Here is a 113,022-nt window from a genome sequence, read left to right as displayed (position 1 = left end):
TTTAAAGTTTTCATTCTAATATTTCTATATTAGTTGCTTTACTTTTACTTAGTACTGTTGTTATTATTATATATCTTCTAAATGTTAGTCCAATAGCTTTCGTATGCTTAGTTTGTATAGTTTATTATATAATTGTATAAGGTATATGTGATAAATTCATTAAGAATAAAATGACCAAATTTATAGATATTAACCAATAGATCTTTAAGACCTCAAATAATTGCTTATACTACATGATTATAACAATTACATGATGCCGCTAAATTTAAACTAACAAAATAACTTTTCATCTAAAAATTAATTTTTTTTACAAAAAATTTATCATTAATATAATGGTAATACTTAATTATCATTTGTAACACCATGTGACTAGGTTGCTTAAGTAAACATTCTGGTCTTATAAAACTAATTTATGGGGTTAAGACTAATTACTCCACTTTTTATATATGGTGAAGAGCTCCATCATCAAAGCATTAACAATGAGAGTAAAAGACTCAAATTAATTAACAATGAAGTTTGAATTCAAGCGACAGCCGACAGGAGAGCAAATTAATTAGTAAGAAAAGGAAATATCCCAATGGCATGACTTATGACTGTCGCCAACGTGGTGGACATGCATGGCATCGCCATTGGGCAAAAAATAGTGACGTAATGGCTGATGGATGCCATGGAAATTGATACAATATAAGATAAGAAGGATGAGTGAGAGGGTGAATAAATAAATAATATTTATTAATGTTTAAAAACTTTCCCTTCAAAATATGTCACACTTATCCATTCGTTCCCTTTTCATTCCTTTTAATATGATGGGAATGGATGACCCTTTAATCACTACTTATAACATGTAATTTAATTGAATTCTATAAATTTATTTATATTAAAAATGTCTCAAAAAATTTACTTAAATTATACCGATTATCTGTAAATCTCTCTTGCTATTAACAAAATATATACAAGAATTGAGCAATATATCATTAGATTTAAATTATCTCTTTTCTAGTCACCTCCAATAGATGTCATAGCCGCTAGTCCAACAATGGCCAAATCCTTGCTAAATCATTGGCAATCACCAGAATGTCCATTGTACTTTCCTTTCCTTTTCCTTCCTCTTCTCCTTTCTTTATCTCGGCCGCCCCTTTTCTACAAGGTTGCAATTATGCAATTGAGAATGGAAGATGGCAGCGTCACTTCTACTTCACAAAGGTGATGGTTTCTCTCTCTCTCTCTCTCTCTCTCTCTCTCGTTGTTTCACATTCCAAATGAAACTCAAATGGTTGGGTTTGACACCATTTGGGTTTTCAATCGAATCATCTTCAATTATGGGTCTCTCTTTCTTTCTTCAAATTTTTGTGGTTGCAATCATTTGAGTTCCATGTCGAAATCTAGATCTAGCTTCAAACTAACTGTTGAACCCTTTGAACGAATCCCATCTCTCTTTCTCTGTCTTTTTTGAGTGGAATAACCCATGGTGATGGCCAGTACGATGGCCACTGGCCATCCACAATATTCTTGTTTTTTATTAATTTTTGTATAATTATAAAGTTTTATTATTTCTACATATAATTAAATAAACACAATGAATATGAATATTTTTCCTTCAAAGCCAAAGGATAATTGGACGGAGAGCTTAAGGCAACAGCGATCCGTTTGACGAGAGATGGCTAGTACCTGCAAATACTCTGATACTCAAGTAAATAAGAGTTCAAGGTAATAGAGTTTTTGTAGACTAAATAAGAACATACATTGGTCGATGGTCGGCTGGCTTATATAGGAGAGAATAGGAGAGTCCCTTGCATGTCGTCAGTTGTTGCAGATGAGTTAGGAGCCGAGGATCTCAAGGCAGTTAAGATATGTCATGGAAGCGAGTGATCTAGGTATGACGTTAATGGAATGGAGGATGCTGTTGAGCTGACGTTAATGGGATAGGCCCTAAGGACTGGGCCCGGTACTGAGCTATGGGCATAATGTTGGGCTGGGCCCAATAGGACTAGTACAGTCCACAACCTCCCCAGGTCAGATATTCGCAAAGGCAAGCATTCAAACTCATGATGCAGCCAATGTGTTCTAACTATTTTGGCTTGCCTTGACCTCAGGCAGAGCTTATTAGGGTTGAGCTTGCTAGGGGTCATTTTCAAGGTACTGACATGTAATGAACGTGGTCTTAAAACTTGAGGCGTTTGTTCCGGAAGATAAGATGTCCTGGGCAAACAGGGTTGTTCCGTCATTTCAACCCAGGGTATTCAATGTGTGTCAGGTGGCACAATCTCTACGTGGGATTGGCAATGCTTGATCTCTATCCGTTGGATGTATCGTGTGGTACTATTGATTCTTCATCAAGGATGGGCTTAGATTGTAATCATTGAGCGATATCTATATAAGGACACCTATAGGTCGTTTTCCTACTTCTCACTTTTGCGTTTGCTTCTGATTTTCGAACCCTGGTTCTCCGAGAGCTTCTGTGTTCTTCCTACCTTCAATTGCTTTTGTGCTTCTAGCTTGAGCCAAGTTTTCCTTTCAGCCTTGTTCTACAGATTCTGTTTGCTCCACAGGTAACTCCATATTCCTGATTCTTTTGATTCTACTCTCTTTCGTTCTTTTTATTTTATGCTGGTTACTGAGTGTTATGCCGAATGAATCTGGGGAAGGGAGTGATTCCGTGATTGTCGTGGGAGAGCTCCTGTCAAGGAATCCGACTCCTATTCATAGGGCTAGCCATCAGGCTTTATTGGATGAGCTTAAGGGAGTGATTCGACGTATAAATTGGGATATTTTAAACATAGTTCGAAGTAGGCATGAGGTATCGACTTCTGATAGTTCTTTTTTCTCTAGTTCCCTCTGGGGATAGTGTAGGTGTTGTATCCATGGCTAGGTCACCTTCAGGTCCATTTTTTGGTAAGAGTGGCAATTATAGCTAGGTAAGTGAGGACGTAGCCAAGGTTGCCTTAATATACGATTCCTCGGGCAGTGTCGTCGTGTTGAGGTCGAGGATCTTTTTGTCAGCGGTTGGGGACGAGGGTTGGTTTGAGTGTCTACCTTATGGGGAAAATGAGCAAGTCTCCTCGGTCGCGAACTCGATGTTGATTTTTATGTACGAGACATTTTTTTATGTGTTTTCATCTTCAACTCCTCGTTTATCAAATTCTAGTGCTCGATATTAGCGATGTTGAATGTCAGCCTGACCTAGCTGCACCCAAACAATTAGGCCTTTGTGAGGACCTTTGAACTGTTATCGAGTTTTTTAGGTCTAAAAACAATCACGAGGGTCTTTTTTTATTTCTTCTAGTCGAAGAAGGTCAACAAAGGTAGATGGGTTTCTTTGAGTAGGCTTCCGATGAGGAAATTGTTGAAGGCCTTTGACAGCTCTTACAAGAACTTCAAGGCTGGCTACTTTAATGTGGCTTCTTGGCAGAACGAGCTTGCTTTCTTCTTGGACAAGAACACAACTGCCAAATTCCCTTTGTACCAGAGTAAGAAGCCGCTCTCCATTAGGGGGTAGAATACCAAAGCTTAAGCTTGGAGGCCAAGTTGATGGTGGATTTCCTCAAGGATTGCCCGATATTGGAAAGCACAGTCCTTATCAAGTATGGGAATGACTGAGAAGGTCTGGCCACCTATGTGGGTCGATTTTTGTCATGCCTTTCTTTCCTAGTTATTTTTTGTTGTTACTTATACTATTTGTCTTTTGTTTCAGGTGATATGGCCCCTAAGATGACTACCAAGGTGCTGAGGCAACGCGTGCTTTGGAGGAGGGGTGCTGACTCGAGCTTTGAGTCTGCCTGCAAGGTCACCGAGAAGGCTCCTGCCTTGGAAGGGACGCCCGATTGTCCAAGGCCCTTGCATTAACTAAAAGTCCAGCGCCAAATCCTCAATCGGCTTCGCATCCTACTTCTTTGAAAGACTTGGTCCCCTGGCAAGCCGAGGAGCAAGTTGACGTCGAGGAGACTCCATTGCAGTAGAAGCAGTCAAGAATTGTTTAGGAAGAAGAGTCTGGGTCATCAAGGGTCTCAAGCTTAGCCATCGATCAATCGTTAGGCATGGGCCAACTTCTGTTAAGGCCCGTCTTATGGGGCTGTGATAATGTTGAGGTCGACTCAAGGAGCCTCTAGAGCAAAGATTTCTGGCCTGGGGCTTTTTTTTAAGAGCATCTATTCCTCCCAGCTAACCGACAGAGGGAGTTGGACCTCGGGATTGGGGGGGTTGTGCCACTGGGTTGAGATACAGTTTCTCCAACTCGCTAACGCCTTTCGAATACTGGAGCTAGAGTACCGGACTTAGTCGAAGAGGGTCAGTTGGGCTCACGAAGAGGTGGTTGAGTGGGTGATAGGGGAGGTGGTCGCCGAGATGGAAGGGCTGCAGAAGTGGGTCGCTGAGCGAAAGATCTGGTTCTATAGGTTGAGGACTGCTCTAGAAAGATGTTGTAGCAGTAAGAACTCTATTTGAAGGAATTGTTGGTGTTGAAGAAGGAAGCCCAGGTTGCTAAAGTTGTTGCCCTGGAAAGGGCAGAGAAGGTGGTAAAGCTAACAACCAATCTCGCAACCACTATCCTCCATGCCAACTAGGAGAAGCTCGAGGCTGCCCAAGTTGAAGACCAAGGTAGTCAAGGCACAAGTCGAGGTTGAGAGCTTGAAGGATGAAGCTATTGACCAATTTTTAGAGGGCTTTGCGAAGACTTTATCCCAAGCTTAGGTGTTATTTTTTGAGCCTTCAAAGAGGTTGTGGCTGGGCAACTTATGGATTTGTCTTTGGGGGATCCAACTAGCCAAGCCGAGGCCTTAGCGGAGATACCGGGGGCCGATTGAGACCAGTCTATAGAGGACGTCAATCAACCTAGCGAGCCCATGGCTACTTTTGAGTTCACATCTAAAGTGATTATCAAGCCCATGGCCAAGCCTGCCCCTGGACCTGTTGGACCTTGACTCTTTTTTTTTTGCAGTGCATCTGTATAGTTTAGGGTAGCATGTCTTCTGTAATTTGATTCTTGATGAATTTAAAGGACATTTTTGCTCGGCTATTTGTACTATACATGATTCATTTTGTATGTCAATTTTATTTTGCGTAGTATATTTTGTTTCCACTGTTGCCTCATGTTTTACTTCAAACACTGGGTCATGTGAGTATGTTTGCTTTTGTATGTCGGCTTTATTGTGTGTAATGTATTTTTTTTCCGTTGTTGCCTCATGTTTTACTTCAAACACTGGGTCATGTGAGTATGTTTACTTTTGTATGTCGGCTTTATTGTGTGTAATGTATTTTGTTTCCGTTGTTGCCTCATGTTTTACTTCAAACACTGGGTCGGGTAAGTGCATTTGCTTTAAAGGGATTTAAGGAGGCTGGGATGAGCAGAAGTTCACCTGTTGGGATTAACCCATACACTTGGAGGTGGACTAACCTAGCTTGTCTGACCCAGGGCACAGCTTAAGAGATCGATTGGGATGACCCAAGGTCCACCCGTCGGGATTAACTTGGGCGCTTAAGGGTAGACTAACCGAGCTTGTCTTGTTGGATTACATAGATCTCATCATATGCAGCGAAATAAAATTTAATTTACAAGTGTCACGTTTTTTAAAAATTACGGTTTATAAAAATTGAAGGCAAAAATAAAAAAAAAATACCTCCCGATGAAAATAATGTCAAGTCGATCCATCTGAAATCACTTGGATCCAAGAATCTCAAGAGAAAAGGAAATATAAATTTTCTTAAAATTTCTAACTCATTTTTGGATTCGCACACACACTTCTTTAAGAGTTCTCTCAACTTTCAAGTGTTCCAAAAGGTATAAATGAAGGGTTAATGGAACTATTTATAGAGTTTCAACATAACCCTATTCCTTTAATGGGTTGGGTTTCTCAAGCCCATTCCATTTAGTGCTATTGGGCTAAGTCCAATCTAATAGAGTTTAATTGAGTTAAGTCCAATCCAATAGTGTCATTGGGCCAAGGTTATTGTGCTAGAAAAAGCCCAACCCAATTAATAATTAAATAATTATATTCACAATATAATCATTTAATTATTCTTGTTTATCCAATAAATAAATATACTATTATTAGTAATTCTAAAACTACTAATTTATCCTTCTTCTCCTTGAAAGTAATTTTTTTTGGATGAGACTTTCTGGATTCATAATCAAATTGACAACGAAAATAATCAACTATTGATTCTCGTAAATCATGAGTGATATTTAACAATATGTCATAATTATCCAATTTATTGTGAAACGGATATTATGAACTTTTTTACTACAATACCATGCAATACGGTTATTCTATCATCTTATATTCCAACAAAATATGATATCATAGTCAGCAGGTCAAATCTTTCGATCTCGCCATATGACCAGATGCAAAATCAATCTTGACTAATGTGATATAATTTTATGGAACACATTCCATCGTCATATTACCTTGACTAATGATTATTGTCAAGTGATTATTGGATCGCATATGATATCATCCTCATATATCTTGAGGTGATAGATTTCATGTCTGATGCACACATACCTCATGCATTACTGAATTAGGCACATAAGTACGTACGATTGTTCGTGATTAGAACAACCATATAATATCGTTGATATCCTAACCCACCAATACATAGATATTCATGTTATCTCAGGTCTAAAAACTAGTTGCACATCTGTAGCTAACATTAAATAATTAACCTGTGAGATAAAACTTATGTGATTCATGACTGCACTCTCACCCTGCAATTAAAACATAATAAGAACAAATCATAATAAAACTTTTATATTTTTTTTTATTTTAGTGAGAGGTTTATACTCGCCAGTGTACGAGTGCAGTTGTAGTCCAAATTTAAATTTATATTTTCTGGATGAATCCAGGTCGTCCACTGAGAGATTTATTTATGGCAAAAGAAAAAGAATGTCACACACACGCACACGCATTTGGACAAATTGGCAACAAGGTTTTTTTATGAGTTTTTTTTTAGACAACAGATACTAGAAAATAAAGTAAGACAGAAATTGAAATAAACATTAAACGTAAAAATATGAATTTGGATAGTGCTTGAGTTAAGACAATTTCAGTACCAACCCGTTGATTCCCAAATTTTAGCATAAAAAATTAGCAACATTAATTTAATTTCAGATATGAGGGTTTGTTATTAAATGCAATTAGAGATGATGATAGTTCTAGGTTAAGCAATCCCCATACATGATATGCGAGATTCTAATTTAAGCAACCACCATAAATCCAATTGCAATTAATACACAAAACAACTAAATTAATCATCTGGGTTTAGGTATGATAGCGTTTCCAGTTCTAGTAACTCTCATACATGGCATGAAAGCTCTAAGTTAGGCTTACGCTCCAATCCAAACCTAGTGATTTTTTAATAATTAATACACACTCATACTGAAATTTAAATTAATGTTACTTATTTAAAGCGCAGCTTTCTTTGGGAATCATTGGCGTTGGACACTGTCCTTGCCTTAACCCAAGATTAAATTTAACTACTCATTTTTATTTGAAAGTTAATTGACAGAAATTTAAATGACGTAATTTAAATAACAGAATTTAAATGACAAGAAATTTAAAGGCATAAACTAACCGGCCATTTAGGCGGTGGATAATTAAATGACAAGAATTAAAATTACAGAAATTTAAAGACATAAACTAACCGGCCATTTAGGCGGTGAATAATTAAATGACAAGAATTAAAATTGCAGAAATTTAAAGGCACAAATTAACCGGCCATTTAGGCGGTGAATAATAAAGTAATAATAAATGACATAAGAATTTAAAAGAAGAAAGAAAAAAAGTAAGATTATAAGAGAAAGTACTAAAGAAAATGAGAAAGAACAAGAATAATTCTCAAAGAGAGAATTATAAGAAAACAACTAAACTTTTATTCAAGAATAATAATCACACTTACAAATGCAATCAAGTGATCTATTTATAGGCCACAAGATGCAATACAAACCACACAATTTCAATTATTCAACTAGACATAATTATATCTAATGGGCACTCACACACTTAAAGTTAAATGGATTTTAGCTATAATACACACCTAATATTAAATGGATTTTAGCTAAAATACATACCTAATAAAGCACTCATAAAGTTAAATGGATTTTAGCTATAATATCCACCTAATAGTTAAATGGATTTTAGCTAAAAAACACACCTAATAAAGCTCTCACATAAAAAATAAAAATAGATTTCTATAAATTGGTTTTTAATTTTTATTAGGATTAAAAATAATCCTTGGGCCTTCTCCAAATAATATCTTCCATGGGTTGCTCAAATTGGGCCTTAATTCTTCATGGGCTTGAATTCTTCATGGACTTTAATTTTTCATGGGTTTGATTTCTTCAAGGACTTGATTTCTCCATGGCTTTGATTTCTTCATGGACTTGAATTCTTCATGGACTTTAAGTCTTCATGGGCTTAAATTCTTCATGCCTAAAAAAAATAAAAATAATTTAATGTTATTAATAAATTATATATTATATATATGTATTACACATGGCACATATATATATTAGATTATATTATATATATATTACATGCATGCATATAATGATATATATGTATTATATATAATTTTATATATTATTATTATTTACTTTAGAACTTCATTTCACTCATCTTTCAATTTAAATTTACATATAACCATAAAATATATATTAATATCTAATTTAAACCATATTTAAGATCGAAAGAAGGGTATAATTATAACAAAATTTTTACAAAATTAACCACTAATCAATTCAATGTTAACAGTTTCGTTCAGTGCACTCGTTCCTGTAATGAGCATCAACTCATCTTCCTTTCATATCTCAAACAGAATGACACGAGATTCACCAATTTTATTTTTTAGTATCTCATGCTAAATAAGAAGAAAGACGATTTACTGGCTTTTACAAGTTGTTATTATCTAGATTATGAACTCTATGGTTAGAAACTTATTTATAGTATAATGAATTGTGGATTATTCATAACTCGTATTCTTAACTCTTTAAGAATGGTATTCACTCCTTATTTTACTAATGGATATATGTTTTTAATTTAAACCATATTACAATTTCAATAAAAACATAAACTTGTCATTTAAATAATATTTAAAAAATTACAAGATCGAATCCATTTATATCACTAGAATTGGTTATTAGGGTTCATATCTAACATGTCTGACCCAAGGCATGGCTTAGGAGACCGGGATAACCTCAGAGCAACCGTATATAATAAGAAGAGACAAGTAGAATTCCTAATTTTATCAATATCGTGCGGTCTGTTGGTGTGTAGTCAGATAATATATAATAAGCTGATGGTGGTGTAATTACTGAAGCAATGAACACTAAAATGAGGTGTGTAGTAAGATAATACATAATAAGCCGATTGTGGCATAATTACTGAAGCAACTAACACTAAAAGAAGGCATATAGTCGGATAATACATAATGAGCTGATGGTAGCGTAATTATTGAGGCAATGAACACTGAAACGAGACGTGTAGTCGGATACTACATAATGTTAAGTTCAAGGGTAAGTAAATACGATTTTGATGATAATAAAAATATTTTTATGATATAAATATATTTATTTCTCATACAAAAAATAAATTTATTTTGAATTAAAAGTGGATACAAAAAGTAATTTTATTTTGAATTAAAGGTGGATTGTCTTTAGACATATTTTCTTATTTTGATCATTTATGTCTCAAAAGTTTATGTTTGAATTTTTATTTCATGATAAATGCATTTCTTACTTATGCAAAAAGTATATTTATTTTGAATTAAAGGGGAATTGCTTTTAGAAATATTTTTTCTTTCTTATACAAAATGTAAATTTATTTTTAATTAAAGAGAATTGGTTTTAAATATGTTTTTTCTTACTCGTGTAAAAAGTAAATTTATTTTAAATTAAAGGAGAATTATTTTTAGACATATTTTCTTGTTTTAATCATTTATGTCTTAAAAGCTTATATTTGAATTTTTAAATTTTGAATTAAAAGAGAATTATTTTTAAATATATTTTCCCATATTCATGCAAAAGTAAATTTATTTTGAATTAAAGGAGAATTACGTTTAGACATGTTTTTTTTTTTAATCATTTATGTCTCAAAAGCTTATATTTAAATTTTTAAATCTTAATTACTCATATAAAAAATAAATTTATTTTGAATTAAATGTGAGATATGTTTTCTTATTGTTTGAGAAAATCTAAACATTTTTTGAATTTTAAACTTCATATTAACCCTTACTTTAATGACTAGTGTGCTTGGAAGATGTATATATATAGGGTAAGTATGGAGGCTCAAGATAAAACAAACTTGATAGAGCATTCAAACAAGAGTGAGAAGGTTCAAAATGCTAGAAGTGTGTTGGTTGGTGGAATTTTCAATCATTGGTGACTTGTTTGTAATTGTCTCTAGTTGTAAGTTTGTTATTTTTACTCACTTGTTATGTGAATGGATTGCATTTGCTAATAGTGTGCTAGTAGTTCTTTCTTAGGCAAGGATTGTATGTTGGTTCTACTCCAATTAAAAGTTAGTGTTGATTCTCCCTAGTGGAACCTCAAGCTAAGTCTTAAGAGAGAGGATTAGACTCTTTAGAGTCAAATCTCTATAAATTTCTCTTGTTCTGTGTGGTTGTGTGATTTTTTTATTATCAATCATACTACAATCACCATATATTAAGATAACAAATTTAAGAGTTTTCAAAAGAGCTAAAATTATTAATTTTTGAAAAACCCAATATTCATCCTCCTCTTGGGAATTTTTCTAGGCAACACATAATAAGGCGATGGCAGTATAATTAATAAAGCAATGAACATTGAAATGAGACTTATAGTCAGATAGCACATAATAAGCCGATAGTGGCGTAATTTACTGAAGCAATGAACACTAAAACGAGGCGTGTAGTCGGATAATACACAATGAGCTGATGGTTGCGTAATTACTGATGCAATGAACACTAAAACGAGGTAAAGGCACGAAATTGGGCTTGAACCCATGTTGGTATAAACATAGACATAACGAATCTAATAAATCAATAAATAACGTATACACGAATTAATTTGAGATGGCCATTTAGTTGTAGTATTTTCGTAGGATGGTCATGTTCCATGCTCGTGGTAGGGGTTGCCCTGAGAGCTCAATTAAGTGGTATGCTCTATTATCAAGATTGTGGGTGACTCGATAGGGGCCCTTCTCGACGTTTATGTAACTTGCCTTCCAAAGTCTGAGGTCATCGAGGTCAGTTGGAGGTTTGTTTGCCAGGGAGTAAGAAAAGAGCTTGAGCTTTAGCCCTAGCATGCTAGCGTGTAGGGAAACTACAGGGCTGAGGTCTCTAATCTAGATAGCCTCCTGATTGAACCGGTTCAAGAAAGCCCATAACGACTTGTTTTCCCCCTGCTTGAGGTTGATAAGGCTGGTCAAGGTCTTACAATGAGCTTGGTTAGTGGAGAAATGGGTGAGGAAGAGGGTGGCGATCTCGGTAAAGTCATGAATGAAATCTGACTTGACGGTAGAGAACCATAGTAGGGCGAATTTCTTGAGGATGCTGAGGAATACTCAGCACATGATAGGATCAAGGCCCCACTCAATAGCATCAAGGAGTTAAACATGGTTAGGTACTCCTGGGGATCGGTGGTTTCATCATATAGCTCCAGGGTGTCGAGGAAACGAAAACCATCTGACAGGGGTATTGTTGTTATCAAAATACAACAATTAAAATTTGTGATGTGGGGTCCACTCGAGCTTGGTGTCGAGTGAAGTTGGATTGCCGTAAGAGATGTCGCCTCAAGGGAAATTGTCGTTAGGATACTCGCTACCAGGCTTCGCCACAAGCTTCCGCCGCTAGCTTTGCCACAAGGTTCGCCGCTAGCTTTGCCGCAAGGTTCGCCGCTAGTTTTTCCACAAGCTTCGCCACAAGCTTCCGCCACAAACTTTGCCACAAGGTTCGCCGCTAGCTTCCACCACAAGGTTCGCCACAAGGCTTCGCCACAAGCTTTGCCGCTGGCTTTGCTACAAACTTTGCCACAAAGTTCGGCGTTAAGCTTCGCCGCTAGCTTTGCCACAAGGCTTCACCGCTAGCTCTGCCACAAGGCTTCGCCACAAAGCTTCACCACAAGCTCCCGCCACAAGCTTTGCCGCTAGCTTTGCCACGATGCTTCGACCCTATTAATGCTGAAAAAATGGGTTAAAAGGCTCGCGAAAATCTTCCCCACGAAGACCCTCCGATGCCAAAGTCAGTCCTAAACCCTAATGAAATTGCTCAGCAAAAAAGAGAACAGTAAAAGTGTATTCAAGATGTCCGAATTTTACCAAAGTCGGAAGTCCTGTTCACTGTCTTCTAGCTAGATATTTATAGGGTGCGATTTTCAAAGGTGGCTGGTGTCAACACGTGGCACTCGTCGAGTGGGGCTCTTGGCTTTTTCGGAAGACGCACACTGCCGCAAGCCATTGAGCTGCCGCAAGCTTGGGGGCTCGCCGCAGTGTGCCATGAATGCAAGAGGTCGGGCTCGCGGCACACTTGGATTTGTGCCGCGAGCCCATGCTCATTTTGCAACGAGCTCGCGGCAACTGCCGTGAGCCCATGCTTTTTGTGCCGCGAGATTGCGGCATTTGCCGCTAGCCGAGGGGCTGCTGCTAGCCAAGCGGACGGTGAGGAGCTTGCGGCAGTGTGCTGCGAGCTCATGGCACACTGCCGCAAGCCTATGCAACGATTTGAGGGCTTGCGGCAGTGTGCTGCACACTGCCGCGTTCTTTGCGCAACTTATCTGCTCAATTTCTTGCCCTGATTTCTTGGCACAACAGGTATGGACATGATAAACTCCAAAAAAAATGTGATGAGGAATGTATAGAGTTGTAGAAGGTATGGTGGTATGAGTTGCTTTGGGCTAGTGTTGGTTGTTGGCTTTTTCCTCATCGTCAACCTGACTATTGCGCCGGTTCCTCTGGTGATTGCGGGTTAGTTCGATGACTTGGTTCTCAAGCCATTGAATGGTCTGGAGAAAGATCTCCATGGTTGCAAGGTTTTCTAGTTGATGGGGGTTGGTGTTTTGCTTCTTTCAGTTGGGGGCCATGTTGTTCTGGCTTCTGTTTCTGGTCATAGATAATTATCGAGTATGGCTTGGAATGCTTTGGTGAATTTATGGGACAAACAAGTTTTATCGAGCCCCATGATAGGCACCAAATGTTCCTTCTGGCTCAAAGGATAATCAGACGGAGGGCTTGAGGCAACCACGATCCACACGGCGAGGGGTGGCTGGCATCTGCAAGCATTCTGATGCCCAAGTAATTAAGTAAGAGTTCAAGGTAACAGAGTCTTTGTAGATTGGAAAAGAAGATACCTTGATTGATGGCCAACTGGGTTATATAGGAGAGACGGGGAGAACCCTTTGTGTGTTGTCAATTTATTATAGGTGGATTAGGAGCCAAGGATCTCGAGGCAGTTGAGGTCTATCGTGGGAGTAGGTGATCTGGGTATGGTATTGATGGGATGAAGAATGTTGCTGAGATGATGTTGATGGGATGGGCTCTAGAGATCAAGCCGAGTACCGAGCTATGGGTTTATCGTTGGGGCAGACCCAATAAGACTAGTACGGTCCAAATATGCTGCCACCATCTCTCGAAGAAAATCTCCCACTGAGTGATGCATGTGACTGTGAGAGATAAACTGAGACTTGTCTCGCTTACTGCACATTGCATGATGGGTACATTAATTTGGCAAATAACAGTCTTATTTGCACAATTAGGTTAAACATATGCAGGGTTTAATGAGGAAAGCAAATACAAGCCGATAGAATCCACTCTTAATTTGTCCACAAAAGCCCAAGATTATAGCAACTCAGTACACTGGAGGTTTTGTGACATTAATCAACTTCCATGACCCTGAAACCTTCTTACCTTCCTGCCTCAATAAAACTTGCCTCATCCTTGTCAATTCGTTCAGAAAATTATACAGTTGTGTAAGTATCCATATTTTGAAAGACGAAGCCAGACAAATTGGCAGCACCAGTTAGAGCTGCTGCTTTCCCCTTCTGCATCCTAGAACTCAGTACATTGTGTTTGGCCAGCAGTGTACTTCGATCTTGGCAACACAACGAGAGAGAGATTCTTGAATCCGCAATTGCCTTCATCAATCCCCGGCCAACGTCTTCTCCTCTTTGTAGCGTCCTATGGTCTCTGAATGTTCGATAACCATGCATGTTGCTTCAAAGCGGCTAATAAGTGACTAGCTAGGGTATGTAATCGGTTGAAACTCAAGAAGACATGGCATTTCAGATGGGGTGGGGGACGAGGATGATGAAGCAGCCATGATCTCTAAGTTGTCAACCGTTTTGCTACGTACCCAGCTTGATCAGTTACATATTTTTGTCCCTAACAGTTAGAAGTGAGCAATATATACATGGTGGTTAACTATATATTTTGCAGAATTTACGTTCAGAAACCATGCTTTTCCAGGTTCTTTTCTCCACAGTATGCGTAATAATAATTGATGCAATTTGTCTTGAATTTATTTTATAATATATATGCTGAATTTGTGACAGATAATGACTTTGATGCCTGCCAAATTAGGTGATGTATGTTATATACACTACTACAACATGTCTAGCATAAATTAAAAGAATGAGATTCTATAGTCAAAATTAACAGTATTTATGGTCTCCTTGATTTTGAGCTGAGGTGACATTACTTTCATCCGTTATCCTTATAGCATCTTGGTAGCAATATATAATTATCTTTCTTATTTGTGTTCTTTCAATTTATATTTAAAGTCTCTCGTTAATGATTACACATAACAAATACTTTAAATGAACCCTGTTAGAATGGATAAATTATTTAGAATTGAGCCATTATTGTACATTAGTTTACAATATTATATTATTATGAAATATTTATCATCATCTAATCATACTTAAAATCATGACTATTTTAAGTAATAATTCTCTTTTTCTTTACCATAAAACTCCATACAAGCAACTATCATGAATGGGGTGTCCCTCAACGTAATATTATAATTTAATAATTAACTATCATGTGTTAACAGTATAATAAACTACATCTACATCCCAGCCATTATTATCAATTTAAAAGTTAAAATATAAATTATTCTTATTGATTATCATGAATTTAAATCATCAATACATATATAAATTAATGAATTGTGCTTTTAGGTCACATGTCAAGTACTTAGACCGTAATAAATTGGGATTCACACTAATAAATTGTACGTTTAACTCTTTATCTTGTGCAGTGAAACAAAATCTCTACTTGAAATTTATCTTTTTTGTCAAAATCGAAGACACAAGTGACGAGAGACCGACAATACATTTAATGAATTATGATATCATATTAATACTACAACAAGGAGATAATATCAATATTACATTGAATATTGTCCGTCTAAATAAGATGTATCCCCCATTTCTTGACCAATACATTGTCAAATAGGAAGAAAACCTCCACTTCATCGCCTCCTTCTATCTCCATCTCCCCGTTTTTCCGACAAAATGAAAAATAGCCGATGGCAGTGTGGATGGGGTCACCAAAGTGATCTTCTCCGAATAACTTGACACTATAGTTTCGTCCATAGTCAAGGCGAATGCCTTTAGTTTTATTGTGGATTTCGCACCAAATTCGCCAACAGTATTCTCCAATTGTGTAGACTGCACAAAATAGCCAGCCAGCTAAGTTCTGATTTACAAGAGGCGGCACCACGAAAGATATACGTGACCCTGTAGTCTGATACTGTAACCAGTTGAGAAACTTGTCTCCTGAAAGAGAAATACAAAGTGCGCCTGATCCCTGAAGTTCCATACCCACCACACAAACATCATGTATTATTAGTATAAATTCCAAATTGATAGAGAGAGAGAGAGTGTGTGCGTACGTACCATGCATAGGAGCAAGCTTCTTCCAAGTTCATCAGCAGAATGCTTGATGGCTAACTTAGGACAATTGTAAAAGAACATGTCCGTGTGCTGCCAGTCTGAATCAAGTGATATGCTTTCTAAGGATGAGCAGTTCTGCACTTCCACAATCTGTAAACTTGGTGAAAGCTTTGGGAGGGATTGGAGGCTTGCACAATAACTCAAATTGAGATGCACTAAGTTAGTGAGGCTACTCATGCTTTCTGGCAGACTACAAAAACTGTTCCCTACAAGATCCAAACATTCCAACTGCATCAATCTCCCAATTTCAGTGGGTATATGTGACAAATTACAGTTTTCCATGCGCAATAGCTTTAAGCAACTCAAGCCTTGCAGAGAGTTTAGTGATAAAGAATCCAACTTCTTCGTCCGCAATGAACAAGATGATAGCGAAGAGGACATTGATTCAAGATTTGACCTTGCTCCTTGCAATTGGGTAAAAGTTTCTAGCTTGGAACAGCCAGAGAGATTGAGTATTTTGGCATTCAGCATCCAAGATCCTGAAGGAAGCTTTCTAAGCATTTTACAGCTCTTGAGGTTTAGAACAAGAAGTTTGTGGAGATATCTAATAGAGTTATCAACCTCTAACAATCTTATGCAGTTGTCAAGAAGAAGTTCCTCAAGATTGGAGAGCCCGGACAAGTCAGGAGTTTTGGTTAGGTAATAGCAATGACTGAGATAAAGAAATTTTAGTTTACCCAAAATCTGTTATAAACAAAGAGGAGCAAAATAGTTAGCTCTCTTCTGATATGCAATTAATGTTTGAAACTAACAAATAAGAAATTTTAGTTTACCCAAAATCTGTTATAAACAAAGAGGAGCAAAATAGTTAGCTCTCTTTTGATATGCAATTAATGTTTGAAACTAACAAATAAGAAAAATGGTTTTACCTTAGTTCCCTTCCAAACTTGTTTTATCATACTGTAACTCAAGTCAAGAGCAATCAAATTCTCCATATATAATTGTGAAGGCACAAACTTCAAGTTAAAACCATGCCAGCGTAGCCATACTAGCCTTCTCGATAAATGCTCATAACCTGCACTGAGGTGAACATGATTGAGATGAAGCACTCTGAGTCTGTTCATCTTTGGAAATGCTTTTGCATTTACTTTGAAATCCTTTGTCTCAGACGAGAATAGGATGAGACCTTCAATTGCTTCACTCCCCTACAAATAAAACTCATTGCATACAAAAGAAACCATATTACATTGATGGTGGAATATAGAATTAAGAATGTCCATATGCATTTGACGTTCCTTCAACAAACAGGCGTCAAATGTTCTATTACCAACAACAAAGCAAACCTTCTTGCAGAAAATTGTTTAGATATTTAGTCTTGCTTTCCTCAATTTGCCATTCTTGTTGTTTCCTCTATTTTTTTAATCAACACTGCAGAAGAATAATAAGGCATCAACTGTTTATAAGTAGTTAATAGATGCGGATCTCACCTCGTTATCTATCAACATTTGAAGGGCATCCTCCTGATCCCACAATCTACTGCGCTTACCTGGCTCTTTAACAGACTCTTGCCGAACAATCTCTCGGCCCATGTCCCTGAGCATATCATGCATTACTATCAAATGCATGTACCGAGACTCATATCCAAACTCATACCCCAATTCATATTTTATGAGGCAACGATCTGATAAGCATCGAATCCCAATTTCTGGGAAAAGGTTACAACCTTGCAATACCTGGACAGTGAAGTTTCTATCGATGCCAACAAAGAAACATGCTATATCCAAGAACAAATCCTTCTCCTCTTCATTAAGTGAATCGAAACTTATCTTGAGTTTGCCTATAACATCATTATGAGGAATCTTTTTTAATTTTGCCATTGCACTTCTCCATTCTGATTTGGTTTTGCCTAACAAAAAGGAACCTAGAACTTCAAGAGCCAATGGAATGCCTCCGGCATATTTCACTACTTCATTTGAAATCTCCATATAGTTTTCTAAGGGATGATCTTCCTTGAATGCATGCCAACTGAACAATTGAAGTGACTCATGTTTATTCAATTGCTCGGGCATATATACTTCACACATAGATCTAAGTGAGTTTAAAGATGAAATATCTCTAGTAGTTATAATGATTCTACTCCCACGATGAAGGAATTTTGGATCGATAGCTAGTGCTTTTAATTGTTGAATTTGATCCACATCGTCTAAAACAAGTAGAAGTTTTCGTCCACGAAGTACTCTTCTTTTTATGAATTCAATTCCTTCATCACAGCTACGTATGTCACAATTTTCATTCCTCAAGATATCAGACAAAATATATTTTTGTAAAAGGTTCAAACCGTTTGGTCGCTTGGAAGTTTCTCTGATCTCTGGAACAAAGCTACTGCCTTCAAACTGGCGATAAATGCAATTATAGGCAGCTTTGGCAATTGTAGTCTTGCCTAGGCCGCCAATTCCCCATATTGCAACAATGCAAATACCGTCTGATGACTCCAAGGACAATAGCTTGAGAAGCTTTTGCAAACGAGGTAGCACTCCGACTGGGTGGCTCACAAGCTGTAAATTCCATATGGTTGAATTTAATTTTCTTTCAACCCCTTCAACAATATGCTCAATAAAGCTTGCCTCATCCCTGCTAATTCATTCATCCAAATTTATCGAACCCGAATCAGAAAATATTAAGATTCTGTGAACTATATAAGGAGCTAGGTTAGAAAATATACCCATCATCCAGATTTGGCAAGACGAAACTGGACAAATTGGCAACCTCAGTGAGTGCTACTTTCCATTTCTCCATCCTAGAGCTGGACACAGTATGGTGGTTGGCCAGTGCTTCTGCGACGTTCCCTGCCTGATTTCGTACATCAGACGGCTTTGTCTCGTAAAAGATTGGTAAGACAATATGTTGGGACTTCTTCTTACATTCCATGATCTTCTGGAGTTCGTCAAGACACCAACCCGACATGGCATAGCTTTTTGACAATACAGGGAGAGATATTCTCGATTCCTCAATTGCTTTATTCACTCCCCACCCAACTTCTCCTCCTTTTTGGAGCTCCCTGTCGTCTCTGAATACTTGAAAACCATTTCGCTCCAGAGCCGCTAACAGATGACTGGTAAATTTCTTTCCAGTGTCGACCCCACTAAAACTCAAGAAGACATCGTATTTCCATGGTGGCGGCGGGTTGGGGAACAGGGATAAAGGCTCCTGGATCATGCATGAAGCAGCCGCCATGTGATGAGCAAATACTTCTCTTCCTACGTACCCAACCCAACTTGTGTATCCTACTGTAAATAGACAGCACAGGAGAAAGATTCAACTCAACTGATAATCAATTCAATGCTCCATTGTTCTAACATTATTTTATTTGGCTGAATTAATACGCATTTTGGAACCATGTTTCCATGTTTTTGTCCACAACACAAGTTAGACCAAACAAAATTAATTAGACGCTTTAGACAAGCCTTTGGTCATTTCTTGTTAGGCCCATAAAATAAAATAGCAAAATGCCCTTGTTTTGATTCGATCGGCACTTTATTTGTATCAATTATGAAGTTTGTAAGTTCGAACTTTAACATTTATGGTAATTTTTCACATTTTGTCTAAAATAGCTTTGTCAAAGCATCATTTATTATTTAAAGTAAATGCAAAGGCATATACCATTTAAAGGTTATATAAGAATTAATAAAAGGAGTAAATCCTAGAATTCAAGCCCTATAATTCAACTGTCTTGACTAGTAGTGCCCGATGAGTGGGGTTGAAGGAAAATTATTAATACAATAAAAACACATCATCATTCAACAGCAATACCAACTCAACCCAAGACTTAAAACATTGCTAATATCTCTGTCTTACAATTGAATTAAGAATTTATTGGAAAACTAATAATAATACTTAAATGACATGAAATATTTATTGCCAATCAGTAAAAGTGTTTGAAAATTAAAAATAAGATATAATAAATACAATATAAATTGATCATTCAATCTTTAAACTTCGAATATTTGATTGTCTAAACTTTAAAATCGATCAAATTATTTTTTAAATATTTTAAAATTTACCCACAACAACCCATTCTTTACTAATAACATTAAATAAATTGACTATATATCCCTTAAACTTTGAATAGTTGGCTTCACATTGATTTAGATGATAATTTTAAATAGTAATTCTACTTTTCTTTTCTATGAAAGTCCATGCCCTCTTGTGAAAATACTTTTCCATTATTTTCTCGTCAACCAAAGATGGCAGTCGTGCCTGTTTGAATATGCACTTACAAACAAGCAGTGAAAAAAAGAACTTCAAAATGAATTAAGGCCAAAAGGTCAATATCTAAGCCCAGAAACCAAAAAAAGTAGTTCAATTCATTTCATCTACTGGATAGGCTTAATCCCGCAAAAGGCAAGTTGGAAACAGAGCAAGCCAGTGAACCAAAATCAAAAACTTCAAAAGAAATAAACATTGCAATTATACATCCTTAATTGGGCTACGATGTACAATCTTGGTAGGACGGAGAGTGCAACGACCACCCCCACCCCTCTCTCTACCCGACCATGGACATGGAAAATATTTAGGTTCACCCAGTATATTGGCCCATTTATACACTGGATGATTAACAAATAATTCTCAATTTCTGTATATGGACATAGACATCCCTGTACTCTTACAGCAAAAACACCAAAAACCATGTACAAGTTTGGTTATGGATGAAAACAATGGATCAAGCTCGCTCTTTCTGTTGACACGAAGAAGTTACAAAAGGAGGATGGTTCTTGAAACAATCCAAATTGGATTCGAGACTCTTCACCTTCGAGCTTGCTTTGGCCCCATGAGCCGTCAAGCACATCGCCACCTGCACGTGCCCTGCCTCCGCCGCCAGCTGCAGCGGCGACCGTCCGCTGTCATCCAGCAGATCAACCCGAGCTCCATGCCCGAGCAAGAGCTTAACACTCTCCATCCGCCCCTTGAACGCCGCCCTGTGCAGCGGCGTCCACCCATTCTGGTCCCTCCCGTTCACCTCCGCGCCTTCGGCCAGACAGCTCTTCATGGAGTGGACATCGTCCATTCTCGCCGCCCGGTGCAAAGCTTCGCCCAAATGCAAGCCGTTGTATAAATGGGAGTGGCCCTTCTCCACCGCCAGAGCAAAAGCCGTCTTTCCGTCTCTGTTCACAGCGTACTTAGAGAACGTCGAGCAGTCCAGCAAGAAATCCACGGCCTTTTCGTGGCCTTCATCGGCGGCGCAGTGAAGCGGCGTCCATCCATCGCGGTCGGCGATATCCGGATCGGCCCCCATGGAAACAAGAAACTGAAGTACTTCGACGTTCCCGCGATTCGCCCCGACGTGAAGAGCGGTTTGACCGCGGGAATTGGTTGAATTCATGTCGATATCTGTGAAACCCAGACAAATAATCTCCATTAAGTCGACTCGATCCATTTTCGCCGCTTCGTGCAAGAACCTATCGAGCGAAGGGTCCATTTTGTAGCCGGCTTCGATCAGAACTTGAAGCGAACCGATCTGTTCTGATTGAATGGCCAGTGACATCACAGACTCCAAAGCCCTAACCCTGTGATTGACAGCGGCTCCGGCCTCGATCAGAGCTGACATGAAGTAAGAATTCCCGAGACTGGCGGCGGATCGGAGCAAGGAATTCAGATCAGAGGAGTCACACGCAGAAACGGCCATGGAGAAGAGGAAGGCGACTTCAAGAGTCTTGTTTCTGGGAGGAGAAAAGAGGGATTCAACGACGTGGGGGCCGACCAGGGAGATGGGTATGGCGGCGTCCTTGAAGACGTGGGGGCCGGGCTTGGAGAAGAGGCGGCGGAGATCGTCGGGGTGGGCTTTGCCGGTTGGGAGCATGGAGGAGCGGACGAGGATGGTGTCGGGAGGGGAGGAGAGTGGCGGCTGGTCGGAGGGCTGGTGGAGGTGAACAGAGAATGAAGCGGTGGAGAGGGGGGGAAGGATGGAAAAAGGGTGGGGGAAGGAGAAAGAAGGGTTGGTGGTGGAGAGGGAGACGGCGACGGACATGGTGTGCATCAGGTTGCTCAGGCGGAAAGTGGCGGAGCATTTCCGTCCGCGGGTGAAGGTGAGGTGAACTTCCTTGACATCGGGCTTTACCAGTCTGTCCATGGCCTTGCTGTGTGGATGGAGGCGTGAAGAATCTAATAGCAGGAAGGTACGATTGATGAATGATGAGACATGAGGAGGAGGAGGATGACGACGACTTCGGGATGGGGATTGGCAAACCACCCATGTTTATATTCTTCCTTTTTCTATTCCCTTTTTTTTGTATAACATATATAAAACTGTTGTTATTTTATTAGGATTCTTCGTGCCATTACCATGGGTAATGGCCGTTCTTGTGATTTTAAAAAGGTATAATTTATTAATATTTTATTATTATTTTTATATAAGATTTGTCTGAAAATATGATCATGAATACACAATCTGAAATCCATAAATGGAATAAGATTGAATGGGGGTGGTGGTGCTGCTGCTGTATATGTTAGAGAAAAAAATGTTCTAGGCGGGAATGTGGAAAGAATTTTGTTACACACTCTTATCTTGGAGAATAACCTATACCTCCTTCCAAGACAAGAGTCTATTTAGACAGAACCTTGTCCACTCTCTAGAGCTGTCTCTCTTTTTGTTCCATGTCTCAAAGCAACTTCCTTTTATCTTCCGTGAGAAATGAGGGAATTTAAGAAGAATTATGAGAAGAATCAGAAATGGATAAGGAAAGTAAAAGTAGATGACAAGGAAACAAGATAGAGAGAAAGAGAGAGAGAGAGAGAGAGAGAGAGAGAAATGAGAATTGTTTACTTCAAAATCATAATGATACTCGGCCATGTTATAGATTTATATATAAGTTATCCATAGATTTAAGGGATAGTTATCACTCCTCCATTATTAATAATTACTCTTAAATGTCTCCATAACTTCTTAAATCAATTCCTAATTGAGAGTTACAACAATAACTAACTCCTTCTACATACTAATACAATTTGTAGAAATAAAAATAAAAGACAACCAGGCTAAGTCGTGGCATTCTCTCCCCTTTAAAATATTTATTGTCCCTAAGAAATCTTAGCTTTTGGTCTCACTACTTCGTCCAATCCCTACTTTTACTATTTGATTCATCTTTCTTAGATTGTAAGGTGCAGCATCCTTGTCTTCATGTAGTAACTAGTCTGGCAACCATTTGGTCTTCCATCGTTTCGTGAAACATATCAAGGTTCTTTTGTGCAATCTACTTCAATTATTCCTTCTGCATCATCTCCGTAATTATGTCATGATTTATTAGTTGTTCTTCGATTTCCTAGTAGGTACAATAGAACTCTTTACAACATTGTTTGTTTTATGAATTGATTAAGCCAATTTCTTATTATGAGAGACTGAATCAATTTCAGTTCCAAAAGAATAAGTTGTCACTTCATCGATCAATCTTAGGAATTCTCTATTAACATCTTTCAATCCTGAGGGTTGATTGTCTGGATCAATCACCACATGATTAGAATTTTTTAGATAGTTATCTTGACCTTCTTCTTCCGAAACCTCTGTCTCTTTTTAAGGAGTTAAAATATTCCTTAAAAAATAAGTTAGCTGAAATACTAACTTGAAACTTTCTTAAAAACTGAATCAAAATCTTGTCCAGCTTTGGTAGATGTTAACAACACCTTCCATGAATGTTTTATCCAATGACTGTATACTTTTAAGAGCCCCTATCGATGTTAACACCACCTTTCATGAATGTTTTATCCAATGATTGTATACTTTTAAGAGCCCCTTCAACCATTTATTCAATCAAATCCTTCTAACTTCACCCTGGACAACCAATGTAATTGCCTCTAGATCTCAATAATTGCCTTTGAACTACTTACAGAAATAAGCTTGTTCTGCTCACCTTTAAAGCCTTAAGTGAAAACACCTAAATCTAGGCAAGAATCGAACTGTTCTGATATCAATTGTCAGAAATCTTAAAAGTTCAAAGTTCAAGTCTAGGGATTCTAGTAGATAATCAGGCAAGAGAAAGAGAGAGAGAGAGAGAGAGAGAGAGAGAAATAAGAGAATTTAGGGAGAGTTATGAGAAGAATTAGAAATGGAGAGGGAAAGCAAAAGCAAGAGAAAAACATGATAAAGAGAAAAAAGAGTAGAAAGGGAGATCAAAGAATTGAAGAGAGAAAAATGAAAATTCTTTTACTTCAAGACCATAATAGTGTTCAGTCATGTGGTTATAGCTTTATATATAAACTATTCACAAATTTAAGGGGGTAGTTACCACTCCTACACTGTCAATAACTGCTTTAAAATGACTCCATAACCTCCTAAATTAATCCATGATCGAGAGTTACAGCAATAACTAACTCTTTCCACATACTAATACAATTTGTAAAACTAAAAATAAAAGACAATTAACCTAAGTTGTTACTTTCTCTCTCTCTCTCTCTCTCTCTATGGGACACTTTCTCTGACCAAAATAAAATCGCTCTATACATGTATGTCGTGACCTGAAGAATTAAGAGATATCAAAAAAGAGCAATTGAAGTTTTATTTTACACTTATAATTGTTAGCAAAATCTATTAACAATATAAGCAAATAACTATTATAAATACCAAAACTACAAATATCAAGTAACTATTATAAATAACTGTTGTGGATAGTCATAAATAAAGTTATACCACTTAAATATGGGATTATGAAGAAATTAATTAAAGTTCTTTCATTTTCTCTCTCTACCCATTCTTTATTTCCTTTTGTTCTTTTTTCTGTTTTCTCTCTAAATTCCCTCTTTCCTTCTTCTTTCTCAATTATCAATTAAAAATCCTAAATTCGAAACCTAAAGTCTTGACAATTGGTACCAAAATAGTTGATTCTTGGATTTTTATTCACAACAACTTACATCTACAACTACAAGTATTGGAGCTATGACAAATAATACTCAAATGAAACAACCGGAGAACTTCCGCTAAAAACCGCTCAAAATCTAAAAAATGGGTGGGTACTTTCAAATTTCAAAAATTGGCACCCTCGTGCACAACTGCCCCCGTAGTGTTTCCTAGGCACAACCTTATATGATTTTTGTTCACTACAAGAAGAAGGGGTATTGCAGGGGAACTTTTTCCGGCAATTTGAACAACTGTCAGGAAAACACCACAATCCCCGACGATTTTGTAAACCACCAGGGATTTAACACAATCCTAGGCAGTTTAGAAAACCACCGACTATGGCTACACATCTCTGGCGGTTTTTATAAACTACTAGTGATGTTGACCTATCCCTGGAGATTTTTGAAACCGCCAAGGATATGATTTATATAACACATTCCCCCGCCCCCGTCCAAATCTTCCCTCACCCCATTCTCTTCCAAAATGCCCTCTGCAAACCCTAACCCTCTCTCGCTCGCACCTCGTTGTGTCTCTTTCGCTCGCTCTCGCCTCTAAGTCGTTGTCTCCCTCGCCCTCGCTCACTTTCATTCACTTGCCTCGCCCTCGCTCGCTCACTCTCAGTCGCTCTCGCCCTCGTTGCCTAACTACATCTCTTAGTTCCTGTCTCTCTCGCCCTCGCTCTCGCTCGCCCTCAATCGCTCTCGCTCTCGCTCAGCCGCGCTCGCCCTCGCTTAGTCTCTGTCTCTCTCGCCCAGTTGCCCTCATCTCTGTCACTGCCCTGCCTCTCGCTCGTCCTCACTTTCGCCTCTCGATCGCTCTTGCTCACTCGCCGCCCTCGCTCTCGTCTCATTCACTATTGCCTACTGTTCCATTTGGTATGGTAACTACTAATAATTTTATACAAATAATTTTGTGATTCTACAATGCTGAATTGGTTAATATCAAAAATTTTGTGATTCACTCTTGTACAAATAATTTTTTACTAATAATTTTTTACAAATAATTTATATAATTTCAAGAGTTCGTTATGGTTCTACAATGCTGAAGTGGTTTCATGTACAAATAATTTTGTGTATTAGATGAGGATTTACACATTTTAACACTTTTGGTGTAATTTGTAAATAATTTTCTTTTTCAAATCTAATCAACCATATTATATTATATTAAAGAGACATTCGGAACATATTCAAAGTCCCATTGTAATTTTTGTTGTTCAGTTGTGATTTTCTCTTTAATTTTTTGATTTCAGTATATTATTATTGCATAATTTATATGTGTTGGCTTGGGGAACCACCCCACCTTACTTGTCCTGGGCTCGAGGCGAGGTTAGGATAGACTGTGTGAACAGAAAGAGAGAAAATACATTGTGATAAACCTATTATTAAAGACTAAATCATGGTTCACTTGCAACTGATGTGATAAAAATCACTCACATTGTTCTCTATTTATACAAGTTAGAAGAAAAATTTTAAGCTCAAATCCAAAGTCAAGTTTAAATGCAAGTTCGTGTAATACTTGACAATGGAACATACACCACTGACTCCAGACAATACACCATAACCGAGATAGGTATGTCGTTCCATTAGTATATTTCGTGATTAAAAATTACATGTTTACTATATATATTAACTAAACTATTTTAAAATATAGTTATCCTCAGATGCTAGTGTTTCTGCAGTATATGTAAGCACACCATCACCCGAAACTGAATGCACTGGAATATCGACACCAGAATGTGGTCATCATTTAGAGGTAATTCACTACCAAATAGTTAATATACTGAAATATAAAATATACTTCAAAATCATTTATGCTTGTTTAAACACATATTGGTGAATTTGTTCACTTGATGAATGGACGAATACCTCACCACATTGTTGCTGAGACAATCATTGTGTCCATTGATCCGACCAAGTCTGTAGGGGGAGTAGAACTAAGTAATGCGTTTGTTGAAATTAGTATTTAGAAAATGTTGAAGCCTTTATATTCATTACCTCGACAATTTACAATTTTCTGGGATGCCTGTCTTGAGGGATGTTAATAATAGTAAAACTACAATAACATGGAGGGTCTCTGATATAAGTGTTTTTGTCTTATATGCATTTATTATGATATGCAATTTCATAGTTAACATATATACAAATTTGAAAAAATATGAATGATTAAATGTGTTGTACTTAAATAAATCTATTGTATGTAGTTGTTATGCAATTTTGGACATATTTTATGCAATTTCATAGTTAACATACATATTTAAATAGATTTATTGTTTTCCAATGCAGATTGAAAAAATATGATATGCAATTTTGGTTGAAGAATGGCATGGTGGCATAATCAAGAGTTATCTAAAGTCACTTGGACATGTTTTAGTTTAGGGTTGATTTGTATGTGCTTTTGTATGGTATTATGTAATGAGATGAGATAAGATCAATCTTTCTAAATGATCAAATGTGTTATACTTAAATAGATCTATTGTATATAGTTGTTATATTTATTGTGTGTATCGGGTGAATCCTTTAAAATTGTCAGTGATTTTTTGTTGCTGTAGTCATTGATTGTTATACAGGTTATTTATTGATTGTTATATTATTTTTTTAAAAACCTTGTTTTTTAAAATTGTCAGCGATTTTTTGGGTTTTACCGGTGGTTGATCTTTGCTGGCAGTATCTGAAAATTGCCAGCAAAGTTCTGCTTTTGCCGGCAGTTTTAAACCGCTGAAAATTTTCGTAATGTTTATTTTTATCGGTGGTTTATGAAAACCGCTGGTAAAGAGTCCTTTTTGGCAATTTTTAACTGCCGGCAAGCTTTCCCAACGGAGATATTTCTGACGATTATAATTACCGCCAGAAAAAATTTTACCAGTAAATTTTGAACTTTTTCCAACAATTTTTTCACCACCAAAAAAAATTGAAACTTTCGTGGTGGTAGTTTCTAATAATATCGGCATTTGAATGCATTTACACATACTATATGTATTTACTGATTACATAATTCTAATTTCTAACATATATATATAGAGAGAGAGAAAAAGAGACAATTTTATTTTAGAGGGAGAAAGTGTTTTAGGTGGGGGAGAGAGGGAGAATCTTTTCTAAAAAAAGCCACGGCATAAGTTTTTTTAAGAGAGCTTATAAGTTGATCAAATAAAAAGCTTTTGTTAATTAAGTAACAGACCAAAATACACTACCAAATAAGTGTTGTAAAGAGCTTAAAGCTCTTATAATTAGCTAAGCCAAGTCTTCAAAAGAAGCGTGTTTTACCTAGTCTAAACTCGAAGCTTGCTTCTCAGTCAGCAACCTAAACATTTGCCCGGTATTTAAATTTGTTTACTGCTCCTAAATTGTCTAAATCATTCTCGGCTACTTGGATGGCAACTTCGCCAATCTCATCTAATAAAATCAAAGCTTCAACAAGAAAGGTATATAGTCAAAGAGAAAAATTAAATTATAGAATACCAATGAAAAAAGAAAGCAATGGATATGAGAACATTGCTGAGCGATGGACTTACAGAGCACTGTCTATATAATAAAAACTGAGAATAAATATAACAGCAGCAAGAATATTATAATTATACTGTCAATTTGAACTCTTGACGATGGCATGCATCATGAAAGCTAACAATCGGCATTATACCCGCTCTGTTGTCGTGAAGGGGCCCATGAATCATCTTCCACTACATATGAAAATGTTCAGAACAAAAGGATAACAAGAGAAACAAAGTGCTTAGTTGGTATCCAAAACTAAGCTTAAATCACCATATCGTTATGGCTTTCCTCCAAGAGAAACTTGGAATTAGTTGCAGGAAGATAAGTTGGAGTTTTCTTTAGTTCTCAGAAGGTTGAATTGATCAAGCAAGTACAGCTTTGGAGGACGCTTCCACAAGTCTTGATCAATTCAACCTGCTTCTCTGCAGACATCATGTAATGCCAATCGCAACTGTTCGACTTTGAACTTTTTGTCTGTGGTTAAGGTGTGAACTGCTCATTATAAAAATGTCACGGGACAATATCAAAATAACCTTTTTATAATTATAAAGATGCTCAAATTCTATAGGAAAGCAGGTCATTTATCAAACTAAATCAAAGAATAAAAATATTAAATATGTGAAGATGTGTTTGGCTCTGATTAGGTCACAGAGAATATGCTCCAGAAAATGCAGCAGATACTACAAGAAAGAAGGGTAAGCTGTTGGAAATGGCTTTAAATTTTATTGTGAACGGTCCTTGTGTAGTGTACTGAACCTAATATAGTCCATCACAAATCCCATTTTGCAATTAATTCATGATATAATTTTGCTGTAAAGTTGCAAATCAACTCAACTGATACTACTCTGTGTTCCTATCCCTTCCTCTCTTTCTGTATATGTATATTTTGGGGTGAGGCTTGATCATGTTCTTGCAACAAAATTCTGATGGTTGTCAATTTTTTTATCAGAATATTAATATTTTCTATACATTTAATATGATCTTCTTTCACTATCATGGTGTAACCAACATCTAACAGTACAGGGCTTCACGGAACAAAATGCTTATCTGAGGCGGCCGGGCATAACATTGACCTTGTCTTTCTGTTTGGCACTCAACATTACTGCCGTGGTAAATAAATACAAAAAGGGCATGACAATATAGAACTCACCAGAGGAGAGGACTGACAAAATTCCATTGATTTGCATTGTGGTGGGCAAAGGATCAGTCCAAGTTAGCTGAAGATTATAAAACTCAAAGATGTGTAGTGAGTGCCCAACAAAATAACAACATAAAAAACAATAACACAGATGAGGATGGGGATGAAACCATCCATCCAACAAAGCACAATGGAATTTCTTCTTCTTAGAAACAAGATGTGTTATGTGGCGAATATCGGCATATACTTGTGTATCTGGAAAACAGGATGTGCAAGCAGAACCAAGGCTATGGTGGCAAAGAATGTTAGTTTGAGTTGTTTGTTCTTTTGCTGAATAGATGGTTAGTTTGAGTTATCCCATTAGAATTGGCGTTCATCATATATATGTGGACTTAAGTTTAATAGATACCAGCAGATAATTGAGACAAAAAATGGAGCTTCCTCCCTTCATAATCAAGCTAAAAAGATAAGACTTTTCTAAAGCGTAAAATTACATCAAAGATAGTCTAATATGTCCCAACCTGGATTTGAAGAAAAATTAAAAAGAAATTACTAATTCTAAGCCAAGAAAAGAAATAATTAATAGTGCACATATTGCATTTCAATTATGTTTGTGTGTGGACATTTGTCAGCTGGCGCATCATATAAATATGAAGCATAAGGATGGGATGAGATCTTTAATAATTCAGGTAATTGGATTTACTCTGTAGATTGACCTATTGATCTCTTGGTTCTAAATCTTCAGAACCTGTATCTGAGCTTTTGCCCACTTTTGATAGAAGAATATGGCCTTCCATAATTACAAACAGACTCCTGTCCATAGTACTCACCTGGAACACTAAATCACAAATTTAAACTGACCCCAAGTTCCAGTACCTCAATTCAATTAAATCACAATTCACGGTTGTGCGTCATCTCGATTATTTCTATTCCTGAGAACAATAACTTGCGATCCAAATTGAAGAGAAGCGCTTACAGACATTTGAAAAAAGGCTAAAAAACAAATCAAGAGATTGAAATCATTGTATCTGCTTTCCTGAGAATTAATTTAATTCTTTCGCCAAGCTTCCATTCTCTCTTTCTAGATCGGCTCTCCCGTTATCTGCTGTAGCGAGCCGCATCATTGACACCAAGGCAAAATGGAATTATCCGTGCACGAAAGAGCGATTTAGACAGAAAATCTTACTCAATGGTGGAAATACCATAGGAAGTTGCAGGAACTAGGGCTCCGGCAAGAGCGACGACCGTTGCTTGAGAAGAAGATTGATGGGATTTCAAATTGATTGCGTGCTTTCACGCTTAAAGGCCCGATGGCGGGAAAATATGGAGCGTAACCCGACAATGGCCCGAAACGACAATCTTGTGAAAGCCCATGTTATGTGGCCTTTCTATGAGTAATTATTCGGGCCGATTTGACCCAAATGGACAGGACAATATGGACCTAGGCTTTCTATATTTCATTCCTCCTGTCATGGGCCTTAGGACTGTCAAATGTCCAAACCTATTTTATAACCCAAAACCAATGGAGGAAACTTATATTGCCATTTAAGGGGAAAAACGTATTTAAACTAAACTCTAATCCTGATGTAATCAAGTTAAATTTGAACCTAACTTACAGGTCCAAAACCATATGGAAACCCAAAAATTATTAAGCTCAGTTTTGAACACTTTAGTTGAAACTTTTAAATGACAAAGGCACCATTAAAACACTTGTCCCCTCGTCTAATCAACACTTAGTTGTCCCCAAAAGGGGAACTAACCAAGCAACCAAGCTTACACCATCGGTCCAAGTCATTCATATTGATTGGTATAAAGATTCTTGCATCATCGTCACGTTACCAAACTCTTCGATTCAATCTATTTACAAACCCAAAGAGATAAGAGAAGGGAGAGCTTAGGGCGCGATCTTAAAGTACAAGAAAAGCAGTTGGTGGTCCATGGGCTAAGCTTCTAAATAGGACTCAGACTAGGCTTCTGGTTCTGGACCAACACTCTCATAATAAAATGATCTCCATCTGTTCCTTCCAAGCCGGGCCACAATCACATACGCAACCTTAAATCTCACTGGCACAGCCGCAGCCGCCGCCGCCACGGCCGTCCCTTTCATTGCCTCCGTCACGGCGCTCGTCAGCGCCACCATTATATCATCGACTTCACAGAACACTACACACTGGTTAATTAATTAATTCAATCTAACCCGAGATGAGGATGAGTTGAGTTAGGAGGTGGGGATCATGGTGCTGAGTTTGGCGGCAAAGCATGAGCCAAGAGGGGAGGAGGAGACGACGACGTTCGATGTAACAATGATGTGATGACGTGAGTCACGTGAGTGGCTGTCTCCCCATCTCCAATCAAGTCGCGAGTGCGCGAATCCCAATAGCTATAAAATCCATCAAAGTCAAAGCTCAAAAGGGGATTTTAAAACAAATAAAAAAGAAAAAGAAAAGAAAAGTAAAGTGATCCCCCAATTGCCCATCTCCCATTGGCTATCCCCCGCTCACTCCCAGTCTTTTAAGTCTTAGTCGTCGTCTCAAAAAGCAAAGACGGGGGAGAGCGGGTGCGTGTTTTCCTCCATTTCCCTTCCCCCCGCCCGTTATTTTAGTGCTTCCTTCCTTCCTTCCACACAAAAGCCAGCCACTAACCAATGAATCTGCTTTCATTACATGTGATTTAATTACCAAAAGTGGTTTCTTTACTTTCCTTTCTTTTATAATGTACCACACTCCGTAATCATACAATGGACGGTCAAGATGATGGTGATCAACATCATCATCATCACCAATTCATTATTTATCAGTCGTCTCCTTATTTAATAAAAAAATTAAATTTATTATTACCCCCGTTCACTAAATTAAAAAGAAATTGGGATTGGGGTGTGTTTAACTTAAATCCTTGTATCTACCCCAGAAAGGGGATTTCTCTACATTCATTGTACAGAGAGGGAGGTGGCTGCCGCCAAATATAAAAGATGAAGGCGCAGGCGCAGGCTCAGGCTCAGGCTCAGGCTCAGGTGCAGGTGCATCTCCCCCCACATCCTTTACTTATTTTATTTTTAATTATTAAATTCACTTTGCCTGACTATAATTACAGCAATAATACCATTATTGAAGACTGGTGTTTCTCATTTTTTTATAGAAAAAGATGTTGACAAGTTTAGGAAAAGGACAAAGAGAGAAGGGTGTAGAATTTTGGTCTTGCTGCGGCGGTGGGCGGTGGGTGGTGGTGGTGGTGGTGGTGGTGGGATTGGGATTGGGATTCACAAATTGAACTTGGCCCCCCCGCAATCCGCAGAAGAAGCCAAACCCTGTTCCTAGTTTTTGACCTAACCCACTAGCAGCCAAACCCCGCCCCAACCCCGGGCCCCACCCGAGTTTTTCTTTGTATTTTCAAGTTCAAATACACATGCGTGTACAACCCAAAAGCCAAACCCTGTTACGGTCAATGATCATCACTATTCACGGTTCACGCAGCTGTGACACTCACCCTTCATCCATCCATCCATCCATCCATTTTTAATTAATCTACTTTACTGAAAACTGTTCGCTTATTGCTCATAATAATATTCATTCAAATAATAGTAAGTAATCAAGGAGAAGGGGGGATGGATGGATGGATTAGGGAAAATACAAAGGGGGGTTGGTTTGGTTTGGTGTGGTGAGGTGTGGTGTGTGGGTGTGTGTGCGTGGCACATGCTTAGCCACCTCCACAATGCGACAAACACTACCCCCCATTTCGCTCTCACTTTTCTTTCTTCACTCTTCCTCCCCTATTACTTGTCTCTTAATTTATTGCCTCAACCTTTGAAATTATCAAACCAAAATGCTTGAATCCATAGAATTGGTATAATGAGTCGGTTGTTAGATGATGCATTCATTAAGACTATATATTTTGGCATATCAACTTACACGTTTGAGTCAATTTCATAGATGGATTTTCTTTATAATTAATTAAGTACATGTAATTTATAATTTGGGTCAATTTCATGCGGATTAAATCAAGTCAAATTACCCCTTCACCCCTGTGATTTTTTAAAAAAATATTCTAAAGGTCCACCTCATTTACCTTTTTTGTTCTAACACCCATACATTTTGCATATTAATCTTAAAAAATAAAAATTATAAAGTATTGATTGCCCATCCTTCATTTCTGTTGACAAAAATGAAAAGAAACATAATGATAGGTTCTATCTATCTCTAGGATGTTGCAAATTTATTAGTGTAACTCTAGTAATGGGTTAGCGAGATAATGATGGGTCATTTGTCGGTTACTTGTAAATTTTTTATTTATACATATTTAAATATATACTTATAAATATTTCTATGTGATATGCCCCAGCATAAAAAGGGAAAATAAAAAAATTAACTAAATCAATTAGTCAAATGGACAAAGTAAAAAGAAGACGTGCGTGCAGAATCCTCGCAGCTCAATCGAGTCCAAAGACCGAAGCCAAAAGCAAAGCCCGCGGCTGTAGAAGCCACAAAACGCGGCCATGCGGTGGCCTTAACTTGCGATTCCACCATCCCGCGAGGTGCACAAGAAATTTGGTGTACCGTCAAAATATTTTTTCAAATATTGAAGGTGTCCCACACGATGCGATGCGTAAACTTGATAAGTTTAATAATTATTTTTTTAAAAAAAATAAATAAATATTTTTAAAATATATAAAATAAATATCATCTATAAAAAAAATAAGTGTTATCTGTAATTGTTTTAGTTCTATTTAGATTATGAATAATTAAGATAAACATTATTTATAAAAATTCTAATCTTACGACGCTTTAAACTTATTTTTCTATAAATAGGTAAGCACTTATTTTAAAAAACATATACTGATGTAAATATTATTCTCAATTTTTTATTACTTTTAATATTTGACTTAAGTATTAGAGTATTTGCACGAGAACTTTCTCGTGCCCTTTGACTATTTTCTTCCTTCTAGACTTGACGATAATATTTCTCGATAATTAAATTTATTGTTATATCTTGACATTAATATTAAGAAAAACAAATAAATTATAACATCGACTCTCTCGCCTCTTGTAATCATATGAATTCAATTTTTTTAATAATTATAATTTAACCCTATTTTTTTTCAAAATTCCCCTTTTACCCTTCAATATAAAAACCTTAATAAAAACACGAAAAGTAGAATTTACCACGGAAAGTAGTCTAGACCGAACGTATAAACTTAAGATAAATAATATTTGTCTATATATTTGAATTGACTTTAAATAACAATATAAATTTATTTAAGATACAAGAATACATAATCAAATATCGAATATAAATACGTAAGTAAGTCTAAAAACTTTAAAGAATAATTTATTATCTTCACTACTTGTTCATTAGTTAATACATCAACCATCACACACACATACTTGAATATATGTATATATTTATATTATAGGAGAAAATATACTTGGTGTGAGCTATATATTTCGAAGACATTTAAAAGAAGATAAATTACACAAATAATCAATTTCAAAAAAATAATAGCATTAAAATATCACATATTACACATTTGTATGAATCTCTCGACTTCTTGTTTATGACCACAATGTGCTCAATAAATATTTTCTTGAGCCTTAAATGTGTTTCCGAGCACTTGAAATTCTCTCCCAACATTTCTCTTTATTTTTTTATATTTTTTTTAATTTTTTAATTTTTTTTCTTTCGCTTCAATACACATGCACACGTGCGCTTTATCACTGGCATGTGTGATACACACGCTTAATAGGTAGATTCTTCGATAATTCTTCTATTATTAACTAATTTCAATGCGATTGCTCTACCATTATTTTTTTTTTTCTTCTATTTTTCTTTTTTTCGTCTCACTTATTCTATCTCAAAGGTTACTACAAACATCATGCCATTCACTAGACTAGTTTAAACTTCCAAAACAGTCAATTTTCCAATAACCTCCATTAATTATTCAAAATTCCACTAAAACACTTCTCAAAATACACAATTCTTTCATTTCTTCCTTCTCTTTCTCCCTAAACTCTCAATTTCCAAAAAGAAAAAAAAAAAAAAAAAGAGCCCTAGAATTAGAAAGCCTTTACTTTATTTAATAAGACTCAATAAATCACATTTTTTTGACAAGTTATCAAACCACATTCAAATGATACCAAAACACATTGTTTTTGCCCCAATCTAACCCTTTTGAATTCAAAAAGAAAAACCTTCTATTAAATTTTCTCAAAACTGATCAAACATGGTCAATTTTGTCTTCAAACATCTCAGGCAAAACTTGTTCCTTTGTATAGCTAAGTACCACATCCCAAGCCACACAGGTCTTCCTATCTTCACCGTTCATCCTTTTCTTCTTCATTCTTAAGCTGATTCTCATGATTTGTGCTTTGGTAAGTTGCACGCCAGATTTTTGACAAATTTCATTTTTACCCTTCAAATTTGGTTAATTCTAGTTTAACCTTTTGCTTCCAACCCTTTACTTTTGAGATGTTACACTATGATTTCTCTAAATTATATGAAGACTCACAACAATGAAGTTCAACTTAAACTTTGAAATTTTTTGAGAATTACGCAAAAAGCCACAATAATCTTTAAAAAATTCCACTAAAACCCATATACTTTGGGAAATTAGGATACGTTCGATAGAGATAAAAAATAAGAGTAGAATTCCAATTTCATGGAATTCCAATTCTCACCCCAACTCTTAGGAATTCGAATTTCTTGATTTCAAAAAAAAAATTTTACTTTTTGAACTAAAATGGAATTTAAATTCCATGGAATTGAAAAACAGTTTGATAGAATTTCTTAAAATTTAGATAAAAAATAAATTTCACCCTCATTTTTCACTCTTATCAAAAACACCCTTACATCAACTGAAATCTTTTAACAAATTACCAAAATACTCCTGGGTCAACACACAGGGTTTCAACGCCTTGCAATATTATCAAAAAAAAAAACCCTTAAATCATATGAAATTTCCATTAAGCCTAATTTTGTTTATCTAAAATAATAAGTCTTAATTTTTCAAATTATCTTAAAAACAAAGGTATTACATATATACTTAAAAATATTATATACATTTTTTGTAATTTTATATTTATATTTTTCAAAATATTTTAATTTATACATAAAGAGTATATACTAGTTTTTAATTAAAACATTTTACATAAAATATCTCTTAGTTTTAGTTAAAGTTCATTTAATTTATTTTATCTTAATTATAATTTAGTTAATTTAATGAAGATCTCATTAAATCATTTGTAAAATATGGGTACTAGAGGAAAAAAGATAAATTATATGAATCTTTAAAGATTTTTTTAAACCGCATGGTATATAAGAATTATTTACTTCAATTTTATTTGTATGAATTTGATTAAAATTATGAATTTATGTATTACTACCTCCATTGTGTTGTTCCTAGCAAATACCAATACCTTTAGTTTTGAATCTTCCAAATTATTTTAGTAGGAGATTCATATCTTTTTTTTTTTTTATCCTTCGATAAAAAGATTCATTCTCTTCATATATTTTTCATTCTCATCATAAAAAAGATTTAAATTTGTAAAATCACTCATGTTATGATCTTTTACATCCAAACTCATCTCGCTCAAGTCATCTAATTTATGTTCTTCGTAATGTTTGTTAAAATGAGTAATATAAAATTCTATTAGGGAGTGTTTGTTAACTAAGATAAGAGGGAGAAAATGTCAGATATGGGAAGCATTTCGGATGTTTGGTCTTTTCAACGTGTTTGTTAAGCTTATCTGGCCATTTCCGGAAAAGGTATCACGTGACCTCTTATCTCCCCCTTTCAAGATAAATTTATCCGACCTCCCCCATTGGATAAATTTATCTGGCTCTTTTAAGATAAGTCTCAATTATTTATCTACCCCTTGTAAGATAGTTAATGCCATTTAATGCATTTTAAAGATTTAAATTTATTAAAAAGCTTATTTATTTATCTCTTATAATTAATATTATTTAATATAATTTTAAATTATTATATGTTTTGACAATTTTTAAAATTTAAATGACATTATTCATTTCATTAATTTTTAAAATTTAAATTTCTCTCTCTATATATATTTTATTAACTAATATAATTCATTTCATCAATTTTTAAATTATTTTATTTAATTTTATATTTTATTATCTATTATGAAAATATGTTGTGGCTATTTTTAATTATGTAGGTGGAATTATTGTAATCCTAACAATTATTATTTATACTTTTCAACTCTTTTTAAATTTATTTTTGAACTTGAATTTAGAAAATAAAATATTATTTTTAATTTTAATTTTAATTTTTTTGACAATTCATATTAATCATAAAATACTATTTTAATCATAAATTTGTTAATAGGGATATTTTGGTAAAAAAAACCTTATCTTGGTGCTTATCATATGTATTAACAAACACGTGAAAAGAAAAAATACAGTTACCAATGGATTCTAAAAAATTTAACAAATAGTCTGATAGAAATATTGGAATGCTTCCCGGCCTTATCTTGATTATTCCATATCTTGGTCCGGAAAGTATCCCAATCTTATCTTGATATCACCTTATCTTGCTCATTTTAACAAACGTCCCCTTAATAAATTATTTGAAGAGAGAAAAAGAATAAATTTATCTTAAAAATTTAAGATAAGAAATCATGTAATTTTTTTTTTTTAACAAAAAGTTACATTAATATAAAAGCATAACTATAAAGTGTAAACTACTCTCTCCAGTTGAATTAAAGTAATTACCCAGCAAAAAGGAAAAAACAAAAAGAATGCGAAGTAATTGCATGCTTGAGACGCAGGTGCAGCGCAGATGAGGTGCATGAGGATTGATGGAAGAGCGGACCACTCGGGAAAACGATCGCTCCTCTGGGAAATCTTGGGATTCCTACATTCGTACTTTCCCTTCACTTCCCCAGCCAAGAAAACAAACACCCCCCAACCCAACCCAAAGCTTGCTGCTTCCCATTAGCTGAGTTACCGAAAGTACGTATAATTACCGCAGCGTGTGTTCGTTCTCCGTTCCATACCACGACCGCAGTACGCAGCAGCATTTTCTCCTTTTTAACTTTTTCTGATTTTCTCCCCAACCAAACACACACCGCCGACGCCGCCTGACCTTTAATTTCCACGAAACCAACGGCGGGGGACTCCCCATTCGTTGTTCAGTCGACTGGGAAAATCTAATCAACCTGGCGGGGATTGGAGTCGGATCGAACACGTGTCGACCGCCCAGGATATTAGGGTCCGGTAGGCCCCACGGGGGGAGCGATCGTTGTATCATCTCTGGGGTTACCCCCCGTCCCCCGGGAAAGTGGAGTGGGGTTACAGATGAGAGACACGTGTCCGTAGTCGTCGGTCTAATAACGCACACCGTACAGATACGACAAAATCTAAAGCGAGAAAGATGAGATGAGATGAGATGAGATGAGATTGAGAGCTCCCCCAGCCTCAGATAAAGCCTCGAAGGGCTCTTCTCTGACAGGGGACATGCCGTCACGCGCTTTGCGCTAGCGGACAAAACACGTGTCGTCTTTGGTGGCAGGTTGGGGGTTTGGCGCGGTCCGGGAGGCCAGTTTGGTCAATGTGTCAAAAGAGGAGAGAGGCGGGGAACCTTTTGTCGCCACGTGACTTGGCGTCGGCCGCACGCAGGTGCACTTATTTGTCTTCTGTCCTTTCTTTCATTCATTTCCACCCCCCTTCCCCTTCCCCTTCCCCTTCCCCTTGTTTGAAAATCCATCCAGGTACGGCTATCGACAGATCAGTCTTTGCTGTTTGCAGAAAACATTACCCATCTGTAAAACATGGATCGTGCTGAAACATGCTTGTAACAAGCTTGGTAAAAGAAACTTGGTTTCATTAATACCCAGCGCTTATTAAATACCATACCAGTAACACAAAAACGGTGGTCTACACGTGATAATCTTTTGCTAACACCGCTGATGCTAATGTTAGCTGTAAAGTTATAAATTCAAAAAATTAAATAGTATTTTTAATTGTTTAAAAATTTTGATTTAAATATAAATGCAGGGTGTGAACTGAAGGGATTAAAAACGAGTGTATTTGAAATAGCAAGAATTGGGATGGAAGCGGAGGCGGCTGCTAGCGGTGGACTTAGCTAAAAGGAGGCGTGGCTGTAGTTTTGTACCAACTTTCCTTGATTTTATTATAATATATATATATATATATATATATTTTGGAGAGGGGAAGAAAAGGAAAGAAAAGAAAAGCATGTGTAGACGTAAATTCATAATTAAGAATTGGAGTTTTATTATAAATGGTGGGTCCCACTCAACAGTTTTATTTCGGCCGCCCACTTTGTCGTCTCTCTCGTCTCCGTCCACCACCGTCGTTCCTTTGCGTTTGACTCCACGCCTCTCTCTCTCGCCCCCCCCCCCCCCCCCCCCCCCCTCGCTTTTATCCTTCACGCCATATCTCTCGACGCTCTTATTTTTCTTCCTCTCGGTTGATCTTCACATCTTCTTCTTCTTCTTCTTCTTCTTCTTCCGCTTCCGCTTGTCCGAGCCCTCTGTTTTTATTTCTCGACTGTCTCTTGTTGTTCTGCAACTCGAAAAGAAAGCCGCGAACCAGGCAGAGGCGGCCTCGAGTTCTCTCGATCTCGAAGCGTTATGAGTATTCGAAGGCTAATCTTGCCGAGGATCACTGTTTGTTTCTGAGGTTTCGGGAAGCTTGAATCTCGTGGTGGGCGAGCGGCATGGCGGGGAGTAATGAAATCAACGTCAACGAATGCAAGGTCCTTTACCCTTCTCGTCCAGCCTTTCCCTTTCTCTTCCCAATTTCGTCAACTTCTCCCACGTTCTTGTAGTTTCCATGGGGTTAATTAGGGCCTTTTTATGTCGATTTGGTTCTTTGTTGTGCCTGATGCTTGTTTGTTTTCTATGCTTCCTTTCTTAGGTTTCGGCTTTCTTCTGTCCTGGAAACTGATTTTCTTTTTGGTTTGGCCATCGGGAGTTTCTTTTCCTGATTAAGATTGAAACTTTACTCTGATGTGCTATTTAGGCTTGTATCTTTCTGTATTTTGGCTAATCCTCTGTTAATATTACTTGATTGTGCTTTGATTTCAAGATTTCCTGATGACAAAATTTATTGATTTTCTTCTTCTGGATGTGATCGAGCGCTCCAGTCTTCCTTTTAACTTTGGGTGATTTTCTGTTGTTACTCTAATTGATAGGTTTCTCACCCTCTGAAGCTTTTCGTTCATTGCAGAAGGTGGTTCCTCTCAATACATGGATCCTCATTTCCAATTTCAAGCTGGCTTACAATATGCTCCGCCGCTCGGACGGCACGTTCAACCGTGATCTGGCGGAGTTCCTTGACCGTAAAGTCTCCGCCAACAGGATGCCAGCCGACGGCGTTTACTCTTTCGATGTTGTCGATCGAGCCACCAGCCTTCTCAATCGGGTTTACCGGCCGGCCCCCACAAACGGAACTCAACGGGGCATCGTGGAACTCGAAAACCCCTTGAGCACCACAGAGATTGTCCCGGTAATTTTATTCTTCCACGGCGGAAGCTTTGCTCACTCCTCCGCCAACAGCGCCATCTACGACACGTTTTGCCGCCGCCTCGTCAAAATCTGCAACGTCGTCGTGGTGTCCGTGAATTACCGCCGGGCCCCGGAGCACCGGTACCCCTGCGCGTATGACGACGGATGGGCGGCTCTGACGTGGGTTCACTCGAGGCCTTGGCTTCGCAGCGGGAAGGATTCGAAGGTCTATGTGTACCTGGCCGGCGATAGCTCCGGCGGGAATATAGCTCACCACGTTGCAGTAAAAGCAGCTGAATCAGGAATTGAAGTATTGGGTAACATACTTCTGCATCCGATTTTTGGTGGGCAGGAGAGGAAGGAATCGGAGTTGAGATTGGATGGGAGGTACTTTGTGACGCTTCACGACCGGGATTGGTACTGGAGAGCATATCTGCCGGAAGGGGAAGACAGAGATCATCCGGCCTGCAATCCGTTCGGCCCGCGGGGTCAAAGCCTCCAAGGCCTCAAATTCCCAAAGAGCCTGGTAGTTGTGGCTGGTTTGGATCTTGTGCAAGATTGGCAATTGGATTATGTTGAAGGGCTGAGAAGATCAAAGCAAGAGGTCAAGCTACTGTTTCTGGAACGGGCAACCATCGGCTTCTACTTCTTGCCAAACAATGACCATTTCCCTTGCCTCATGGAGGAGATAAAATCCTTCCTCAATCCTAACTGTTAATACATTGCTTTTAACAACAACAACAGCGACTACTTCTACTACTACTACAACTTCAGCTACATGCACCCAATACATAACAGAAGCTTGATACTATCACTTGGGTTCTTTTTTTGTTCCCCCCTCTCTCCCCCTCTGCAGTGATGGAGTGTAGTTATATATGATTGTGTACTTCTTCTTCTTCTTCTTCTTCTTATTGCCGTGAATTAGGGCGCTGGTTCTCTCCTCTGATTCTGTGAAGATAGTTTGTTCGTTACCTCTGCCTTCTTGGTGCAAAATGGTTTTTCACTTAAGGCGGCCTGCCACTCACATTGGTTCAGCTGCAGGTTTGGTAACTCGAAAACATTCATGGAATTTAGCAGTAGAAACGCTCAAGTTCCTTGCTGGCTTTCCCCCCTTCAAAACCTTCATCCACGGAGGAGGAGGTGTTGGCAGTATCACTGGGGTGGTGAAGTTTGGTGGTGGTTCAGTTGATTTCATCAGTATATGGCTGCTGCTACTACTATAAATGCTAATTTCAGAACATGAACTGGAAAATGTTCATGCTGCTGTGAACTTCTTGTATGTTATACTGTGCTCTAGAAATATATATATATATAGATAGTTTTTTGTTTGTTTATTTACCGAGTTTGCTGATTGGCTTGGGTTTGTTCCCTTCTTACGGAAATGTTCTTTCCTTGTTCAACAACACTAGCTCTGAACTTGGCTAAAGTGGGACAAGGAGGAAAAAAAAAGGTTCTTTTTCTAGAATTAACCAGCTTCCCTAAAACACAACAAAACCTGTCTCTTATCTTGTAGTTATCCAAACTTTCATTGAGCATTGGAATTGCTAAACAATCTATAATAATGGAATGGAATAGCAATAGAATAGAGAGACGAAATCTCCAGTCTCCATTCCCAGAAGCTTTGTTCCCTGACATTCTTAATGATCAAATTCTGTCAGGGACATTGCTCTGCGTTGATTATGTGTTTTAGAGTTGTTACGAGTACCCAATAGATTTTCAACTGTTGCTCACTTTTTTCAAGCCAACCAAACAAGGGGAAGGCCATGAACAGAGACAATCAATCAGTTGCAGGGCAGTGTTACTTTTGAGCAAATAAATTAGGGAAGGGGGGTTAAATTAATTGAAGTAAATGAAGATGGTGGAGGCGGCTTGAAAGTTTTGTGCTTCTTGTATCCCATTAAGGGGGATTTAAAACCTGAAATTCACCACTTTAAAGCCAACATAGATAGATATATGGTTGCCCTTTTATTCAAAACGAGAGGGAGGGAGAGAGAAAGTTGGATTTCGCAGTCATCTACCTAAAATGGGCACAGAACAGAAAGGGGGCTGGGGCTGCTGCTGCTACCTAGTGGACCATCAAAATTTTAGTTGTCCTCCCAAAGCCACAACTCAACCCCATCCACCATATAACGAGGGAATGATTGGACAGGGGGTCCTAATCATGGATTTTCCCCATCCATCCTCGGACGTTGATTTGATTAATTCCTCCTTGTCAGCTCTCTCTTCTCTGCAGCAGATGGGATTGTTTGTTTGGAAGCTGGGGAGATAGATAGCATTAGCAAGAAGGCAAGTTACAAATAAATAAATAAAAACAGGGATTCTTCATCTTCTTCTTCTTCTTCTTCCCTCTCTTTTCTTTTTGGCTTTGTTTTGAAGGGAGGTAGGAGACCTCATCTACTGGTGGTTGGAGTGTGGCCAGAGTGGACCACTTTGGCACTGGGGAAGCCAAGCAAAAGCAAAATGAGAAGAGGGGGCTAAATTTGCCAAAAATGCAAAAATGAAAGGGCTTCAACTTCTTAATCTAATGCCCCCCACCACCCCCCACTAAATGGTAAAAAAGAACAGCTAAGCTTAGACAATGACATGGAACCTTGTCTGGCTTGACTTTCTAGGCCGCCTCCTCCTCCTCCTCTTGTTGCTTAGAATAGATACCCTAGTTTGATTGTTATTATTATTATTGTTACAAGCCTGTTGTGTCGAGTTGTTGTTGTTGTTGTTGATGGGGTGATTCAATTATTTTACTGTTTCTTGCGGGGCTCTCATTAGAGTTTGTCTTTATTATATATAGATATATATATCAACAAAGTGTCGTTTACGTGATTAGCTTAGCTTAGGCTTAGGCTGGCTAGCTGGTTCGCTGTTATTTTGACGATGTTGGCTACTACGACAAGATCAACAAGTCCTTGTCACCCCCTCCCCCACCCCCATTTGCTTGCTTTTAGTTTAATATCGCCATTATATATATATGATATGCCCCTATATCCGGGCCCCCTGCCTTTTCGTTAACTTGTTTTGTCGTCACCTTGATGCTGGATGGATCGCCCCTTCTTTCTTTCTTTCTTCCTTTCTTCACTCACTGTAGCCAACGCGTTTGTCTGTTCGGGTACTGTTCTTTTGGTGGGTCGTCCGCGGCGGCTTGCTTCTCCTTCCCTTCCTTGCACTTATCTCTTCCTTTCTTACTTATTCCCAACCTTGCAGCAATCATTTGTTTTAATATCTTTCTATCATATATATATATATATTGTATGTATTTATTTTTTTAATATATTGTTACTAAGATTCCATTTGTTTCCAATTTTCCACGTAGAAGCCTGCGTGTAAACAGGAGCCACGTGCCCCACTCCAAGTGGCCCGAGTCATGGAGGCAGCCACACCCACACCCACACCCACACCCATGCCCATACCCATACCCAAACATATTCTTAATTAAATTTCTCACACCTTATTCTGCACGTGCCAAAAATAATGTCGTCTGGTAAGTGGGTTAGGTGTTTGCTTCTTTGATTGCCAATTAAAATTAAAGAAAGAGAGAAACCTCTCTCTCTCTCTCTCTCTCTCTCTCTCTTACTTTCCCTCTTTCAATTTGCATCAACACAACGTATTGTGGTTTAAATGTCTCAATCTCTACTGATTTTAACCAAATTTTAATTAATTGGATTTATTTGATTTGATTTGTCCTTCGTATCATCACATCTCTTATGCAACAATAAGGATTTTTATTATTATTATTATTATTCTCATTTTTTGCCTTAAGAGTTATGCATGAATTCTTATTTAGTTTTTTACCTTCCATTAACACTAATTAATTAATGTGATCAAATATAATAATCATTATTGTCTTATTCATTTTGAATCACTTCATTATGTTAATATTTTTTCTTGATCGAAGATTTTGTATCAATAAAGTTTATTGAATCTGAATTACAATTGATCTGCGTCTTTTTACTTTATTATTATCTTGAATCTTAAATTATTGTCGTGTCGTCAAGCAATATGTGATCACAAAAAAAAGTAGAGTTTCTGAAACACTTTTAAGTCTTCCCTCTAAAGCTTAAATTGATGTACATAGAACTCTATAATAGATAATTAGAGAATAGGGAATGTGTGTTTGTTAGCTTTCCTTACACACTTGTTTTCTAATGTTTTGCTAATGACACGGCAAACCCACTAAGCCACCCATGATCACTTATATAATTACATAACTCTTTAAGTAAAACAATTTAGACTGCGTTTGATTGTAAGTATAGAATTTATATGAAAAGAAAATAAATTCTAGATAATTGATTTGTATAGAAATTGTCAATTAAGAGTGTTTGATTGACTTAATTTTTTATTTAAAAATTATTATATTTTTTTAATTTTTAATACTTAATTATCATCATTTTATATGAAATTAATCTGGCATGAGTGAGTTTCACCACCTCTCCCCAAACTCATCTCCTTTTACTTCTTCCTGCCTCTCCCAATCTCCCCCTCTCAAATTTCACCCAAATCAAACCTATCTATCTTCACCGCCACGCTTCTCCTCAAGTTTCGCCACCGACCACACTTCTCCTCCTCGTAGTTGTCGGTCACTCTTCTCCTTGCAACTGTCGGCCTCGCTGCACCTTTTCCTCTCGATTGCTAGCCTCGTTGCTCTTCTTTGCAACCACCGACCACTCTTTTTTTTCTCGCCAGATCGAGTCTTCAACACATATAACAAAAAGGGGTAGAGATGTGGGTTGCTTTCCAATTCCTTGAAAATTTTGATCTACCTCCCCCCTCTCCCCCAAAATATTTTTCACCTAAAATGAAAAAATAGCACCACGTGATCAAAAGTGGAAAAACAATTTGCTTGAAAATTTTAGTCAATCAAACATCTCAAAAGCTAGAATTTGAATGAAAAATGGTTAGAAAATGTGGTCAATCAAACGCACATTTAGTTATTTTTGGAACGGTTCGAGTTCGTTTAGTTTGAAATTATCATTTGTATTATACTTTAAACCAAATTAAACCATGAAATTATAGTTAATTTATTTTAAACAACAAAGAAAAAATAAATAAATAAATAAATAATATGAGTTATTAATGATTAAAATAAGCACTAAAACATTCAAAAAATGCTACACCACATATAAATAATCATCACAAACTACTAACGTAGCATATACAAATTAAATTCATAATAGTTTATTTATAATTATGTCTAAAATTTTAGATTTAGAATCGATATGAAATCAATCCAAAACCCAAATAAATTAGGATTGGATCGGATTAGGTCCTAATCGCAAAATATAGAAATTTTATTAAAATTTATAATTTAAAACTTATAAGGTATCAAAATATTAAGATCTATAAGTTATTTTTAGCATAAACACTTTAAAAAACAAGCAACCACATGGACAGAAAATAAATTTGGCTAAATAGAAGCTAAGAAAAAAAAAAAAGAAAGAAGAGAACTTTAGGGAAATGGAGTTTATAATATAGTGAGGTTAGATTGAGTCCATAGACGACTCAATGGTTTAACTTTTAACTTGGACATGATTTAATGCAAATTGAGTCAAAAAAATATAACCAAAATTAAATTAAGTTCAAAATAAATACAAACAAATTATATTGATTCAATTCCATTATTGAGTTTAGCTCAATTCATGATGATTCCTACACACACACACATATATATATATATACAAATAAGATATAAATAAAAATAAATAGAAGTATGAAATTCATGCCATGAAGGGTATGTTTAGGGCAGTGGTTAAAGAAATACAGTAATATCGATTAACAATAGTCTAAGAATAATAACTCTGTTAGCATTACTCTAAAATGAAAACCTGCGGTGAGGTGAGGTGAGGGTGAGGGGTCTTGTGGATATGGACGGGTCCATGTGCGTCCAGATAGCACGTGGATAGAGAGGGAAGAAGAGGACTGGTATCGTACAAAAGGGCAGCTAAAAGGGTTGGCATGATGATGCCACTCCAAGCCCAACCCAACAAACAAGCTTTGACAAACACACCCTCTCTCTCTCTCTCTCTCTCTCTCTCTCTCTCTCTCTCTCTCTCTGTGTATTGGATGGATGGATTAGCCTTCCTTGAAAGCAATAACGGTCGTTGGGTCTTGTCCTTTCTTTCTTTCTTTCTTTCTTTCTTTCTTTGTAAAACCATGGGCCGCTACACCACTCTGCAGCCAGCCGCAGTCCGGCCACCACCACTGTCGCCCTCAAATGTGTCATGTGTGCGCGTGGGTTTCTTCGGACCATTGCTTTCCGATTACTCTTTTAAGAAGAGACGTGTAAATTGCAATAGTGGCCATTCAATGAAATGAAAATTCAATAAAAAAAAATATAAAAAGTGATTAAGAAAATTTCATAGAAAATACTTGTAAATAAAAATAATTGAAAAAGTAAATAAAAAAAAAATTCAGAGTAAGACAAAGTACTTTTAATTAGCATGGTTGTATTTGACTGACTCTTAAGACATCCAGCTTTTCTTTTGCTAATAATGATGATCCACAACATCACGCACAACACCCCCTCCCACCCCACCCTCACCTCACCTCACCTATCCCATATGGAATGAAAAGACTTACTACTCTCAACATCTACGTTCAAAACCACAATGATTTGGCAAATCACTACAAAAGATTAAAATTCGGAAAGAGAATGAACAGCCCTAATTATGAATGAACAATGCGACGCATCATCATGTTAGCCTATCTGCTTATTGCAAACACCCAGACCCAGACCCAGACCCAGACCCAGACCCAGTTGAAGAAGATGGTAAGAGTTAGAATGGGGAATCAATCCATCATCATCCATAATTAGGGCCCATCGTAGCTTAGGGTTAGTATTATTAGGCTGTGATGGTCATGGTTCTCCAAGAGAGGAAGCTGCCAAAAAGGACACAAGAAATAATAAAGGCGCAGGACTCCCAGGAAGAGGAAAACGCACAAGCACATGTGAACTAGGAAAGGGCCAAATAAAAAGAACACAAATTTCACGCTGCGGATTCAAACTCCACTTTTCTTTTCATACCCTACCAAACCAAACCAACGTGCCCATCCCATACAAATAATGTCAACAATCATATTCGGATGTCGCTGCAGGAACTTGCGTGCAAGAAAATGAAGCAAAGCCAGGTCAATCCCAAGCACATGGCTTATATACAAATGGGGATAAAAGCCTTCTCAACCATTACTATACCAAGAGCCAGGTTTGGAGGAACCAGGAATCAATCCAGTCATTCAATTCCATATGAACACAGTAACTCAAGAACTGCTTCAAAAATTGGAATCAATATGTACGGAGACATAGTTCCCGACACAAGAAGCAAATCCCATTCCATATATTTGAGTACTCAGATAGAAAATGCAACAATAATTACAGGAACCTTTCCACGACTTGGATCATCCAATTCTCCACAAGTCATATATGTTTGTGGAAGGAAAATAAATCAGACGAGGATTAATAAATTAAAAGTAATGGGATCCTTCCTGGGCATGCTACCGGCTCAGTAACATTGTTGGGCCACCTAAAATTCCACCTGCCATTTCTGTTGGGACAGCAGCACCCACAAAAATAGATATTAAGTGGTAACAACAGATAATTCCCTACCGACATTCTACAAAAACTAGAACACAGATCTTGCCGTTGCTGGAATTGGCATTACTATTCCAGATGATCACCTCGCAAGGCATTTTATGCCTTCATGCTGATAACTAATGTTCATTCTTCGCATTCGATCCGTGCAAACTTGCCTGCTACTTCCAAAATGGACTTTTTGTTTGATACAAGCCAGAATAATATTGGTATTGCGGTTGTTGGACGTCCTGATTCTAAAATTCCGGAAAACTTGAGCATCTATACTCCATGCAATTGTATCCTACAAAGCTGTGAACAGTATACTCAAACTCATCTGGGATTTTGTAGAAAATAAACCAACTACCTTCGCGGCAGCAATTGATTTCATTCAAGTTGTAAGCCTTCAGCACTGGCAGTCATGGCTCATGGTCCACCAGAACTCTACAGCAGCAATTTCTGCAATATGTTACATTGTAGGCAATCAGTCATCTGCATTAACTGTACCATCAACTGCATATCCATAACTAAAGTAAAAATGAAAGCTTCTTTTTTTAGGAAAAGAAAAAACATAACCAATAATTATCTCCAGTGTCAGGAAAATTAAAGATCCTAACACATCTAAAATCATTTACACCAGACATTCACAGTACAATAAGGTTAGAGTTTCAGGCAAGGAAAGGAGTAATAACTAAGGTTTTAGCCATTGACAAAGGATCCCATCAATTCCAATCAACTTGCACAAAGTTCAATTATCTATAGGAATCAAAAAGTGGGAAAAGGTTTTATGTTAACAGTTGCACACACAAAATGAAAACACAGAGAGAATGGGAGCAACAGTTCACAGAATTCTAAAAAGCCATGAAAACGATACCTTCTAGAAGAAAGAGGCATGCCAGGAAAAGATCTAGATTCTGTTAAAGCCAGAAGAGAAAGTATTACACAAGGGATGTGGAAGCTAAACAACAAAAATTCGCACATCCAATACCAATGGTGACACTGCTCTCAGACCAAGAAACCGAAGTGCAGGTAAAATCTTTTGGCAATGGCACTTGCATGGGGGGTGACATGCTTCATTGCTCCATCTGACCAGTCATAATCTAGCATGATATCGTTTACCAGCCCAGTGAGCAGACATGAGTAGCTCCATGATCTTCCTACCTTCTATGATAAGCATGTCTTTGTTACTAGCAGACCATACCTGCTTTTCTAAAGATATTTTAGGCCGTGTTAGTGCATACAAGGCATTTAAGGTTTTTCTTTTAATTCTTTTAAATTATAATGCTCCTTTAAGCTATTAAAAGGTGTTATACTTTATGTTTCATATAAGATACAACAACAACAACAACAACAACAACAACAAAACTGAAGCTTGATCTCACTAAGTAGATTCAGTTAAATGAACTCAAACTTGCTAATCATCTCTATCCATGACCACGTCTTACCCATATCAAGTCTCTAACAATTTCTCACCAAGTAATTTAATTTTTTCCCTTTTGTGTATTCCTCTACCTCTTTGGTTACAAATTTCTTCCATTCCAATCACTCCTCATAGGTACATCTAATAGTCTTTTTCTCACATGCCTAAACTATATCTTTAATGGAGGTAATCTTATGGTTATTTGATAAAACTTGTTTTAGCTTTAAAGATAGTTTATAATCATATAAAATACTAGAAAGACTTCTGCTGTACTTAAATTATATTTTCTTATACTGTAGGCATTGTTTGCTTGTTTAACCTCGAAGATGCTTGACAATATGCTATAATGGCTGAAAAAGGGTAGCTCGTTACGGCACTTGGTGTCCTTTAATGACCCGAGGGACTGTTGTGTCAAGTCCCAAGGTTCCAGCTTCTATCCAAGACTGGAAAAGTACCCAAACAATGAATAGTTTTGGAAGAACAGCCTCTAGAGTTGTCGGGGGTTCAAGTCGCAATGAAAAAGGGAAGGAAATCATCCACTTTGGAGCTTCAAAAGGTGTTGGTAACAACCCTAAACTATCTGCTCTTCGATATTTCAATTGTCATGAGTTGGGCCATGCTTCTTATTCTTGTCCTCAACGCCAAGTTAATTTACTAGAAGCAGATGCTGAGCATGAAGAAGACATTGGTGAACCAGTCGATGATGAATATGTTGAAGATGAGGAGGAGGAAATTGACTTGTTTCCTATACAAGGTGAAAATCTTCTTGTTTAGTGGGTTTTATCTACTCCTAAGGTGGTGGAACAAGAAGATTGGAGAAGGCACAGCATATTTTGCACCAAGGTAACTTGTGGAGGAAAGGTCTGTGATGTTAATATTGATAATGGTAGCATGGAGAATATTGTATTAAAGGAAGCAGTGGAAAAGTTAAAAACTTGAAACAGAAAAGCATCCCCAAGGACCCCAACCCTACAAAATCTCATGGATTCAGAAGGATAATGAGATGCCTGTCACTTCAAGATGTTTGGTTCAATTTAACATGGGGGATATTTACAAGGAGGAGGTATGGTGTGATATCTTACCAATGGATGCTGCTTGTATTTTATTGGGTCACCCCTGTGTATTTGATCGTGATATGGAACATCGCACCAAACAGAAAACTTACACTTTCCGCATGGATAACAAGAAACTTACATTGCAACCTTTGAAGGATGAACCTACGAAAGCTACCAAAGGGAATAAGGTGAGTTATTTTCTCAAGCCTAACTACTTTTGAGAGGGTGACTAAGGAGTTAGGAGTTCATGTGTTGGTTTGTAGAACTGTACAAAATGAAAGGATAGAAGAAGTTTCACATCCACCACAAGTGAAGGCATTGCTTGATGAGTTTGAAGATATTATGAGCAAAGCCTTGCCTAAAGGGTTACCATCAACAAGGGACATGCAACATGCAATTGATCTAATTCTAGGGGCTGCTTTACCTAACCAAGCTGCATATCACATTCCAACAAAGCATAGGGTTGAAATATGCCACCACCAAGTGGAAGACCTAATTACTAGAAGGTTGGTGCGAGAAAGTACAAGTCCTTGTGCCGTGCCTGCATTACTTACTCCAAAGAAGGATGGGTCATGGAGAATGTGTGCGAACAACCGAGCAATCAATAAAATCACAGTTAAGTACAGATTTCCAATTCCTAGATGAAATGTTGGACCAACTTTTGGGTCAATGGTGTTATCATCAAATCTGGCTTAGGAGTGGGAATGAATGAAAAACAGCTTCTAAAATTCCACATGGCTTATTTGAATCGCCAGGAATGCCTTTGGCCTTTCCAACGCCCTGAGCACTTGCATGTGTGTGATGATTGAGGTATTAAGACCTTTCTTAGGTTCTTTCGTCGTCGTTCATTTTGATGATATATTACTCTATAATCGCAACAAGTATGAGCACTTACATCATATTAGAAAGGTCATGGAGGTTCTTAGACGTGAGAAACTCCATGTTAACTTAAAAAAGTTCTCTTTTTTGCACAACCATGGGGTGTTCTTGGGTTTTATTGTTTCAGCTCAAGGTTTGAATCCAGATCCCGACAAAGTTAAAGCCATAACTAAGTGGCCTACACCTCAGTCCATTGGAGATGCTTATAGTTTTCATGGTTTGGCTTCTTTCTACCAGAGGTTTATTCACAACTTCAGTGTTATGATGAGTCCTATCACAGAATGCTTGAAAGGGGAGACATTTACATGGACTAAGAAGGCAGAAGAGGCTTTCAAACATACCAAGACAGCCATAACTCAAGCATCTGTTCTAATACTGCCATATTTTGAAAAGTTCTTTGTCGTGGAGTGTGATGCATCACATGTGGGAATAGGAGTTGTTATTAGCCAAGAGGGTAGACCTGTTGCTTCCTTTAGTGAGAACTTGACTGATGTAAAGCATTGACATTCGACCTATGACTTGTAGTTCTATGCTTTGATTCATGTGCTTCAACATTGGAAACATTATTTGTTATATTGAGATTTTGTGGTGTATTCAGATCATGAGGCTCTTCGATATTTGAATTCCCAAAAGAAACTCAACCCAAAACATGTAAGGTGGAGTGCTTTTCTCCAATAATTCTCTTTCACTTTGAAGCATAAGTCTGGGGAGTCCAATAGAGTGGTCAATGCACTTAACAAATGTGGTTTCTTGTTGGCTACTTTGCATGCTCAAGTCATTGGCTTTAAGGAGATAAAAAATCAATACCAAGAAGATTCTTATGTCAGCCAAGTGAAGAGAAATGCAAGGGCCAACCATGGAATCATCCAGTCCTTTTGTTGTGCATGATGGATACTTATTTCAAGGTAATCCATTATGTATTCCAGCAGGTTCTTTATGTGAACAAATCATTCAGGAACTTCATGGAGGTGGTTTGGAAGGACATTTTGGGCAAGATAGAACCTTGGCAACGGTGAGTGAACATTACTATTGGTTAAAGATGAACCGGGATGTTGAGAGATTTGTGAAGCAATGCAGAGTTTGTCAACTTGCAAAAGGCCAATCCCAAAATACTGGTTTGTATACACCCTTACCACTTGCTACTTCCCCTTGGATTCATCTTAGCATGGACTTTGTCTTTGGGTTGCCTAAAACTGTTAAGAGGGCATGATTCTATCCTTGTGGAAGTCGATCGATTTTCCAAAATGACCCACTTCATTCCTGTCACAGCTGCGCTGTGGCCACATCCGATCTTCCAACTCGAAGTGAATTGGAAGCAGGCGCTAGAGAACCGTGAGTGAGGAGGGAAGTTAGAATAGGAAGAAAGAGAGAATGAGAGAAATGGAGAGAGAATACAGAGAATGGAATCAGAAATTGGTTAATTCATTCATACCCATCCAGCAGACTGACATAGAATTTATAGGACCTATAGGGGCTGTCACAACAGATCCTCTCTCCTCTAACAGATTCTTTTGTCATATTCTAGCCTCTTTTACACCTGGCATAACAACCTAACAAACTACCAGCTGGAAATGGAAAAGGGCTCTAATTAATAATGGAAAGAAAATAGCTAACTATACTTAATATTCGCAGCAAAAATTCTTATACTTCCGGCCTTCCTCTTGTTTCGTGACAATACCCCTTCCTTCAGCGATTTCTTGTCCTCAAGAAATATTCAAGAGGCTAGCTGCCCTTCGGAACTTTTGTAGTAATTGAGGGAGATATTCCCAGGTGGCCCTTTCCGATGGCTCTTCTTGCCACCTTACCAGCACTTGGATGAGGGGGGCTCCTTGGTGGTAGACCACCCTTCTTTCCAGTATAGCCTCGGGCTCCTTCTCTCCTTCTTTCTCCTTCGGTAGTGCAGGTAGCTCGAGGTTAACTCTCTCCTTGCCAGTAGTCCATTTTAGTAAGGACACATGAAAGACTGCATGAATTCTTGACCCTTCTGGCAGCCGCAATTTGTAAGCTACCTTGCCGATCTTAGCGGTTATGGGAAACGGCCCAAATAACTTAGGGCTGAGTTTAGAGACTGGCCCTTGGGAGATGGACTTAAGGTGTGGATACCTGAGTCTTAGGTAAACACTTTCTCCAACATTGAACTCTTGATCACTCCTCCGCCTGTCAGCGTATTGTTTCATTCGGTTTTGGGCCGATGCCAGCTCCTGTTTGAGTTGTTGCAGCACTTCCCTTCGCTGCTGCAAGTATTCTTCCACTGCTGGGGCCGTGGTGTGCCCCCCAGTAGCCAGTAGGGTCAGTGGGCTATACCCAAACACTGCTTCAAATGGCGTTCTCCTTATAGAAGCATGGTGGCTGGAATTATACCACCATTGTGCCAATGCCAGCCACCTATGCCAATTCTTAGGTTACAGCAAACACATGCACCGAAGATAGGTTTCTAGGCTTTGATTGACCCTTTCTGTTTGCCCATCAGACTGAGGATGGTAGGCGGTTGAAAGGTTGAGTCCTATGCCCAAGTTCTTCATCAATTCCCTCCAAAAGTGGCTGGTGAATACCTTGTCTTGGTCAGATATAATGTATTGAGGAACCCCATGCACAGCTACTACTCTATCCATGAATGCCTTGGCTACTTCCTGGGTGGTGTATGGTGTAGGGGTGAGCTAGCCCTATAAAATGTGCATACTTAGTAAGTCGGTCTACCACTACCATTATACAATCCTTCCCCTCTGATCTTGGCAAACCTTCGATGAAGTCCATGGACACACTTGTCCAGGACTGTGCCGGTATTGGTAGGGATTGTAGCAGCCCAGGATAGGCCACATTTTCCTGTTTGCACCTCTTGCAAGTATCACACCCCATCACGAATTCTTTTACTGCCTTCTGAAGTTGCGGCCAATGGAACAACTGCCTCACTCTCAAGTAAGTGTTTTGGATACCCGAGTGCCCCTTAGGGGAGAGTCATGCAGGGATTGTAGGATTTTTTTCTTGAGTTCCTCATCGTGGCCCACCACAATTCTTCCCTTATACCTCAGCAGTCCATCAACCATGGTGTAGTCTTCAGTTTCCTTGCTGCCCAGGGCTAATTTCTCCCGCAGATTCTGGATGTGTTCATCCCCTTCATAGCTATCCACTACCTCCTTACACCATTTAGGAATCACCACGATTATGGGGGCTGCAGCACCTTCCTCTAGACACCTTGATAGGGCATCAACGGCCACGTTTTCCTTCCCCTTCTTATATTAATAATCTAACCCCATTAATTTTGCCATCCCCTTCTTTTGCAACTGGGTTTGGAGCTTTTGTTGTAGCAGAAACTTCAAGGACTCGTGATCCGTTTTTATCACAAACCTTCCGACCTCTAAGTAGTGCCGCCACTTCTCAATAGCCATAAGAACAGCCAAAAACTCTTTCTCATATATACTCAAGCCTAAGTGTCTTGGACTGAGGGCCTGGCTTAAGAAAGCCATTGGCCTGCCATCTTGCATCAACACAGCCCCGATTCCTCCTCCACACGCATCCGTTTCCAGCACAAAAGGCTTGCTGAAATCCGACAGTCCCAACGTGGGAACCTCGCTCATTGCCACCTTCAATCTTTCAAAGGCATCTTCTGCTTCTTACCCCCACTGGAAGTTTCCTTTCTTCAACAAGTTGGTGAGGGGTTTGTTGATAACCCCATATCTCTTTACAAATCTACGGTAATATCCGGTGAGCCCAAGGAAACCCCTAAGTGACCTAATGGTTGTGGGTTTCTGCCAATTGAGCATTGCCTCCACCTTCCTTGGATCGGTGCTGACTCCCTTGCCCGAGATTAGGTACCCCAAGTATTCCACTTGGTCCTGACCGAATGCACACTTGGACTTTTTGATGAATAGCTGGTCGTTTCTAAGGACCTCAAAAGTGGTTCTTAGGTGGCTAAGGTGTTGGTCCAAGGTTGGGCTGTAAACAAGGATATCATCAAAAAACACAAGTATGAATTTCCTTAGGTAGGGTTCAAAGACCTGGTTCATTAAGGATTGGAAGGTGGTCGGGGCATTGGTGAGTCCAAAGGGCATCACCAAAAACTCAAAATGGCCATGGTGGGTACGGAAGGCAATCTTGTGGACGTCCTCGGGCCTCATCCTGATTTGGTGGTAGCCTGAGCGCAAGTCCAGCTTGGAAAAGAATTGGGCCAATTTAAGCTCGTCCAATAGGTCTTCAATAAGGGGTATGGGAAACTTATCCTTGATGGTTAAAGTGTTAAGCTGGCGATAATCTACACAAAAACGCCAGGACCCATCCTTTTTCTTAACTAACAAAACTGGGGAGGCAAATGGACTTTGACTTGGTCTAATGAAAGTCTAGCTCATCATTTCTTTCACTATTCTTTCAATCTCGATTTTTTGGGCAAGGGGGTAGTGGTAGGATCTGATGTTTACAGGCTTGGTGTTTGGTTTTAGGTTAATGACATGGTCCAAAGCTCGGTTAGGAGGAAGGGTATTTGGTTCCAAAAAGAGGTCCTTAAATTCTTCCAACAATTCATCAATAAGTGGTAAGGTGCATACCTAGTCAGTTCTCCCTTGTTGGTGACTGACCATGAGCTAAAGCTCCCCTGGCTCCTCTTCCTTAGTATTTCCTTCCACTTCCACGATGGAGAACAGCTGCGTAAGTTGACTCCACTTGCTTCTGAGGACACTTTGCAATCTCCTTCCTGTGATCATGTGATCATCTTGCAGGTAGCAATCTCTCTCCCACCAGTGAGTGTCATTCTTCTCTCTTCCTTTTCAAAGGTCACCTCCATACGGTTGAAATCAAAGCATATGGGGCTCACTTTCTTCATCCAGTCCACCCCTAAAATGACATAGCACCCTCCTAATTGCAGCAGCCTGAGATCTGCCTTGAACTTCTCCCCCTGCATTTCCCACATGAACCCCAGGCAAGTCATGTTACTCACTACCCGGTTTCCATTAGCCACTGTGACACTCAGAGGCATTGTGTTAGTGAGCTGACACTTCAGTTTCTTGGCAGTGCTGTCGTCGAGGAAGCTGTGGGTGCTTCCACTGTCAATTAGGATTGATAAGTTGCCTCCCTTTGTCTTGCCTTCCACCTTAATTATCTTGTTATTGGTGATCCCCGTGAGTGCATGGAGAGAGATCTCCCCATTATCCTCTATTCCCTCTTCACCGATTACTTCCACTTCCTCTTCGCTGTCTACTTCTACTTCCCCTCGGCCCTCCAATAACAGCAGCTGCCGTTTGCATTGGTGCCCCGGGAAATATCTGTCCCCACACCTGTAACAAGAATCGGGTTGCCGTCTAAGATCATTAGGCCTTCCACCCGGGTTGGAATTAGCAAAATTCCTTCCTCTGACATTACTCCTCACCATCTCCTTGTCGACCCCCTTGCTACTTCCTCCTTACTGCCAACTCCCCGCGTGTGCAGATCTATGTTGCTGCACCTTCTGCTTCTTTAACAGGGCCTCCACTACCATTTCTTGCAACCTGGCACTCTCAGCCGCTTGCTCCAAGGTTCGTGGCCTGATCATCTTTACCATAGGCCTCAGTTCTTCGCTCAGGCCACTGAGGAAGCTAGAGACATAATACGCCTCTGTTAGGTGAGGATCATGGCTGCTCATCAAAGATCTCAGCTCCTCAAACCTTCTCAAGTAGGTTCCAACATCACCAGCCTGTCTTAGTTTGTTAAATTCTTCAATAGTGTCCAACATGCTCTTCTCCCCGAACCTCTCACACAACGTTCAGAGAACTCCCTCCAGGTGTAGTGCTCTCGCCCTCGAGTCCACCCTTGGAACCATGCATCCACCCCGTCATCAAAGTAAGCTGCGGCCAAAGCAACCCTCCTTTCTCCTGATACATTATACCACTCAAACAACCTTTCACACTTTCTAACCCACCACCTAGGATTGGTTCCCTCAAACACGAGTATCTCCATTCGAGGCATGGGAAACCCTTGTGGTGGGGGTACAGTTCGGTCTTCCCGTTCCCCTCCTAACAACGCCTCAGTGTCATCACCTTGCTCGACCACCATCTCATGGGTTCTATTTTCTGGATTCACCCTCCCATTTTGTAATATAGGGTCGTTTCTATCTCTATGAGGAAAATCAGGAGACAGCCTAACCTGATTTTAGCGAGTAAACATCAGCATAAACTGTTGAAGCTAATTACCCATCTCCTCCCTCATCTGGTTGATATCTTCTCTCATTTGATTAAGTCCTCCTTCCACCCTGCGATCTACTATCATGATCGCATCATGATTTTTTTGGTTACTGACTTCTAAGCGGTCCATCCGATCTTGAAATTCTCCCACCGTCGAGCTGAGTTGCTGGAGCTGTGACTCCATGTTCTTCATGCGTGTTCCTTCGGCCATCTTCTGCGGTCTTAATACTTCTTGCCAGCACCGAGGCTCTGATACCAAATGTCACAGTTGCGCTGTGGCCATAGCCGATCTTCCAACTCGAAGTGAATTGGAAGCAGGCGCTAGAGAACCGTGAGTGAGGAGGGAAGTTAGAATAGGAAGAAAGAGAGAATGAGAGAAAGGGAGAGAGAATACAGAGAATGGAATCAGAAATTGATTAATTCATTCATACCCATCCAGTAGACTGACATAGAATTTATAGGACCTACAAGGGCCGTCACAGCAGATCCTCTCTCCTCTAACAGATTCTTTTGTTCTATTCTAACCTCCTTTACACTTGGCATAACAGCCTAACAAACTACCAGCTGGAAATGGAAAAGGGCTCTAATTAATAATGGAAAGAAAATAGCTAACTATACTTAATATCCGCAGCAAAAATTCTTATACTTCCAGCCTTTCTCTTGTTTCGTGACAATTCCTTGTTCAAGAACTATTGATGTATCGCATATGGCTGAATTATATTTCAAAGAAATAGTGTGTTTACATGGGATTTCCACTACTATTGTGTTGGACAAATATGTGAAATTTATGGGGCAGTTTTGGCATTCAGTGTGGAGGAAGTTGGGAACTCAATTGCAATATTCAAGCACTTGCCATCCACAAACAGATGGGCAAACTGAAGTGGTGAATAGGAGTCTTGGTAATTTGTTGAGATGCCTTGTCAGCGATCATGTGAAGGTTTTAGGATACAATCCTTTGTCATGCTGAATTTGCCTGTAACAATTCAGTGAACCACACTACTAAGAAGACTCCCTTTGAAGCTACTTATGGTCACAAGCCTCAACATGTGTTAGATCTTGTGCCATTACCACAAGAAGTTCACGTTAGTGAAGATGCACAAGCTTTTGTTGATCATATTCAGAGAATCCGTGAAGAGGTAAGTGCTGCCAGCTGCCCTTAAATCTAGAAATGAACTTTACAAGGAAAACGCTGATCAACGTCAAAGGTTCAAAGAATTCTTTGAAGATGATCAAGTTTTGGTGCACTTTAGAAAGGAGAGGTTTCCCAAAGGAACTTACCATAAGTTCAAGTCTAGAAAAATTGGACCATGCAAGATTTTGAAAGAGATTAGCTCCAATGCTTATATGGTAGAGCTTCCAGATGATCTTCAAATTAGTCCTATTTTTAACGTTGTTGACTCATGATTTCCATGGATTTGATGGAGAGAATGACTAAGCTACTACCAAGGAATGGGTTAACTGTTAACCAATTGCCAAAAAAATCAAGAGAAGTTATTGAAGAAGTGCTTGACATGAAAGAATTCTTTGAAGATGATCAAGTTTTGGTGCACTTTAGAAAGGAGAGGTTTCCCAAAGGAACTTACCATAAGTTCAAGTCTAGAAAAATTGGACCATGCAAGATTTTGAAAGAGATTAGCTCCAATGCTTATATGGTAGAGCTTCCAGATGATCTTCAAATTAGTCCTATTTTTAACGTTGTTGACTCATGATTTCCATGGATTTGATGGAGAGAATGACTAAGCTACTACCAAGGAATGGGTTAACTGTTAACCAATTGCCAAAAAAATCAAGAGAAGTTATTGAAGAAGTGCTTGACATGAAAGAGGCTCACTCTCAATGAGGCAATCTTTATTATTGATTTCTTTTAAAGTGATCGGCCAAACCTCCAACTGAAAGCATTTGAATATCTGAAAAAGGATTGCAGAAAATTGATCCTAGCATTTATAATCAATACATCCAAGTTTTCTCATCTGAGCTGAGTTTCTTTTCAACCCAGGGAGATTGATGCAGGAGCAGTTTTTTAGTTATTAGTGTTTTATTTAATAGTTTTAATAAATAAAACTACTTATTTAAGTTATTAGGTTTTAAATACTTTTTTATTTATTAGTCTAAAAAGTAGTCATGTGACTATTAAGAAAGGATAGATTCCTTAGATTAGATGGATTCCTATGTGATCAAGGATTAGTAGCCTGGTATAAATAGTCTTTTAAGACACTTTGTAGGCAGCCATTTTATTCTATTTCAACTTTGAGGATTTCTTAAACCCTAATTTTAAGATCTCCATTCCACAATTGATCTTACACTGTTTTCGCCCAATTTTGCACACCAAATGAAATAAAGCAAGCACAAAAAAAGATGAACAATAATAAAGCAGCTGGATTACAAACTATTCTGATAAAAGCATGGAAATACAAGAGGAACTGAGATTTTTTTTGGTTAACAAATTATACAATGTGATCCTTATATCAAAAGGGATGCTGAATGAGTGGGGAAAGAGCACTACTTATTAAGACGCCTACTTATACAATGGTTCTATGCCTGGTAAGTCACCAATAAAAGCTATCTACTTATTAAGATGCCTGATAAAAAAGTTTAGAGATAAACCCCAAAAAATTGCATATAGTATTTCTAAGCTTGGAAAAAAAATCAGATAGAGCATCCAGTGGAAGACTTGTGGAAGGTGTTGGAGCAGACAGGAATTTGGACTGCTTATGTGCAGGTTAGGGCATGTATCATCAAGCCGAAAACATTCGCTATAACTTATATGTGTTGGAGCAGACAGGAATTTGAACTACTTATGACGCAGCGTGTAGCGCAAGTGTGAAGAAACACACCAAAATAAACCCTTGAAAGAACAAACTTCAATGGGTGAAACTTGGCTTTCAAGAAAACGCAAAAACAAGATTGTTTTGCTAAAAAAACCCAAATAGGTTGTTGAAATTTGTATTGAGAAAACTTAATTACAAACTCTAGATCATAGGCATACTTGTAGTGTTTGACTAATCTAAATCCACCTAATATTTGTAAACAAAATCCAACTAGAATCCTAATAGAAATAAATCCTAAATAAAAGTCAACTAAAATCCTAATAAAAATAAAACCCTAATCAAACATGAAGTATAATTCTAAATCAAGTAGAAACATGAAGTAAAATTCTAAATCAAGTAGAATTCTAAAACTTAAGAAGTATTAAAATATTGTTCTGATTTAGTCAGGTCGGCCTTAGGCCGGGTCTTGATTGGTAACCGCATCATTCACCTTTACTTGAGAAAAAATTCGACTAGGTCGAATTTTGATTCGGGTAAGACAAACCCACGTCCGGAAAGTACATAAAGAAATTAGCCACATTAAATGTTTGGAAATACCCATATAATTAGGCAAATCCACAACATAAGCATTATCATTGATCTTCTTTGTATTCTGCTTTCCTACTGGAATCCGTTTCTTCTTCAAGAATATCATGACTTTATCTCCAACCTCAAATATCTTGTGCTTCCTATACTTATTAGTTGTCGCTTTGTACTTCTTATTTGTGTAACTTTTGCTTGACATCTTCCTAAACCGCTTGAACTTTTCTGCTAAGGGAACATGAGCAAAGACATTCCCCCCCCCCCCCCCTCTTAGCCCTATCTTTGTTGGCATGGGTCCAACCATCGCCATGTTTGTTGCCCTCTACCTCCATTGTATTATTATTGTTAGATTGAGGACGTTAAACATTCCATCTTGAGCGCTTTTCAAATCTGGTAGATCCTATCACATGTTCTTCTTCTCTCATTAGCTTTCTTGATTTTAACTCCTCAACGGCTTTCAAATTCATCCGTAGATTTTTCTTGCCTGGAGAAGCATTCTTTTGCAATTGTTTCGAATAAAGGCTTATTCCATGACTACCAATAGTCTCTCCATCACTTAAAATGTTGATGCTTGAATCCTCCTTTGGTCTAAGCACTTGATCAACTATTGCAACAGCTGTTACAACATTCTTAGTTTTAGAATCTAATTTTAGATTAATACCGAAAGCAGTCGCACTACCCGAGTTAACTAGCCTAGGAGATCCAACACGCCTATCCACAAAGAGACCCTTGTGACCATCTTGCTTTTGTAATTGCAAAGGTGCATATATCCCTATTGCCTTCGATTCAACCCTGTCAGAGCCTAAATAAATTGTAGAAGGATTTGCTACCATGACCTTTATCTCCTTTATAGTCGCAAGCCAATCAGAATAAACACCACCATCCTTAGATTGTGAAGCAATGGCAGTGCTTTCGGGACTAGAAAATACCCCAGTATGAATAAACAACCTTGGAATTTCTGTCATGTTAGCAGCATAAACCAGACCTGAGTTTGCAAACGTTGAGGTTAATGGGACAACATAATGTTCGAGATCAAGCTCCAAATTCACTGAAAATCCATTCTTTAGTTTATATTCATCGTTTCCCCAATAGTTGTGTTTATGCGCAATCTTCCTAACCCCTCCACCACTAGGGTTGGCTATCATACGACCAAGATCATCCTCATTGTCGCTATCATCCATCATTGGTCTTCCAGGATTAACGAGGATAGGATTAATGGCTAGTCTTCACGGTTTAACGTAGCCGGCTTGATTCATGCCATTAGTCCGATTCCAATTATCCTTAACTTGTTGTAAAACGTCCAATTGGTTGCGGATTCGCTCTAATTGCTGCTGCATTGTACAAGTTATTTCCCGTTGTTCTTCAATTGCTCTCCAAACTGCGGGCAGCCCCCGATCACCGTCACGAGGCTGGTTGCTACCGTTATCTTCAAAATTGGCCATCTGATTGGTTGATGAACCGCTCTGAAACCACCTGATGCAGCGTATAGCGCGAGTGTGAAGAAAACACACGAAAATAAACCTTTGAAAGAACAAACTTCAATGGCCGAATGTTGGCTTTCAAGAAGACGCAAAAACAAAATTGTTTTGCTAAGAAAACTCAAATAGGTTGCTGAAATTTGTATTGAAAAAACTTAATTACAAACTCTAAATCCTAGGCATATTTATAGTGTTTGTTTGGCTAATCCAAATCTATCTAATATTTGTAAACAAAATCCTAATAGAAATAAATCCTAAGTAAAAGTCAACTAGAATCCTAATAAAAATAAAACCCTAATCAAACATGAAGTAGAATCCTAAATCAAGTAAAATTCTAAAACTTAAGAAGTATTAAAATATTATTCCGGTTTGGTCGGGTTGGCCTGGGGTCGGGTCTTGATTGGTGACCGCATCAGCTTATTTGCAGGTTAGGGCATGTATCATCAAGCAAAAAACATTTGCTAGAACTTATATAGTATATACTGAGGTTTGTATTAATTGCAATTGAATTACATCAAGGATCTACATCGAGCCCTTACCTTTTTGCTCTTTTTTGGATGAACTCAGAAAACACGTTGAATAAATGTTTTATTGATGATATTGTCTTGGTGGATGAGACAACAAAATGCGTGAATAATAAACCTTGAATTATAGAGAGGCACTTTAGAATCCAAAAGTTTTATTAGACAACCAATAAATCATCTTTGTTTAATGGCTTAAAGTGTTGCGTAATTAAGCACTAACATATGCATAATATGGGTGTGATTAATATGAGAATAATAAAGTAGATGTATGTCCATACAAGAGTTAACTAAATCATACATAATAAGATTGGAATTGTGCTTATTAAAGATTAAACGGGGGATTCTCATGACAAAAATGATTTGGACATGTATACTCCAAAAAGGAAATGATTTGAGCATGTGAGAAGACAATCAATCAAAGGACCTATGAAACTATATAATTATATTAGAATTTTAAACACAAACACATAAATCAAACAATGTTTTGTGTTTTTGTTCACAAATTTTTGACAACTAACAGCAAAAATCAAACAACAGGTGTAGTTTCCAATTTTTAATTGAAAACAGAAACTAAACACAAAAATCTAAAAACTGACACTGAAAACAAACATATAAAAACAGGCAATAAAATCAAATGGACCCAAAGATGTTAAGATAAAGCCACAAAAGCAATGTCTTACAAATGTTTATCCAAATATGTATTAATTTGAATTTTTAGAAGGGCAAAAATTTACTTAGTAAAGAAAGATTAATCTCCAAGAGTGCTGAAACTGAAGTCCCCTATGCGTTTAAACCAATAAACTCATTTATCTTTATGAGGTCATGTAATTCTCAACATATACCTTATGCTTGTAAAAGTAAGCATGATGTTAAAAAGACAAGAGTACGCTTGAAGTTCTCCATGCATTGGACAGGACAATTCTCTATTTCAAGTCAGAAAATTAATCAACAGAGCGAAGATCTAAAAAATTGCACCTATCAACAACACCATGGCAGGCCTTAATATTGCTAATTGGAGTCGGCTGCCTGAATTAGCTAGCCAATTATTTCTATCTAAGGTCTACAAAGTGTTATTAAAGGCGCACCTAGGCACAAGGAGCACCTACATGCACCTTTGGTGCCTGGAATGCTCCCAAGCGGGCGCAGACCAGTCAGGCATGCCCAGGGGCACCTAGGCTCTCAGGCGCAGCCTTGGGTGGCACGCCCAGGCTTTTTTAAAACTGTTTTTAGGGTTTATATTTACTGTTTATTACTTTATTTAATTTTTTATTATTTAGAGTTTATATTTATTGCTTCAACTCCAAATTTGATGAGGAGTGAAAGGACTACTACTTCAAATGCTCCAATTGTATTTAAACTTGATGAAGATGGAGATGATGTGAAAGAAGAGGATATTGGACATGACGCTTTTAATGATGAAAATACGAAAATGTTTGATCTTGATGATGAGGATGATTTTTAGATTATTTAAAATGCATAATGTTGATTCAATTCCCCTTCACACACTCGCACTCAACCCTCAAGAAAGACACAAGACTTCTCACAGAATAGACAAAATAGGATAGAACATAAACAACACAAACATTCACAAAGGGACATCGGATTTTATCCTGGTTCGGATCACCTTGAATAGGTAGATCCTGTGTCCAAACTGTAAGGGGCTTTAGGCTTCCACTATCTTGAAATCAAAATCATTACAATGCATTGCACTCACAATTCTATGGACCGAGCTATTTTCACTGAGATTACAAAGGCTAACAACTAGTCTTTTATCTCACACAGCGCACAACTCAAAATACAATGAATTCAAGAGAAGAAAAAACCACCCCGGCCCTCTATTTATAGAACATAGGGGTGGGAGATACAAGGAAACAAATAAAAACTAACTAACTAGTAGTTGACTTATGTGGCAATTACCGTTACACAATGCCTAACCGCTTCTAGAAACAGGCCTTTACTCGCTTCCTATCTCGTATTCTTTCTATCTTCCAAGCAATAAAACTAATCTTAGGCAAACACTTTAACACATAATTAATTAATCTTAATTAAGATTTAAGACCTATAAATTGTTTAAGATTTAATTTAAATTGACTTAAAGACTTTTAAATTGCATTTTTTGACATTTCTTATTGTTCCTTTAATATGTATATATATATATATATATACCAATAATAAATTTTAAAATTTCTTACAAAGTTTTTAACTTTTGTAATGCTTATATGCAGGTTACTGAAATATGATGGGATGTGCTTAGCTGAAATTTACAGATATGTAACTTGTTTTAATATATTTTTTTTAGTTAGTATATATTGAATTTTTTAATAACATGCTTGGGAATATGTTAATAGGAGTTAAAACCTATTTTATACCTTATTCTTCAACTAGGATATATATTTTTCTTTTTTTTTTTTTAGTTAGCATGCGCCTCGTTCCACCAGACACGCACGCCTTAGGCTCGAACACCTTTTTGCACCTCAGTGCACCTTGGGCCTTTAATAACATTGGGTCTACATATGTGTACCCTTCATGAAAAAGTAAAAAAAGTATCTTTGGAGGCAGTACATAACAAATTCTGGCAAAAACATAATGTCGTAAAGCCAGGCAGAAATCAAATAATTTGCATGAATTATCAAACCAAAATATGCCTGCTACTGTAAGTACTAAAGCTAGTGACATAAGAGTGGAGAAAATTGTAAGCGTTACATTATCAATTGCTTCTTGAATAAATAGTGTTAATACGCTACAGAGAACATGATAAAACAGAGCAGGTCTTTATGCAAACAGTAGCAACAGTAGGTGTGAGAATGAGAACATGATATAAGAGTGTGAATAACAAATATTCAACAGAATTAAAGAAATTTACCAATGACCTTGAAGCATCTTATTTCCTCCTGCAGATACAGTGAACCATTTGAAGTTTTTAGCTGAATGCCCAGCAGAAAGGTGCACTATGAAGGAACTGTATCCAAAGGAATTCCATACCCATGCTTGCACATCAATCCCATCACTTGCTCAACTTTATAATTTTGACAGCATGATGTGTAGGCCTTGTACAGTATCCAAAATGTCTTTTTTGTGCGAAAAAAATTATGATCCTCCATCTCATTAAGGACATTCTCCATTTCAGCCAGGCGCTTCTGCGACGCATACATGACCATCTTACAGTGATACAGAGACCTGCAGTTTCTCCATCCAGCATACTCTGCACGCTTTACAAAATTAGCAAGTTTGTCTACTGCATTGCTTCGGAAATAACTTGCAGTTATACAACGCATTATACCAGCTGTCACTACTTGAGTATTATGCTCAAATGCCTGGCTAATAAAATTCTCCATTTCATCTAACAAATCCTCTTGTGCATAAACCCTAATCAATAACACATTCAACCAAGGCCTATACTCATTTTCCGGTATAAGGCTTAATAAAGCCTCAATTTGGTGAACTTTATTCCTCTCAGAGCTCTTACAGTATGCACAAATCATAGCTCTGATTACTGGATACTTATTATCATGAGCATGATGTTTTACCAGCTCATGCATCTCTTCCATCTTTCCCAAATTACCAGAATGTGCATATGCTCGAAGCATTAGCAAGTGGGTATTAAAATCAGGCTTGAGATTGCTAGCCTTCAGAATCCTGTAAGTCTTCTCCACACTATCCCACATCCAAGCTGTGAGGTATCCAGCAATCAAATTATTATATGTACTCACATTGGGAGACAGGTTTAAATTCTTTACCTCACGAAAAGTTGCCTCCATGTGATCTACCAGCATTAATCGACCAAATACAGAAATAAGTATGTTGTATGTTACAATTGTAGGGCAACAACTTGCGTCCCTCTTCAAATCCCAAAACAACAGCTGGCATTTAGCTGGAAAACCATTAAGCATATAAGCCCCCATTAGTGCATTATAAGTAGAAGTTGATTTAATTCGCTTGTTAGCAGCCTCAGCAAAAAGCTCGTCTGCAAGATCAAGATTCTTCATTCTACCAGCAATTGTAATACCCTTGGCATATTCCTCTGATGTCATAGGGATGGTAAAATCTGTTTGGTTCCTTCTCCAATTAAACACCTATGGAAAGAAAATCACCGAGCAAAAAAATAAGCTTTTCAGAACTAGAGCTTGGTATAAGCAGGTGTTGCAGATCACTCTTCTCTATGAATCTGAACATAGAGCCTTAGATAAGAAATGACTACAGAAATTTGCATGTACATCAGCAGAAGCTGAAGATACAAAACAGGCATCGTAGCCAATTCCTCTGCACTGAACACCTGAGTTTACAGTGCAGTTCAGTTTGGAAACCCTCAACAAAAACTTCAGTTTGGTAATGAGTTAAACATTGCTTGCGACAAAAACTGAAGCACTAATTTAAGACTAGACTAGTTAATGAAATATATAGATGCATATAATTCCAAGCAAATCGGAAAATAACATCTTTGGACGCTTAAGCTAGCTGGTGGAATCAGAAATTCTTACAGTACGCCAATCATAAGAACATCATAGCTTAGAGAATTATGGAAACTTTTAAGTAACAAACTGCAAACTTTGAGATCCCCTCCAGATTCCCTTTGGACTAAACATAATCAATTTCCAAGGAACATACGTTGCAACATAAACAAAGCAAATATCTAAAAAATACACAGTACGCATATAAATTATATATGAGAATCACGAAATCAAGGAGTATTTCAAAGTAAATAGTAAGCGAAGAGAACACCTCTAGGCCTAATTGAGGCCAGGGACGCAACAGCACCAGCAGCTCAAGAAAAGCAGATCCATAGGAGTGATTGCTATAAAATGAAGCACCTTTCTCTCCCAAGACCCTCGCAATCGCCTCACCGTCGTTGGCGGTCTGGAGCAATTCGTCTTTCAACCGTGAGGCCTTGGCGCGGAGCTCTTGTCTGGCTCTCGTATGCGCGTAGTTCCACTTGTCGGCGATCGAAGCGATAATGCTCCAGATCGACGGTGAAGGCGAAGGACTCTGCGTGTGGAATCGCCGGATCAATCCTTGCCGGGAGAAGGTTCTGGTGAGGGTTTTAGGTCCGGCGGAGCAGCGTCTGTGGAGGATATTGACCTCTGCCAGTGCGGCGCCTGATATCCTCCCCACTTGGTTCATGCTTATGTTGCGCGCATCCTACTCTGGGTTTTCGAAGAGTGTATCCAGCTGCAGAGTCGATCGACGGGCGGCGAGAAGATGATCACAGAGAGAGAGAGAGAGAGAGAGGCTGCGTCGTTAATTTGCTGGGGCGGTGCCAATGATTGGGCCCGGTGGTTTATCAAAATTCTACAAAAGCCGATCCATCACAAGCATGGGCCTCTCGTGGGCCCAACATAACCCAGTTTTGGGCCTCTTTCTTTCATATTCATATCTGTGTCTAGAGAGAGCCAGAGGAAAAAGAAAAAAGTTAATTACATCTACGTCCCTTCCTTTCAAGTTTACGATTTATTTATTCAATGCTAAAAAATGATTTAATAATTTATTTACTTCATATATATATTTATAATATATAGGGTAGTGTTAACATGTTGGTTACTGATTTTGGAACTCTCCATCGTCAACCTGTGCCCAAACTGCATGCTTTTCAAATCTAATCATCTCATTGGGCCCATAACGCCTGGCCCAAGAGAACCAAACGAGAAATGCCCAAGTAACTATAATGATAATAATAATTGACAGGAAATCAATTAATAAAGTGCTCCACCTAAGTGATAATAATCTGATTGTCATAGATCAAAAAAAGTTCAAGAGCTCAACATTAACTTTTGGCCTAAAAATGTGTAAAATTCTCCTTGATGGAGGTACTAAATAGATTATAAATAAGATAACTCAGATATCTGAAAATTTCTATAAGAATCTTACAAAAATAATAGCCCTATTTCAATTAATATCAAAATAGATATTATTCACAAGAAAAAATAGATCTTAGATTGGGAAAGAACTCCATTAAAGTGGGACCAATCAAAGTGGGACCGGGGTTCTAGCCAAAAAAAGAAAAAAAAAATGAATGAGGCCACATGCAATTCCATTAGAAACAATGGAAGCTGCCTAAAAGCATACCCTAATGGGGCCTGAATTAAGCAACAATCATACAGAATGCATCTTTCAGTAATCACTGCGACACATGTTCCCCATAAACTAGTCACTTTCTTATACATTCCTCCTCGCTTCATTCCTTAATTATTTGTTTCCTCGCGTTAAAGACAAATAAAATTAAGTTCTTATTTTTCTTAATATAGATAAATGCACATTCACCATGATATCGGTATCTTTCTTGCTACAAAAGTAATAAATAGAGGGTCGTATATTTGTACCGAAAAAGCAAGATTCGAGGGTGACTTTGACCACGTCATGGTTGAAAGAGGGGGGGAAGGAAGAAGAGCGAAAGAAAAAGAGAGATGCTGTCTTAAGATTGAACATTGGTTTGGAAGGTTTGGAGTTATTATTAATATTGTAAAGGGAATCAAAGAGACATTGAATTGGGAGTTGCCCTACAGCCGTCCCAAGTGTTGTTGTTGTTGTGCCATTGCGAATACGGAATAAGGAAGAAGTTTGTTGCCCTTAACTGTCCCAAAGTAAAGATGCAGCTGCATAAGACGGCAAATCACAAGGACAAATTGGTAGGACATTTATATGGCCTGCCGTCTGCCTCCTCCTCCTGCCCATAGGCGAAGCAGGTATTTGTTGCCTCACCCACGTGCATTGCCCCCCCCCCCCCCCCCCCCCCCCAACAAACAAATAAAATAATATTTTTAAAGTTTAGGTTCTGTGGTTGTTGACAATGCACCTAGAGTCAAATGTCAACCTTCGAATCCCTACTACAAGGTACTCAAATATATGTCAATCGAGCAGTTGCAAGTCCGTATGTATCCACACTAGGGATGGCCTAGTGTGGGCAGTAGCTACCATGCTACATCTTACTTAGAGATGGCCTCAACTGATGAAGGTGTTACAACCCAAGTGAAGTGAGTAATATTTTTTATAATTTCCTTGTTAATGTTTACGTACCAAGACAAGATTATATGATAAAAAAAAAAAAATTAAAATTAGGGCTTACAAATAAATAAATGAATTTAAGAGCTCATTTTCCCGACAAAATATATTTCACAAATATGTAAAATCGCCATAAGAACTATGGTTTTATATCTAGTCTTTCCCCTTTATGCCCCTGGCAACAGGACGAATTATCGGATTCACCCTTTCCATTCGTTGCACTGCGACGCCGGCCTCGTCATCTGCTTCCCGGCCTTCAATGGACAAGCCGAATGAATCGGCGGCACCATGCAGTTATACTGCAAGCACAACGAGCTGCTCACCGGAATCTCAGCCGTCGGATTGATCTCTATTCCGGTCAGATAGTTGTGCTGTAGGTACAGTATTTGTATTCTGGCGGACAGCAACCGCTCTACAAAGCTGGCCGGAACCTGACCCGTGAACCGGTTGTTGTTGAGGTAGAGATTCTGAACGGTCGAGAACATCGGAGAGATCGTGCCAGATAAGCCGTTGTGGCTGAGATCGACGGTCGGGATTCTGACCTGATCCACCGGTTGAACCGGACCGAAGAATGAGTTCCTTTCCAGTTGGAGGTTTGTGATCGGGAAAGTGAATATATTGCCCGGGATCCTGCCGGAGAACCGGTTCAAGCTCAGGTCGAGATAGTTCAGGCGGTTGAGGCGAGTTAGGAGCCGGTCCACGGGTCCTCCTATCCGGTTCCAGGACAGGGAGAGGTATTGGAGAGAGGGAGGGAGAGAGGTAGGCGAGAGAGAACCGGAGAGATCGTTGTGCTTGAGGTCGAGCCGGGTTAGGGTTTGGGACTTGAAGAGCGGAACGGAACCGGAGAGATGGTTGTGGCAGAGAATGACGTTGGTTAATGCCGGCAGCGCTCCGATGGACCACGGAATATTTCCGGAGAGCTGATTGTAACTGAGATCAAGCGTCTGTAGCCCGCTAAGCTGACCGATCGCCGGAGGAATCTGCCCGGAGATGTAATTCCGGCTGACTCCCAAAAACCTGAGGTTCTTCAATTGCGACAATGTGTAGGGCAGAGTGCCGAATATACGGCCGGGGACGACGGTGAACTCAGCGAGAGTGGAGAGCTTCCCGATGGCAGGATCAATCCGGCCGGTGAGGCCCGGCGAGCCCGCCCTCGGATCACCGAGATTCAGCGCTATCACCTTCTCGCCGCCGCAATAAACGCCGGCGAAGTTGCAGGGGTCGGAAGTGAAATCCCAAGATGCGAAGAAATTGGAACCGGGCACGTCGTCGAGGGCTTTCCGAATGGATTGCAGCGCCAAGAAATCAATAGGGTCCAACAAAGAGAACGCCAACAACCCGCATTGAAGAACACAAAGCAAACGAACCACAGCCCTCAGCAACATCTTCTTCTCCCGCAACACCACGGCCAGGCAACCAAAGTCTTACAAAGACATATATAAGAGAGGAGATTCAGCCTTTGGCGGTGCTTTCCCGTGAGGCGAAAGTTAGAGAGTAGAGGGTTTCTCGTGGGGAAATGGCCGTGAAGGCTTTAATGGAGGTCACAGCAAAAAAGTCCAAGATTCATCAGAGTTCAGACAGTAGAAGAGAGAGAAAATGAAGCTTCCGAGGAAAGGAAACGGCTTTTGGCGATCTTCTGCTTCTTCTTCTGGACGCTTCTTTAGCTTTGCTTGTTGTTTGGCTCTTTGATTAGTACTAATGTTTTGGCTTCCCAGCGAAGATGCAATGACTACTACAACATGCTCTTCTGCAAGCCCAGAGCTTTTACTTTTTCGATGAATTATTAATATTTATTTAGGTTTACTTAAACAGTGGCTCTTTGTTTCTTTCCGGGGCTAGGTTCGTGGGCCTAAACGGTTGTCCGAGCCTGCGTGTCGGCTCGGAGCGACAGATCATCACACTCCCCGAGTTGCGGTGACTCGGACGCGAGGACCACATGACTCCAAGGTTGCTGCCTAATCCGCAGGCAACAAGTTAGCCCTACACTACACTACAGAGGGAAATACTTAAAATATATTCTACGTGTAATAACATGACCCAGTCTTAACACATTGAGTGTACTTAATTTTTTTCCTACATTATATACTTCTTTCCTTGCCATTTGTACCATTCGATTGATAAATAATTAGTCATAATGAAACCATAATCTACTAACAACTTTCAAAATATATAATTCAAAATGCCACGTACCAGTGAACAACGTGCCACAGAGGTGGTGTGAAAACAGCTGGAGGCCCGCAGCTTTGGTTGGGTGCGGGGAGGGAAAGGCTGCGAACAACTGTGCGTGTCGTCCGATCAGGATTCCTTTTTGTTGTTTTCCGATCTAGATTTTGTTCGAATTCCAGTGGACTGCCACTGCAGGACCCAGTTCTAAGTCACCCCTTAATCCGGCTCATTTCTTATCATTTCATTAAATTAAACACGTGTTAAACTGTAGGCACCTTGGTTAGACAAGCACGTGCGGAAAACACACACACACACAACCCCGAAAAGGAACAGTCATTATGGGGAGTTTCAGGGGTAGGAAACAATTGGTAAAAGCATTGGCATGATAAAGCCAGATAGAGCTCATATAAAAGAGTTAGAATGGAGGGGTTGTACCAATGATTCATGGCATGGAAATGGTCCATCCATGATGGCACATGAAGGCCTTTGATTTTTCTTTAATCAATCGAAACACAATCCAATTTTTTTTTTACAAAATAAACTAATCGTACATGCTTCATGCTTAATAATTTATGGATCAAGCAAGCATATCAAAATAAATGAATAAATGAGAACACATGTGGCAACTCGTCGCATTAGTATTAGATTTGAGGTCTAATCACTCCTATAGTATCTGGCTATCGGGTCAACCTCAAGAGTTGCATTGAATATGGGAGGCATGGAAATGAGCACTGATTGATTGCACCAAACTCAACCACCCATGTCCCCACCCCGCCCCCATCATTTGCACCTCTACCGCGGCCTCCCACTCCTGAATACTGCTGCGGATTGCATCTTCTCCTGCTTCTTCTTCCTCTTCCATCAATGGCCATCACCAGCTCAGCTCATGTGTATTTACTATTTACACGTCTCTTCGCCGCCGTGCAGTCTATCTCATCCAGCTGCTCAGCTCTGCCTGGTGAGCCCCCACCCACCCACCCACCCAATAATTCGCTTCTCAATTTTGCTCTGCACTTGCACTCATTAAACTTATTGCACATTTTCGCACGGCTTTGTCAGTTTCACTGCCGCCTTGCAGCAGAATAACATTCTGGTTCTACTATCATTCTGTTCAGTTTTGTCTCAGGACTTTCATCGAACATCACAAGTACGGTCTCTTAATTTAATAAGATTGAGATACTGATGCTTTTATGCAAATGTAAACAACATAATTCACAAAATATAAAAGATATTTATGTAGCATTTCCCAATTCACGTTTATCCCGCAATGAACTTTAGAGTTGTCAAATCGCCCAGCTACCCAACAAACTCAGACTCCATTCTGATACACACATTATATAACATAGAAGGACTTCCATAATTGATAACAAAAAAGTCTTGATCTGCATGATCAAAACTGTTTTAACAGTAGATGAGAGACCATACGCTTGCAATGATGAAAATAAGTTGTAGGATAGAAAATCTTATTTACACCATCGCCAAACCTTTTAATGCAAAGGCATTAAACCTATATCTAACAGGATCCCAAAAGCAATTTGGCTGTCAACTACCTTAACTCATAAAAACTCACCAATACCAACCTTCCCAATCAATTTGTCTTCACAGGTTTTGGAGATGAATTTGTTTGTACTTATCCCATAACCGGAACTGTTCCCCCAGCTGCCACAATTTTTTGCTCCAGCTACAACAAACAAAGAAAGAATTTAGAAGAATAGAACGTGAAAGCATAGACACGTTGATTAATGGTCCGTTAGAAAACACGGAGAACAAAAAAACAAATGATACTGATACAAGGTTAAAAAAGCCTAATAAAGGGTGTTCCTAGTACACAAGGCTTCCTGTTAGAGGGCATCCTTAGTAACCTCACTTCTCAAAGAAATTGTTTCCATCGTAAGTACCACCCACATTCAAGAAGTGCTTACCCTGAACAATGTTTCAAGTTTGCTCTTCACAAGATCAAATTCATATTTCAATTGTTGCAGACACGCCATACACCTGGACCAAAAATTGCCAAGTCATCCCAACATCAGAATCTCAAAATAACAGTATAAATTCCAATGAAAGCATGGCTATAAATCTTGTCCTATACCATTCAGCATACACCAACCAGTGTACAAGGGTGTTTTTATTCCTCCAAGAGTACTGATCATGTCTACTGTATGATACATTTAGGGTAAAGCGTCCGTGTCCAACTGATTGAAGGCAAATTAGACATAGGTTTTATTTTTAACTATGTTTCAAAAGAACTAGTCAAAACCTTTAATACCAGTCGGAAACTTTAAACCTCTTGCACAATATAAATATACAAAACAAAAGGAAAAGAAAAAAGAACTCATTTAATTGAAAATATATTTTGAGTCAACATCATCTTATATCAAAGTTCAAGTTAATTTGCAATATGTTTTTGTGTTCGTGATGTGTCCGTATAAGCTCTCTACTTTGAATACATATCCCCATATCATATGATTAAAACTTCAGGACATTTTGACACCAAAACACACCAAACATGAGACCCATACTCAAGCCAACGTAACATGCAGTAAAAACACCCCGTCCCTCCGAATATATTAGTGCTAAGCTAATGTTTTGCAGCTTCTGCCATTTCAGGAAAACTATTTCTGTTTGCCGGTAATGATAGGCTTCTTTTTTTTTTTTTTTTTTATAACTCCTACAGAAACAATGTCTTTATTGCCATTCCTCTTAATACTGGCCTCTTGAAATTGAATGCACTCTACTTTCAGCTTTCTTCGAAGGAACAAGAACTGTTATGTTATTGGCAATCTAACTAATAAACTTCTCCAATCTCTCTTCCCCCTTCTTATTTTTTAATTTTACTTCAGTCTGCCCTATATTTTGTTTATTTCAAAAAAAAAAAAAAAAAGAGTAAGTAGGGATTTGTATGAAAGATCTGTTGAATCTAGTGAGCTGAATGCTAGCAGAAGTAGCAATAAATTCAAAATGGTACACTAAAACACAATGATAGATATGTCTATCCATGATCAAACCAAATTACCCACTAGTACATAGAGCGATAACTATGGACTTATGGTTGTAGATGAATAAACTCATGAACCAATCCTTATTTTGTGTCGTAGTAACAAATGGGGTGATGACAAAATTGGTAAACAGCCTACAAGACCATGTTTATCTCAATGATGAATAATTACTATAAAGAGTTTAAGATTTCTATAAAGATTCAAGAAAACACATCGATCACCTTACACACTTTCTTGTTAAGACAATAATAATCATATTAGATCTGGAACTTGCATTCTACAGCAGACAGAGAGTATGCTGCTGAGAAGATGAAGGCCCCCTGACCTCCCAAAATTTCAGTTTGGCATTGTGTTCACCAGATATTTATGAGACAAAATAGCATTTTGGCTCCTCATAGTTTGAATAATTTTACCTTGGCACCCCTTGACATAGTTCCTAGGTCCAGCTCTAGTTACACTCTTTTTAACTTGCATACAGGAATAGCAACTGTCGAAGGAAAAAAGAAATGCGCCATGCTACAACATCTGGGAAAAACTTGTGCTTCACTTAAATAAAGTTGATAGATAAACAAGTCATAGAAATACAGACTTCCATAAGAGGGCAAAACCTATACAAAACAATAGACAGGATCCTGCTACAAGTAGAAGCAAATATTCCAAGAATTGCACAACTAAAAACAAGCAAACAGGGCTGCTCATCTTCAAACCCAAAAAAAAAAAAGGTAGAAAGCTTTATTTACTTAGAAAAAGAAAGAAAAAGGAAAGAAAGCTTTATTAAATATTTAAGATGGTGAGAACCAGAGATATGGGAAATGTTTACTGTATAACTGAAAGGGAAGATATAAAGTTGAGATGATATGACAAAATCTAGATACAGAAGGTACAAATTTTAGATGATAAGAATGTAGGCTGGCTGTTTTTTATTTTGAAGAGAAATTTTTGATAAAATTCACCAAACAGTTACAGTTAAGATTCCCCGGCATATTTTTTGTCGTTACTTAAAGTCATTAATAAGGGGTTTCTTTCTATCATGGGCAAGCTCTTCACGCAAGGATTAAGAGTTGCAATAGGGTTCTAGCCGGTCAGTCAAGGTAAAAGCACAAATACATGTAAGAAAAGAATCAAGTCGGTCACAATTCAGGATAATGGCCATTGCAATATAAACTCATAGATGGTATGAAATGGACCATGAATTTCAATAGACAAATAAGATTATATGATATCATTACCAGGAATTGGAAATTTGTTCAAAGATAATGTGTCTAAAGAAAAACTCACCCATTAAGGTCCTTCACTTCACAGCAGGTTTTCAAGTTGATACACACATTCCTCACCCTCTGTGCACCTATGCTGTTAACAGTAGAACACAATTTTCACCAAAATACAGAATAAAAGCATCAATTTATTAAGAATCTGATACTGCTCTGACCCCTACAAGGTCTACGATTAATATTCACCATGGAATAAAAACGCTAATTCTTCAAATAAAAAATGCCATTAAACAACATTTACAACTATTATAGAGAACACAGATCAAATAAAAAAAAGAAGAAGAAGAGAGAAATAGATACCTAGAGCTGCTACCCTTGAACTTGTGGACATGGGAATCAACCAGTTTGAAATCTACAATCTGTTGTTGTCTGTACAATTGAAAACAAAACCCATTAAACATCGTATCCACGATCAACAGAAACACTGCATACATGAAAACAAAAAAATAATTAAAAATTGAGATTCTGACAGTGCAGTGGCCAAATTATTCAGAAGCTTCTCAGAATCGTTAAAGTAGAGAGAAACCACTTGAAGCACGAAGTCAGGGTTGCTATCATCCTGCAGTTTCTTAAGCTGTGCAAACTGTTGGTCTAACAAACCCTTCTCTCCACCAAAATCAAACAGCAACCCATCATCAGAAAACCCCAAATAAACAAAACGCAATCGATACAACTCAAAAACAACGAACCCATATCAAAATAACCTTCCAGAAACTCGGGTTCCTACTATTACCTCACGATACATGGAGCTAGATAAATCAATAAACTGACTCTGCAACTTAGCTACAAGGTCCATCTTTGCTTGCCCGAGCCCCTCTCGATCACCACCCAGGAGGGTTTTGAAACTTGAAGAGGTCAAAGAATTCCTGGGAGGGCTACAAGCATTTCCTAGAGAAGGATTTATTTAGGTACAGCAAGTGTACAATAAACTGGTGTGTTTGTAGATTATGTAAGAGTTACCGCCCGCTTGCACATCCAGTTTACTTAAATATATTTTTCAATAAAATGGAAGTGTGTTTGGAAGATACAAGAGGTGTAAAATAAACTTAGATGGAATAAACTTAAATGAGATAAACTGGTGTTTGCAATTGCATCATTTGGAATAGAATATTAATAATAATGGATATTAATGGTATAAATGAATAAATCAAAAGTTTTTGCCCAGTAGAGTCGATGGTGCCAATGTTTCGTTTACACTTTTTGACTTCCCTTGTTTGGCTTCTGAGAATAATCACAATTGCAATTTTCCCGTCTCCACCATGTTTCTCTTTTGATATTTCTTTGCTTATTTGTGTCCCTCACACTGCAACCTCGTTCTTTTTTTTCTTGTGCCGGCATGGCCATGGCATCCACCAATCGTCATCCATATAATATGGTGATGACTGATGAGACCGGAGGAGGACCACTTCCATCCTCGCACTAGTTTTGCACGCAATATGGACTTGAAATCAGTAATAGTAATGTTCAGCAGTTCAATTATTTTGTTATATAAATTATTTATAAGATTTATTTAAATTACACTAATTATTTATTAAACTACCGTAATAAACGAGTAAAATAAAATTATATCAAGATAAAGTTTGAATATTTTTCGAATTAAAATATAAAATGATCAAAATAAAATTGAAAAGTATTTCAAAAATTTTATTAAATTATTTGTTAAATTTTTTAGAATATTATTATGGGTTAGTTCTAAACCACCTCTTATAGACCAGATTTTACCAAGCAGCCCGATCCAACCTCCCGAAGTTCAATGGGCCTAAGGCCGATGACACCTCAGTAAGGTCGTAAATCGCTTAAACCCGAGCTCTGATAACGAGAGTAAGCGAGCTCCCAACAAGGCCTTTAATTCACTAGCCAATCCGATCAACTCACAAGGTAAAAATAATGTGTAATAACGGGAGGCAAGGCCCACGTGCCTTATCTGGATCAAATCACATCCCTGATAATGCGAAATTTATTCCCGATTTTGTAGAGCTAATAAGGATAAATTGTCTATATGATATTATCCTTCTATATTTAGAAGTCATCAAAATTATAAACACCTCATTCTATAAATAGGGGTTGAAACACCATTGTATGGGTATGATAAAATACATATTGTTACTCTACCAAAATTATCAAATAACAGTCGTGGAGTAGGTATCATTTTGGCCGAATCACGTAAAAATTCTATTGAGTATTGTTTGTTATTTGTGCTATTCGTTTCTTCTCTTTGTATTCAAGTTTATTTTATTAGTACGGGCCGACGAATCACAGTTGATCAAATCTGAACATCGACAAATATATTATGAAATATATAAGTCATTTTTTCTTATTTATAAAATCAAAGATAAATTTATCTAAAGGGATAATATATAAATTTAGATAAATTTATCTGAACAATTATAGATAAAAATTCACATAATTTTTTTTAAAAGATTGTCGAGTAAATTTAATAAATATAATAAAAAAATCCTTTTTATCTTGAATACTTTTTATATCTCATTTTTTAATTTATATATTAATTAACAAATAGTATCTAAGAGTTAGATAGACATTTAAGTCATTAAATAAAGATATGTAGCTAGGGAAGAGAAAATAAGGGATACTACAACTCGTTGGAAAATAAAGTAGAAAGGGAAATAAGATGCTCGAGAGATGAAATTGTTTTAGGAAGGCAAAATAATTATTTTTCATGTTTAATTAATTATTAATAAAGGTGCATGTCATTTTTAAAAATATGTGAACTCTCGTTAAATATTTAAAATTGACCAAAAATACCCAACATTTAAAGAATTTTTTCTCAATTTGTTATAGGTTTTTTTTTTTTTTTTTTTTTCAAGTATCTCATTTGTCTTTCTTTCTCTTTCCCGGCAATAATGACAATAAAAACGTTAATAATTTCTAATATTATTATTCCAAATTTGGAATGACTGTGACCTAAGTTTGGGTTTCTTACATGTTGTGCACAATGAACCATTTGGATTTATTGCAATTTATTACGATGAACCCAAATGGGTTCATTGTACTTTAGCACAAAACTTAAAGATGAATCTCGTGGATTTTTGTGCTATATGGGTTTTATTTTTTATTTACTTTATTTTTAATTATAAGAAAAGACAAGAGAAAATAAAAAGATAAATTTATTATTTCATATCTTTAGGAATAGTTCTTATTATTATTTCTCAAATTTTAGAGAATTTCTTACAAATCAACGAACCTCAATAGTATTATTGTTGGGATTACATAGATCTTATCATATGCGCAGCGAAAATTAAAATTTAGTTTATAGGTATCCCATTTTTCAGAAATTACGGTTTAACTAATTGGAAACAAAAACGAAAAGTTATCTCTTTTGATAAAATCCGATTTCATCGTTAGATTTTCCGCCATTTAATTCTCCAAGTGTAGGATGTCGAGTTGGTCCACTCGAAATCATTTCTATCTAAGAATTTCAAAAAGAATGATAAGCAAATAAATTTTTCACAAAAATTTCTAACTTACCTCTTTGGATTCAAGAACACTTCTTCAAAAACTCTCTCAATCTTCAAGTAATTACTGGATCGCATAAAATATCTTCCTCATAAATCTTGAAGTGATAGATTTCATGTCTGATGCACACATACCTCATGTATCACTGAATCAGGCACATAGATACGTATGATTATCCTTGATTAGAACAATCACATAATATTGCTAATATCTTAATATACTAATACACAGATATCCATGTCATCTCAGGTCTAAGGACTAGTTGCAAAAATCACTGCTAACATTAAATTATTGACCCGTGAGAAATAACCCATGTGATTTAATATTAACAATCTCGTTCAGTGAACTCGTTCTTGTAACGAGCACTTACTCATCTTCCTTCTATATCTCATATAGAATGGCACGAGACTCACCAATCTTATCTTTCAGTATCTCATACTGAATAAGGAAGAAGACGATGTACTGGCCTTTACGAGTTGTCATTATCCAGATTAGGAATTATGTAACGCCCCGTTTTCCCACAACGTCCATTACCTCGAGATTTCGAGATTTTTTTTTTTTTTCACATCACAACACAAGCCTCTTGACATACATACCTTCATCATAGTCATTTCCCGACAATCCCAATCGTACCTTCTTAGCATATCAAAATTTAAGAATTAATAGACTAAGACAGGTAATATCAATCACATCAGCGGAAGCAAGATCGAAACCTCAATAATATTTAACCGACAATTCCCTTAACCGACAATTCCTTTTACAATAATCAAATCGATGTTTCACATGAAAATATCAAAATATTACATAACCTCTGAACATCGTAATCATGGACAAAATCTACGAAAACTAAACATAGTCGCTACATCTCGATGATATTCTTTCCCTTGGCGCCATTGCATTCACCTGGAACGTTTGAATATTCCAGGGACATAGTCCAATTTAGATGCTGAATCATCTAAGTGAGAGTTCAAAAATATTTTCATGCAGATATGCAAAATCATATATAAAATCGATAAATCCTGACATGCACCAGCCTAAGAGAATCCCACATAGCACTTAACCCTAACCGGAGAAAATGCAATCTCTCTAAAGGCGACACGACCACTTCGGCCCATTGGCAAAACAATCCTACTTAAGAGGGACAACCTCGACATATGAACCCGGGAATCACCTCATTGTCATTGTTAGGCTTTACGCTCCTACTCAAAAGCATTCTAAAACCCAACGCAACCCTAGCCCCAAGAGTGTCACATCAGCACTATCCTCGGAATCGACGTCACCTCGGCATTAATGCTATTGCTCAAAGGAACCTGAGGTGGTGTCCACTCGCAGCCCCGCCACTTGAGCTAACAATCGGGGTGGTGTCCACTCTCAGCCCCGCCACTTGGGTCCCGTAGGGTGAAGTCCGTCTCAGCCCCGTCCCAAGTGGGTCACCTAGCATTAATCCTATGTACGCATCCTGAGTGCTGTCACTCTAGGCTACGTCACAGGTTACCAACCCACGTCCCACATGGATGACACAAAACAAGCCAATGCCGAAAAAATCATAACATGCATAGCTTAAAATCAACATTTCGATGTATGCAATTTACCATACGAAATTTAATGCATGTATAAATAACCGTTTGGACAATCCATCACAATAAACCAAGCCATAGGGATGAACATTGACAGTAAACCATTCACATGTCACTTAAATTCTTTTCGGGTCGAACCACTCACAAGTCAAAACAAAGTTGGGGGCGAACACTCATCTTGGGCTAAATTCAAAATTCCTCGAAATGCGTGCCCGATCGACCTTGATTCTCATGCCAGGCGGTCTCTAGTTCAAATTCGAGCCTCAATGATACCCTAGACATCATGTGCATTCAAAGGGAAATTAATATCTATTTTCTCAATTTTCTACTTATTTTTCTCTAATTTCTTCCTATTTTTCTCTCGATAATTTCAAGTAAATACCTATTCAATCATTTTTCCAAATTTTTCTCCATAATAATTCATAAAACAATATTTATAAGCCTCTGGGATTTTATGGAAATTTTCCAGATTTTTCTCCTATTTTCTCAAATTTCCATAATTACCTTTCCTTGAGAAAATTTATTTATCATTTATTTCCTTCGAATATACTTCAAGAAAAATCACCAAAATTAATAAAATAAATTCCTTATCCTTCTGGAATTTTTTCAGAATTTTCTAAAAATCCATCCTATTTATTTTCCATTTACCTTTCCTTTCAAAAATCCAAAATAATTATCTCCTCAAGAAATTTCCAAGATAAAAATTTATTAAAATAAAATATTCATCCTTCTTGAATTTATGGATATTTTTCCAGAATTTTAATTCCTTTAATTCTATTTTTTATCGAATTTTCTATATTTAAAAAAACCCGAAAATACCTCCGATCATCTTCTTAGGTGACGGCGACCGGCGACCTTCTCTGATGGCTGATCTGAAGACACCATCTTGAAGCCCTCTTCAAGTCGATCACAATGGAACCTTCACATGGCCGAAAAACTTACCGGAAGCTGCCTGATTTGATGATTTACAGTCCGTCTTCAGCGAAGCTTTGCGTTTTTCGGCAAGCCAAATTGACCTTCGATTTGAACTCCGATTGACACGAAAATTTTCAGATCAATTACCCATCGCCTTGCGACTAAAATCCCCTTATTAGATCGCTCAATCGATCACTCTACAACCCGATTTCATCTTCACTCAATATATATACATATATATATACACGGCCAAATGCAAAACCACCCCTATACCACTCCAAAAATTCCCAAAATCCCCAGAAATGATCCTCTTCCCTCAAGGATCAAAAGCCCCTTATTGGTTTCCCTCGATTCACTCTCAAACTTGAGCGATTTGATGATTCAAATTCGGCCGAAACCTTTGGCTATTTATAGCCAAAATCTGACCCCCACGTGGCCAATTTCTGGCCAAAGCTTCTTCCCCACGCCTCCTAGACCACCCTAGGCCACTCCCTGACGGTCCTGAGCTGTCAAATGGCTAGATTTTTCGGCCAAATCTATGGCCAAATCGGCTATGCTTGTATAACTTCCTGAAAATTGCACTTTGGCCATTTGAAATGTCTCTTTTGCATTTTGGCCCTTATCCTTAAGCCCCTGATCTTCCCAACACTATCACTAAGTCCCTCGAGATTAGTACTTCTTGTTTCTCCCTTGAAACTTTCAAAAAATTATCGTTTTGACCTCCCTCGGACAAATTTAAAAAATTACACTTAGACCCAATTGATTGATTTGACCTCAAATCCATTCGATCTTACCTGAAACCACTTAAGGGTTGTTCTACGCATCGAATACTAGTCCTTGACACTCTCTGTTGACTTTTTAGACATCGTTTATAACAATTCGGTAATACGACCTAATTAGCAACTGTATTTTTGCTGTACCGAAAATTCTTCCCGATCTCATTTTTTTTTCCACTAAAAATCATAATTTAAATCACTTGTCGTTTCTATACAATTTTCCTTGGCCATCTAGGGTTCGGGGTACTCCCTCCGACTAATTTGGTTGTCTAAAGCTGTATTAGCGTACCCTATAGTCTTATTTTTTCCACAATTCCATTTATGCCCTTTATCAAATATCATTTTTGTCCTCAAATTACTCTCGGGTATTACAAAGTATCTGGCCAGGAACATGTTTATAGTATAACGAACTGTGGATTATCCGTAACCTGTATTTTTAACGCTTAAAAATGATATCCACTACTTATTATACTAATGGATGTATGTTTTATAATTTAAACCATATTGCAATTTAAATTAAACATAAACTTGCCATTTAAATAATATTTAAAGAATTACAAGATCGAGTCCCTTTATATCACTAGAATTGGTCTTTAGGACTTATATCTAACAATTATTTCTAATTTATCCATTTTAATTATATAAAAATATTTAATATAATTTAAATAAATTGTAGGAATAATTTGTAAGGGAGTGTTTATTAATCAAGATAAGAGGAAGAAAAGTTCAGATATATGAAGCATTTCAGATGTTTGGCCTTTTTAATGTGTTCATTCAACTTATATGACTATTTCTAAAAGAACCCGATCTCTTATCTCCATCTTTTAAGATAAATTTATCTAATCTCCTTCCTTAGATCCTTAGATAAATTTATCTGATATTTTACAGATAAGTTTCAATTACCTATATACCCCTTGTAGGATAGTTAATGCCATTTAATATATTTCAAAAATTTAAATTTATTAAAAGAATTTATTCATTTAAGTTTTATAATTAATATTATTTAATATATTTTTAAATTATCATATATTTTGACAATTTTTAAAATTTAAATGACATTATTTCTTTCACCAATTTTTAAATTATTTTATTATCTATTATAAAAATATATTTTGGTTACTTTTAATTATCTAGGTGAAATTATTGTAATTCCAACAATAATTATTTATACTTTTCAACTCTTTTTAAATATATTTTTGAACATAAATTTAGAAAATAAAATATTATTTTTATTTGTTTGACAATTCATATTAATCATAAAATACTATTTTAATTATAAATTTATGATTAATATAAATTGTCAAAAAAAACTCTTATATTATTATATGCATTAACAAACACATAAAAAAAATATAATTGTCAATAAATTTTGAAAAATTTAACAAACAGTTTGATAGAAATCTTGTAATGTTTTTCAGATTTATTTTGATCATTTCATATTTTGGTTCAGAAAGTTTTTAGTTATTATATTAATATCTTTTATCTTATTTATTTTAATAATTATTTAAAAAAAAATGAAGTAAGACGAGCGTGCCCATGGGCATGGGTATTAAGATGCTTGTCGGATCCCGTTGGGTATTGCAAAATGGGCCACCCGGCTAACTTCACTGGCTGATTTTAACGGGCCAACACGTTGATTTTTTTTATATATAAATAATTTGTCAAAAAATTCACCTCATAGAGGAGAAAATATTCGTTATAACGATGATATCACGTCGTTATGTTAATATAATATTATAATTTAAAAAAATAAGTCATTTATTAATAGACAATTAAAAAAATAAATTATATTTAAAATTTTAAATTTTAAATCTTAAAAAATTCACCAACCACATGAGCTATGATTATTAAATTATGATATTTTCTCCCTGCCATTTATGACAATTGACAAACATGTGCTCTCCAAAAACCATGAAATCAAATAAGGTGTTCCCAAACAGGCCCTGCCACGAAGCCACGCCGCCGTGGACGACGATTTAGGAGGACAGACTTGCCACGTTGAATCTCAACTACTTTCGTCTTTTTTTATTTTTATTTTTTCTTAATTAAATCTTTCTGTCAATTGAATTAAAATTTAAATTAAAGCTGGACAACTCATCGTATCATCATCAAAGACGCCACGTCACGTCACGGTTGATATTGGGCTTCGTTGTGCGTAAATAAAGCCAGGCCACAACCTCCATAAACCCGGCCCGGTCCATAAATGAACAGCCCAAAGCCCATCACAGAAACAAATAAACATCACCTATCCAAACAAGGCATAACTGGGGAAAGCAGGAAGAAATAAATAAACACAAAGACATAATAGTCAGTCAGTGTAAGCTGTCGGGCATTGACGCTCGATTCCCAAAGTGCAAGCTTTTTTACTCACTGTGACTGCGACCAGTTTGGCCAATGCAATATTCGAACAGGAAATCACTTTCCTCGAAACCGCCTTCTCCTTTCGTGGCAACCGGTTAACAAAGTCAAACCAAATTCCCCACTCCACACGTCAATCCAAACTGCCCCTATAGCCATTAGCCAGCCTCCAACAACGACGATATCCACGAATCCTCCTCCTCTGCTCCAGGCAGACATGAACTTCAAGGCTTCGCTCGAAAACTTCACCCAGGAGCCCAGCTTGCGATCACCCGATGCTCCACTTTCTCGTCTTTTTGTTCTCTCTACAACTTGCTGTCCTCCCTTCCCCATCCTCCGCCGCCGCCGCCCGCCACCTCCTGGCGGAGAACAACGCCACCGGGTCATGCCCTCTGGACTTTAACTTGCTCCGGCAGGTCGCCAAGGGCTCCAAACGGGCCGACCTCGACGTCAAGACCGTGTGCCAGTACATCCGGCAGAGCCTCCGGCTGGTGCAGTCGGAGTACCTCCGGACCTCCGACCATTTCTTTCCTCCGCTCGCGGCGGCGGAGGCTTGCTGGGAATCGTTTCAAGCACTGGTGAAAGAGTTCGTCGGCGAGTTCGACATCCGGGAATCATGCGGGTTCAAAACCAGCTGGATGGCCGAGGGCTGCATGAACATCACGACCCGGGAAGAGTTCGAGGGCAACGTGTCGAGAGCCGCCCTGGACGATGTCGTTTCGGCCTGCAACCAGTCGCTCGAGAACAGCTCGCCTTGCGCTTCCTGCACCACCAGCCTCTCCAGCCTCCAGGCCTCCTATTTGACCGGCCGCTCCATCGGCAACGTCTCCGATTGCACGGCCTACCCCTCGATCTACGCCGCCGCCTTCGCCAACTATTTCGGCCCCACCGACAAGGGTACCGCCAAATGCTTGTTTTCTCTCGATTTCACTTCCAACCATTCTAGTAATAATCAGAAAAAGATTGTGATTTCTGTAGTTGTGATGGGTTGTGTTCTTATACTGCTTGTGGGTTTCGCCGGATTTTTGGTTTTCCGGCGAAAGAAATCGAAGAAGAAGAAGAAGAATAGGAAGGCTGTTAGGGCAGAAACTAGCTCGGCGTCTGGGTTGGATTCAATTAGTGCGAGCACTACTCTGGTTAAGTTCACGTTTGAAGAAATTAAGAAAGCCACCCAGAATTTCTCCAGAGGCAACATGATTGGGAGGGGGGGATTCGGGAATGTCTACAAGGGGGTATTAGCAGATGGATCTGAAGTTGCCATGAAGAGGTTCAAGAATTGTTCGGTGTCCGGCGACACGAGTTTCGTGCACGAGGTGGAGGTTATTGCTAGCGTCCGCCATGTAAATCTTGTGGCCTTGAGAGGCTACAGCACTGCCACTACTCATTTGGAAGGTCACCAGAGGATAATCGTGTGTGATTTGATGAAGAATGGCAGTCTCGACGATCATCTATTCGGGTTGAGGGTGAAGAAGCTCAGTTGGCCAATTCGCCAGAAGATTGCACTTGGGACTGCTCGGGGTCTGGCCTACTTGCATTGTGGCGCGCAACCGACCATCCTTCATAGGGATATCAAGGCGAGCAATATACTTCTGGATGAGAAGTTTGAGCCCAAGGTTGCAGATTTTGGCCTTGCTAAGTTTACCCCCGAGGGGATGACGCATTGGAGCACCAGAGTGGCTGGGACAATGGGTTATGTTGCCCCAGAGTATGCACTCTATGGGCAGCTGTCTGAGAGAAGCGATGTTTACAGCTTTGGAGTGGTGTTTCTTGAGCTTTTGAGTGGGAAGAAGGCCCTTATGGCTACTAATGAAGGCCAGCCTTATCATATCTCGGACTGGGCAGCCTCGTTGGTGAGGGGAAGGCAAGCTTTACATGTGATTGAAGATGATATGCCGGATTTGGGCCCTCCAGAAGTCATGGAGAAGTATGTAGTGGTTGCAACTCTTTGTTCCCACCCACAGATTGAATATCGGCCTACAATGGATCAGATTGTGACGATATTGGAGGACATGGACATAGCTGTTCCCTGTGTCCCTGACCGCCCTATTCCTCTCATCGCAAATAAGGATGATATTGAGAGATCTGTGAGCAGCAGTGGTTCGGGGAGTCTATCTACTTCTGCCGGCTACCAGCCATACACGTTTGAGAACAGCCACTCTGCTAGCCCAAAAGAAGGGGAAAGTTTAGGCAGCAGATGAACTCTGACAATGATCATTTGCAGTAAGCAGTTGTCATACTTGCCTTCATTCATTCGTTGATTATGATTACTTGGTTCTTAGATTGGAATCAATCACCACTTCCCTTGTAAAGTAATACGCCCATGTATATCCCAAGTTGTTCTCTCTCTTTAACGTGGAAAAAGTATACTATAATCAAGGTTTCGTTGCCCAGAAAAGCGGTGTTTATGGGACTTGTCTTTTCTTCATCTTCTTGATTTGTGAAACTTATTGAATATGTCAATTTTTGATACCCCAGACCAGGTCTTTCTTCTGTATGGTTGCTAGAAAACATTGCACGACTAATCGACTCAATTATAACTAATGTCATATTCAGGGAAACACCAGCGAATCGAGTTTCAATAACAACTTAAAAAAGTATACAAATCTCGTCACATCAAATTTCATCCGTCCCCTTTATTCTCTTCAGAATCAGGAAGAAGACAAGATGATGCGTACAGGAGCACAGTAAAGGAACAGCAGGCTCAACAGCATGCCCTTGTCCTACATAAATTAGATCCACATCCAATCAAAACAATAAAAGAGAAAAACAAGAGTCGACCTACTGTTATCTGTTATCTCTGTGTTGGCCATATGCCTTTCGGTGAGGAAGAGTTTGTAATTTTTACAATTCTCTGTTTAGGCTGCCGGCACTTCCTACTGACGTCTGATTGAGCGTCGGTTTCTAGTTTTACAATGTCAACCTTCACTATATGATGATCAGAAGTCCCTTTGGAAGAGAAAACAGAGTATGATCCGGGAACAAACTTGTACGGGGAATCCGAGGATGCCAATATGTAATCCACCCGAGTTCCATACTTGCTGGTCCCCTGCACACCTGAATTGACACAGAAAGATAATCTACTAATGGGTTCTTCAAGAAAACAATGGAAGAAGAAGAAGAAGAAAAATGTTTTATACTTTGGCCTTTGGCGATCATGACAACCGATTCACATTCCCCTGCAAAATCCTTAGCATCAGAATACTGTTTACTCTTTAAGAATCTCATCACCTCAACTTTGGGTGTTGGCTTTCCCATTTCTTCATAATACTGCAGTAAATGTGTAACAGTTCGATAACATTCAATTTTGCTTGCAGCCGGGTGGCTTATTTTGACAATGTAATACAGATGCATGATCTACCTTGACAATATCTGTCCATCTCTCCGGTGAGTAATCTGTCTCGTCCAGAGAATTGAGGCCGCCTGCTAAAATATGTGGCCCCTCGTTGGATTGGATTATCGCGTTTATCTGTTTCATTCGCCAGTTCTCGTCTAGGTGATCGAGGTGGGTGCAGTGGAAATTCACCTCTCCTACCTGGGGAACACTTACTGTTGCCTTCAAAACATTCCTGCATCCAGATAGCAGAACACTTAGATACAGGAACATCAGAGCATGCAGTGATGGAAGAAAAAATAACACTTTGAATTAGGTGGAATATCCAGTTGTTGACAACTTCACAGCAGACAGGCCACTCTTATCTGTTTGTTATGGGAATACGATTCAGAGCTCTTGCATAAAGAAATCGTCTGGACAGGCTGTACGAGCCAAATCTTGCATAAAGAAATCGACTAGACAGGCTGTACGAGAGCAAAAGTTGAGACTTTTGAGGAAGAAGAACCTGAAATCGGTGTCGTCGAAGATCTTCTCGGCTTTCCATCTCTTGATCGGCCATTTGGACAAGATGGCGTTGCCATATTCCGGAGCCCAACTCTCGGCAAAAACGTAATTCATCCCCAAAGCTCCGGCCAAATCGGAGAGAGGCTTCATGGATTTCTCTTCCTCGGCCTTTACATCTTGCAGAGCCAGTATGTCAGCGTCCAGCTCTCTCAGAACTTCAAGAACCGATCTCCCACTACCATGCCTCTGGTTATGGACTCCATTGCCAGTTTTCAGGGCCAGAGGCATGCTCGTGGATCTCAATGGAGCCTTCCCTTTCAGAATCCTCGAAAGCTCCCTTTCGTCCTCCACAAACGCCAATTGTCCACTCCGCTTCAGCGATATCTCATTATCCGGCAAATTGATCGAAACCCTCATCTTCGACCTGGCCAATTTCTGCTGCTTGGGAAGATTCATATTCTCCTGCCCGGAGCTGGGATGCAGGGGAGACTGCTTCAGTATGCTCCTCGGCCGGTCACCGGCCGACTTCGTCCTTAAACTGAAATCAATCGGCTGCTTGGGCTTGGCACAGTCTTCATCTCCGCGGTCAAAACTCGGTGAAATCTCAGCCTTTGGAATTGCAGGTGCCATGGCGAACAGGGCAGCATTAAATGTGGCCATACGTACCACCTTTTCCGGTTTCCCAGCGTTTGGCCGGCCGTTCGGGTGAACCGCCGCCGAGCCATTAGCAACGGCGTCTGGGTTTGCTTTGGAGGTGGACTTTCCGAACTTCTTGATGACGACCTTGGGCTTGGAGCGGCGGCGGAGCGGCCACCGGAGCTTGGAGCAGAGGCGCTTGAGCTTCCTGTTGAGGATTATTCTGATCATGTCCGGCGGGAAATGGCGTCGGAATATGCGTCAATTGCATGAGCAGCTGAAGAAGTTAATGGCGGTGTCAACACCCTCCCTGGCTTGGCATCAAAATTATCAATCAAGAAGAATATAGAATAAGAAAAAAGAAAGCAGTTGAAGGAGTGGTTTTGATATAGGAACTAGGAAGGAGCCTTCTGCTAAATGGGTTGCTGACACTTGGCAGTATTTTTTATTTAAACAATCTATAATGATATCACTAACATATTTTAATATGTATATGTATTGAGATGAGATTTAAGAAAAAGGGTAGTTTAATCAGATAGCCAACTACCCTACTCCTAAGCAAAAGAAACGCAAGTGAGATTCTTGCTGGGAACGCCACGTCACCAAAAAGCCGGCGGACCCAACTCCAATGCAGGTGGAGCCCAGAGTGGAGGGTGGGCCCCATGATGTGGGCTTATCTTACTCCAATTTGTCCAATAATTTAAACAAAAACCAAGGAGAAGGGGTTGGACTTGGAGGAGGCTTTTGTTTTCTTCATCATCCCTTCTACTGATGAGGACAGGGAGGTACCAATCGGACGGTCCTTTTTTAATCAATTTTTATGGGTCCCGCAACCAATGTTCATGACAGGTGTACCTCAACATTATGAACAGTGAAATGGTGAAGTTGACGACGGTAACTAGAAGTCAATGGCCAAAAAGGAATAAGAAAAGAGAGATTTACAGTAGATGGCACGAATGATGATATTTAAGAGAGAGAAAGAAAAAAGGTACTTGAAAAGGATTCATGAGGAAGCTAACACTATCAGATTATCGTCCATGGACCATATGATAAAAGCGCGCAGAAAAGGTAGGGGAAGGCTCCAAGAAGTTGACAAGAAAAATGGACATCCTCACTAGAAAACCTTTGTTGTTTCCTCAAGGGAAAAGTGGAAGCTTTTCTTCTGCTGGGATTTGCTGTCTCCAGAGGATGATTCCAAACTTAAATCCCATGAGAGATTGATTGGGTGTGGGGAACCTCAATTATGCGATCCCAAGAGTTTTAGGTTAGTTGTCGACTACCTAATGTGATTGTTTTGTTCTTTGGTTATTCGGGTTTAAGACCAATTGTAAATGGGCATTCGGAAGGGATATCATGTGCCCCCTAAAAGTGGCTAACTTTTAACTTTTGGCCGTGGAAGCAGAGCCAGTAAGACTCGTGCATAGTTGATGTATGGGCCACAACACAGCGTTACATGTTTCAACTGGACCCTGGAGCCAAACTAACCTCTATATATTGGGTTACAATAAGAATGTCTTTTCTAGCTTTTTCTGTCTTGTTATTAATTTAAATATTTACAATTTTTTAATATTCTATGAATTCTCCTTTTATTATTTTAAATATTTTTTTTAGGTCATTTGCAATCAAAATTGAGTGATCGAAGCTTATATTCAATGGATCCATTGGGTTCGTCAATAATTTCTTTTTTATTTATTCTGTCAACTTCTGACTTCAATAATTTACTCAACTATAATTAAAAATTGGTGTAAAAAAAGCTAACTCGTTCTCTTTCATGCCATTTTTCACATGTCGTAAAATGGTTTGAACAAAATCGTAACTATTTGTTCGAAATGTTAGCTCAAAGTGATTTATCTACATGCAATTTTTTCTGTAATTTTTCAAGGTTGATTATTTTCCATTCAATGATAGATTGTGAAATATAATTGTACCATTGTGTTTTCAATTATACCTACTTCAATGACCATCTCTTCATTTCAACTTGAGCTTGTTTAGATCTTATTCAAGTTAAAAATAAGCTATGCGACCAACTTATTGTACATTTTGACTAATTTCGAGTTCAAATAACTTTTAATTTGTTAGTTGATTTTCAATGAACTCGAGTTTCACGAGTTCATTATAATCTTGTCTACAATATTTAGTATTGGATTTGATCCAACTTGATTTTGTTTGATCAAATTTTGCTCTCAAAATTAATTTCTTAATTTAGCAAAATTGGTCTATTTTACAGTTTTCAACAAATTATATTTATGTTCAGTTCTTCATAAATTCACCTTTTGACTTCCCCTGATTCCTTAAGAGGACCAATTATTTAGCAAATTATCACAAAATACCCTTTCAAGTTTGTTTTTTAATTATTTCAAAATTAATTTTTTAAATATCCAAATTTTCTAAAATTTGTGAATATTACATTCAATACCTCTTAAAGAATGAAATTTCTTTAAACTTGACTTTTTGCCATTTCTTTAAATATTTATGATATTACAAAGAAGTTATAGTAATTTTCGATATGAGTTATTACGAGTTGTTGATTGAATGATAGTTGATGTGATAAATTGAATGAGTTCAAAAGAGCTAAGTCTAAAAGCCCCAAAGACCTTTTTGAATCCTTTGGGCGAACTTGCTTCCAAGATCGAAAGAAAAAACTCTCTAGCAGATTTGAAAGTCACCCAAAGACCCTTCTGAATCATAATCCCGCCAGAATTGGGTCAACTCACATCTAAAGTTATTGTCTTAAATGTCAGAATAAACGATGGTAACCTCAATCTAAAAGAAAATGGGAGCTTTGAGAGTTGTAACTTTCACCCTTACAAATAGAAGATGAGTCCTTTTCTTTACCTATATTAAAAATATAATAGCTTTTTGAGTTTTTTTTTTTTATTTTCAGCTAAACTAATTTAAGCAATATAGTATCTGTGTAGGGAAAAAAACACCTTGCGCCCTTTGATAAGTTTTTATCTTGTAGGCACTCAAAAACTTAAAAGCTAATTTCTCATTATAACCTTATTATTATATCTTGACAACAATAACAATAGTAATTGTGAGTTGTTAACCATAGAAATAAAGCAAAAGAAAAAACAGCAAGTCATGTGAACGTAAGAATGTTGTTTAGCCAAAAAATCACAGCTTTATGTCTAATGCCAAGCCATCCATCCTCTCACGATCAACTTTGGCTGCAACATTTCACCTTTCGGTTTACCACTCTGGCATCTAATGGAAAATCTTGGAAGGATTTGAAAAGGAAGCCACTCTCTGTAAAGCGAGCCATCATTGGGTATTGCCAATTAATTTACACAAATTGGAACAGCTGGAACATATTGCCAAAGACCACTGTTACGAGGCAGTGTTCTTCTTGTCTGGATTAGGCATAGTGTAGGGGTTGAAATGTAAGCAAAAGGGGAACAAAGATAGGGTAATGATTAAGAGCAAGGAGAATCCAGCACCAGCACCAGCACCAGCACCAGCAGCAGCAGCCAGCAGGGCATGGCATGGCCCTATCCCCTATCCCTAGGTTCTGAAAACAGAGTTTACTAAACAGGGAACACTATGCTTTCTCACTTACTCCTTTGCTTTTGGGCTTGAGAGAAAAGACTAAGAGTCCATGAAGAACTGATATAAGAGAGAAAGAGAATGAGTGATTAATTGGAGTTGAGTTGGCCTAGACATATTTCTCAATTGGAACCTTAATTTGAAACACAAAGACCCTTTTGGTCCATTCTAGTTCTAAGCACCCCACCATCTTGGGTACTACTGTTGTCACTCCACTTTACCCTTAACAACATAGACAAAGCTTAGATTGTTAGCCAGACCCAGCAAAACAAAAACAAGTAATCGAGCAGAATCTTTTTGTTTTTGCTTAAATGGATATTAATATGGGTGATCGGGTCTGAAAACCCATTTTGTCATCAGGACTATTAATCTGGGTCAAATCAGGCCCAATTAAATTACCCATATTTAAAAAAAAAAAACAATATAATTTTCACTAGAGCATAAAATTGGAAAAACGAAAGGCGAGAAGAAAACAATGAAGCGGTGGCGTCGGCAGCAGGATTCGAACCTGCGCGGGCGAAACCCAACAGATTTCAAGTCTGTCTCCTTAACCACTCGGACATACCGACCCGGCTCCGAAGGGGCCTCCATTTTATATCCATCATTTTCCATACTTACTAATTAAATTAAGTATTTTAAAAATTATGACTGCTGTATGTGAATGTGCTGATTTGAAATTACGGATAAATTACGCATATACGTCCCAAAACTTTCCTTATTTGATTTAAATATTTTAAATTAGTTGCAAAACTCCCCCTAATTATTACCCATATTAAATAAATTGGTCATATATTGTCTGAATTTTGACAGTTTATCCCAAACATTGTTTAAACTTTTATTTTCTTGTTAAATCTATCCTTGACTTTTTTTTCTCAAAAGATCAATGCTAATTTGACAAAAATAAAAATTTAGGAGGTGTCATAGGCTAAAAATCCAAAGTTTAGGAGGTATCGAGCAAAAAACCCAAAATTTAAGGAATATCAGTCATTAATGTATTGTAAGTAATTTTGAAAAGTTTAAGGATTAATTAGGTTAATTTTAAAATTCAATGAGTATTTTTATTATATCTTATTTTAAGTCTTAAAGTCTATTATTAATTAATTGATAACAAGTAGATTGGTAAATTTCTTAACCAGTTTTAAAGTTTGGTCAAATTACACGAATCACTTTCGTATTTTCAAAAATATCATTTAGCACTTATGTTGTTAAAAATACCTAAAATAACCATTTTACCCATATTTTGTCCTAACCAAACTCTTTTCTTTTTATCATTCTTCTTTTTCTATTTGATCTCATTTTTTCCCTCTTAATTTTGATCAATATATATATATATATATATTTTATATTGATCTCATTTCTCTAATCTAAGTTTTGATTGAAACCCACACTCAATAGGTTTCGATCGTATGAGAATTAAAAGTGTGTTTGATTGCACATATTTTTCATAAAAAATATGTAATTATTACACATTTTCTATAAAAAACAATCAAATATTTTTAATTTTTTTATGAAAAAATATGTATGGTACAACTATTTAAAATTTATTTTCATGGAATTTATTTTTCAAGGGGGTGAGATGATTTTTGTTTTCTAAGCAATATTATTTAGAATTAAATTCTAGGTAATGCAATCAAACACGCCTTAAGTTTTTTTTTTTTTTACTAACGATCAACAATAAGGAAAAAAAACCATCTATCTCTTTCCCTTTATATTTTTTCTTTGTGTGTTTTTTTTTTTCTTTTAAGTTGAAGATTAGAACCAATCTAGTATGGGTTTTGATTTGGAGCCTAGAGCAATCAGGTTTTTCTTTATCATTTTTTCTATCTTTATCTCCCTTTTGTTAGCTAACCAGACAAGAAAGAACACTCCCTCGTAACAATTAACAATGGTCTTTGGCAATATGTTCCAGCTGTTCCAATTTGTGTAAAGTAATTGGCAATAGCCAATGATGGCTTGCTTTAGAGAGAGTGACTTCCTTTTTAAATCCTCCCAAGATTTTCCATAAGATGCCAGAGTGGTAAAGCCAAAGGTGAAATGCTGAGGTAAAAGTTGACTGTGAGAGGATGGATGGCTTGGCATTAGACATAAAGCTGTGATTTTTTTAGCCCTTTTTTCTCTTAGTTTTATTTCTATGGTTAACAACTCACCATTATTATTATTATTATTATTATTATTATTATTGATGATTAATTTTATGAAATGGTAGCCGCACGTTCCCTTCTTGCATCTTCAGAGGTACCTGCAATGGAGACGGGGACTTGTTTCCCCGGTCAACCTCCGACGATCAAGTCAGATATCTCTCAATTGAGGATTAAGTGTATTTACTCAAACTATATGCTCAAGAAAAGAAAATGAATCCCCTTTCTCTTACCTCGCCTCTTCTTCTAACATTTTCTCGGGATAGGGATCATGGAGGGATCTTCAGGATCTCCCATCCGTCTTCTTCGGAACCTTCCTGATAAGGATTTCGTAATAGTATCCGTTTTCGAGGAGTTCGGGATAGCTGCTGCCTCCGTGACCTTCGGTGAGTTAGTCTGTTCTTACGACCTCGGAGATTTCTTTACTGAGTGCCTATCCGATTGACGTGGCGATGCTCGTCTGCCATGTGTCTTTTAGATTTAAACAAGAAGATCACATACGAAACTCCCTATTAGAAAACGTATCTCCTGATCGTCACTGGGTATCCGTCTGGGGCATTGGCGTAATTATGGGACCGAGGACATTCTCCTCATCAATTATTATTATTATTGTCATCGAAATATAATAATAAAATTTATAATGAGAAATTGTTTTTCAAGTTTTTGAATGTAAGACAAAAGCTAGTCAACGCACACAAGGTGTTTTTTTCTCCATGCAGACACTAAGTTGCTTAAATTAGTTTTGCGAAATGGTCTTATGAGAATCTCTTCCATTAAAAAAGTCTTTTAAACGCTTTTAGTCCATTTTATTTGTGGACTTTTGTACAATTTCTTGAGCTTTTAGACTTGGCTCTTTTGGGCTCATTAAGTTTGACACATCAACTATCATTCAATCATCAACTCACAAATAACTTGTACTAAAAGAAGATTACTATAACTTCTTTTTAATATCACAAATATTTAAAGAAACCGCAAAAAAGTTAAGCTTAAAGAAATTTCATTCTTTAAGAGGTATTAAATGTAATATTCACAAATTTTAGAAAATTTGGATATTTAAAAAATTAATCTTGAAATAATTAAAAATCAAACTTGAAAGAGTGTTTTCTGATAATTTGGTGAATAATTCGTCCTTTTGAGGAATCAAGGAAAGTCAAAACATGAATTTATGAAGAATTGAGCCTAAATATAATTTGTTAAAAACTATAAAATAGACCAATTTTGCTAAATTAAGAAACTAATTTTCAACACAAGATTTGATCAAACCAAATCAAGTTGGATCAAATTCGATACTAGATATCCTAAATGAGATTACAATGAACTCGTGAACTAAGTTCATTGAAAATAAATTATTTTGAAGTCAAAATTAATTAGTTGAAATGTACAAGGGGTTGGTCGCATAATTTATTTTCAACCTAAATAAGATACGAACAAGCTCAGGTTGAAATGAAGAAATGGCCATCGAAGTAGATATAATTGAAAAAAACACAGCGGTGCAATTTGATTTCACAATCTATTGTTGAATTGGAAATAATCAACTTTGGAAAATTGTAGAAAAAGTTGCATGTGGATAAACCACTTTGAGTTAACATTTTGAACAAATGGTTACGGATCTGTTCAAACCATTTTATGACATGTGAAAACGACATGGAAGAGAACGTGTTAGTACTTATGACACTAATTTCTAATTATAGATAAGCAAGTCATTGAAGTTAGAAGTTGATGGAATAATAAATAAATCAAAGAAATCACTGACGAACCCACTGGACATTGCTAGGATTGATTGAATCTGAGCTTCAATCACTCAAATTTGATTTGCAAATAACCATATTTTTAGGAATCTAAAGAGAGGAAGCCCAAAAGAACAAAAATTGAACAAAGGTGGATGTGATCAGGGGAGTGACGATGGTATATTTGGATCACAAAAAAATTGGCTTTAAAAGTCAATCCTTTTTTCAGCCTTGAAGTATATATAAGTCAAAAAAAAGTGAGAAAAAAAAAGAACAATGAGATAAAATTAAGATTTTTAGCCGTCAGAAAAACAGTTCAACGAGTTGGGTAGTCGAAAAAATTAGATTTATCAATATATGTGTGCGTATAGATATGTCGTTAGCTAACAATGTTTACGAGTTACTATTAATTTTTGTATAATTATAGCGTGTTGGGAAAGAAAAGATATTTTGAGAATTCAATAAAGTTAAATAATTATTGTTTAATAATAAACAATTTAGTGTTAGCTAATATATAAAATCAAGGAGGTTAATTACAAATTTAAAAATACACAAGTGGCTAATATAATCTGATCAAACCTCAAAGGTAATGTGTAAATTTATCTAAAATATATTGTATTTTTTCACATCTTATGAACTAATAATAGAAATTTGCTTTTATTTGAAAATTTGATGTATAACTGTATTTTGTAGCTAAGACCAAGGGCACAAGGTTCAATTAAAAAACATACATAAAATCCCAAATAGAGAGCATGGTAGGGCTACTGATGTAATTTGGCATTTATGAAAAAAATCAAGTTCCTGCCCATGACCATGAGCCCGACCCGCTTTCAAGATTCGATACATAATAAGATCAGGTCAGCTGCGCGTGAAACATCGCGAGTCTCATAACCGCTATATATAAACGGAGCAGTTGCAGAGCATAGAGAAGCAAAGCAAGCGAAATGAACATGGCTATGGCTTCCCATTATTGCCTCATCGTTTTGTTCGCATTGCCTCTTCTCTTCTCTCCGACGGCCGGCGATTCTCGCTGTTCAACTCACGGTCAGTTCTTCCTTACATCTCTCTCTCGCGCGCGCGCGCTATGTATAATATGTGCGTTTGTTCGCGCTTCAAAGAAAATTCACGATATATCTCTGATTTCTTGAAATTGCAAACATCCACGGATTTACCGATCGTGTCATACAATTAATCCGCAGCAGAATGTCAACGAGAGAGAGAGAGAGAGCATACATTACGATTACTATAAATTTTGTTCATGTGTATTGCGGGAAAGGACAACAATTTTCTTTTAAAATGCAGAAGTAGCCTTGGTGAGGAATATCAGCGACCTTCCACAGGATAGCTATGGGATTCCTGGCTTGTCTCACATCACCGTTGCCGGATCAGTCTTGCATGGGATGAAAGAGTGCCAAAAACACATTTCTCTAAGTTTTCAGTCATATTAATTTTCAACTCTGAATCCAGTGGTTAATTATTAATTTGTGTTTGTTCTTGGAAGGTTGAGGTATGGATTCAAACATTTGCTCCGGGATCACACACGCCTATCCACAGGCACCCCTGCGAAGAAGTTTTTGTTGTCTTGAAGGGCAGTGGCACTCTCTATCTTGCCTCCAACTCGCATCAGCTGGAATACCCCGGAGAGCCACGAGCATTTACCATCTCAGCAAATAGCACATTTGGCGTCCGAGATGACGATGTCCACCAGGTACGTACGTAGATCGCTTTGTGTTAGTTTTAATTTCAGTGTATAGCGGACTCCATTATTGGAATTACAATTTTTACATGTTAGGTCTGGAATACAAATGATAAGGAGGACATGCAAGTGATGATTGTTATATCACGTCCCCCAATCCAAGTGTAAGTAATTATTATAACTTTCTTTTTCTTTCTTGATCATGTTTTATATATGTGTATGTTTAACTAGCTGGGACTTTGCATGCAATGGATTAACATTAATCTGTGGTTTAATTTCAGATTCATGTATCAGGATTGGTACACGCCTCACCCTAATGCCAAACTGAAGTTTCCTTGCTATTGGGATGAAGAATGTTTCCAGTCACAACCCAAAATTGAGCTTTAGCACTGTTTCGAGTATATATTGTGTAGAGTTGGCTATGCTACATATATAATACACTTCCCTAACTTACTGCATATTGTTATTTATAAATATATTGGGACTCTTGTAATCGAGCCAACTCGAGCTTCGTTAAAACTAACTAACCAATGTTGGTTAGTAGTTCGATGTTTGTTATTTAGTTATTGTTTCAATTACGGTTGTTACAATTATTGTTAGCATAGTTGTTATAGTGGTTTTTCCCTTATAAATATGAAGCTATTGTGTACATACCAGTTGGAGGAATAATAAGAATGATTTCTTCTTTCTATTTTATTGTGTCGTTCTTCCCCAAATCAAAAGTCCAGTGAAAATCTTTAAGGTATTGATATTTTACTCTTGTATTTGATTTTGATGATGCAAAATAATAGATTTTATACCCAAGTTATAAACATGTTTTTGGCATCATTGTCTAAAATGAAAATCAATTTCAAACTCTTTGGTAAAACCGAATTAAGGAACTCATTTCAAATGTATTTTGATGGAGATTGGAAAAGCAAAGCATCTTGTCACAATTATATCTCCTAAAATGATTTTCAAATCAATTTTTGAAAGCTTGAGAAATGCAAAGGGAGGCTGTCAACCAGTTCAACCAGTTCCAAGGAACTATCGATTGCCTTTGCCTTCAAAGGCTGTTGACATGTCAAATTCATAGCTTTAAGTTGTTTGCTATTGACCGTTCTTGCATTAGGAAGTGTTGACTATTTTTCACATAATGTCGACCGTTTTTGGTAATGTCGACCGTTCATTGAATTTTGTAACTAACATGTCAACCGATTCTTTGAATTCATTGACCGTTTTTATTATAAAAATGTCCAACGGCTAGTTTTAGAGCTCGTTTAATATACCCCAACTGCCTCTAATGGCCAAATTTTTAGAAGCTCTTGTCTTCAACTATAAATAAAGGGCTGATACTTCATTTAAAACTCTTAGAAGTATTTATTACAAGAATTCATTATCCATTCTCTCACAAGCTCAATTTGTACTTAATATTTTTCTCTCTTTAAGGATTTGCTCTTAATTTGTATTTTATCATTCAAGCCTTGTGTTATTTGTGTTTTGAGAGATTCTCTAACTAAGGGTTTAAACTCTTGGACACTCTCATTGTAAATCATTTGTAATTCCCAGCAAGTGTGCTAGACGACCTACATCTATTGTAGGATGATTCTAATTCTAGTTGCGGGCACTAGAGGGCCTACTTGTGATAAAGTAGAATGTATTAGTGGGGGTTTTAAAATCTTTAGTATGAAGCTAACCACTATAAATTCTTGTGTCCCTCTATTGTTTTAATTTTTGTTTCATTCATTATCCTAAGCATTTTCTTAAAATTGGCAATGTTGGTTTTAAATTCTTGTTTTCATAGCCAAAAAGAAAATTCAAGTTCAATCAAAATTTTAAAATAACTCAATTCACCTTATCTCTTGGGTTGGTGCCATTGCTACACTATTATATTAATTGGTATCAGAGCAAGGTCCCATTATTTTTAAGGTCTAATAACCTAAGATAAAAGATCCACTCATGGCAGACTTTGTTGGTTCATCTCAATTTGAGGGTCAAAGCACCACTTGTCCCTATTCTTTGATGATTCTAACTTTAATTATTGGAAGAAAAGAATCTTTTGCAATCTATCAAGAAGGAAATAAAGCTGTCAGATATAGGAAAAATGGAAAAATGGACAGAAGGTGACAAAAGGAATCTAGAAGCAAATGTAAGAGTCATGAATACCTTATTCTGTGCTCTTTGCCTCGTGAAGTTTGATTGAGTCTCAACATGCAAGACGACAAAAGAAATTTGGGACAAACTACAGGTAACTTATGAAGGTACCAAGCAAGTAAAAGAATTAACAATGTAATACCCCGAGAGCCCAGAGAAGTTAGAATATATCGAGGATAGTGTAAGAAAGGAAACAATACTAGCTAGATACCTTTTGGGCTGAATGTTGGCAAAGAACTCCCAAGTTAAGCGTGCTTAACCTGGGGTAATCCAGGGATGGGTGACCCCCCTGGGAAGTTCGTGTAGGCCCATCAGGGTAAGTTGTTCTGGTTCTTCCTATCGCTCGAGTGGGATGTTACAAATGGTATCAGAGCCGACCCCCGAGCCTCTGAGCGCGGTGGTGGGGCAAACCTCAGCGAGGAGGCTGAGTCCCGAGGGGGGTGTGAGGCCCCTATGGGGGGTGCGTGTAGGCACCTTAGGCGAATCCCACATCGGCCATGCACGGGGGGAGATCTGGGACCGGTTGTAAGGTCGCATGACGAGGACGTCATGTGCTTAAGGGGGGGAGAATGTAATACCCCGAGAGCCCAGAGAAGTTAGAATATATCGAGGATAGTGTAAGAAAGGAAACAACACTAGCTGGATACCTTTTGGGCTGAATGTTGGCAAAGAACTCCCAAGTTAAGCGTGCTTAACCTGGGGTAATCCAGGGATGGGTGACCCCCCTGGGAAGTTCGTGTAGGCCCATCAGGGTAAGTTGTTCTGGTTCTTCCTATCACTCGAGTGGGATGTTACAAACAATTAATTTACTTATTCATGATTATGAGTTATTTACTATGAAAGAAAATGAATCCATTAAGGAAATGTTTAATAGGTTCAATGATATATATTGTGATTGGTTTAGAGTCTCTAGGAAAAATGTATACAAATGGTGAGAAAGTGAGAAAAAATTTGAGAAGTCTGGAATCCTAAAGTCATAGTCATAACCGAAGCTAAAGACTTGTACAATCTATTTTTTGATAACTTGTTAGGGTCATTAATGACTCATTAAATTATGATGAAAAGAGATAAAGTAAATGATTCAAAGAGAAATGAAAATGTAGCATTTAAAGTTGAGAAAGAAGAAAGAGATTCTCAAGATAATGAAAATGATGATTTTGCAATGTTTGCTATGAGATTTAGTAAGTTTATGAAAAATGGGAAGATTTAGCTAAAGAAGAAACTTTAAGAAAAATAAAAAACAAAAAGAAGCTAATGCACTCATAAAGTTCGATATTTTGAGTGTAAAAAATTAGGGTATATAAGGACTAAATGTCCTTTGTTGAAGAAGAACGGAAGGAAAACAAAGAAAAATACTCTAGTCGCATGGAGTGAGGATGATTTATCTTCAAGTGATGAATCACAAGGAGATGAAATGGCCAACCTATGTCTCATGGCTAAGGAAGAAGATGAGGTAATCTCAATCTATTCTTTCAATTTCAAATTTCACTCTTGATGAATTACATGATGTCTTTAATGATTCAATGAGTCAATTTGAAAAAGTTAATTTGAAAAACAATACGTTAAAGAGGAAATTAAAATGTTTAAATGAATAAGTGATTTCATTAAAAGAAGAAAAACAGTCTTGGAGTAATGAGAAAAATGTTTTGATGAATGAAAAAGAAAGTCTTTCAAAACAAAATGAAGATTTAAAAGAATCCCTAGAAGGTATTATAAGATTTTTTTTATAGCAAATGAAAAACATTATAGCAACTATCAAAAAATTAATTTGAAAATTTTGCTCCACTTCAAAATTATTTTCAAAAGTATTTTTAATCAATTAAAAACATAATATCCCAAATGTCATCAAGAAATTAATTACAAGATTTTTCTTTGACATTGAATTCCATGATAAATTTAATTTTTATTTTGGTACTTAATAGATTATATAAAAGTAATTTGAAGTATCAAGTTAATAACAATTAACAAAATAATTTTATTATCAAAATACAATTAATTTACATCATCAAAACCATTTTAAAGGCAAAACATCAATCTATCATCAACATACATTCTGCCGATTGACAATTTATAGCAGAACGGTCGACAAATATAAGACAAATTAAAAAATATCGAGAATAAGCATTCTGTCGGTCGACAACCCTAGGGTAATCAATCGACAACCAGGAGCATAAAATCCACAACGATCGACAGTCACTTCCAATTTGTCAACAATTTGGTCCAAAATGCCAAAACAATCGACAGTTTCCTAGAACTGATTAACAAATGATCTCTTGCATTTGAAAATTTTTAGACTTATTTTAACCAACGGTTCAAAACTAATTTTTAAAAATCATTTAGCGGATTTCATCATAATACTTATTGGAGAAAATCTCCATGTATAAAAATGTAGTTTGATTGATCATAATGATCACAAAGTATATAAAACTATTTTTCCTCTTTAGTAGCCCTATCAGGGTGTGTGGGGAATAATGGAAGGTCTATTGTAGAGAAATTGAAAAAATCATTTGAAAGTGGGTCCATAGAAATTCTCGCTGAGCTAGGACCCTCTCCATCTGTTTGGCCCTCTTGTTTCTCCGGGCCAAGAAAGTTTCCTTTTCCTCAACCTTTCCCAAGAATGGGGTTGGGGTTTCCGGCAACTATGTCCTTTGAAATGCCTTTTGTGCCCGTCATGCTGATTCTTTTTACTTGGCCCGTATCGCTATCTGACGTCACTTAATTTCTGCACATTCAATCAAACTGTTTGTGAAACAATTGAATATCAACATTTAAAAAGTTTTTAAGTACCAAGTAAAAAGATAAGGGTTAGGATGAGCACCCCTAGTGTCTAACTCCATTTCCATCCCTTCCTCCTCCTCTTTGGCGGCATTTGAATCCCATGTAATATCCACATTTTCGTCATCTCCCTCACATTCCTTCCTTCTCCATCTCTTGTTATCATCTGATGAAGAAGATGAGGAGTACACGACCATCTAAGTTTGAGTAGGTTTTGAAAGACTAGCGCCATCGTGCCATTCAACAACCATCTATCTTGCCTCAATAAAGCGTGTATCATTTATTAAATTTAATAAAACTACTGATCCTTCTTTAGCCAGTCTATTGATATCATTTTAGTGGTATTTCACCAATGAATCTACTTCCGCCTAATCGCACCTTGTGTTCCTTAATCTTTTGGTGCGTCAATATTGCGACGACCTTTAGTGTCCCATGGGCAATGTGACCACTACCCATTTAGTCTCAAAATCATTTATTTTTTTAGGTCTATCTCTAAACAATTTAATCCTAAAATGCGTCCACTAGAAGGACATATTCCTTTTCCCCTGGAATAGTACGAGTGTGATAAAAGTAGTGTAATAAGGATGTTGTGGGTTCCACCCCCCGCTCCTTGCACAAAACAAAAAAATTCGCTAACATAGTCCAACCCTTCTAATACAACTAGGCCAACACTAATATTTCATTCCTTAAAAATTGCATCCCAAATAAGTGCAAGGGAATCCTAAGTCCCTCTCGTAAGCTATCTAAATGTATCGCTACATCTCATCCCTTAACAATAGTAATAAGCTCTCATTTCCTAGGACCCCTTGGTTTCCATGACTCAGGGATACAAAATGATCGAGCAAGATATTTATCGTATTTGCCTTTTATAATCGAGGGTCTCATCTGTAGGGAGATGATAATGTCACTAGGAGGTTGTTCAAAATCCATTTTACCTCAAAGTTGAATTTTTCAACAAGAGTGAGCCTTTTGGAGAAACAGAAAACTCTCGGGGTCGAGTAAAGGTTTTCAGGATGATAATGAGTCTTTTGTTGGACTGGGAGGACTATGACACACACCCAAAAGAGGGGTGAATTGGGTAATTTCATAATCGACAGAACTTGCACAATAGTCGATAGAGCAAAACATAGTCAATAGATGCTTGGGCATAAAGAGCTCCGAATAACTCAAGCTCTTTGAGGTAAAAGTGTGGCACATTTGGGACCACCATCTATTTATAGTTGTGGCCTTCGGAATGAGTCCCTCGGAGACTCTCCCCTAATAAGCCATCTGGCACCCATTTCTATTCTACTTTTCCATTCGTCTTTCTTCCTAAAAGGATAGAGTGGCAGCTATTGTTATGGGGTGCCCTAAAATTTTCTTAAGTTTCCAAGCAATTTTTGAGTCCATTATCATCTGGACCATCTCTGGGATGAGAGCCTCCTAGACCCCCAATGGGTTCTCCAAGACCGGCCTAGCATGTATCATTTTTGCCCAAGTCCAGGGACATTATTCGGGGTCTCCCAGAACAAAGCTATCCAGTGGCTCGAAGCCTCTTCGGGACCACTCAAAGACAACCATCGGGGAGCTTCACCCCGAAGACTTTTCCAAGCCCTTTTACCTCATCCGATGGGTCTCCTCGGAAGATCCTTCTGACTCAATCGTGGGTTCCACCATTTTACCTATAAATAGGCGTCTCCTCGAAGGTAAAAGAACCTTTTTAGGGACTCAGCCTTTTAGACCTCTAAGACTTTTTTGGGAATCGGATCTCATTGGACTCTCATAGTTTTTTAGCAAAAGCTCTTTCAGATTCTCTCTCAAACTATTATCCCAATTCTCGATCTTGAGCTATTCGATCATCACTTTATAGAATCCATCTAGGAAATTGAATATAACATGAATACCCCATCAGGACACTAATCATATACATACATTTGCATCATTTCTATGATATTAGACATACATTTGGACATTTCTCTCAAACCATTAACTTAGGTATTAAAGAGCCCCCATGGAAGAGTCTCTCGTGTGCCTTTTTGACTTTCATTTGTGACTGCAAGCTAAGTTCTAGCCTAGCTCACCTGAGGGATTGGAAACCCTTTCCCCCAAAAATCCATCGGGGCCCTTTCCTTCTGACTTCCAGAAGGCCCATTCGGAAGCCCCAAAGACCTATCCGGGTCCCTGCCTTATCAGGTTTCAGCTTCTAGATCCATTTGACCTTACTCGTGGTATCTCGAACCCTCTATCGTGGTGAATGACTCTGTTTTGGCTTATCCTAAAATAAATAAATTTAATCGTTATAGTTTGGCAACAACAACTATCAAAGACCTTGTGTTTCTCAAGTATTTTATTGGCTTTAAAGTGGCTCGATCTTCTGCGAACACATTTATTTCTCAGGGTAAGTTCATTCTTAACTTAGTGTTTGAGACAAGTTTGGGTGCAGCCAAGTCATCTTCTTTTCCTTTACCCAAAGGGTTACATTTGCATCCTAATAAGAGGGTTCTCTTATCTGTTCTAGATCAATATCATTGTTTACTTGGTAAACTCTTATATCTAAATCTAAAGAGGCCAGACATCAACTATGTTGTATAGCATCTAAGTCAATTCATGACTAATCCTTGTCAGCCTCACCTTATTGCCTTCAAGTGGTTCGTTACTTAAAAGAGATAGCTTCTACAGGCCTACACTACCCAATTTTTAATGTTCTATCCCCTAGAGCATATTGTGATGCGAATTAAGCTTCATGTGTCTCTTTTTGTATATCACTTACAAGTTATTGTGTTTTTCTTGGGGATGCACTAGTGTAATGTAAAACAAAAAAACAACAAACTATTTCGCGTTCCTCAACTGAGGTAGGGCATCGAAGTATGAGTACCATTGTTTGTGAGCTTCTTTAGCTTTCTTATTTGCTTTGGGACTTCTACATTTTGCTATATGATCATATTCCTCTTCATTGTGAAAACTAGACTACCATTCATATCACGACAAATCTCGTGTTCCGTGAACAGACTAAACACTTGGATATCGATTATCATATTGTATGTGATCAGTACAAGCAGGGGTTTATTACTCCTATCCATGTTTCTTCTTCGGATAAGCTTGTAGATACCTTCACTAAGCCCCTCAACTCAACACAACACTAGTATCTTATTTCCAAGTTGGGATGGTTAGATCCCCAACTTTCTTCAACTTATGTTGGGGAGGGGTAAAACTAACTAACCAATGTTGGTTAGTAGTTGAATGCTTGTTATTTAGTTAGGTGTTATAGCTGTTTTTCTCTTATAAATATAAAGCTATTGTGAATATACTAGTTGGAGGAATAATAAGAACAATTTCTTCTTTTTATTGTATTCTGTCGTTCTTCGATAATTCAAAAGTCCTTTAAAAATCTTCAAGGTTTACTTAGCTTGAGTTTTGTTCGTTGGGATTTTAGCGAGTTTAATCTCGACCCAAGCTAAAAAATGTGTTTGAGCTTGGCTTGCTAGATTTTTTTTTTAATTAAAGCCATTAAAATATACTTTTACATAATAAAAAATATAAATATACATCCTCAAAATAAATATAATAACGTTGTTTAAACAAAGATAAACATTTTTACTAAAAACACAGAGATAAATAGAAAAATAATAATAAAAAATATTTATTTTTTGAATTTATTCACTGGCCTATTCCCAAACTTGTTCATAACCTTAACCATGAGGCGAGTCGAATCAAGTTTTGTCTTGATTAAACTCAATTTCTTTATAATACAATCCGAACATGAATAAATTCTTAGTGAGCCGAACGTTGAGACGCTTACAAGAACTCGATCATTTACAACCCTAAGTGCATTTATTATTTATAAATAACAATAAAATATACAAAATTCTACCATACAACTACGAACAGAATAGGTTAAGTAATTAATATACAAAGGGTATCAAATAATTGTTACATATATTTTTGATATTTAAACAAATTGATGCGTGCATTCGATTAGAATATTTAAATCAATCAAGGTATACAATAATAATAATACATAATTTAAGAAGCAAAATAAATACACATTAATCGGTTATAAGAATCTAATTAACGTAATATTTAAGATAATGAGTAGACTTGGAATTGAGTTGGTGAGACATCATCGTGTATTTGTTTGTCCCAGGCCACATGCATGTTACAAATTAATATTTCTCTAAGAGTACGTTTGATTGTAATGGTGGAATTTGAGTAGAAAGAAAATGAATTTCAGAGAATTGAATTATAGGAAAAATGAATTTCTGAAAATTGAAAATTTAAGCTGTTTAATTGAAATAATTTTCTATTTAAAAAATGATGTTATTTTCCATCTTTTGATGTTTGATTGGTAATATTTTTCATAGAATTTGATCATTTTTCTTGCATTTTGTGTTTGATAAGCATTATTTTTCATAAAAAATGACAAATTTTCCATGAAATTTAATGGTGAAAATGTATTAAAAAACATTGAATCATATTAAAAAAATCAAAATAATAATCTATTTTAGATTAATTAAATCATTTTCCCAATCAAATCAAATCACAAAATTAAAATTTTTTTGTTTTCCAAATTTACTAATTTTTACATGTTTTTTTTACACAATCACACATACACAATCACACACATATAAACATACACAATCACACACACAGAGACATAATCATACATACACACATATAAATATATACACATCCCCGCACATAGACATATATATATATATATACATATAAATATACATAAATATATATATACACAGATACAATTATACATACACACATATACATATATATACGTCCCCACACACAGACATACACACACACACATATATATATATATACGCACACATACTTACATATTTTTGGAAAGTAGCTTCCTCACTCACACACCCGTTGCCGACCTACTTGCTCGCTCGCTCGCCCTCTATTCCTTTTTCTCTTTCAGTTGAAGGGGATGAAGACGAGAGCACAGTAGGTATTATTTTCCAATTACTTGAAAAATCAAAGCTCATTTCCCCAAAAAAAATGGTTTTCGTGATTTAAAAGAAAAAACGATCACGTGACCAGAAATTGAAAAATAAGTTATCTAAAAAATTTTGGCTGTCAAACACTTCACAAGTGAAAATTTAGATAGAAAAAATATCTTTTCCCAGGAGATAAATGGATCAAACGGGGCCTAAATGCAACATGGTTCCAAAGAAATAGTAAATAAACTTATACGGCCATGCGATGCGACCTTATTGTTGGTTAAGTATCGGGAATTTATGGGAAAACTCTTGAAACAGGGAAGTTAGCATAATTTTTTAAAATCAGAGGTAACATCTGAAATTTCCATATTTCTCGAGGACGACCCATAGAATTACATTTAATTTGAGCTTTCCATTTTGCCCGGGACAAACGGAGGGTATTTTTGTCATCTTGCCGATACTAATCTCAGTGCTGCTTTTACGGGCAAGTCGACGGGTCGGGGGGTCCGGCTTTCCCATGACGCCGTTGAAGACTTGATGTGCTCCGGTGATACGACGTCGTCAAACGGAACCCCTCTCTCCTTATCCATGGCCTCTGTCTTGTTCTCCCCTGAATCTGCAATGAGACTGAGAACCTCAAATCTCGCTGGAAAACAATCATGAACGCCTTAGCCTCAACGTCTCTCTGCAATTTAAAGCTTCCCTCGACCTCTCTAGTTCTCAAGAACGCCTCGTTGCCGACCCAGTTTCGCTGCAAACCGTTCAAGATTTGTGCTAATTCAAACGAACTTGTAAATACCAAGACTGTTCAAGAACCCGAACAATCGGATGCAGCGGCCAAAATAGATGGAGAAGAAGAAAATCAAGAAACTCAACCTGACGGCAATGTTTCTGCTGCGAAATCATCAACTGCTCTTGGAGTCGACAAAGACCTCAAAAAGGTGGGTCTCTCAGGCTCCTTCCTTACCATTTCCGACTGATTCTGGGTATTGCGTTTCTTTAGTTTGTCCATTTATGATTTGTTCAAGTTTTTCTTTCAATTCAGGGTATGAGGAATTTTGTTATACGCAATGATAGCTTTTGATTTTTTGTTTGGCAAGAAGAAATAAGAAAAGTCTGGATACTCTTTGCTATTATGCCTTTAAGCTTATGAGGCAATTAAGCTCGGTGGTATTGCAGCTGAAGGACAAATTTGTTTTCTTGTATCTCAAACGAATACCCGATATTTGGAGCCTTCTGTTTCATTTTATATCTCAATTTAATAGATTGGGTTGTTGAGATTCAACTGAAAAGTGTGGTATTATTATACTACTGATTCTAGCCGACTTCAGCTAGTGTTGATACATTGAATTGCAGCAGAACTTTACTTGACATTCGATATTCTAGCCGATGAACAGAATGGGGATAGCTTCAGGACTATAATGATAAGAGGGGTGGCTTTAGAGAAGTCAGTTGATCAACTGACCTTATTGTTTACAGGAAATTGTGAGATGGTAGTTTAGATCATATGTTGGTTGAAATTCTGAGTCTTTCAGAGATTTCACTTGTTTATGCGTGCATCAGTATTGGATCAATGCTGTTGTTAGAATCTGATTCCCAGAGTTCAATAGAACCCAAGGCAGATTCTTGTATTGTTCTCTTGGCAGGAAGAAAATGTTACTATGTGGAACGAAGAAAGTTATCAATGAGATGTTTGAAATGTATTGAGCTGAAGGGGTCCAAAATTGTATGATGTTGTCATGAAAATCAAACACAGTGAGTTACGTAGAATTTAGCAGGGGCAACTGGCAAGACTAGCACAAGATGGTGCCAACTAAAAGAATGTGAAAGATAAAAAACGAGTAGATGTTTTTCTTCTTTTTATACATATTTCAAGCTAATTGAGAAAGAACTTTGACAATGAAAAGCTTGGAATTGGATTAGCAAAAAGATTAAGAAGACAGAGAAAAGAAAATCATGGAAGTGTATGAGAATCTAAATTAAACTAGTTTAGAATTAGGACTTCTGTTCTTGTAAGAGATGGTTTCATGGTGATGTGATCCCATAATCTTTGAACTTCTTGTTCCAGAACTGTAAGGGATATCTGCAAGCAGTCAGCGTGATTGATTATGTTTGATTTCACTTCGCGATTCATGTTCCCCCAAAGTGACCATGTGAGTGTGATTATCCATGGCAAATCACTTGCCTTTTTAAATCTGTCTAAAATTCATCTTAATGATAAGTAATTAGTTGGCAGGTTTCCCCTACTTTAAAATTGAATAATGGTTTCTCAGCTTTTTCAATGTGGTTAGTCACTTGGATTGTTTCCGTGCACCCAATTCATTTTCTTCCCTTCAGCCCTAGACCATAATTTTTTATTTCTTCAGTAGATGCCTAATTATGATTATATGAATAATTATTGAGCCCTATTGTGCACAGGTCGTTCAAAAGACAGCTGCAACTTTTGCACCAAGGGCTTCAACTGCTACCAAAAACCCTGCTGTCCCTGGAACTGCTTTATATTCTGTTTTTGAAATCCAAGGCTATGTCTCAATGTTACTTGGTGGAGCTCTCTCTTTCAATCTTATATTCCCATCAAATGAACCAGATATTTGGAGACTAATGGGAATGTGGTCAATCTGGATGTTCAGTAAGTTCTGCTCCATTGATTTGAATCACGAGCTTGCTTGTGAACTGGCGTATTTGCGTGAACAATGACAATCCGGGATGGTTCACAAATCCCAGATTATCAAAATATGAACTATTAAAGAATGTCTACTATATTCCTTTCTGGTAATGAGGCATACAAAACTCCTTGTAATCTCAGTTAAAGGAGAGGGTAAAGTCGGCACAATTTATTGTCCTTATCTCATATAAAGATATTTCGTTCTGATTTTTCTGAGTTCTTTACAGCATAAAGTGTCAAAAAATGAACTCATTATGTCAACTCTGCTACTAGACAATGTTCCTTTCCTTCGGTTTACAAAGTTCCCATTTGTTTATCAGAAGTGATTTTTATCAGAGTGCAGATTAAGAAAGAAGCTGAATTCTTAGTTTCTTTATTGAATGGGTTTTTTTTGTTTTTGTTTTTGGGGTCAGCAATTCCTTCCCTTCGTGCCCGAGATTGCTCGAAGAAGGAGAAAGAGGCCCTCAACTACCTCTTTCTCATTATCCCATTGCTGAATGTCATAATCCCATTCTTTTGGAAGTCATTTGCAGTCGTTTGGTCTGCAGACACCGTAGCCTTCTTTGCGATGTATGCATGGAAAGTAAGTCGGCTTCTTGACTGATGATTAATCCGATCTACCCTTTCATTTCTCACCCATCTACTAAAAGCGTTTTTTTTTTCTTCCCCAGTTTGGCTGGCTGCAGAAAACGGAGCAGTAGAACACCAACACCTGACTTTCATCATCCAAATCCATGGCTAATGATCCATGCATTGCCAGGCCTGAGTGCAACTCAACCCAATCAAGATCCAAACATGAAGTGTTAAGAGAAGCAGCAAATGCCTAACCATTTGCTGGAAATAATTGGATTTGCCTGCTCTTCCTTTCTGCTGTTGGATGAGTTCTCATTTTCCTGAAATTGTCTGCTTGTAATTGCATATTGTCTGATTACATTCATAACATAGTTCAAATGGATGATGCAAAGTAAACAGCAAATCTGTAACCAAATTCTGCATAGTTTCTTAGCAATGGGACATTCATATAATAGAAGCACATATTTAGATAAATATTTGATATGTTATTGTGGTGTCAGGATATTTATCAAATTGGTAGTATTCTTTTAAGGTCATCTTCAATAAGATTTTTAATTTTTTTTTTTTTAATTTCAA

The 113,022-nt window shown here is 37.6% G+C and overlaps 10 protein-coding genes and 1 non-coding gene across 21 annotated transcripts in view; 4 read left to right on the top strand and 7 right to left on the bottom strand.

The window, feature by feature from the left end:
* Positions 1–15,233: 15,233 nt before the first annotated feature.
* Positions 15,234–19,139, bottom strand: LOC127787149 (disease resistance protein RUN1-like). 2 transcript variants are annotated; one of them, XM_052315047.1, is made up of 5 exons: positions 18,582–19,139; positions 17,347–18,493; positions 16,789–17,064; positions 15,863–16,603; positions 15,234–15,773 (listed from the first exon to the last, which is right to left on the bottom strand). In XM_052315047.1, the coding sequence occupies exons 1-5, from the start codon at positions 19,091–19,093 to the stop codon at positions 15,372–15,374; spliced, it is 3,078 nt and encodes a 1,025-aa protein (XP_052171007.1). In that variant the 5' UTR covers positions 19,094–19,139; the 3' UTR covers positions 15,234–15,371. The 2 variants fall into 2 exon arrangements, with proteins under 2 accessions (XP_052171007.1, XP_052171008.1); XM_052315048.1 differs by having other exon boundaries at positions 17,347–18,490.
* Positions 19,140–20,579: 1,440 nt separating this feature from the next.
* LOC127786796 (protein VAPYRIN-LIKE-like) lies at positions 20,580–21,986 on the bottom strand. Its single transcript, XM_052314458.1, has one exon. It carries the CDS (start codon positions 21,984–21,986, stop codon positions 20,580–20,582), a length of 1,407 nt encoding a protein of 468 aa, XP_052170418.1.
* Positions 21,987–39,781: 17,795 nt separating this feature from the next.
* Positions 39,782–42,180, top strand: LOC127786977 (gibberellin receptor GID1B-like). Its single transcript, XM_052314796.1, has 2 exons — positions 39,782–40,095; positions 40,569–42,180. Exons 1-2 carry the CDS (start codon positions 40,057–40,059, stop codon positions 41,562–41,564), a joined length of 1,035 nt encoding a protein of 344 aa, XP_052170756.1. The 5' UTR covers positions 39,782–40,056; the 3' UTR covers positions 41,565–42,180.
* A 5,960-nt stretch (positions 42,181–48,140) lies between these two features.
* Positions 48,141–68,527, bottom strand: LOC127786872 (pentatricopeptide repeat-containing protein At2g30780). 7 transcript variants are annotated; one of them, XR_008020064.1, is made up of 5 exons: positions 67,976–68,527; positions 66,120–67,329; positions 49,393–49,613; positions 49,279–49,318; positions 48,141–48,863 (listed from the first exon to the last, which is right to left on the bottom strand). XR_008020064.1 is itself a non-coding variant. In XM_052314583.1 (4 exons), exons 1-3 carry the CDS (start codon positions 68,372–68,374, stop codon positions 66,138–66,140), a joined length of 1,500 nt encoding a protein of 499 aa, XP_052170543.1. In that variant the 5' UTR covers positions 68,375–68,527; the 3' UTR covers positions 48,141–48,863; positions 66,120–66,137. The 7 variants fall into 7 exon arrangements, 2 of the variants coding, with proteins under 2 accessions (XP_052170543.1, XP_052170544.1); XR_008020065.1 differs by having other exon boundaries at positions 49,279–49,613; positions 66,120–66,147; positions 66,239–67,329; XR_008020063.1 differs by having other exon boundaries at positions 49,279–49,613.
* A 1,697-nt stretch (positions 68,528–70,224) lies between these two features.
* Positions 70,225–72,085, bottom strand: LOC127787305 (leucine-rich repeat receptor-like serine/threonine-protein kinase SKM1). Its single transcript, XM_052315279.1, has one exon. The coding sequence runs from the start codon at positions 71,632–71,634 to the stop codon at positions 70,450–70,452; it is 1,185 nt and encodes a 394-aa protein (XP_052171239.1). The 5' UTR covers positions 71,635–72,085; the 3' UTR covers positions 70,225–70,449.
* Positions 72,086–73,848: 1,763 nt separating this feature from the next.
* Positions 73,849–77,650, bottom strand: LOC127787307 (histidine-containing phosphotransfer protein 1-like). The gene is made up of 6 exons (XM_052315280.1): positions 77,416–77,650; positions 77,153–77,283; positions 76,983–77,051; positions 76,690–76,761; positions 74,338–74,410; positions 73,849–74,096 (listed from the first exon to the last, which is right to left on the bottom strand). The coding sequence occupies exons 1-6, from the start codon at positions 77,476–77,478 to the stop codon at positions 74,046–74,048; spliced, it is 459 nt and encodes a 152-aa protein (XP_052171240.1). The 5' UTR covers positions 77,479–77,650; the 3' UTR covers positions 73,849–74,045.
* An 8,174-nt stretch (positions 77,651–85,824) lies between these two features.
* On the top strand, positions 85,825–90,787 carry LOC127786858 (probable LRR receptor-like serine/threonine-protein kinase RKF3). Of its 2 annotated transcripts, none has more exons than XM_052314563.1 (2): positions 85,825–88,002; positions 89,097–90,787. In XM_052314563.1, the coding sequence occupies exon 1, from the start codon at positions 86,058–86,060 to the stop codon at positions 87,978–87,980; it is 1,923 nt and encodes a 640-aa protein (XP_052170523.1). In that variant the 5' UTR covers positions 85,825–86,057; the 3' UTR covers positions 87,981–88,002; positions 89,097–90,787. The 2 variants fall into 2 exon arrangements, with proteins under 2 accessions (XP_052170523.1, XP_052170524.1); XM_052314564.1 differs by lacking the exon at positions 89,097–90,787 and having other exon boundaries at positions 85,825–86,679; positions 86,761–88,207.
* Positions 88,388–90,484, bottom strand: LOC127786859 (uncharacterized). The gene is made up of 4 exons (XM_052314565.1): positions 89,619–90,484; positions 89,141–89,348; positions 88,920–89,049; positions 88,388–88,836 (listed from the first exon to the last, which is right to left on the bottom strand). The coding sequence occupies exons 1-4, from the start codon at positions 90,482–90,484 to the stop codon at positions 88,574–88,576; spliced, it is 1,467 nt and encodes a 488-aa protein (XP_052170525.1). The 3' UTR covers positions 88,388–88,573.
* A 3,499-nt stretch (positions 90,788–94,286) lies between the features above and the next one.
* Positions 94,287–94,368, bottom strand: TRNAS-UGA (transfer RNA serine (anticodon UGA)). Its single transcript has one exon. It is a non-coding gene; the product is annotated as a tRNA-Ser (tRNA).
* A 4,252-nt stretch (positions 94,369–98,620) lies between these two features.
* Positions 98,621–99,747, top strand: LOC127787210 (auxin-binding protein T85). Its single transcript, XM_052315139.1, has 5 exons — positions 98,621–98,708; positions 98,967–99,071; positions 99,164–99,372; positions 99,457–99,524; positions 99,642–99,747. Exons 1-5 carry the CDS (start codon positions 98,621–98,623, stop codon positions 99,745–99,747), a joined length of 576 nt encoding a protein of 191 aa, XP_052171099.1.
* A 10,040-nt stretch (positions 99,748–109,787) lies between these two features.
* LOC127786899 (uncharacterized) overlaps positions 109,788–113,022 on the top strand; it is a 7,126-nt gene continuing 3,891 nt past the window's right edge. Inside the window, exons 1-2 of one of the 3 annotated variants that reach the window (XM_052314629.1) lie at positions 109,788–110,149; positions 111,627–111,837. In XM_052314629.1, coding sequence (XP_052170589.1) covers positions 109,868–110,149; positions 111,627–111,837 — 493 coding nt within the window. In that variant the 5' untranslated portion in view covers positions 109,788–109,867. The remainder of the gene's footprint in view (positions 110,150–111,626; positions 111,838–113,022) is intronic. The other 2 variants (XM_052314630.1, XM_052314631.1) reach the window with 2 other exon arrangements.

This window comes from Diospyros lotus, chromosome 12 (assembly GCF_014633365.1).
Source record: "Diospyros lotus cultivar Yz01 chromosome 12, ASM1463336v1, whole genome shotgun sequence".
In the NCBI taxonomy this organism is placed as follows: domain Eukaryota; kingdom Viridiplantae; phylum Streptophyta; class Magnoliopsida; order Ericales; family Ebenaceae; genus Diospyros; species Diospyros lotus.
The sequence above is the reverse complement of the archived record's forward strand: the minus strand, read 5'-3'. Positions and strand labels throughout refer to the sequence as shown.

Bases quoted from the DNA above. Each gene is read 5' to 3' on its own strand.
- LOC127787149 (XM_052315047.1), bottom strand. From the start codon at position 19,093: ATGGCGGCTGCTTCATGCATGATCCAGGAGCCTTTATCCCTGTTCCCC. The intron at 16,604-16,788 runs GTAAAACCATTT...TGTTTATAACAG, and splicing joins AAGTTTGGAAGGGAACTAAG to ATTTTGGGTAAACTAAAATT. The intron at 15,774-15,862 runs GTACGTACGCAC...ATGGAACTTCAG, and splicing joins GAAGCTTGCTCCTATGCATG to GGATCAGGCGCACTTTGTAT.
- LOC127786796 (XM_052314458.1), bottom strand. From the start codon at position 21,986: ATGGACAGACTGGTAAAGCCCGATGTCAAGGAAGTTCACCTCACCTTC.
- LOC127786977 (XM_052314796.1), top strand. From the start codon at position 40,057: ATGGCGGGGAGTAATGAAATCAACGTCAACGAATGCAAG. The intron at 40,096-40,568 runs GTCCTTTACCCT...CGTTCATTGCAG, and splicing joins TCAACGTCAACGAATGCAAG to AAGGTGGTTCCTCTCAATAC.
- LOC127786872 (XM_052314583.1), bottom strand. From the start codon at position 68,374: ATGAACCAAGTGGGGAGGATATCAGGCGCCGCACTGGCAGAGGTCAAT. The intron at 67,330-67,975 runs GTGTTCTCTTCG...TTCTTTCCATAG, and splicing joins GGCCTCAATTAGGCCTAGAG to GTGTTTAATTGGAGAAGGAA.
- LOC127787305 (XM_052315279.1), bottom strand. From the start codon at position 71,634: ATGTTGCTGAGGGCTGTGGTTCGTTTGCTTTGTGTTCTTCAATGCGGG.
- LOC127787307 (XM_052315280.1), bottom strand. From the start codon at position 77,478: ATGGACCTTGTAGCTAAGTTGCAGAGTCAGTTTATTGATTTATCTAGC. The intron at 77,052-77,152 runs GTCAGAATCTCA...TCAATTGTACAG, and splicing joins AATAATTTGGCCACTGCACT to ACAACAACAGATTGTAGATT. The intron at 74,097-74,337 runs GTAAGCACTTCT...TGTTTGTTGTAG, and splicing joins AACTTGAAACATTGTTCAGG to CTGGAGCAAAAAATTGTGGC.
- LOC127786858 (XM_052314563.1), top strand. From the start codon at position 86,058: ATGCTCCACTTTCTCGTCTTTTTGTTCTCTCTACAACTTGCTGTCCTC.
- LOC127786859 (XM_052314565.1), bottom strand. From the start codon at position 90,484: ATGATCAGAATAATCCTCAACAGGAAGCTCAAGCGCCTCTGCTCCAAG. The intron at 89,349-89,618 runs GTTCTTCTTCCT...ATCTGGATGCAG, and splicing joins TTCGACGACACCGATTTCAG to GAATGTTTTGAAGGCAACAG. The intron at 88,837-88,919 runs GTATAAAACATT...GTGTCAATTCAG, and splicing joins CATGATCGCCAAAGGCCAAA to GTGTGCAGGGGACCAGCAAG.
- LOC127787210 (XM_052315139.1), top strand. From the start codon at position 98,621: ATGGCTTCCCATTATTGCCTCATCGTTTTGTTCGCATTGCCTCTTCTC. The intron at 98,709-98,966 runs GTCAGTTCTTCC...TTTAAAATGCAG, and splicing joins TTCTCGCTGTTCAACTCACG to AAGTAGCCTTGGTGAGGAAT. The intron at 99,373-99,456 runs GTACGTACGTAG...TTTACATGTTAG, and splicing joins GAGATGACGATGTCCACCAG to GTCTGGAATACAAATGATAA.